The sequence below is a fragment of the Papilio machaon genome, chromosome Z (assembly GCF_912999745.1).
Source record: "Papilio machaon chromosome Z, ilPapMach1.1, whole genome shotgun sequence".
NCBI classification, from domain to species: domain Eukaryota; kingdom Metazoa; phylum Arthropoda; class Insecta; order Lepidoptera; family Papilionidae; genus Papilio; species Papilio machaon.
Window position 1 is genome coordinate 7543773 of NC_060016.1, and position 121896 is coordinate 7665668.

Sequence of the window (121896 nt, forward strand, 5' to 3'; positions counted from 1 at the left end):
CCTCAAATGGGGACAATATTTGTGTTTGTATAAAATGTGAATAATTTTTGTTTAACGGTTTTCAAACGTAATTTATTTGATTTATAAAAATATAACTCTAAGATGCTATTAAAAAATAGCATCTTAGAGTTATATTTTTAGAATTTTTCGTATTAAGAATCGCTAATACTATTTTCTTTTAGCTCATAATTTTTCTTCAAGGCCTCAGACCATTTGTTGGCGATACTGACTATATCAATTAGAATATCTTCATTGTAATTATAGCCAATTATTTTACTTCACGGGTATGTTTTATTATTACTAACACTCAGTAATATATATTCTACACCATTACACACACCATAAAGTCTACTGTTAGTTGCCGCGCAGACGTGTTTTTACATAGCGAGATTCTAGACAGATACAAACTAATAATTAGAACGTAGCGACTTGGAAACCTGGATGTAGTGAAGCCCTGTCGATCCATTCGCAGGATATCGGTTACTTCTAGCCTACACGTTCAGCAATCAAGTGGGGCCGAGTTAAAATCTATACGAAATGTAGGTACATTGAACTTGGCGGTGACGTGCGATGCATAGATTCGTGATAGTCAATTGGTTCACCTCTGCCGGCATAATTTTTTACTCGCGATTACGGGAATGGAAATTAAAATGATAAATCGATCTGGAACAAGAAAGAGACTAGTGCAATAAGGACACATAATGAGGATTTAGTCAAAAGATACTTTTAAGTTAGTCAATAGTTTCTCAATAATATCCGAAATTTTGTATTATCTTACAACAACGGTTGTAATTGGAACGAAGTTCCTTATCGCGCGTTGTGAAAGGGGGCTAGACGGAAAAAATTCGTACGAAAAGTTGTCACGACACTTTTTGCTATATCACCATGGCAACGACGTGACAATATATAACGAAAATTCATAGAAATAAAATGTACTTTTTGTGAAGACTTAAGTTTTTTATTCATAGAATAAACATTGGTTCCTTCACTAATTAATCGAAAGGAACTTCGTTCCATCCGGGTGTCCCTTGACACCTCTCAAGTTTTTTTGTTGAAAATTTCACTTGAAAATTTTCCTTACAATGCCGTGTCTCACACTCTCGGGCATAGGTAACTTTGTCCAACTTCTGCAAGTCCGAAATAATTCACAATTGCAGTCGGCACTTTTGAAATAAGTTTGAAATCAGGCATCGATATTGACAGCTAAAGTTACCTTGAAATCTGTTGGATACAAACAATAGTTAATGATTTAAAGACGAACATAATTGATGCGTCCAATATCTCGAATATTTTTTTTAATAGTAGAAAATGACAAATAACCTAGAAGCCAACTGATTTCACTAGAGTAACAAAGTCTGCTGGCTATCGACATCTCTAAAAAGTTAAATGGTTGCAAGCGCGATGCCTTTCACCGCTTTTCCTCAAAAGAATATGACATAAAGGGGAAGAGGACTAGAATATATCCTTCGGAATACATTAAGAGGAAACGAGGAATTACTTCCACATCATGCCTGTCTTCTCCCTGGTCATGGAATACCATTTCAAATTGCAAAAGCGATAGCACTGCTATTGCACCGCTCGCTCATTCATGCAGAAACTTATGCGGACTCTCATACGGTTAAAAAAGATAGTATTTTTTATTATTAAAAAAAACCGCAACATTATTGTGAAGTAAATAGCGCAAATGCGCACAAGCTCTCTTTCAGCGCAAGTTATTTTGTAAAATAAAAGGCTTGAGGGCGAAGCTTGTAAGAGAATTCTATTGCACTTAATAAACAAGACTGTGCTTGTATAAAAACAAAATTGGTTTAAGTTGGTAATGGGTAAGATAATCACTCGCTTCTTATCAAAATAAATTACCTTGAATATACCAGTTTTATGAATATTTATAGTGTATGATATTTTTTCGTGCATAAAACATCCGAACAATGAAATAAGAAAACCAATTAGTAGGAGATTATTAAGCGACCACATAAATATATTGTTAATACATTGCCTAGAAATATTCAAAAATGAAATAAAGATTTTCAAATACCTTTCTAATAGTAATATAGATAAGGACTAGAAAGATGTACACCTTGTTGATAAAAGTGACAGTACGAGTTTACTAAAAACATCTTATTGTAACACTACTATACTACTACTAGCTGTCGCCCGCGACTCCGTCCGCGCGCAGTTAAAAAATCAAAACTAAATGGGGGGGGGATTATGAAAAATAGATGTTGGCCGATTCTCAGACCTACTGAATATGGTCACAAAATTTCAAGAGAATCGGTCAAGCCGGTTCGAACCCCGTGACACAAGAATTTTATATATATAAGATATATTATACTTACTCCATTCATCATCATCTGCCTGACCTTGTCCCACTTACGTAGGGTCGGTGCACCAGGTTTCCGTCCTCCAAGTCAATCTGTCTGCCGTCATCTCCATTGTCACCCCCTTCTCGATCATGTCACCTCTCACGCAATCCAGTCATCTCTTCCTAGGCTTTCTTTATACTTACTCCATTATGCTTAAGTATTGATTGCACTCGCAAAATGATCGTAATGCAAAATGAGAGACGGCGACAGAATGAGCGACAATGCGCCGTTACATTAAGAAATTTAACAATGCGAGATAAAATGTTGAAAAGAAACAAAAGGCAACAAAAGGCAAAGCACTAATTCACTAGAACGTTTGTACTATTCTGTTAATGCTATGCTTTGGTTAATAGAATATTTTTATTAGATAAATGTCGTCATTAAGCTCCCGCGAACAGAAGGCTACATAAATCTTCGATACCCAGCGATTTTGTATCTAAGCGATTTTTGCAATACATCTCATAGAGGTTCATGTCGGTCGTCTCCGCTACCTTTTTGACAAGTAGGTACGTTGCTAAACAGTTGCCGCGATTTTCAAGATAATGGCGCAATAGCGCATATACAGTTGACTAATAGTTATGCTTATGTGGATCGAACAGACGACTCGCGTCGGCGATTTTATGTTATGGTGTACGGACATGATACTTGCGACGAAAGAATCGAACGAAGTATTGAACGAACGAAACTATCGTTTACATTTTTACTATAAACTTATGTCGTCACATCTTTAAATATTACAGCCTACTTTTACGCAAATAAATAAGAAGCATTAAAATTGGTTCATCAGGAGTGGCATTATTTGTGGTTTAAATCGGCTAATAATAATAATTTTATACACCATATCAAACTCTTTCCTTGGAGACAACAGGAAAATCTTTCATCGCGTTTATAATTAGCAATACATAATAATCTGACCAATTAAGTTTTCGGACTGTCTACAAACGGTTCGCATTAAACCATTCGTAGATCACTCCTTAATCGATAGCAAATAACTTTACTAGTATAGTATTATTTTAACTATGCCGGTCTCAAACTTTTATCTCCCCAATTGTTGCGAACAGTACCAATGTTTTTCATATTAAATATTAACAGTCGTAGCAAAATCGGCAACAACTGTTAATATTTTATGTATCGTAACATGCGTTAACGTGTATTACGGTATGTTTTCAAAAACATGAGTTAAGCTGTTATAATATTTATTTATTTACCGTTCGCGTATTTTTAAGCCAACATTTTATGCGAATTGCTTCTGTGTCAGTTGAGGATATTTTAAAAGTGGTAAAGGTCATGAAACATGTCACTGGATGAATGTAAAGAATCTTACTAAAATTATAAATGTGAATATTTAGATGGATGGATGGATGGATGATCCGGAACGGCTCAACAAATCTTGATGAAATTTGGCACAGATGTAGAACATCGTATGGAAAAATACATAGGCTATTAATAAAGTTATTTTCTAATTCCGTGTGGGCAAAGTTGCGGGCGACAGCTAGTAGGTTATATTTACGAAACAGAGTTGGGTATGTTAGAACTTGCCACGGTTCATGAAAACAATTTCTCATATTATTAATAATAATTTAATACTATTGAAGTCCAAAACTATAAGTTATTCAAATATAGGTAGGTTGTTACATTTTGTAAGATGAACAGAACAGTCTTGTGCGCATGTAGTAAAGAACATTCTCCTTTGCATCATAAGTAATTTCTTATCTCCGTCAAATACCATAAGATAATACGTTCTGCCTGCGTACCATTGTTCTTAATGGAAGTTAAGAGTTAAGTTAAATGAGATAACTTAATATATTCACTGCTAAAACTATTAGAAAGTAATGCTTCATCAAAGAAATTATCTAAACTAACATTTTTGAATCCGAAATTACAAAACCGCAAAAAATATAAACTGTACTAGCATTTACTTGTAACTTTATCCACGCGGAATAAATGTTAATTAAAATGTGTTTATATATTCTTCATATTCTATCTTTTGTAAAGCATTTTGTTACAAATTGCATTTTTTTAATGCACGTGCACAAAGAAAATCTTTTTATAGCTGGAAATGAAATTCGCACAGACAGAGACCTCTAACGGAATTTCGCTAGAATATTCACAGTATTTGTATTGTAACAGGAATACAGGGAATCATACGAATTGGAACGTTTGCTAAAAGATGGCGCTTTAAGCTGTTCTAATAAAAACGACCGGGAAATCAACCACCCAAGATGATATTTTAAAAACTAACAGTTTAAATTGTTTAAACTTTCGTGAGACATCATAATTAATTAATGAAGAAACGGCTTAACTCACGTTTGATCGTCCGGTGACGGCACCGACTAGTTTCGAACCCATCGGGGGTCCATCTTCAGGGCGAGTGTTTAATCCGAAGACTTCGCGGTCGCGTCGCGTCTCGCACTGCGGGCGACTTTGCGATTGCGGCAAAAGTTACATTGGGGAAACGGGGCGCAACATTAACACCAGGCTCTCAGAGCACATTCGTTGCATGCGCAAACTCGATAGCAACACGTCAGCGGTTGCGGAACACGCCCTTACCTCCAACTCTCATTACATTAGGTTTGATCGAGTGAAAGTCTTGGCTCGTGACAAGGACTTTGTGTCACGTAAGTTACTCGAAGCCATTGAAATCGGACGTCGACCTAATTTTAACAGAGATAAGGGTTGGTCTCTGTCTCCGGCGTGGGAACCCGTGTTGCTGAGATCGAAGCAGAAGAACAACGAAGATGGTGTTGAATACGTGTCGGACATCGTCAGTACGTTTTGCGCCCCGTTTAATGTTAACAACAACAGTGACTCATCAATTTTGAACTCGTCGACATCGCCGTCGCCGACGCACGCAACGGCCACTGCGCCCCCCGCGCCCGCCGCCCCCTCGAGCCGCGCGCTACGCGCTATGGCCCGCAGTGCGAGACGCGACGCGACCGCGAAGTCTTCGGATTAAACACTCGCCCTGAAGATGGACCCCCGATGGGTTCGAAACTAGTCGGTGCCGTCACCGGACGATCAAACGTGAGTTAAGCCGTTTCTTAATTAATTAACTAACAGTTTTACAATACTATCACACTTTTCTGGTAAAGAAAGTATGAATAAGAGAAGGAATGACCTATTTTAGGTAGTAGACAAAATCTGTTACAAATAATTTTGCAGATTATGTATAACACTAGAAACTTAACACCAGATGAACTGACTGCTCTTTGTCGCCATCTTCATGTAAGAAGAGTTGAATATAAATACCAGTTTATTGAAAGAATGTTAATTGAAACACACCTTTCGTTCGCATTATTTATTTGAGAAAGATAATTCGAGTCTCCCGATTATTAATTATTTTACATATCATATTTGGCGACCAATTACTCGGTGGCGATGTAGTACCTGTAACGAAGTCTGTTAAAATAAAAGGACGTCCAGTAATTTGCCATGCCTCCAAAAGTTTATTTACCCCTTGTTGCTTACTGGGGAGCGAAAAAATACAATTTCATAGTTTGATTTGTTATGCACATAAAAACTTTGTCTTAAAGGTAATACACATACAAGATACGTACACGACAACTTCTCTGATTTATTTCTTATTCCCTTTGATTTCTAATGTTTTTCTTCACAATTAGGTTTTCTTTTATTTTACTCAACTCCCATGTTGGGTGTTATCAATGAAAGCTGCTGACTGGTACTTGCTGCCTCCTTACACATTCTTCCCAGTTTAATTTTTATACATTGGCGCAATCGGTATATCCAGATATTAGAACATACAAAGTTCATATTATCAAAAAATTCTTGTCTTTTAGCCTATCGGAATATTTTGACTTTTTCGTCAATGAGCAAAGTAGAAGATAATTTTAGATATTTTGTTGACTTGGTATACGATTTTTTTTATCTTTTCAAAAATCTTATTTCAAAATGTTACAATATTTTAGAACGCTTTTTCCATAATGTAGATTATTGTGGAACTTTGCTTAATATTTATATTAGAGATTAATATTGCTATTATCACATACTAAAAGTCGAAATAATATGTACTTAAAAAATGTGCGTATGGGGTGCTGTTAAACGACACCAACTTATTACAAGGACACTCAAGTAATTAGGTACGTTTATATACCAGTTTCAACGTGTTCTTCATTACCTACTCTTGATAAAGTGAACAAATCTGGCTTAGACCAGAAAAGCTGCAAGGTACATAAGTCCAGCATTTGCGGGAGTTTCATTCACGACATTCCTGTAACATAGAATAAAACATGAAAGATGATAAAGAGTAAACAAGTTATACGATTCAGCAGACTGTGAAATGCAATTTTTTATAAAACATTATTAACCCATAGTAATAAATTATATGTATCAATTTCACAAAAATGTTACTAATCAGATGAAAGTATAGGAGTACACCATTAAATATTATCTCGGATTCAACGCGAAATGTTCTATAATTTTTCTGATAAGAAGAAAGATTTATAGCACATCGTCTAACAGGTAGATTTTTAGTTATTTGGAAGAGTAAAATTATTTCATAATTTGTATATCGATATAAATTAATCCTAAATTTAAAAAAAATATATTTGAATAAATATTATTTGCCATAGTAAATTAGAATATTATTATATACGGTCAAGTTGTAGACCGCAACTACTGATGGTGATAGACCACTGATATATATAGCTATCCGCTCTACAGGACGCTACTTAGAAATTACAGCTTTCCTTGCTAACACCACTGCCAACCTTTACTGTCAGCGCCAAAATGGCAAAAATCAAATCGGCACAAAACACCATACAGCCTGTCGAGTGGAATATAGAGGTCAGTGGGCTAGGCAGAGGCAGCTTCGCCAATCTGTGAGCCGTGGGATAAATTTATTGATCAATGTCGTCACAAATGCTCTCAAAGTCTCATTAAAATTATTATTCGTATTAAAAAAACATAAAGGAGTATAAACATTATGCTATTCGAAGGACCTGAAACTTTTCAGCATTAACAGTTTGTAATTTTGATGTATTGGGGTAGATGGCTCTTAAAGCAGTTCTTTTTTTATTTATATAAAACGTTACACTTCTTTTAGTTAAATTTAATATTAATAGATAATTATAGTATGTACTGAAAATCAAGTCGTTGAGGAAAAAAAAATAGTTTAAAGTCACCTCTTGCTCCCAAAAAAGTTTTAGAAAAATCTGTATATTTTGTTACGATGCTATTTTGTTAGGATGGATAGATGGCATTACGAATGATTTTAACATGATATTTACGAAAAAATGAAATTTCCTTCATTTAATACCATCGTTTTAATAAAAATTAAATTCTAAATTCAAGTTTTCTTATTTTGCATTTAGATGCGATGAAAAATGTTAACAAAATTATAAGATTAGCCAGTTATTAGAGAAAGATTTGAAACACACTATTAATGTGTTTCCAGAAATAAGTATAAATACAACCTCCATCCCCTACTATTTAACCATGTATCATTGGGATCAAAAGCAGAGTAATACTCATTGGTCCTATCATACATTGGTTATGCTTCACGGGAGTGCGTGGCATGTTTCGTAGCTTATTATGGTCGTAGTTCTAATTTTAGAATACGACCTATACTACTGAATAGATTTTCTGTTAAAATATAAAATGAGTATGCTATTTTTTTTTATTTGCGCTTTGATGGGTGAATGTGTGTTTGTTTGTGTCTGCTCGTGTACACGTAGATGGGTACGTGCGTATGTGTTCGTATTAGTAAATAAGTGTTTGTGTTTATTGAATGAGAGAGTGACGAGAGTTTTAGTATGAATTTTTATCATTACGTTCATAAGTAATAATGATTCACAAGCGTTATAATATAATAGTAATAGTAATCAAGTGTCAGTCTCTCTATTTTGGTGATTTTTTAACTTTTATAATTCTTACTTCTTAATACTAGCCGTGCGCAGGTTTTCCGATGACTCCCCCTTCCTTAAACACCGACTGCGTCCCGCGCTCCTTTGCTCCGTACCTACCGTCAGTTAACGCAGCCGATACGCATTTGTCAATTTATGCTTTTTGAAATTAATTTGAAAGCGCGCGTAAGAATGTATGCTCTGCCCCCGCGACCCTTTATGTCCCGCCTATACCTAAAATTGTGTTCTGCGCAACGACTCGTACCAAATTGCAAATGTAATAAACTCAAACGAATAAAACGTTAGTTTTTTTGGGATAAAAAGAATCTCTAGCAAGTAAGATTATAGCCTAGATTTAGCCTAAATTTATTGATGTCTACTATATTTTATCTATATTTTTTTTTCTTAAACGAAATTAACCCATGTTTCGTAATAATACATTTTAATTTCACTTTTTTTACTTTTATTTTAATTTTGCTTTTGCTGGCAATAAAATTGACGTTTTCGGTAGGTCTACCATCGTTTACTTGTCTTTGGACCCTTTAATGAACATTGAAATACTCAAAATTTTTCGTTACGCTACTTACAATTGTGCGCTATTTACAATTGGCAATAACAAATTATTTATTAGGTAGGCACTAGCTACTAACATACATACCTACCTAGTGCTTTTATTGTTTTTATTATTTTACATTAGTAGTGTATTTATTTTAACTTATTCTGTTAGCATTAATTCGTCATGCTGTTTTGCTTTTATTCTTTATCGTACACTCATGAAACCTGCGCTTATTTACATAAAGTATATTGCAGTATAGACTACTCATACAATTGAATATCTTAACGGCACGATATAAAGCCCAATTTTGGATGAAAACCAGCACTGTTGTAAAGTTACTTATTCTACTTTTATCAGTTAAGTACGAAACTAGCAACAGCATTGATCAGAATTAATATTCAAATAAAAAAAATGCTTACCAGTGGCCTTACTTCATTTCAACACAGAGACCGTGCCGCTGTCTATATGAAACCACGTGTTGTATTTGAAAACGCGGCGATGATACAAACACTACAGCGACTAAACGCAAAATGAACGCTATGAACGCGATGCGGCGGCCGATGCGGTACAATCAGTTTGCGAGTTTTCGACCCTCGGCTGTTTCAGCAGCGTTTGAGCGTTGGTATTGGTACCCGATTCCGACGCCAGGGGCGGCCGCCATGTTGGAAACGCGTTATATATTTTTTTAACTTTATTAGCTGCATGGAATATGACAATGAAGTGTCACTTTACAAAGTGCCGCAATTTAGTACGTCGTTCTGTGGTTGAATTCGTTCGATGTGCAATTTGTAGCATGTTTACGATTTAACTAAACAAATTATACTTATAAGATTTGTCCGCGACTTCAAATTTTATAGAACTCATAGATTGGATTGCGTAATACAGTTACGCAGTTTGTGTTCTATAATATAGGTATACAGGTATAATATAGCTATAATATAGGTATAGCGTTCATAAGAGTAAGCTGCAGATAATTTAACTTTATTTTATTTTAACTTAAATTTCTATTTTTTTTTTCGATCCTGCTGTCCAATTTTTAACAACCAACCCGCACTGGGCCAGCGTGGTTGACTATGACCTAGTCACCCCTAACTTGGGGTAGGCTCCGAGCCCCTCAGTGGGGACGTCTAGTGAGCTGATGATGATGTTAATGTATGTCCAATTTTTTGATATAGTTTAGTGGGACTTTGTTCTATTCCCAAGATTAACAATGTGCATTAATAAACACGTAATAAAATGTTGTTTGGCATGTCGTGAACAAGAGTACTGTTCTACTTGTAAAAAGTCTAGCACTTTGGCACTTCGGGAACCAGACTATTGTATTATCTGGCACAAACAGATCTAAATATGATATGTATAGACCGACAAGGATAACAACCCGGGTGGGCCTAAGTCAAACTGTATATGTATATACAAGCATACATTTTATGAGAGGGAACTTATTACAATTTTACGAAATACTTTATTACATGTCAATACACGAGGCGGCACGCCATGGTAAACTTGAAAACTGAGATAGAACCGAGTACAGAGTTGCAACCAGAGAAAATATTTAGCTTGTCTATATATTCTTAAGCAAGTTCTTGCGTACGACTCAGACGAAAAAAAAAAAACAGAATAAGTAGCTTATAACATGTTCTTTCAGAATATGTTCCACATCTGTGCCAAATTTCATCAAGATCCGTTGTGCCGTTCCGGAGATACCTTCAAGCAAACATTCATCCATCAATCCATCCATTCCTCCACCTAAACTTTCGCATTTATTAGTAAGAAGTAAGATGTTTTTTCCTAGAGTTTAAACGTCTGAACTAATTTTGATAAGTGAGATATCATTCAATTCGTCTTCTTTGTCTTATGCCTGGTTTCCATTATGCCAGTCCAGTATAAGTTGTCGATTCGTAGCTTAGAACCAGGAAACGGACATAGGATAATTTTTACCCCGTTTTCTATTTTTTGTTCCGCGCGGACGAAGTCGCGGGTAAAAGCTAGTCTATATACATAAAAGAAAGTCGTGTTAGTTACACCATTTATAACTCAAAAACGGCTGAATCGATTTGACTGAAAATTGGTGGGCAGGTAGCTTAGAACCAGGAATAGGACATAGGAACTTTTTTATCTCGTGTGATTTTTTTTTATTCCACGAGGACGAAGTCGCGGATAAAAGCTAGTACTGGATAATATTAGGTCCTTACATATGAAATTGGCGTTTTTCGTACTGGCCACTTTAATCACGAATTTCTCCTCTTTGGTAAGGAATTCCAAATTCAAATTTGTACAGCTATAGACTCATGTATTTGTGGTTCGATGACCGTCATTCATTTGTTTTTTTCTTCTGCTTTTTTCTGTTTGCGTCACTCATTTTACAAAATGGAAAACTTAAAATATCGCATTATTTACGAGTACGAGTTCCGCCGTGGCACTAGTGCTGCGGAAACGACTCGAAGGGTGAATGATGTGTATGGCGGTCGTGTTGCAAAAGAAAACACAGTTCGTTTTTGGTTCCAACGTTTTCGTTCTGGAAATTTCGATCTGCAGAACAAGCCCCGTGGACGGCCTGAGACTCAAGTTGATAATGAAGAGTTGAAGGCTATTGTGGAAGCGGATCCATCGCAAACCACGTCCGAGTTAGCTGCAGGCTGCGATGTTAGTGATAAAACTGTTTTAATTCACTTGAAGCAAATTGGGAAGATTAAAAAGCTTGAAAGGTGGGTACCTCACGAATTGACTGAAGCAAACCGGCAAACGCGCGTCGACTGTTGCGTTACATTACTAAACCGGCACAATAATGAAGGTATTTTAAACCGAATCATTACCTGTGATGAAAAATGGGTTCTTTACGATAATCGGAAGCGCTCAGCGCAATGGTATGATCCTGGCCAGCCAGCCAAATCCTGCCCCAAGCGAAAATTAACCCCAAAAAAGTTACTTGTAAGCGTTTGGTGGACTAGTGCCGGTATTGTTCATTACAGTTTTCTCAAATCTGGCCAGACTATTACGGCTGATGTCTTTTGTCAGCAATTGCAAACCATGATGGAAAAGCTAGCGGCTAAACAACCTATGCTGGTCAATCGCTCCACGCCGCTGCTGCTTCACGACAACGCTAGACCACACACTGCGCAACAGACGGCTACTAAATTAGAAGAGCTTCAATTGGAAAGTCTAAGACATCCTCCGTACTCCCCGGACCTTGCTCCAACAGATTACCATTTTTTTCGAAATTTGGATAACTTCTTGCAAGGGAAAAAATTCAACTCCGATGGGGCAGTCCAAATCGCCTTCAAAGATTTTATTGATTCCCGTCCGACTGGTTTTTTTAGTAAACGGATCAATGAACTACCTATGAGATGGCAAAAGTGCATAGAAAATAATGGTTCATACTTTGATTAATTAAATATATTACATTAAAAAATATTCGACTTTTTGTTCCTCCCATACAAAACGCCAATTTCATATGTAAAGACCTAATATAACTATGGATATTGATATACAGTGAACAGTAATGAGTAAATAGCCTGAAGTTAGCTCATTATTTACATTTAATTTAAGGGATGGGTCGTTAACGGTTTTGGCGTCAATGAAACGAAACGATTATTTAGCTTTTTTCAATTAGTCGAAACACTTATTGATTTTGCCGAATAGTTAATCATACTCATACATTAAATAATCAAAGACGCGATTACTGGCCGAGAAAGAAAAGACGACTCAATGTACAACGGTCAACGGTTGAAGCGTGATCACCAGTCACCAGTTGATTCAACCATATCGTTGAATCAACGTCAATCCCTGATTGAATTGCGATTCACTTGTGCTTGTGTAGTGGTGTGTGTAGCGTACCGACCGCAGTACCGCTGAAGAAGGTGTTATAATTGATAATAGCACAGTCCTTATTTCAAAATATAATGAATTTTGTAGAACGAAAGAAACAATATAACGTAGTGCCTATTTATTAAAAAATAGGGTATAAGAACATGTTTTGGATATTGTCTACGCCTAAATATAGCTAAAAAAAATTAAAAGTCAACTTGAGTGTTATCAGTTATCACGTGTGTTCACATGAGTGTATTCTCTGTGCTAACTTCACCTTGGTCCGCAATTTTACAGAGGGTCTAGCATAAAAGTTTACGATACGCACCTTCGTACCGTCGACGACAAAATATATCAAAATTTGCTGGTATAGTTACGCCCGGTAGAGTAGAGTTTCTGCACTTTTTTATTTGATTATTTGAATACAAATTTTGACGTTGACGTTACGAAAATCTAAATTGTCCTCACAAATATTCGTGCTAGGCCCTCTGAACTGTAAACGAATACTTTATTTTGTTTTGTTTACAATAGGCGATGCAAAATACACTATAGATACAAATAATTATAACTCACCAACGTGTTAAAAAAACGGACCGTAAAAGAAAATGAACGACTCCAATATGACACAGGGTTTTGGAAAATTTGGCCCTTTAGTTGGTGCTATTGATGAAGGTACTTCTAGTGCCCGATTTATAATATTCAAAGCCAATTCATCAGAAGTTATAGCACTACACCAGAAGGAGTTAACTCAACACTTTCCTCAAGAAGGGTGGGTTGAACAAGACCCACTCGATATTTTAGAGGTTGTGATAACCTGCATTGAAAAAGCAGTTGAAAAATTAGTTCTTCTCGGTGGAAGTCCTAAGGTGAGTTAATATATATTTCAATTTAATTACTATTAATTTTATACAATGCCTCTTTGTTGGCCTACGCATCTTGTAAATTACCCACATACATTCAGCAGTCCCAAAATGAATCTTTTTATTGGCTTCTGACAAAGTTCCATTAGTTTTCTAATATCTTATTAAATGTAAACATGAACATGATGTGCGTAAACAATTATTTTTATTCACTTCTTGTGCTACAATGTTAGGTTGAATTTTTTTATTATATAATGTGAAAAATTTGTTCAATGTGGTTACATAACCAATTATTTCATATACATGGTATGCACACCATTCATTTTGTACTAATATAACTGTATACAGTAGTACCTCAATAACAGAGTTCAAGGGATTGCATTATATTTCTCATTTATGTAGGTTGTCAGTTGGGACCAGTTAATTATTCTTGCTTATAGAAGCTTCTCTCAAATACAAATTCAACTGTATATATATGTTTAGATTGAACAAGAATATCTCTATTCAATTGTATGGATTTATTTTGTTAATATTGCCAAAAAAGACATAAATGTAATTTGCATAAGTAAAACATGCATGTAAATAAAAAACTATACCTTTTACATTTTGACCTTGTTTTGTCACTTTCTGCTTGTTTTATTTAAAATGTATATTAATTGTGCTCATTTTTAATTGAATGATTTTTTGTAAGCAATTTCTTGGTTTACATTAAGACTTTGTTCTTATAAGATAGATTTTATAACTTTTACTTTTATGACCTGTAATTTATATATTACCAATAAAATTGTAACTGTAATAACTTACAATACTACTTAATAATTATTAACATAAACTCATCATCTCCCTGGCCTTTTCCCACTCACGTAGGGTCGGCACATAAGGTTTTACAAACCTTCAAGTTTTGGCTTAATTTTTTTCGGCCGGCCGCCTGCCTATATGTTAATAAACTATTAAATTAAAACAACAAGCAAGTATTACAATATTTATAAAAAGACTTTAAAATGTAATAAAGGAAAATAAATTTAATTTTTATTTAATTAAATGACCGAGGAAATCTAATCATTGTTATTTTTGAATGATGAAAGCTTTATAAGAATATTTTAAAAATATTTAAATGTGTTAATGTTATTCCAGGATATAGTAGCAGTAGGTGTAACAAATCAAAGAGAAACAACCATTGTATGGGACAAAGAAACAGGGCAACCACTGCACAATGCCATAGTTTGGTTGGATATGAGAACAACAACCACAACAGATAAATTATTAGACAATGTCCCAAATAAATCAAGGAACAAGAACTATTTAAAGGTATGATAATTACTTTTTTAGTTACAAAGTGTTTCAATCTTTTTGTAGGATTGCATTCAACTGTGCATTGTCTACTTGTGCTACACCTATATTGTGTTCTGACCAGTGACTACTTCAATGTTCTAAGTTGCCAATACATTTAAAAAATACACTACATTATTATAGTTTTTATCATAGAACTACTAGCTGTCGCCTGTGACTCCGTCCGCGCGGAATTAAAAAAACACCGTAATAATAACTATTTCTTTCAGATTATGATCTACATCTATGCCAAATTTCATCTAGAGCCATTGAGCTATTCTGGAGATACCTTCAAACAAACATCCATCCATCTATCTAAACATTCGCATTTGTAATATTAGTAAGATTGAAATGGTGTTTTAAAGCACATTTATATCCTTGGTTTCAGCCACTATGTGGTCTTCCTCTATCACCCTACTTTAGTGCAGTTAAACTCAGGTGGCTTCGTGACAAAATTGATGTTGTTAACAGTGCTATGAAGAAAGGAACTTGTTACTTTGGTACTGTGGACACTTGGATCATTTGGAATTTAACAGGTACATAATACAATGTTTTAGTTACTTATTCATAAGTAAGGAGTTAATTTTCTATAGCTAATATTTTATTATAATAAATTGATTTACAGGAGGGCCAAATGGTGGGAAACATGTTACAGATGTAAGTAATGCATCGAGAACAATGTTGATGAACATTGAATCTTTGGAATGGGATCCTTTATTGCTCAAATTCTTTGAAGTGCCAAAATCAGTTCTACCAGAGATCAGATCCAGTTCTGAGGTACTAATATTTTTTTTTCTTATGAACCACATTTTTACTTATGTATTATCTTCATGTAAACTTTTCATTTTAAAATAGTTAAAGTACTCCTTTAACTAAAGGCAGACAACACATCTGTCATTGTGAATTAATACTGATTGATAAAGTTTGTTCGTCTCTCGAAAGGTGGCTCAGGGGTCAAGCACTTGACTTGTAATCTGCAGGTCCTGGGTTTGAACCCCGCTATGTATCAATGTGTTTTTCGATTTACATATGTACATTTATCTAAAGTTCTTATGATGAAGGAAAATATTGTGATGCAACTTGTGCATATCTAAGAAGAAATTCAAAGATATATGTGAAGTCAATGAACCCACACTGGGCTAGTATCGTTGATTATGGCCTAGACACCCCTAACCCCTCAGTGGGGACGTATAGTGGGCCGATGATGAAAACTTCTCATTTTGATTTAAGTACTTGAACAAACATGATTTTATAATTAGTCCATTATCTAAATTGCAGGAATATTCTATTTACTTTTATATCACAAAGAAATGATTATGTTGAATGTACTTTGAACTTTTAATTACTTTCATACAACTGCACAATGCACAATTCAGATAAGAAGCATTCATGTCCTGTTTGTAAAATTAACTTTTACTATTTATAATTTTGATTATTCTGAGATAATTATTAATGTAAATATAAATCTAATACCAAATAAGTAATTAATTGCAGACTTTGTTTACAGATTTATGGATATATAGCGAATGGACCACTGCAGGGTATACCAATATCAGGATGTCTCGGTGATCAACAAGCTGCCTTGGTCGGCCAGATGTGTTTACAAAAAGGACAAGCCAAGGCCACATATGGTACTGGATGCTTTGTATTATACAATACAGGAGATATCCGAGTAAACTCAAGTCGAGGCTTACTTACTACAGTAGCATATCAATTGGGAAAGAACAGTCAACCAGTATATGCTTTAGAAGGATCGGTATGTTCAATATTATTTTCGTATTACATGATCGTTACGCTTTTCTATAGAAGGGGTTTATTATCAAAGGGAGGGAGATATAGAAGTCAAATATAATGTGAAAAATTAAAAAGTGACAAGTCGTTTTTAGTTATTTACTCTTGAGTACTTGTACTTAGCATTTCAAAGTAGTTTTTTTTTACATACTTCACATTTTTCGATACTCTAAAGGGGTCAGCTACCCTTCCTCCTGCCCTCCTTAGCAACACCCATACAATAACTATCAGCACAAGTGTCATTGAAATTTAAACCTGCAATTATATTAATGTTACATGCTGCTAATACTTTTATTTATGAAATTGAACTCTCCAAGTTAATTGGTTATATTGGTTGTGTTAATTTTTTAAATTATTCGTCAAATGAAAAAGTTAAGGAAAGTCCAAAACGTTACATTTCAGGTAGCAGTAGCCGGTGCGGCTTTAGGTTGGCTCAAAGACAACATTGGTATGTTAGATGATGCCAAGGAGTCTCAATCTCTCGCTGAGATGGCAACAGAAAATGGCAGTGTTGTATTTGTTCCCGCATTCAGTGGTTTATATGCGCCATACTGGAGACAAGATGCCAGAGGGTAATGTAATATCTTTTTTTTGTTATTTAATCGAATTAAATTGTACATTGCGATCTATCAGACATGATTTATTGAATTTTGTTAACTAAAATGGTTGGATATAATTTCATTTTTAACAATGTATTGTATTTTGTATTAATTGTGAATGTTTTGTAATGTCAGAGTACCAAAGGATGAGATTCAAAATGCTCTTACGTCTGCTTAACTATAATCCTTTACATTAATATTATAAAGTGGAAAGATTTGATTGTTTGTCCGTTCGTTTGCATTGAATAGGCTCCGAAACTACTGAAGGGATTTGAAAAATTCTTTCATCGTGAAGAAGCTATTTCATCTCCGGGTGACATTGGGCTATATTTATTACTAGATTTTTTTAAATTAGTGCATGAAAGCTCAAGCAACTGCTCGTAGTATACATATTGAAATAAAAAGGATATAAATGTAATAGTTGTCGCATACAACTCTGTCCGAGCGGATTTAAAAAATAATAATGACCTGTGTTCTTCCAGAGTATGTTCTACATCTGTCAAAAATGTCGTCGAGATCCGTTTAGCCTTTGCGGAGATACTATATGCATCCATCCATCTATACTTTGGCATTTATAATATTAGTAAGACTATAAAAATATAATTACTATTTCCAGGGTGATTTGTGGTATAACTGAAGATACAAATTCACATCATATAATAAAAGCAGCTCTTGAAGCAGTTTGTTTCCAAGTGCGAGATATTTTGAATGCTATGAACGAAGACTGTGGAATTCCTCTTCAGTTGCTTAAGGTAAGCCATTTTCTTTTATTCAATTTCTTCTATTAGCTTACATTCATAGTTTTACATATTTTGACAGATCTAAAAGGTTTTTTTCACTAAACCTCACCATTTAACAATGCAACACATTTGAGATTATGATTGACTGTCTAATAATCTAATAAATTAGTTGGTGTTGCCATATGTTAACTTTCAATTACTACTGACAATTGACTTCATGGGTGTCGCCAGCCGATGATCTGGGTTGGATCTAGAGGGGGGACAACTAGCATAATATGTTCTTATTCATAGTTGTTTTTATTTTTAATTTCTAAGGAGGCAGCCGCCCCGCCCCCTTTCTATGGCGACGCCCATTCTAGATCTTTTGGTTTCAATTTAATTTAATTAATAACTCAATTCAAGGTTGATGGGGGGATGACATCAAATGCCTTGGTCATGCAGATGCAAGCGGATTTAATAGGTATAAATGTAATCAAAGCTGGTTTCGCCGAAAGTACGGCTTTGGGGGCGGCGCTAGTTGCATATTGGGGCGTTGATGTGTCAAATCATGGTGAACCTATACCCATGACTAGTGGTATCACATACACTCCTTGTATAAATGATGATGAACGAGATACGAGATATAAAAAATGGAAAATGGCCGTTGAAAGATCTCTTGGATGGGATCAAAACTAATTATGAAAATTCTTACCTATATTTTTTTGGAATTTTGGATATTTTTTATGTAACTACAGGTACATTTATCGATTGTATGTAATTTTTATTGTGATTTAATCAATTTTATTATTTTATAAATACTAATTCAGGTGTTTAACGGATGGTGAATGTCTAACAATGAATTATTTAAAATTTACTTACTCAAACAGACTATTTTAATCTGAACGGTTTTCTTAAATCTTTGGACCATTTAAAAAAACAGAGTTTTTATTATACATTTGAATTAGTATAGTAAAAATATTTTGATGTCTACTTTTGATATCTTGTAATAGTAATTGTTATATTATTGTAGCTTAGACATAGGATACCTAAAACACTATGATTTAGTAGATGAAAACATTCTATATAAAATATACAATTTCCCTAGATAAATTACAAACAGACGGCATTCACGATCGCTCGTTGACTTCTATAAGAATCAGAGTAGTTCAAGTTGCAATAGATATACCAAGTGCCTCAGAAATACATTATATTTGTAAAATAAAAAAAGCAATTAAAAAAAAAAACCTGAAATCTATACTTTTAAAGTGAAATTATTTTTTTTTTTACATTTAATTGTATTATTAATACAAGTAAATTGAGTTAAAATAATAATTTTGGTAAATTCTCAATCTTGATCAATTCTTTACATGTTAAAATCAACAAACCCTAGATTCTATTAGGTCCTTACATATGAAATTGGCGTTTTTCGTACTGGCCACTTTAATCACGAATTTCTCCTCTTTGGTAAGGAATTCCAAATTCAAATTTGTACAGCTATAGACTCATGTATTTGTGGTTCGATGACCGTCATTCATTTGTTTTTTTTCTTCTGTTTTTTTCTGTTTGCGTCACTCATTTTACAAAATGGAAAACTTAAAATATCGCATTATTTACGAGTACGAGTTCCGCCGTGGCCTAGTGCTGCGGAAACGACTCGAAGGGTGAATGATGTGTATGGCGGTCGTGTTGCAAAAGAAAACACAGTTCGTTTTTGGTTCCAACGTTTTCGTTCTGGAAATTTCGATCTGCAGAACAAGCCCCGTGGACGGCCTGAGACTCAAGTTGATAATGAAGAGTTGAAGGCTATTGTGGAAGCGGATCCATCGCAAACCACGTCCGAGTTAGCTGCAGGCTGCGATGTTAGTGATAAAACTGTTTTAATTCACTTGAAGCAAATTGGGAAGATTAAAAAGCTTGAAAGGTGGGTACCTCACGAATTGACTGAAGCAAACCGGCAAACGCGCGTCGACTGTTGCGTTACATTACTAAACCGGCACAATAATGAAGGTATTTTAAACCGAATCATTACCTGTGATGAAAAATGGGTTCTTTACGATAATCGGAAGCGCTCAGCGCAATGGTTGGATCCTGGCCAGCCAGCCAAATCCTGCCCCAAGCGAAAATTAACCCCAAAAAAGTTACTTGTAAGCGTTTGGTGGACTAGTGCCGGTATTGTTCATTACAGTTTTCTCAAATCTGGCCAGACTATTACGGCTGATGTCTATTGTCAGCAATTGCAAACTATGATGGAAAAGCTAGCGGCTAAACAACCTAGGCTGGTCAATCGCTCCACGCCGCTGCTGCTTCACGACAACGCTAGACCACACACTGCGCAACAGACGGCTACTAAATTAGAAGAGCTTCAATTGGAAAGTCTAAGACATCCTCCGTACTCCCCGGACCTTGCTCCAACAGATTACCATTTTTTTCGAAATTTGGATAACTTCTTGCAAGGGAAAAAATTCAACTCCGATGGGGCAGTCCAAATCGCCTTCAAAGATTTCATTGATTCCCGTACGACTGGTTTTTTTAGTAAAGGGATCAATGAACTACCTATGAGATGGCAAAAGTGCATAGAAAATAATGGTTCATACTTTGATTAATTAAATATATTATATTAAAAAATATTCGACTTTTTGTTCCTCCCATACAAAACGCCAATTTCATATGTAAGGACCTATTATTTGGTACAAATAAAATCGCACCTTTTACACTCACGTGGGGTGGCACATAAGGTTTTATAAACCTTATAGATTTGGCTTAATTTTGTACGGCCGATCTGGTCATTAAAGGCAGTATATACATTATCAAGACAGACACATTATCAAGAACAGACATTATCAAGTTTTAAACCTTTATTTTTCCATTCCATATATATTCTATATCTTAGATATAGAGTACGCAGATCATTCGAGAAGCTTTGCTTTACGCAGCAGGTGTACAATACAAAAAAAATTATAGATTTATCTAAAAAAGTTAGACATTGTTTTTCTAAGTTTATAAATAGCTTTAATTCGTAGTTGTAGTCAAAAGTTGCAATATTTAAAACATTTTTCCACTTGTTTACTGGAAAAGTTGTCTAAGAGTAAAAGTAGAACTTAAATATGTATCAAAGAACAGCGATGGAACTATTGTATTGTATCGACGCTGGAAAGCATAAACACTGTAACCCTTGAAATCGCGAATATGTTTTTCACACGTTAATAATTTCAACCATCATCAAACGATAATGATTTTATTATAGGTTAGCACAAACTACACAACATTGCTAAATACCGCATGCTTGTAGGCGTATCAGCTCACGAGTTATCATTTTTTGGCTCTCCTGTAAAGTTCATACTTTCGGGGTTACAGCGTTTACGCTTTCCAGCGTCGATATTATTCTTAATAACAGTTTAAAATATTTTGGTTGCATATATTGAAATGCTTTTTGCATGTAATATTTTTGATTTTACCATCTGCTGTGTGAAACGCGGATACATACATATGAGATGAGAAGTGTGAAGCAAGTATATGTGGGAAACAATGATTTTTCAGTCTTTTTTAGTGTTTATCCTTGTGCCTTATTGATAGCAATTGCGAATGCAAATTACATCGGATATTGTAATCGTTTACGGCAATTATATTTTAATCATCGGTTTGCATACATCTACATCTATTCCCTGTTTAAGCCGAATTAAATTGTAATTAATTATATTATACATGGGCTCTGTTTATCATGACCAAAGAGGGAAAGGGATGACAATAAGTATAGATAGAAGAGTCAATGCAGTGAAGTTCTGCGCTTATAAATTATATCATATAATAATACCAATTACATTTTTGTACATAAATGTCAAACAAGATAACTTGTGTCGGTAAATTATATAAATAAAGGATACGTATTTTTATGGCTGTTTTTATTTTTTAATTTTTAGCAATAGTATAATAGGCCTATCAATCGATTTTCATTATGTTATGGTTTCTTTTACATTTCAATTTTATGAAATTTTTTATTGGGATTGGGGAAACATGGCATGTAATTTACAATATGTGTATTGTGTAATTTACATAATGTATGTGTAGATTTTGCTTAACACGAATATTTGTGTCAATCGCCATCGCATCGCCAATTTGTGCCGCGTATCGTGCAAGTATCAGGTAAAGTACACCTAAAATCTCTTAACTAATTTTTACACAATTTTCGATGACGATACCGAGGCGATTTACACAAATCTTCTTGTTAAGTCCACAATTTTGTCTAGAATGTACTTAAAGCGTATTGTGATTGGAAACATATTACTTATGATTGAAATGTTATAAAATAAATATTTTATTTATCTGTACAATTTGTTTTTCTGTATTCCCATTGAATATAAAATAGTACGAATTTTAAATACTACTGATATATCTAAGCATTTGTTTAATCCGACTTGAAGTGGAACGTTTAGTGGACCTACATAATACTCGAATTTTATAATGATATCGTCGGTCTCTTACATCTACCATTTCATAGAGTACTGTACTGTATTTGCCATCAAAAGAAAGTAGTATAATTTTGACATCACAAAATCTCATCTAAATATATAAAAGAAAGTCGTGTTAGGTACACTATTTATAACTCAAGATCGGTCGAACTGATTTAGCTGAAAATTGATGGGGAGGTAGCTTAGAACTAGGAGACGGACATAGTAACTTTTTTATCTTGTGTGCATTTTTTTTATTCCGCGCGGACGAAGTCGCGGGTAAAAGCTGGTTAACTATAAGATAGAATTTTAACTCATTGGACATTCGCAATATAAAAGGAACTGCGGATACGTCACCGGTCTTTAAGGTTATCTCGTTTCTTGAGAACCCTACTTCGTACCGGTTTTGAAATACAGTCCAAGTCGTTTATTGGTCACTAAGGGAGACAATTTATTATCAAACTAGCTGTCGCCCGCGACTCTATCTTTCCAGACTGTTCTACATCTGCTTCAAATTTCAGCTAGATATGTTTAGCAGTTCAGAGATACCTTGTAACAAACATCCATCTATATAAACATTTGCATTTATAATATTAGTAAGACGTGTACAGTAAACACTGATTTTGGAAACATTCAGGCGCAGTAAGTATTTGTATTGGAGTGAACGTATACGTTTCGTTCTTTGGATCGATTACTAATAATATTTGAGACGACGTCACATGCAGGGATGCGGCTTAATCGCTTTTGTCTAGACGTCGAGCATTGCGGATATTGGAGCCTAGAGAGGTAGGAATTTTATCATGTCAACCAACGATATTGAGAATTATGATGAACTAGCTTTTACCCGCGACTCCGTCCGCGCGGAATAAAAAAAATGCACACAAGATAAAAAAGTTACTATGTCCGTCTCCTAGTTCTAAGCTACCTCCCCATCAATTTTAGCTAAATCAGTTCGACTGATCTTGAGTTATAAATAGTGTAACTAACACACGACTTTCTTTTATATATATATATATATATATATAAAGATATCGAAAGTGAATATCAAGAACTATTATATTAATAACATTAAATATTGAATTTAAAATTAAATTTAACTTTATTCTGGAAGTAATAAAGAAGGAAGGTGATGTAGATCTTTTTAATAGGCACTGAAAATAAAGTGAATGTAGTCATTTTCCTGCCACAAAGATTTTTTTCGTATTGACCGAAGTAGGAACTTACTATTGTTTATTGTGGAAGTTTTAAACGTCACTATACTCCAACACAATCAACAAGTAAATGAAAATATTAATGTACAAGTCCCCACGACGTTGACTATAGAGAAACGGACTAGGCAAGGAGCCGTCGCGTCGTTATCCTAAATACATTCTGGGCCAGCGTGGTTGAATATGGCCTAGTCACCTTTAACTTAGGGTAGCTCCAAGCCTCTCAGTAGGAACATATAATGTGCTGGTGATAACGATAATATCATGCTGGTGCATACGTGCTATGAACGTATACTGACTAAAAATGTACACACACAAAACGAGCGCACAAGCAAGCAAGTTTTGAACTTATTATTCTTTTGCAATTGACAGACGGGAATACAGGAGCTAGACAGGTCGTGTCACTTAAAACTCAACGGCTCAAATCGCTGCAATCTGTCATGATGGTGCTCATAATTGGTTGTCTGTTGCGGGATGACCACTCCGCGTGGCCCTTCATAACTATTAACAAGTAGGAGTCCCCTCCGTAGACACATGTACGGTCGGCGTGAAGTTAAGTGCAATGCCGTGTAGTGGCGCAGGTCCGACAGTCTGACGGATGGCGGAGCAGAGGGCCGTCGCATCTTGCGCGGCCCATGTGAATGCTACGGATAAGCACGAAACTTAATGGATATGACATATCATTTATGACTGTTTTGATAGTCTTAGTAAAATTTAAAATATAATATCCATTCTGACCTTTTCAACTCAAGGAAAAAATGCGACTGAATTAAAATATTGCCGTAAACATAAAACCTATAAGTTATGTTTACTAATAATAATCATGAAAATACACGAAATACACTGAACAAAATAGTCTTATTTAAAAATAAGGAACTGTTGTTGTTTATAGAAGGTGAGTAATGATATAAAAGACAGGAGACAAGATGAATTGAAACATCTATTCTTTTCATGGAATACGTTGGGAAAGTAGGGATCGTGAACAAGGAAATAAGCTATCGTTGTATTGCGTACCAATATTAGACAGAAAAGACAAATAGAAGAAGAATGTCTTCCTTTCCTCCATTTCAACCATTGCTCCCGCGTCAAATCATTCTCTTCCCGTCAAATTCACAATGAAAGAAAAAACGTAGAGTAAAACACGTAAAGTCAAGAAAATTGCACAGGATAGAATAAATGTAAAGTGCTACATTTAAAAACAACGAAGTCTTCGTATATTGACGATTTTTATTATTAGTAGATTGTTTAACGCATCTATATCCAAAAATTCTTATTCGTTGATCGTTGTTTGTATTCGTTATTTTCAGTCAAATTCATAGTCCCCAGCTCCCTGAGCGCCATGACGTGACTCTGCGTGACGCGACAGCCCACCGTCCGAAAAAAGACCTCAATTTAAGTGGTAGATGACCAATTTACAGAAAACTTGGCTGAGCATTTCTTTGTTGAGCGCTTATTCCTCCTGAGACATATATTATTCCAAGAGTCTAGCTAGAAAATAGCGTAATATAAACTACGATGAATAATATAATGGATTAGCAACGAAAAAATCGTCTCACTACAGTTCTTTTTTAGCTTTGCATAAAGTGAGATTCAATGTTAGTTGTCATTTTGAAATTAATGTTAATGAGTAAAATGATACCGTTATTCTTGTCTTCATCAACTATAAGAAAATAAAATTAATTTTAAGTTCGAATTAAAAACAGAAGTTAATATAATTCACACCCGAAGGCAGTATTAAGAGTAAACATATTGTGACTATCATTGTTTTATTTAAAGTTATGAGGACTTACGATATGTTAATATTTTTTTAAATCGATGTTTAATCGGTACAGTTCTGGGATTCTAGAGAATGTGGGGTAGGGTAATATGTTCTTAGAAATGTCAAGTTTACCTTGAATTCCTGTGCTTTGACACTTGTATCAATATAGTCGTATGTGGCTCCTTTCATTCGCCAGTACAAATGCAACGGCAGTAGAATTCTACGGTTTGGTTAACCGCTATCGCTTCTATATTAGCAAAGACAAAGAATGATGCTACATTTTTTAGTACGACTTGTTTATCGAGCAATCACTCAGGGTTGCCAGCTTGACGTATTGACGGCTCTATCTGGAAGTGGAGACTCCATGCGCGCCGTTCAAACATCACCCGCCCCAACCCTGGCGAGTAAACGCGTGCCAAAATTTGATAAAGTCCTCACTCCATATTTGATTATACGACATTAAAGGCGAATATGTACAGTGCGTCGCTGTATGCCATCGCTGCATTATCATTTTCAATTAGTCCTCCCATTGTGGCTTTGTTGATTGACTGCTCGAACGTTTGTTTATCCTCTCGATGGCATGTCGGTTCTGTCCCGACTTAATTTGCCCCTGTCGGTTATTTGTGATTGCATTTTATGTTTGAACTTTTGAAATAATTGTTGTTACAACCTATTTTATAAATTTCATTCTAAATTTCAAGAATAAGCTAAGCTTACCTATTTATTTAAAATAATGTTAATAATTAATTTCGTTACTAAATTACAAAATATACAACTAATTCAAGGCTCTGAACTCAACGAAGTAATTGAAGAAGAGAAGCTTACTTCTGTTTAAAGAATTATTAATTTGCGAGAGTAGCCATTCTAACTTTAGTATCGGAAGAAAATGAATATCCAATTTTTGCTTTAATATTCAATTCCTCAAGATATCTCAAGATATGACTAAAATTTTCTTATTCTTTATATGTTGGGTAATCAGAATACGAACTAAACTAATCAATAAGGACAACATCACAAGTCCGTTGTAACTGTAGAACTCGACTACAGTAAGTATTGTCATCTCACAATATTTGTCAATCGAAACCAGACGAGACGATACAGTCGAAATCCTCAGTTAGGAATTAAAGTTAGTGTTTCACAGTACCGTATGTTGTAATGAGTTGACATGTAGCCTATGTGTTCTTTCAGACTATGTTCTACATCTGTGCCAAATTTCACCAAGATCCGTTGAGTCGTTTCGGAGATACTTTCAAAGAAACATCCATCCATCCATTCATCATTCTAAACATTCTTGTTTATAATATTAGTTAATTATAATGTTACAAAAAATGACTTTCTAAAACTTATAATGCGAGCTTTAAATACAGTTCGTAATAGCCGATATCTTTTCAATATTTCTCATTCTGTCTCACTGTCCATTTTATATGCAGGCAGAGCCAGACAGACTTTTCAGTACTGTTTTGTAGCTATTTTAAAAATAGGATTTTCGCAGATGGATAATTGACGAACGATTACTTTGTTTAAGCTTAACGACATTCGATTTAAGATTACAATAAAACATACCGTTATCTTTGACAAAGTAGAAATAACATCATGTTTTAAACGGAGATTTTTATCACAGAAACTCTTAGCAAATCCATTCTAAGTTTAAAATTATAGGAATCATCAGCGTTTTACTGAGCTGTTAATTAATGAAAGATTTTGGACTATAGTTATGTACTGATTAAAAAACATTAAGTTGTTTATGGTGTTCGTAGTGATTCTTACTAGGAACTAATATGAGGAGCCGAAGCCTTACTTGTGTAGTCTATTTTACAACCCAGAATGGGATCTTCCGTCTATATACGGTGCTCGAACTATTTAACATGCTACATCAAAACTTATTAATTATATGTCTAACTTAAAGACAATATTTTTTGTAAATATAGGACTATTATTTAAATAATTCTAATATTGAGCAACATATTTAGATTACTACTTACCCTGTTAGAATCTCTGACGCTTCATATTATATTGTTATGAGTTATTGCGTAAGTTTCATTCACACTCAACCCTTTGTTGGCACCCTTTGAATGGCAAAATTAAAAAATACGTCTCGTTTTTAAAGCGTTACTCGACAATTAGATGCAGGCTTCGTACTATTAAGAGATCCCCTCGCGGTGTAAATGTTACACCCAACAGTGCTGCCCCCTGTCAGTCATGGATATCGTTTCGACAATAATTTGCAGGGTCATGTCCCGTTCGTTTACAAGTTTTGCATCATGTTACAAAGCTTTGATTAGTTTTATATAAAACGACATCTGATTAATGAATGCTGTTTCGTTTATAAAATATATGAAATATGTGAAAAGATATATTAATATGTATTTTATAGTTGTTTTGCGGATTAATATAGTAAGTTCACAACTACCAGAATATGGTTCCAGTAACATTTTCCGCAATACGCGGAAGAAATAATATGTAAAAGATATTTTCGTATTCCTAATGATTTTTTTACCGTATTTTTGTATGAAATTTTAAAAGGGTATAGTATTTAATTGATTTAATAATCGATTCAAATCATCAAAGAGTTTGCCGCACCAATTATCAGAGGAGAATTATTGACGGTTCTATATAACTTAATAACCCATTCATACAATCTCGACATCCATTCAGCAAATATTCAGCTGTGTGGTTCTGTGTTCATTGATCCTTGCAAATTATTTATATTCGTGATATTTGAAATTTGTCAACATAATGCGACTTTTTTTCGCAATTTCTAAAGTCCAAATGATTTATTTAAAGTGACATATTCCGGAAGGTATTGAATGAAATTATTAGAGTATAATAATATGTTTTTAATAAACCGTCTCGTTTATCTGATTTCATTTTGAAGTAGAATTTTTTTTAAAGTATTTATATATTAGAAATATAAAATTAGAATTCAATTGTAACAATAATTGAGAAAAAAAATTAGAAACTCGTGCCAAAGGCGAGAAAAAAAAATCCTCAATTTTGCGTGCATTATATAAGGTAGTTCAGATCAGTCCAGATGATTCGTATTCAGTACGTGTAATCTATTTATAAATTTAGTTTTAACGAGAGTTCTTCATGAACGCATATCACTAAATCGAGCATTCTTTTGTTTTGTCAGTTTTCAAATCAAGACAGAAAAAGGACCAATCCAATCCTCTTTTACTACACGAGTGATCGCTGATCACCATAATTTAATGTAACGAAGTTCATTAGGAGCGCCAAAGGCACAGCTAAATACATTTAAACGAAAAGAAAAAGAGAAAAAAGTTTTCTTAAAGCCAAGCCCCCATTCGGACTCAATGAGGCGCGAATCGGTAATACTAAATGCTCTCGGAGGGCTTAGATAACCTATCCATAAAACACTTCGTATTTATAAAATAATTAAATAAGTGGCTCATTTAAAAACCACGACATTGTCGCTCAAACCTAATCAACAGTAGGTACCTGTTCAAAATATTAATATGTTTTTTTTTAAATATGTAAAAAATTTTTAACGTTTCAATATAGGATCTTTAAATTGTTTTTGTAATATGTCTCATCTCAATGTCGCAACTTTAATTAACCAGACATGAGATGAAATCGATCAACCAAATCTAATAGAAAAAAAAATTAGTATGTGTTAGAAAATTGATTACGATGTATAAAATAATTTCAACTTTACATATTTTGTGTTATATTAAAAAAAATTATAGTTAAATCAGTGATCTCAATATCTATAGGTAATTTAATGTTTTTATTAGGTACCTATATACAATTAGTAGTCGCCTGCGACTTCGTTAGCGCAGAATTTAATAACGAAATCGGTTCAACCGTTGCGAGGATTTTAAAAATTGGTTGTTCATTATCAACGTCACTTCAATTTCACGTCTACGAAATGTGTTGTTAACGAATTAATATATATAGATTAACCTGGATAGGTAGATTATTTGCGAATACTAAATAATACTAAAACGGTATTAAAAACGATCATATAAGGATGTTGGGAAGACAAATCTAAATAATCTTGAGTCGAATATAATACGTAAAGTGTGATAAAATGTTAACATTCATAATATTGATTTGTTAGAGATGAATATTAAATAACAAGCGTAATCAAATATTTGTCCATATTCCAAATTCTGTTGCAACAAATCGAGTCTGACTTAACCATGTTTACACGACTAGGTATCTGAGTCTCGGGCGACATCAATATAAATATGATCGGCCGACAACTCGTCTCATGTATAATGTGCATACAAATTTAAGTGGGCGCTGTGGGTGGGGTGGAGACGTCGAACTAGCACATCCCTATGATAAGAGGCTAGGTGGAGGTACAAAGTACACGTGTACGCCCAGATCTACCCCACGATGCCACCGGAAAAACGTGTATGTAGCCCGTTTGAAATTCGCTTAGTCAAATCGTACGGCAAATTGCACAACGAACGAATTCGTTGGCAATTTAAGGTGACATTCATCGATTGTTTATTGCACAAAAATTACAACTGATAATAAGTACCGTGTCACCTTTACAAAGTATTGAAGTATAAAAATTAGATATGAATCAATTTCGTCTACAATTTGCCGAGAGCGTAAGATTAGTCGGGTAAAACACAAATGGGCAGTGAATACGATTTGTCGGTGACATATAGACGACGACATCTATAGACACGTGTCTTTCCATACATTCGGCGCACTCTTAGAAATTCCGTGTCGTTCACACTTTGTTCCGCACTGTATTTACATGAAACAAAAGTGATTTCTCCTATTTCGTTACCCATACGACAATAGGAAGAAAACTTAATAAACCTCCGAAAATCGACGACCTATACTTAAATAAGAAAACACTATTTTTCTGAGAGCCATTTTAACTTTTATTAATAACATGCAACTGGTCCTTTGAAGACTATGTTCCATTCAAAAATATTATGACTCAAAACTAAAGGTATTCAAATTTTATTTTGAAGATTTTTAGCAAAGTTCTAAAAGCACAAAATTTGTTTATTTCTAATATTTACTATTATTTGTCGTAGATTATTCATTTCATAATGTGCACTCTAATATGTCAATCGTAAACCTTGTCTCGTATACGAATTTAATAATAATAATAAAGTATATAACAGTTAGAACAACAAATGAACATGTCTTTAAAGTCGTCTCGACAAGCTCTTAACAAATAATTCCGGTTCCATGGGGCCGTTTAATATGTACGCTATAATATCGCCTTTAGTGTCTACATTGAACTCCGTCAAACATACACGAATGTCTGCATTTATGCTAGCTTCACACGAGGGCAGCAGTAATGGAGAGCAGTAAGACAACAGGGCTGAAGTGAAAGCACAAAGCGATACACAACAGGACCCCTTGACAAAGTAACATTTGTTGGAATTGACAAACGAATACTTTAAATATGTAAGGTGCTTGTGACGTTTCTATTCTTTACATTTTGACAAATTTTGGCGAATGTATCAGCGATATCGATAATCGAATGTTATTTTATGTCCAGGCTTATTGTAGGAAGCGTTTAAACAATAGCACTACTGTATTATCTACTATTCTGCTTTACTGTGCTGCCCTCCTGTGAAAACAGCATAACATACGAAGTTTTCATGCTCCCTATTCGAAAGGCACCACCCTTTTCGGGGTGGTGTTATTAGTATAAGCAAAAGACATAAAGACGAGAGGGGGGACCTCTCGTGCACCCGCTCGCCCCGCGAACCCCTTCCTTAGCAGACGCGGTATGCATACAATGGAGCTAGCATTGATTTTGAGTTAAATATCACCCCTTAGCCTTCGCCGTGCATTGTTGTTACGTAGCCGTGTACAAACACAGCGACATGAGTTATAGTTAGAGGTTACTTTTATGTCTTCCGTTTGTTGCTATTAATCAGATATATAATGCATTAAGGGTGATTCAACGGACGTTATTAATAACTAAAAATTGTTTTGACATAAGCATCAGTTGATTTTAGTTGTAGTTATAGAGCTTGTTCGTCATCATCTTAGCCTTAAAATGAAGACATTCGTAATGTAATTTATAGTAAAAATATGTAACTTTACGGTTATTTGATAATTATAAAAACAACTCGATATTTGATCACTAAGGAGCTGCGATGTAACCTTTTTTCTTTTATATCGTTTGCTATTTAAATTTTAAGATTTAATAAATACAAAACTTGATCAAATTACGTTATACATATAGTAATTTTAACATGAAAATGTTCAAATATAAAATTTTCCTTCTTTACGGTTCAAAATATTTGTGCAGCAAACATCTCAGGTGCGCCAACATCCGCACAGATTAATTTTAATAGCATTAGTATATAAAATATTACCTGCTTTGAAGTCTGTTTGTCGATGCGTTAATCTGTAAACACAAACTGTTAAAATCCGCTCTTCGACTGCGAGTGCGGATAAGTTTGTTCAGGTGTACCCTACTCGAATAACCTTCCTTTTACTTCCTTTTTGTGAATTTTAATTCATAGTTCATCACTAAATTACTAGTAGATATAGTAGTCAAGTAATGAAATAAAATAACATAAATATGTAAGTAATATCTAGCCGAATTTAAAACTTAACCGTAGTTAGTACGAAATATATTTGTTTTAATAATTAAGTATATTTTTTTTTCTACAACTATTCACGTATAAATGCAAATCAGTTCTGATTATAACAAGCAGTTAATTGTTTAGTAAATATTAAAATGTTATTCGAATACAAACAACATAATAATTTGCAATGAAAATACATTCAAATTTAATGTAATTTGATTTATTACATTAACTCATGTAGCGTCGGTAATGAAATTTTTTACTTTATAACGATATTTAATGATAATTTTGCTTTTAAAACGGTTCGTAAGTATATCTTGTATATAATCAATACTTCTTTTCGGTAAAACTTGAAACGCATGCTAAGCCTTTGGTATGTTAATTAGAGCTCTTAAACTTGTTGTATTTGAATGCGATATTCGGTCGGTACTTTTCAGTTGGTACGTAAATTAAAAAATAATGTAAGCGACTCTTGTAAAAATCTCCCATACAAAAACCGTACTTAACGAGGCGTGGAAAACCAAAATGCAAAAATCCCACAGGCTTACCAAGTCAACTTTGCGCGGAGTGAACCAAAAAAAAAACAATATGTTCGCAGCGCTTTGTCCTTTTATTCATATTTAATCTCCAGAGCACCTACAAAAAACAATGATTTCACGGTACAGCATTAACGCATGTAGGCATAACAGAGAGAACCGACCCAAACCAAACACAAGGCCATATATTAAAATGTTGTCATTCCTATTTACAGACATTTTACTCTGTGTTTATCTTATAAATCTATTGTGTGCATGGCGGTCGAAATTATGGGATTTTGTGTCAATATTGGCGCGAAGCGGGTTTGTGAGCCGTTGCATTTAACACATCCCACCGGTAGAAATAAATGCACCGCGCGCCAGTTGCGCCCTCGTTGGTCTAGATGGCGCTGATTACTTTGTTTTATACAATGGTAGCTTCGCTGAAGCTAAATATATCAATAATATGTATATATTTTTATTTATTACTATTACTATAATTCTTAATACTATATTAACGTAACTATGAACATACTAAAGTGAACGTTTTTTCTTTTACAAAAGAAGTTAAAATCTGTTAATTTCAATTTGGAATTCAAATTCCTTTTTACTTTTTTATTTAATATTATTAAATGCAAAAGAGTTCGAATATTTTGAATGTAATTTAGCGTGTAACGAATACAGTCTATCATTAAACCGTTAATTAAATTTTAAATGGGTACATCTGTTTCCATTAACCGAGTGTGGAAAATGAAACTGTTAATTATATATAGCGAGAGCTCCGCACGGGCTCGAGCACGGGTGACCGCCCACATTTTCTAGTCAACTCTTACATGTAGAGTTTTTGGAGAGTTTTTGTTGTTCTGAAAATGACTATTATTGTTAATAATATAGTATCTTATAAAAAACTAAACCTAACTAAAATGTACTAAATCTATTCTGAGGATATTTTGAAATCAACATCAGCCTGCCCTTTTCCCTTAAGGTTCGGCAGAATATTTACTACTCTTCCGTACATCTATCTTTTTTCTTCTTCTTCACACAGTCCATGCACATTTACTTCGTTATTTCCCTAAATCTGCACCCTTTCATTACTTTCTTAATCACGATAAAATTTTGTAACTACCAATGTCTAATTATGGCATACTTTAACAGTGGTAAACGTCAGCAATAACTGTTGCAAAAATATGTCGGATCGCCTTGTGCAATACCACGGCCACACAAAAGACAGGCGTGAAGTGGAAGCAATTCCGCATCCGATGAGTGAGTGTCGGAGGCTTAGTTTTAGTCCTCCTTCCCTTCCCACACTTTTATTATAAGGAAATGATGGAAAGAGGAAGTGGATTTGACAGATTTGACGCATAAGAAGGGAAAATAACCTCTTTCGTCGCCGACTGAAGGTAGACAACGAATCTACAATTGCAGATTTCTATGTGCAGCAATCACTTCCGTATTTCAGTGAATTCAGCTGGCCGCATGCTCGTTTGCATCCTTATGATATAAAAAAAGTTCTAACTTCGGCAGTTAATCTATTAACAGGTAAAATGTACTAAAATTCGATTACTTAAAAACAGTCTAATACATACTATATTACCTTCTATCTATATAATTAAAAAAAAATGGAGTGTCTGTATGTAAAATCAAAAACAAATTGTATTTTCTATACTTGTAACGAATAACCTAATTTAAAAAAAAATCTCTGAATATGTATTTTAGCAGAATAAACCCACCAACCAATTGGTGGTAGGAAGTTATAACAATAGATCATAAAATTGGTTTTTGACCTCGTAAACCGCTTCTCTACTTAGGAACAGGGCTTATCAACCATTTAAACCATTACTGACAAGGAATTTTATTTTAAAAGCGCAATATTAAGGTAACAAATTTTAACTTAATTACTGCAAAAAAAATTAACATTGAAAATCTTTAACAAAACATACAGTTAGGCTACCCACTTATAGTCGTGGAGCATGTTAAGTGGCTTGGTTATTTATATTACGCTTACAAATCTGCATAATAATATGTAGATAGCACTTTAATATTAATTAATATTAAAACTCTTTCAATTGTACACACACAAGTATTAATTTTTTGACTTTATTTTATACATACTTACAATGTGTGAAACAATGAATACACAGACTTGTTAGCGGTGAATTTATATATGTCGCTGGCAAATCGGGTAAGCCGCCTGTTTCTGAATTGCCTCAATTATAACGAACGAATTTTACAAATCGACGTGTTATATTGCGCTATTAATTAAGGCGATACTTGATTAGCTGTCAACATCGATACAGTTAATAAAGAATTGCGGAATAGCGAGTACTGTTGACAGTGCAACTACCAATAAAATGTCACCTTAACTTTATTGACACATTGTCATCCCTTACATACTCTTAGAAAAAAATAGAGACAACAATACACGCAGCGAAGTATGCTAATTTCACAATTAGCATCACATTCTGAATCTATTCGATATGCAATTTGCGAAGTCAAGAATTTGTTTTAACAAATTACAAATAGGCACCGTACACTTTTAACCGGTGTCACATTTAATTATTTTTCTCTTAACATTATGCATGGTTTGCGGCACGTTGAAAAGGCAAAATAAAAATGGCCGAACAAAGAGTTATTCGGTAAAAATGTGCGGTGCGGCTGACGCAAGGCGAGTCGGGATGTCATTAGTGAAAGCAGGGCCTTTCTAATGCCTAACTGAGCACCGCCCCCCATTGTCGCGGCAATAATGAGCAACTAACGATTAAGCAGACGACTCCGAAATGTAAAAATAGGTTCGCCTTTTTTTTCAACGAACAGCGTTTTTGAGATTCATTAGAGAGCTCTTTCGCTCTTCAGTGAATTTCACGTTTATTCAGAGTCGATTTGCGGATGAATAGCTTTCGACGTCGTCGGTTTGTTTTTGTATTTCGTTTTATACAGTTCTTCATAGGAATTATTTAGACGTTTTGTATTATGTGCCGCAGGCCTTTCTTTTTATTTCTAGAAATATCTACAATTTTTAATGTTTCAATGTAAGCAGTTGAATTTTAACTCATTGTCAAAATTAAATTATTGTAATAATTTAGCTGCTGCACATGCAGAATATTATTTAAAATATTAAATTAATTATTCTTATTAATGAATGATATCTCGGATTTTATATTCAAATTTTAAGTAAATATACCGCTTTAATGTCAAAAGACGGTAGCGAGTTAATTAAACGTTATTTGGATGATTTTAGCATTTACATTGTTTTCATGTTCACCGTTACCACATTATTTCTTTGTTGTTTCGTATTTAAATTACTTATATATATTTTTCTCATGTCCCATCGTACGGTTACATTTGAATATAAAATGTATTGCATTTTGCGAGGTCTCTGGTTGCTTCAACAGTCATGTCCCAATTTTGTCTTTGAAGCTCTTAATAACGGCTTCCACCAAACTGTGTGCCGCTAATTTTAAATACATACCATTGATTGGTTTCAAATTCAACTACCTTTTGTCTACGAAAATCATTATATATAATTAAAATACTGTTTAGTTTATGAATTCGAAAGTATCACCCTTTATTTAGCATTGTATGAACTAGCATTAAAGCGATGGGGGCTTACAAAGTTACCACATAGTTATGTTTGCTTTCGTGTGATTTATCAACGCTTGCGGATCAGCTCGTCACAAGCGAAGGTCATCCCCTGATTAAACACGTCAAGCAAACAACGCGGTGGGACTTTCTGAACCTTGTTCGTATTCTGTATTGTGTGTACTTTGTACAGAACACTTCTTCATGTTTGACAGTGATGTGAGGATACGTCGCTTTGTGTTCTTTCCTTACCTTTCCATTGTTTGGACACCTTCTTTATTTAACAATCTTCGGATAATGGATTGTTTAGTTTAGTTCATGCAATAAAAAAAATCGTTATCACTTCAAAAAGGTGTCTTGAGTGATTAATTAAGAACTGCATAAGATGACGATCTTTCGATCTTTTTTTGTACATTATAATCAAACTCTTAAAGAGTATGATAGTGTCGTTTCTAATCTGAACACGTAAAAAAATGTTTTTTGTTTTAAAAAAAACTGACTCTATTTCGGTATATATCAATGGCGTAGTTTATAAAGCGTTTACATTCAAGCGTACATCGGTTCGCGGACGTTTTTTGTTGAGTATAGCATTTAATTAAACCGCGTATTTGAATGCGCGTGGTCGACATGACAGTGTCATCAAACGCTACACCGATGCATTTGCAAGAGCAGCCGCGTGTTTGTGAATCACTCCGCTTTTGTAGCCACTCTGTTCGAGCACAAACAATTGCACGCCGCTCTAGCGCAGTCTACGCGTAACAATATACATAGAAAAGCCCTCACAATGTTTGCCTTCGTGTGATTTATTGGCTTCGTCGGATTTAGAGGCACGCATTGGTGGGGGTCTAGCGTTGGTGTTATGTTACAAACGGCTATTAGGTACACCCCTGTGCAATATTGGATCACTGTTCCATCGAGAGCGTTTTGTTAATCAAACTATCGTAAGGAAACTATTATGCTAAGAGCGTCATCTATGTTGTTAACTGAATCATGTATCTTTAAACTGTGTACATTTGGTAAAATTTATATTGAGGATGTTTGTATTAATTTACAGACTACCATCAATCTGGCTACTTTTGGAATTGAGAGAGAAACTAGTGAGAAGAGGAGAAAGAACAAAACAGTCATCCGAAAAGAGATCGACGTCTTAATAAAAAATCGTGCGATAAATTAGTGTAAAAACATTTGGTCTCCCTTTTTATATCCAAAGTAGCAGTCAGACAAAAATAAACACGTCGCATTTTGTTAATTTCATTATAATGTTGGTCGGGATCATATCGCGATAATAATTATCAAGCGAAAATATTAGGAGACAGAACGAAGGTGTTACGGCGGTCGGCCGGACAGTAAAGAGGAGGGTACTCCCTGTCATCTGCTTTCAACATAATTAAAATCACTTTAAATAATGCCAGTAAGCGCCCAGCCCTGCCGAGGTTTTATTTTAAAAAGTGCTATTAGCATTAAATTTAGTTTTGCGAATGATTATGTCGCGTTCAGACTTCTGCGGGTATAAAGCGTGGGTACTTTTTGTGAATTATCGTCTGTAGAGTACACCCCCTCCCTTTATGACACGCTTACTTCAATTTTTGATCAGTCGCTCTACTTTGGAGGGATGTGGAGTGGTATTGAGCACTAAGTCACAAAGAATTTAATGATCCGTAATGTGTGCGTGTTTTGAGGGGTGATATTAAGTTAACTAAGAGTGTATGTTTTCGAAATCACATTTATTAATTGTAATCCATTACTCTGCACGGATTTGTTTTTGTTTGGTTAGTTTCGTTAGTAGACACAAAAATCAAACATAATAAAAATGGACTATGTTAATAATGTTTTTATTTTTGTAATTGTATTTAATTAGAACAGGAAATTTTAAAGTATAAACTTAAGACCATGAATTCACGCAGCTTTCAACTCATACTGTTTTAACATCTGCATTTAACAACTTCTTTATTATTTTAGAAACAAAACAATGGCGGAAAGACATAAAAAGGCAATGTTATTGACTTTGCGAAACACTTCGGCACAAAACTTTGTATTTAAATTCTCTCAAACAGTCGTAAAAGATGTCAAAATTTAATGGCACTGTTATTTAAGTAAAAAAATGTATTAAATGTACATAGTTACTGTTGTTTGATATTTCCATAACACATTATTTAACTCGTAATTAAAGTTTTAAACCGTGTTTTATTTATTTTTCATAAACATTAGTTTTTAAGCTGTTATAAAATAATTTAATTAGTATATAAACTTAATATTGAAGAAACACGAGGCCATTCATTGAGCTAACTTATTTCCTTCACTCTTGGTTGAAAAATGATAAGCATTGATTTATTACTTATCATTATTTTTGTCGCAAAAATATTTTAATTTACAAAAGAAAAGTTTAAACCAACAATGAACCGTTGTGAGTGAAATAATGAAATCACATACTTGACATTAAACGATTCAAACGAGTTAATGAGTTCTGAATGAAGCTAAAGTGTTATCAAAATCGACCGATAAATGTGAACGGAGGCGAGAGGAGCTACCTACACAGTACAAACGTACCAACAACTAAACATAAAGTCCGGTCGCGAGCTTATCGTACTGATCGCTTGAAGAATCGGAGAGAAAAACAATCGACTCCAGCGCTTGGATTCTTTTAATTTATCCGTCGCAGTTATAAATCGGTGTTAAGATTCAGCGTTCGTAACATTTTCTCAATTATCGGCATCGATCTTCACGAGGCTTTGTGATAGCTACCGAGCGTCGAACACGCCACCTCGCGGCCAAACACGAACAAAAAGAAATCCGCGCCTTCAGAGGCCACACGCTAAGGTAGCGTCACTCAAATCCAATCTGAACACTATTTAATTCTATACTTTTATATTTTGTGAAAACGTTTTCAATTTTTACACTAAAAACTGTAATGCAATTTTCTATTCCTTACCAAGAGTGTAGTAGTGCTACCACGACGTCATTAGATTTTAAGAGTAAAAATCGGTGCCTGCTGTTTGTAAGATCAGTTCAAATATTATATTCTTAAATTCCAGTATGAACATAATCATTAATGCAAAACAGCGAGAGATGTCAGTTTTGACCAACTTGGATGATTTTTGTAGCTTTTGAATAACATTTCAAGTCTCCCTGTTTCTTTTTATTTGATCCTGACCTTTAATCTCGCTGTTAAGAAAAATGGATATTTTCATTTTTATTTGACGATCAAGAGTTTTTTTTGCAATAATCAACATACGTTCACTTATTAAAACTATTACTTTGTATTAACAAGGTTCCTTAACGACAAAGCACTATCTATAATTAAACAATGAGCCTCAGCCCCGCCCTCCACAACAACCCAACAAGAGACGTTTAACACATTCGGGTAATCTCACTAAATCGCCATAATCACGACTCGGGACGAAACTTAATTCAATTCCACGTTAATTTACTTATTTGAAAACGAGAGCCACGGTACAGTTATCAAAGCCGACCCCCCTAGGAATTAGGACTTGAGGGATCATCTGGATAATCTTTTCATGAATAATCACGGGAACGGCGGTGGTACTGTGTTATGGTAGTTTTAAAGTTGCCATGCGAATTGATTGTTGTTGTTTTATTTTTTGCCTTAGATGGTGGGTAATGTTTTTCGCAGGTAATAGCGCAACAGAAAATTCGCGTGATCGACAACTCGCGGGCAGTGACGCTGTATTAATCAATATTTTACTAGACGGGAATTCAAAGGGAAGGGCTGTTGTTGAAAAATTATATAACATAGAAAATAAATTGCACGTGTATTCTTTGCCACCCGGACGAAGTCAATACGGGTCACTAGTATAAGATACACAGAAGATCGACTGTTTGGTTAATTCTCATGCACAATAATCATAGAGAAAGCAATTGGTATCGGCTTTTCATTGAAAGCATTAGGACCAAATGTGGCCAGGTCTATCTAGCATTGGTCCATAGCAACCGAATTACCAAAGTAATTGAATACAGTTACTTTGGTAATTAGGTAATTCGGTTCGGCCTAATAAGGCACGGTGCCTCGTATGTTAAATTACACTTCGGATGTGATCGAGAAATACCTCTGAAGTAATACTTGTATTAAAATGTATCATTGTCTCTGTTATTACAAAGAGAATGAATAAGAAAGATGTTAATATGTTTTTCTATAATTAATTTCACAGTGGAAATGCACTATTAGGCAATCATTTTTTGTGAAGTGGAAAAACATTTATCTCATTGTTTGTAAGGTTTTATATAAAGTTATCTAATATATAAACTTTCCATGTCACAATGTTAGTTACCGTACTCCTCCGAAACGGCTTTACCGATTTTTACCAGATTTTATATGCGTATTCAGTAGGTCTGAGAATCGGCTACTATCTATTTTTCATGCTCCTATTAATTTTTATTTAACTGCGCGCGGACGGAGTCGCGGGCGACAGCTATTATTATATAAAATAATGATTGGAATTAGCTTCGCATCGGATCTTGTAAAGGAAATCATTTAAGCGAGACCTACGCACATAGTCGTATAATTTACGCTAAAACAATTTTTATAACAATTTTTTTTTTGTTTTTCATTTATATTATTGACATTAATAGTTATTATCTCTTAGTATTTTTAAGTTTGTGATTTATCATGATCTCGCCAGATTTTGAAGATGAGCTTTTTTACGACATTTGTACATTTAAACTTGTTGGTTATTCTAACTTCTTATCTCTTTACATTCATCTCTTGTGAAGGCTGTTTTAGATTTATTGAATTAGTTACGCTAGTTGGTATATTAATAATGGTAAGCTTACGGTAGCAATGGCCGCGTCGCCTCCTCCGTACGGACGGACAGGCTTGTTGTTTTCGCGAAGAATCAATCACGTCAGACTTTACGAAGCCCGATTGTACTTATAGCTAATGTACGTGTAGGCGAGACGGAGTGCCTCCACTCTTATCAGTGTCATCTATTACTAATGCCTCATTCAAAATTTCAAGTAAAGTTAACAGTAATGCCTCATACAAAATGAGTTTAAGTTATCGCGATACCATCGGGTGACTTATTATCGCTATTTCAGTCGGTAGCCGCTATTAAGTAACGTAACTAATAGATTTATGTTGGATATTTTATGCGTCTGTGTGCACGGGCCTATAATAATTGTTTAAATCAGTACGTCAGATAGGAAGAGACGGTCGAGGGATATTTTTAGGTTATGTAGGTGGGTTCGGGCCCTGTGGCGCAGATACGACTCTTTGTCGCCGCGGCGTACGGCTGACGTTAACAAATTACAATGGATGTCAACTTTCTGAAACAATATACCGGTTGGCGTTTAACTTATCTCGAAACTTTTCGTCCCGCGCAGATAAAATGTTGTAATACTAAAATGTCATTATGCTCGGCTCGGCTCTGCCGGAGGACCGGTACTGGTAACTCATAGGAGATAATATTTCACCGGCGAGCCGCGCTCTGTGGCGCGCCGCTATCGTTTCAGCTAGCATCGAACTCACTCAGCCGATTTGTTACCTTATCTTTGTTACTTTGTTCGAGGTTGATAGGTCAACTTCAAACTATCTTTCACAAATCCTAATCTAATTGTGTACAATTGTGAGCAAAGGGGTAGCGCACCACTATCTCTGTATTTTATTCCTAGATCTAAGTTGAACAGTTTACTAACTTGATATAGTTTAGGTTTATCTTTGATATATATTTTATTACTGTCTATCTTTATAATTAAAAACTTCGTAAATATGTCATAGTTTGTACGAGTATGTTATAAAACATTGTTTGAATACAACGTCAGGTATCAATCGACAAGGATATTTAACCCGGTGGGCATAAGTCATATCTAAATAATAACAGTTCACTAGCACCAGAACAGTCTATTTGTCGTATTGCAGGTGTCTTGTATTTTTTTTTTAATTGTTTATGCCTAAGTACGTTTTATATAACAGAACCAACCACGATAGCAGCGCAGCGTCTCTGTCACCGGACCATAAATTTGTGTTTAACTATAGTCCAGTTACACAATATTCTAATCTTGTCCTAAATATCTTTGACTGAAATGGCACAAAATGAAATGACAGCAAAGTTTATAAAAAACAATTGTTCGGTTGTCAAGAATGACTGATGCCCGTCTGTGATCAGTGTCAGAAATTTTTTTTCGTAAAACTCGGTCACTGTTTTCACTTGTCACTACAACGTTTTCGTATGTTCACGAAGATACAACTAAATCACTATGTTTTTATGTAACACTAGATGTCGCTCCATCCACGCGGTATTGAAAAAATCTTAATAAGTAGCCTATGTGTTCTTCCATGAAGATCCGTTGAGCCGTTCCAGAGATACCTTCAAGCAAACATCTATCCATCTAAACATTCGCATTTATAATATTAGCAAGATTTCTAGTGACGTGATGTTACTACATTTTATCCTGTCTCTTATGTCTATTAATAAAACAAAAACAACATTGTCAATACTGAGTCACTACGATAAAAAGCCACCGTTACAGACCACAAATTTTAGATTGCGTAATTCATCTCGGAATTAAGAAAAAAAAATATCATCGTTTTCGTATGTATAAAACCTTGATTACTAACGTTCCTTTGTCATAAACCAATAAATTGATTTAATATATAAACAAAATTTAATATATTGTATATAAAAATAAATAGAAACTGAGAAAAAATTAAAGTCTGTCTTATTGTCTTAAAGTTAAAAGTACAAACTATTCTCGTATATACATCTATGTGATCGTTAATAAATCCGATCAAATACGATTGCAGCTCCTTATACCGACTATGTAGAGGCAAAAGCTAATAATTAACCAACATCCGAAGTTCTTAATTAGAGCCCCACCTGCTGCTTGAAACAGCTCGCATGGATAAGGGTTGCTTTGTACCAGATTAGCATTAATTACGTTGGTTTAACGTCTGTCGAAAATTTCGCTGCTAACTTGCGCCAAGACTTAGTTTCACGGTCGACTTAAACGGCTTTTGATTTTTATAGCGTTACTCAAACTGCTACTTTTTTCCTTTTTATTTCCTTTTCACCGGTCGCGCTTCGGTAATTACGGTTGCAAATAGAAATAATATCTTTTAAATTTTTCAGTTGCACAAATTTCGCATATAAAAGATTTACGTTTATCCGAACACTTTTCGATATATTATTGGCCACCTAAGTATTAAAATATATGTCATCATGATAATCTGACAAAACTGTGCGAGATTAAATCAAGAGAGTCTTCTTTAAATTTGAGTCGACAAAGTCTACTCGTACTAGTTAACAATCGGTGGGCCGTCGTAACTAACTAATCACATCACTTTTTTATTAGTTGTTGGGGAGTGAGGCCAGAAGTGATTTGTCCAGGGCAATCTATCATTCAAGCACTATGGGAATAATTAGTGTCAGCGAGGCGCATCCGGGCCGAGTGCGCGCCAACAATGAACTCTGTGACGCTTCATTCAAACAAACCATTAATAATTTTGAACGCTAGTTTTTCTAAGACGGATTCACTCTTGTAAATAAATGGTACAGCGGATTTTTAACTACCTACTTACGGAGACATTTTTTTTCACCGAGTTAATGTCGTCTGCGCGCTTTTGAAACGGCCATTTGTAAATTTAAGACGCCGGAAAAATCGCTAACATGTTCACACATAAAGCGCTCGTTTACGCGACTTTACATTAAAGAGTTGAGAAAAATTGTCGACGTTCGAAATATTAAAAATGAAACATGTCAAGGAAAGGTCCGACGGTTAACGTCTCACAAAACGTACCATGGAAACCGAGCCCGTGTGAACGAACTCCGTCGCATTTTATGATATGTTTTAATACGCATTTTAATAAAGCTTGTATTGTTTAGGCTTTCGGAATACATTATGTCCATTTAGTGAACGCCGCTTGTATCGCTCTGTCTGATGTTGTTTCCGTTACTTAGAAGCGTGTCTGTTTAATAATACACGTAATGTGAATTGAATCGAATAATTTTCAACTTTAAATGTTTATGTAATGTAAAAACAATATTTCGGCGGAATGTTTGTCAATGTTCAGCAATTAGTAATATTTGGTAAAGTCGAATTCAATGGGAATAAAAAGTTATAGACATACTCGTATTACAAACAGACATTTCTGTATCTTCAATTTAAACACTGGAACGTTTCAAAACAAATCTATAGGCAATAAATGACATTGTCAGCTAGTGACATGTGTAATTATAATTTCCCACTTTTCTGATTTTACATACCGAAAGTTAATTTCTGGAGTAGTAGTAGAGTAGTAGCTACGATATAATTATGATTCCCCAGGGACCCCAATTTTTCCTCAATAACCTCAATCAAAATGAAAGATTTTAAGTTAATTGACAAGTGACAAGACAAAAGCTGACTCTAAGCAGTTCAATTTTGTTATTTACAAACTTGTTTAAAGTTTACATATATTTTTACCTATAAGAAAAAAACTATAAATCAATTTCGAGATCGTGGGTTTCTGAGACCAAAATATCAGTATCGTATCCCGTAGTATCGTCACAGTGTCACATTATCTTTGACAAAACAGAGATAACACTATGTTTTAAACGGAGATTTCTGTCTCAGAAACCCACAGTGAGCGAGTTAACATTTTAGGTGTATATTATGTTTTTTCTTAATTGTCGCATCATGACTTTCGAAAATATGTCTTTGTCATTAATTTCACAGCACTAATTCCTATTACGATATTCAGTTGCTAGCTAATTGAGAATACCGCGTTGACAGTACCTAAGATACATCTTTATGCAATAATAACCCTTATGTTTATAGCAATAAATGCTACGTGACAAAGTATGTCACAGTTAAAGTGAGATTTGAGTGTGTGGAAACCGTTGAATGGTATATGTAACTACACCCGTCATTTAACTAGAACCAAAAACTTACATGTTCAAACACATTTACTTAGCATAATAAGTGTGTCTAATTAAAATAACTCGAGATATGACGTCAAAGAATGTGGTGTTCTTCATTTGTTTAGAGGGTTTCGTACAATTAATTGCAAACAATATAATTGACGTATTAAATGATATTAAGTTGATTAAAGTATGTCAGTTATTTTTATTTACGAACATCATCTTGGTACAGAAACATAATTCTTGTTTCGAAATGTAATATTAATTAAAATTATATTTAATTACGATAGATTTTTTTGTTTCATAAGGCCTTGGTTTGTTGTTAATTCAGAAGTGCAATATATTTTTACATGTACGATACCTTCAATCATGTTTATATTGATACACTTGTATTTAGAATCTTTATTTTTAATGTCATAATTTTGACATCATGTTATATATTTGTTAAAATTTATATTTAATAAGTACATTACTTATTTATTTTTATATAAGTCTAAAACAATCAGATATTTCCATGTTCAGATAGTTTCAATTACCTGATTTTTAAGTTAGATATCAATTAAGTCATAGTTTTTTTAGACATATCATATCTTACTAATAAGTAAATGCGAAAGTTTATGTATGAATGGATGGATGGATGGATGTTTGTTTGAAGGTATCTCTGGAACGGCTCAACGTATTTTGGTAAAATTTGGCACAAAAGTTATTCAAAGACTGGAAGAACACATATGCTACTTATTACGTTTTTTTTCCGCGCGGACGGAGTCGCGAGCGACAGCTAGTATGATATCAAGCAATAAATATTGAAAATCACACACTCAGATTTATTGTAATTATTTAACATATTTTGTACCTTTCTACAGTATTTGAAATAAAAACCCACTGAACCCTAGCTATAAAAAAGACAATTGCTATTAACCTCCTCTCAAATATTTCCCGGGCGTGCCTTTTCTCATATTAACGAAGCACCCAGTTCATAATTAGCGCTGTATATTAAATATAATGTATAAAACGTGATAATAAGGAAGTATAATGTAAGCAAGATCGTTATAATAAAAATAGAGATTTCTTTATGTGTACTACTAAGTGAGGGAGCATCGTATTAATTGTTTTGCGGCTGTTAGCTTGTATGAAATACAGCTAGCACGGTATGGGGCCTTAATATGACGCCTTTACAACATTGTATGTGTTCTACTTCATTGTTAATACATTTTAATATATCTATGAATAGGTTAATTCTTATGTCGGACAAATCAATTACTTTAAACGTTAAACTGTCGTACTCTTAATACTTAATTGAAAGCTAAGAGTCTTAGTGTTAATTTCTTATACTAAACATAAAGGGGATCACTTAACTAGTTTAAAGTCGGAGTTTATCGTTGCCTGTCAAATGTTTTTATAACAATCGAAATGAACCTAAACAAAATTTTTATACGTAGGTATGCTACATTAAAATTATGCCTAATTAAATGTATGAAAAACTTCAAGCTGCAAAGATAATGTTGTTCCCACTTAAATAACCTCGTTTGTACAAACAATTCGCAAAATTTAAGTTGAAATAAAAAAAATAATGTTTTATAATTACATAACAAAATCACGTTTATGACTTTGTACGAATCGTAATAAAATGTAGTATTAAAATAGGAATAATTATCACTATAACTGATATAAACTTCATTTGCTTTATAAGTTTTTTTTACAAAAAATCGATTTGTTTTAACTTAAATATATATCTATCTATATCTATATATATAAAAGAAAATCGTGTTAGTTACACTATTTATAACTCAAGAACAGATGAATCGATTTGACTGAAAATTGGTTTGCAGGTAGCTTAGAACCAGGAAACGGACATAGGATAATTTTTACCCCGTTTTCTATTTTTTATTCCGCGCGGACGAAGTCGCTGGTAAAAGCTAGTTTTTAATAAAGTATGTATTACAGTGTAAATATAATTTTATGGTGCAAAACAATGGCAATCTTTAGTCTCTGTCTTATTTTTAGAATACGAAATGTTTTATATTGACTCAAATTATGACATTAATTTTCTGAAAAAAAAAATAGATTTTAAACTAAAAGGTAAAATAAAAGAAATATTGTTAATTAACGTACAAAGTTATCTGTAAAATTATCATATAAAATCAGAATAGAAATATTTTAATTCATTTTAAATTTATTCGCGGAATTAAATTCTTATTAACAGCTAATATTTATAATTTAACAGAATATTTATATTTTATGACCGGTGACATGAAACGAAAACGTATTTATTTGATGTGGACGTCATTTAGTATTTATAATGTTTATTCACGTTTGAGAGTTATATCAAAGGAATAAGATCGGGGAAGATTTTTCGGTATCATTGACGCGATTGTATAGAAATGGAGTCCGCACCGTCGACAGATTTAACGAGCCGAACTAACAACAGAGAAATCTTTCACCTGAGTATTTAGCTCTTTGAGTAAAAATAAATCTCTCAGTTTCTCGGAATAACAACAGTGTCAAGTCAAGTCGTCTTAGAGCAAAGATTATATTTGTCATCGCTTCACGCGTTAGGCTCGTTTGCGCGTCGTTCTCAAGACGATCGTAGCCCCACCCCGGACTTACTACTATTGCCTTACTACGTGTTTAAAAGTCTCCTCGTTTTTTACACATTTTACTTTCAAGTAATACTTAACCAATTTGATAGTAGCTATGGAAAATGCGCAAAAGATTATTTTAAAAGATTAACCGTATTCTCTTGTAGTTCTTGCTTTTGTGTTTAGTGAACAATAACTTTAGAAATGTGTTCTAATCCCTTACTGTACATAAAACGAATATTCAAATAATTTTGATTTAACTAGAAACATACATTTACGGCGATTAAATTGTAGGCTGGTTATTTAAAACCTTTTTAATCAAAAATGAGTTTTAAGAGTAATACGTAAGTATTCCGAATGCTAACTTAATCAGTCCTTTAGTTCAGTTTACAAATGTACACTTCAGGACTAACTTAGTAACTGTAAAACAATTCTATGTATAGTTATGCTTGTTCAAGTTGAAAGAACGACCGTGGGTGCGGCTGCAAGCAATCTAGTCACGCGGCGCGGTCGCGATTATATCAAATATAAGATTTTATATTGCTGTGTTTACGTCGAACTAGTGGCATACGGCGCGATTCACTCGTGACGTCAGCTAAGTTTAACTGGTTTGAACTGGTCGAACGTGCAAACGCCTGGCTGTCAATGTGAACACGAGCACGCGACCTCGTCCTCAACAACGCTCGCGCCCGCGCCCTCTAGTTCCACGTGAACAAGCACTAAATGTTTCAAAGAGTAGTAATTTCTTAAAAAACCTCTCTCAAGAACAGATGTTAGTCACCGCAAACCTATCCTCGGTGAATACTTTCGTTCCGTGTCAATGACTTAAAATAAACAAAAAAAATTATAAGCGCCGAGGACAGCGGCTATGTTATTTATAGAGCTGTCATCTCAGCTTAAAGACCTAATGAGCCGTTTCTAATATGGTATGGTAGTTCTCATTTGGATTCCCTGTTTGTTTACGTAATTGCTATCCACACGTCCCCCGAAGTTACCGCTCTATACATATTTTAGTCTCTTAAACTTACGGGGGAATATTTCGGTCCGTCTTTTATGCAGTTCTAAAATAAGTCGTGTCTCTTCGATTTTATGTAATTGGTGTGAACCGTTCAAATTGGTTTATTTTTCACTTTAAGCTAATGCCGCTTTAGGCAATACAAAACAACATAATTCACGTATTCTATTCGAAAATGTCTCACTCTGAATTTGGTGTAGTTTTGATTTATTTGACTTTACTTTCATAGTTAATTTATCGTTATCCTAACATGAGATGGGAGAAATATATTGAAGACTTAATTGATTAGATTTTAATAAGATGCCTGCGACCACATAATCATATAAGTCGTATAAAATGATATAAAGATTTTTTAATACATATAATAGATGACGTACCAAATAAGTATTTGCTTAAGTATCTGCACACAAGCTTACATATAAGTATATGTAAGCTTGTGTGAAACGACAACGAAAGACGTGATGTCAAAACGTACGAAGTGTTAACGCAGGTGCGTTTCTTAAATCGTACTTTAAAGAATTTATTACATTAATGTTTGGTTTAAAAGCGCTACAGAATTTAATTATTTTGCGTCATAATAATTAAAAACCGCTTAATAAATTGGCAGTTCTACGAAACTTATGGTGATAGCGAGATAAAATTGAAGGATTGCAGAACTTTTCGTTCATACCAGTAAATTTTCCTAAAAATTACAACATTGAATTTAATGATTTTTTCGTGTGAGATAAGCAAGATTACCACCGATGAGACATCTAATATACAAAGAATAGAAATATTTTTAGGTGATTCCTAACATAGAAATCCCAAGCCATACCAACAGCATTTAAAAATGAATGGAAGAGAATGGCATTTTTGTTATTTAGGACACAATTTTTTCTTATTAAGCTGTGCAGACTAATAACAAATTATTAGTATTTAATTTTCAACCTTATATGTCGGTCGGTTATTTATTGATTAATTTATTATTGACTAATTAATTCGCAATAGTGAAGAAACTTACGTGGCGAAACCGAAAATCATCGAGGCATTAAAACAAACAAGTGAGGTTCGTTAGCGTGAAACCCTACATGAAACAATATAAGTTGGAAATTTTAATTGTCCAAGCATTGGTTGAACGTAATGTTAGTTTTACACGAAGGCAACATAGTAAGACAATGTAGAATAGTTCTCTACTGAACGTTTACTTACTGACATAACGGTACTGACTCCGTTGGAAAATTCACATTCGAAGAGCGCTAAATTGAGTGTTTAATCGTCAAAAAGTTTTAAATGTAAATAAATAAATACGAGATAAGCACGTATCATATCAAAAGTCTTTGTGAGTTCCATATACATATTTTTGACTTCTCGGTTAGCGATGGGTATGGGCCGTTCTGTCTTAGCGTAATCGTAAAACAATAGCTGTACCGCACTGTCATACTGTATTTACTACCTCAGTATTCTGACCCCGTGTGAAAGTAGCATAAGTTAAACAATCGCTGGTTCGAATTCAGTCGGGAGACGAGAACAACAAGAGCGGAGCCATCAATTCCAATAACTCGAAACGATATTCGAAACCGCACTGCGCCGCAGTGTGACTGATTTCTGAAATATTTCAACACTAGCCTTCCACCTTCAACACATTTCGACTCATTTATATTCATTCAGAATCGATTTTGTATTATTTTTACCTGACTGACTCTGGAGGGTAATGTTTTTTGCGAGTATGTACGTGGCTTTGTATATACGTCAATTCAATCAATTTCTGACCTCTTGTAGCCTGAACTCTTGAGCCGATTCTGGTTAGGTCCGAGTTAAGTGTCATTATTCTTCCCCTGAGTGAAATATACGTACGGTCAGTCTTTTTATATTTTTTAAATAACAAACATTAACTGTTATTAACGTAACTTTCGACGGTATAAAAATAATAACTTTAATGTTGGATTACAAACAGATTGCTGAGGTTTTCAGAAAAACAATGAGAATCTGTGCAGCTCTAACTGAGGGTCTCCAATGTGTCACATAAATATTGCTCTATGCACATTATCCAGTGTTCTTATACATATGCTATAACAGAAAATTTCTTCCTTTTGATTGTTAGATTTATTTAATGTTTATATTTATAACTATTTCAAGTACTAACAAAGTAAATACGAACGTGTATTTCGTACAATCGTCTACTATAAACACAAAATCTAGGCAGTAGAAACCCATGGTTATACAAATTTATGTTTAAGAAATAACTCCGAAATAACAATTAAATTAGATTCATAACAGAACAACAAACGAACTCAATGAATATAGAAAGCGGTTATGCTGTTTTCACACGAGGCAGGGCCGTGAGGCAGGCCAGCAGAAAGTGCAGTACTGCTATTGTTTGAGCGCATATTTTTTATATCGTTAAGAGGCAACCGACACGCGGCCACCTGAATTGACCGTGAAAATGCCGATGGGTTGCTTATACCCTTAGACCACAGAGGAAGGGAAGCACAAATACAAAGTATTTCCCCTTTCTATGCGTCCCCTCCCCCGCAATGCGCAGGCATATGCGTTCAAACAATACTATATAGTCTGACTGTTCTGCCCTCGTGTGAAACTAGCATAAGAGATTAGCTACTGCCACCTGTCCGCTCACACCGAGGCTCCGCAATTTTTCGGTATTGCAGATGCAAAGTTTCTCGTTAATATGTAAATTAAGAGTTATCTGGTCCGAGGATACGGCGATTTAGGGTCACTTTTGTATAATGTTGCGTTTTCATTGGCCGAAAGTATGTTTGTTCATATAGTTTTATTGAAACCGTGCAAAGAGGCTTAACGCTAACTGGAATAGGTATGTTTTATGCTATTTACGTAATCGTCGCGACATTTTCAATTATGGTTTAATTATAAAGTAAAAACGGAAACAAATGTGACGTCCTAGGCAAAATTTTAACACGATAACAGTTAACAGTACTTTAAAGAATTATCAAGAATATGATCATATAAATTAGCCTATTTTCATACGTATAGGTATTATGAATCATAGTTAAAATTAAAAAATAAACTTATAAAAGTAAATATCGGAATGGATTATTTCCCAAATCTCGCTGCCTCGTGCTTACTGCTGGCTCGAATTCCACACTTTAGAGAGATTTTAGTTCTATCCATTTAATATAATCGACAATTATTGGTTCGATTCCAACAACAGTTAAATTTTTATTTAAAAATTAATAATAATAACGCGGTTATTATAGCCGTTGACTCACCTATAACCATGAGTATAAAATTCTTCGGCAGCTTATTATACGACCACCGAGAAGATTCTACCCATTTTGGAGGCCATAATCAACCACACTAGCCCAGTGCGGATTGCTTAACCTTAATTTCGTCGCCGATAAGTACAGGTTGAGATGTTTTCCTTTTGTCGTATGAACGTCTGATGAATGTACATGTGAAATTCGAAAATTAAAAAACACATTAGTACATGGCGGAGATCGAACCTGAACGTATCAGATAACGGTCCGGTCCGTTCACACAATTGCGTCATTGACGTTCTCGTTGAATTATTAAAAATAAAATATGTAAAAGTTATAATTTAAGAAGTGACAATAACTTGTAATTCTATGAGTAGAATACCGCAACGGGGCTCACTGCACGGGAATTAGACTTCACGGTCTGATTCTAGTCAGACCAGTTTAGCGATTTAGCATAATTATTATATTTTATCATTGTTGTGTTTGTTTAACGCGAAACACATATATTAACATATGATTATATGTGAAATTCGTTGGCTCTACGGCCAGTTAAATTATTTAATACTATGCTCAACCACTTAATGGATTTAAGTAGACTATAAGGTAAAGCATTAAGCTCTTTACTAATGGAATTAATAGTACAAAAGTTATTTTAATGGGATCTCGCATGCCGAAGCTAACTTTAATCAAGTAGTACCAAGCCATAATATATTATACATGTATATTTTCTCAACCGTGTATACTATATGTATACTATTTAATATTGTATTCATTGTTAGATGTTCTACTATTGTAGTTATTGTGGGAAAATATCTGTATGCGTTGTTAATTTTACTATTAAACTCAACGTTAGGAAGATTATCAAATTTAAGAGCTGCTGAAATATTTTAACAATGCAGCCATTCGGTGTTAAATGCGTATCTAATTAACAGACTACAAATACTTAAAGTTTCATTAGTGAGCTTTTCTTGTTTTTATTTTTTTAACTGGTATGTCTGTGTGGACGATCTGGTAATAAATTGCGCGGTGCATGAATTTGATTCCCGTTGTCAAGAGCTAGCAAATTGATAATTGTTAAATTTTCTCAAAATTATTAGATGGGTAGTCTGTCTGAGATTATGGATTATTAATTAATATAACTAGGTACTTTATAGATAGTAAAACCTATTGCACGTTAGGAAACCGTAAAAGCTATTGACAGAATATTTTTTAAAGATATTTTTTGGGTACTTTTAAATGAGGTTAAAATATTTGAATTATCTTACTACTTACTAATATTATAAATGCGAATGTTTGGATGGATAGATGGGTTTTTGGTACGAAGTTCCTTATCACGCGTTTTGAAAGGGAGCTAGAAGGAAAAAAATTCTTACGAAAAGTTGTCACGACACTTTTTGCTATAGTAAGTATGTTAACGACGAATGAGCGCTACTTCACCATGGCAACGACGTGACAATATATAACGAAAATTCATAGAAATAAAATGTACTTCTTGTGAAGACTTAAGTTTTTTATTCATAGAATAAACATTGGTCCTTTACTAATTAATCGAAAGGAACTTCGTTCCATCCAGGTGTCCCTTGACACCTCTCTTTTTTTTGTTAGAAGGTATCTCCATAACGGCCCAACGGACCTTGATGAAATTTGGCATAGATGTAGAAGTCTGGTAGAATACATAGGCTATTAATTAAGTTTCTTTTTCAATTCCTCGCGGACGGAATCGCGTGCGAAAACTAGTTTTATTTATGTACGTTTTATTTTAATAAGAGTGCACAGTTCGGCGAGACTGAGGACAATTACCGCTTGACCACACGAAGGATCAATTAATATTCATGCGTGCTGAAAGAGATTTGTCACAGACACATATGAGGATTCCCACACGGCTCGAGCGATTCATAATGTGCTGACTAAACGCGCCTGCACTTTATTAAGGAAAAATACAATACTATAATATGATTAAATGTTGGCAAACAAAAATATAAATTATTTTTAATGAACATTGCTATAATGAACTACTATGATGTAAAAAGTTTCATAAAATATTCATCTTACTGATTATTGTAGAAAGTAGTACATTTATTGATAGTAAAAATCATTGTTTATGTGTTTTACAAAAAATATTTAAATGAGAGCCAAAGACTATAAATGAATGAGGTGAATGAATTAAGCGGTCATTCATCTAATTGTTTTAATTATTTATTTACAAATTAAGACGTATCTGGAGCTTGGTCGTGAAGAAAACATAATACGGTAGTTTTAATTCATGAGCGGCTGAATCAGCCGTTGGGAACATCAGCAGTGCTGATTGAAGTCCCGCATTAATTATATTACAAATGAATATCACAAAAAAATGTCCAACAATTGTTTATTTGAAATTCCAACAAAATAACATTTAGTCGGTATGACAAAACAAACTCTGGGCAGAATTGTTGACGGAATACTAATATGCCTTAAAGAAGAAATAAAGAATCGCATAATGTTGTGTCGTATTTGTAATATGGACATCGATAAATCATAGGGAATCGACCACAATCGTTCCGATGACATGGTATGCCCACAAAAAATAATACAAGCCATCATTCAGATGCCCCGTAGAATTGGGTGGGAGCTTAGCTCAGAAGTAGGGTTGTAATTTAATATTCTTTTCTGTTGATCATTATTTGTATTTTATTTTAACCCTGAATATTGCTTACAATCGATACTATATAGGTACTACGAAAACAAATATCAAAGGACATTTATAAAATATATCTAGGTTCATTAACAAGTTAATCACAAATAACAGTACAGGTAATATATTTTTTTACAATGAACTTCGCTGTTTAATTAATAATATTAAATTACTTGAAAGAATAATGTATATCGTTCCGTAATCGTATGAAGTGTGCAAATACATATAAAGACTTTGTGAAGTGTTAAGTATTACGAAATAAAAAAGAAACTAACAATTCATCCGTACTACACGGTTTTGCCAACCTTAACCGATCACGATTCGGAGGCTAACAAAACGCGAATTTATATCGAATGTTTATATGAATTTCGTCCCTAATTTATTTATCTATTGTCATCAAACTTCGGCCGAAAGATACGATGTTATCTAAACAAGAGATATGCTTTTAATAATTTTATGGAATCTAATTAATATTATGAATTCTTTTAATTATTTTATGATCACTGGTACCGAGAGAACTAGCATTAACAATTTTGAGATATACTGTTTCAGTGATAAATTAACACTTCAGTTTGTTCTTATTTAACTTACATTTCAGGTCTTATTACGAACTAACATTTTGGTCAAAATATTATAATAGCCACGTGGGAGAACAGTTTAATGTATTTTAAAATATGCATACATTCCCTGACGGCCCCGACTCATTGTTTGTCGTCAAAGCAAGAGCAAAACAGCAACCAAGATGGAGATGTCCAATATTTTAGATGGCATAGCAGTCGCCGCTACGAAATCGGAATTCCATCCTCAAGGATTCTCTACATCAGCAGATTGAAAAATCAGCTGTAAAACAATATAACGAAAGCTGCAATTTCTATGTGCGATTTGTCGCACGATGAGACTGTATCGCAGACTCTCGTACAACGCTTTAGTAACCAGGTATGCAATAGATAACAATGTTTTATGCTAATCCTATAAACAGAAACATAACTTACAAATTTTCGAGAGCCTTCGTGAGACGTGATGTTGGATGACAAAGCTAGAGTTTACATGCCAATGCCTAAGCATACGAAATTATAAGCAATCAACTATTTGATTGTAATATTGACTTTTGCCCGTCATCGGCTATTAAGATTTCTTTGTTATTGAAACATGTTGGACTATTTACACAACACGTTGCTCAGAAAGGCTTTGTAAAAATAACTTGGAGTTTTTTCCTTTTCGATGCCGGTCAATGTGTATCGCTCTCACGGGTGTTGAATGAAATCCTCAAGTCACTTAGTGCGATGCGACGTTAGAATTTGCTTTTTAATACATGAAGCGTTTCGATACCTTTATTATGAGGTGTGAACGGCGTTATAGATTGGGAAGATGCAACAATGTGAACGTCTCGAGGTGACAATGACGCGTAATTGCCGGCTGAGGGTTTGTAATTGAAATGTGTATTTGAGTACCTCCGACTGAGTCATCGTTTAAAAATGTTGATTGCCCATACTACAGTCGATGGTCATATTGTAGCAATGTCATAAGATGATAACGGATAGGTATACAAATGTTAGATGTTGACATGTTGTTCAAGATATATGATTTAATTTTTAGGTTTTTATAATTATTATGTTTGTGCATATTACGACATTTTAAACAGGCAATGGTTGATGTTATATATTGGTACGTAAGTAATAAAGAACATCGGGTACAATGGCGCACAATCTCGACCTTTTCATCGTATTCTGCAATCCTTTAGTAAATGTCTGAAATTCTTAAACGACAAAGAAACATTATGGTTACAAGATGTAACTAAAGTATGTAAAAGCTTCCAAGGCTAATTCGATTGTGTTAAGAAAGAGTTGAACATACGATCGAAAAAGATTTTTCTGTTGAATATTTTTTACTTTATAAACATTAAACATTGGTTAATGTCAATGTAATTTGTTTTTCTATTCGGACACACGTGTAAGGATGTTTAAATAATAATCAACAAAATTTCATTAAAATGTTGCAGTGTATATAAATATAGATTAGGTACATTGTTGTTGTTAAACTTAAGTGATAATTGTCATAACACAGTTTTCGTAGAATAGATGAACGGTTGAGAACAAAAGGTTCTTCAACAATGGTCACTCAGAATACTTCAGCATATATATAGATAAACACAAGATAATCAGATGATCTAATAAAAAATAACGTCCATTGATTGCGGGCGTAATGGAATATTCCCTGGGAAACTTTCGACCAGTAAATGGAATTAATTATATTGAATAATCTGTTAGATCGTAATGAAATGTATTGACAGAATGATAATTGATTGAATTACCAAACTTCGTACACTTGCCAAGAACGATCTAATTTTATTCAACAATTTTACCATAAAGTTTATTCAGCCGTGAACACAAGGTGACTTTGAGAATTAATATCGACTATAAATTGGCTACGAACGATCATACCGACAAATCACTCATTGACCGACATAACTATGTTATAACAGGACGGATGAAAGTAATTGAGTAGTTCTCATGAATTCCAATATAATTTCATCGTGCGTCCTTTCAACGCTGTCTCAGGTTGCGCTTCACACGATTTGTTTATTTATATTGTAGTCGCCTTTCATCTAGTATACGTGAGCAAATAATAAATGTACGACATATCACTGGCCGGTGTGCTGACCTCACACCGGACACGGTCACATCAAAGCGATCCCTGTCAATGATTTATGTGTATTTGTTACTCTTTGGCCCAATTACGGCGTTGAAAATTTTGTGCATTCCCATTTGTGAAGTTTGCGGCTAAGGTTTCTTTGATGTCTAATTAGCTGTTTGTGATGAGCTGGATATACGCCCGGCTAGGCTCGCCATTGATTGATTTATTTGACCATATACAAGTGGGAGAGGTTGAATGCGACTAGTGCTGTCGTAATTAACGTCCAGTAGTGCTGCAAGCATTTGCAACTTGTTTCTTGTTAGAGAAAGCATGTCCGTTTTGAACTCTAAAGCATAATTATTTTCTAGTTGTTATGAGGAAGGAGAATATGCATGTGACTAGGAGAACTTTAAATTTGTGGAAGAATACATAGGTAGGTAGGCCAAGGAACAGATCGATGGATTGTGTGAAATGGGACAGGAAAAGATAGTCGATTTGGGTGACGAAAACCTGGTGCTCCGATTCTACCAAGAGTGGGTTAAGACCAGTGAGATGACAATAATGATTTCTTACTTTTTAAGTTTAGTAAATGATTATTTCTAGTTTGTTTTTCAATTGGATTGTTCAATGTATTTCATTTAAAGAGTTCGTGAGACGATGTCAAAGGTTAAATACCAATTAATAAACGTCGGCGTGAATGCGTCAAACAATGCGAATTGTTTGAATCACGACAGTTACTAAATATAAAGTACGATGTTGATATATTATTTTCTTGAGTGTATCATTATAATTGCGCCATCTAGCCATCTACATACAACATGTACCTACCAATATTTATGAATGTTGTCAAGATAGAGACGAGGCCATTGGGTGGTCCGGCCAAAGGGCACATTCTGTGAAATATCATTCTTTAGTTCAGATACTAACTGCTAATTAAAAGTAAAAAATCGCGAAACAGATACAATGACAAAATTAAAGTGACTACGAGTAAATAATTATAAATCTCTCTGATTTTTAACAGAACAGTATTAAGACACATTTTTATTTTAGTTTATTATGACTTTACATTAGGAGATTAAAGTTGCGAAAGACGATTTAATGTTATAACTTCATTTCATAACTATCTGTCTTCGTTAATATTAATTTTGAATGTATAATATTTAATTGTCTATACATTTTCTGTTTTTTAAATAGAAACTAATAAATTATCTTTTAAAAGGCAGTTATGTAGAAAAAAAATTTTTTAGGCGAAGTATCTTGAATCTATTAGAATGGTAATTGTTGTGGTTTTCGTTTAAGAAGTTGTCAGAATTTGTATATTTACTGTCAATATTTATATATGTAAATTGTACGTATATATAGAAGTGATTTATGCATGAAAATTTTTGTATGGTCACTATGTATATATCACTATATAGGGACCAACGACTATCCGTCTTTTTTACTTTTCTACCTTTTTTATTGTGAAGATAAAGCAACAAACTTCATACTATCGCTAAATCTTATAGGTATCGATATTAAGCTTGGTGCTAACCGCTATATAGGTACTTAAATCTCTATTCCACAGAGCGACTAGACGGCCGATTTTGGTAGTGGCCTTCTGGTACGGAAATTCTTAATCTCTGCTTACCCTTCTTATTTTCCAGCATAAGTATTATGTATGCATGTAGAACAATTTTGTTAATAGAAAGGACATTACGAACTTAAACGTACTCCCAAAACGATGTACCATCGGTACTGTTTCGGTTGTCTAATTTGACACTTGTGACAGACAGAATAAATAAAACATATGAATGAAAGTGCTTGTAATGTTTGTTCTGTAACTAGAATTATATTTGATTCTCTATGTCTTGAATATTAATTCTTATAGGAAGCAGTGAATGTTAAGGGTATGGGAAATAAATAAAAGGTGATTATTATTTCTGTATTAAATTTTATTGCATCTATTCACACACCTTCCAGGAGAACGGTTAAAAGACGTTTGAAGCCAACAAATAGAATAATCAAAACAAGGCTTTACTAATTAAGTAACGTCAAATGTAAACCTAAGGATTGAATCCATAAGCAAAGTATAAAGATGACATAAACAGGGACGTCTATCAGCGACTTCAACAATTAAAAAAGAACATTTTATCTATCAGTAATGATTATATCTAACACACAGTGCTACTTTGTTTAAAATCCTTTTAAATTGATTAAATAAAGAATTAGCAAAAATTCTGTTTCGACATCGCATGTGTTTCAGAGTTCATTCGTTGTTTACATTGTCGACACGGATATAAACGTCTTTGATACGTTATTTATTTACATCAAATTGTTTCTCTAATACAGAAAAGTTATTGCGTTTATTTCTCTTAAATATTCATTATTATTAAATGTATTTTAATTACAACATTGAAGTATGTATGTACAAAACTATAGACTCAATTTTGGACTTTCAGTCTCTACAATTTCGGGAAAAATATTTTACATTGATTTCAAAACATATGAAGTCCAATAACTATACATATAATTATTTAATACAATTATACAAGGCCATTGAATATCTTTGCTTTATATGTACGTAACTAAATATGTTCTCTTGGAACGGAATACTATGTGCAGACGGCCCGCTCTTATACACAGCGTTAAGCTAACATTTTTGTTATTGTACGGGCAGACATGTTTAATTTCTTATATTTAATTTGTTATAATTTTTATATCTAACGAATAACATTATAAACTAATTTTGTCTATATTATGACGTGAGATCAGCAAGAGCGCAAATAGAACTTTATTAACATTAGCACAAGTTACATAATCCCCTTTCAAAACAAACACATAATATTTTTAAATTATGAATAAAGGTATGAAATTTATGATTTAAATATTTATCCAAATATAAATATAATTATTTAGAAATTGTATTTTCAAAGATAAATGTAAAAAAAGTTATTTTAAATTAAAAATGGGAGTAGAATTAATTTCAAAATATTAATGCAAAATAGGTATTTTAAAAATTAAAGGCGGTATTTAGGATGAAATTATTAATCTAAATGAGAGTTTAATTTTTGAGTATTTATTATAGGCATTTTTATTCACGTTTCAAGTGACCTAGATCATGGAAAAATTTCATTTAATTACGTAGGTAATTAATTATATGAACGATATTGTTTTGTTTTTGCGTAAAATGCACATTATGTCTGCTCATTAGTTTACGTAACTGCACATTATATAAATATGTAATTTTCTTTCATCCTTTAACATTCGCTGGCTAAATATTTTGTTTAATGAATTATTCAAAATTGCTTCTCAATTTCATGGATGTAATGTAATGTTCATTTATTAACTAAAAAAAAAAAAAAAAAAAAAAAAAAATAATTATTTAAACTCCGTAGACATTGAATATGAAGAGTTGACTATGCGTCTTTTTAAAATGAATATTACAATTTAAAGAGATTATTTTCAGGTAATTTTGTTATACGTTATCACATACTAACATAATTGGAATATAAAAAAAAAATTGTTTACTTTGATTTACTCTACTTTCCATAGTAAGTTTTTATTTTATATGGTTATGTGTGAATCTACAAATTATTTGGTGCTTCAGTTATTATGAATTATAATTTTGCCATATGCAAATCAATTTTAATTAAGAGATGGATTATTGATCGTGTTTTGGTTTATTTTTTAAAAATTAAAAAATAAAATAATTTAATAATTCCACTTTCATATGTCATTTAAAAGTTCACTGGTCTCATAAGTTTAATGTGAATAATTAAATATGTGTTATTAAAAAATACAAAAGCAGTAACTATGAAAGATTGTGTTTTTTTTTAAATGATGTTTTTTATTTTAAAGATGATAAAAGGTAGTAAGAAAACATGTCGATGGGTCCTACATATAAGGGCCAAGGTAACAAATTGTTGATTTTTCTTTTTTATGTTAAAAGCTACCTCTTTGTTTTGTTAACAACACCTGTAAATGTGTATTTTTTGCTGGAACTTTGGGAGCCTCTTCTGAAAAGTTGTCAATTTGCACATTGGCACTTATTCGTAGGAGCCATCGATGTAGAGACTGATGGCCGTCTGACTGCGCTGACAAATTCACAGACAAATGTTGATGTACATACAAAATTTATTGCTAAATTATATAAAATGATACTTTTCATTATAGGTAATGATTAAATTAGACAATCATAGTCTTTTGACTAGAAATGAATCAAACAGATATCACTCAACTTTAAGATAAAATCTGGTGAGCAGCGGTAGATATGTTATATTATATTTAAACATAAAATAATTAATTGTTATTATTACTGACCTCGTATCAATAAATATTAAAATTCGAAGGTTATATATTTTTATAGAATAATAGAAAAAAAATTGGACGTAATTAGGCACTAAATATAAAGGAGAACATTTCGAAAATAATTTACACTCTACATGATTACCAAATTAATAGTCTAGAACGTGACCGTTCGCCTATAAGAAACATAACACATATTAATACCTATTTTTCACTTTCGTTTAACCACCTCCAATAATAACTAGAGCAACATGTCGCAAGGTCCAACTTGTATTAGCACCTAATATTGTCGGTCGGTCGGCGCAGCGCGGCGCCGACGTCGGTTGCGAGTTGTCAACCTCACGCTTGTGTCCACTATCACAAATCTAAGCTTCTCTACCGGTGCATAAATTAATTATTATCACGTATATATACGTATGTATACATATTTATATAATCATTATTTACAGAGGAGAAGACCCTCGCAGTTATTGTCGATGCGCCAGGGGCGGGCGAGGGGCTGGCGGTCAGGCGCGGGACGGGGGCGGCGGCTCGGCCAGAGACGATGTGGACGAGGAGGACGGGGAGGGGGCGGGCGGCGCGGGTGCCGGAGCTGCCATCGCCAACGAGCGCGAGTACTCCAGCAGCGCCACGTCCGTGGGATGTGCAGGAGGATACAGGCCTCGGTACAGTTCGGGCCTACCGTAAGGATGGGCGAGGCGAGCGGCGGCTGCCGCGGCTGCTGATTGATAGAACACCGAGGCCGAGGGCGGCGGCGCTGGAGTCTCCCCATCCTTACTCGCCATATCAGCGAGCGACCAAATTCTCGGCTTAGCTGAAGCTGAAGTGCTTCCGGGTGGAGCACGCGAAGGTAGATGTTGGTAAGCCGGATGTATGGGCCTCTCGTAGGGCTCCGGTGACTCAGGCCCACTATCAGCACGTGACTCTGACCATTCTGATTCTGTTCGCTGTCCTAACAAATCCAACCTCTGTTGCGGCCTTTCACCATCTTCGCTCGAACCGGTGCCGGAGTCTTTACCATCTAAAACAAAATTAAAGATAAGTAAGTACGAATCTAAAGAATTTACACTATTCATTACGTTAGTTATAATACGCACCGAGTGCATCTTTTCCGTCGTTGCTCTTGTGGTCATCATCGTCGTTGTTGTTGTCATCATCATCGACCCTGTTCCTGGGCTCCCAGGTCATTTTGTTTTCTTTCTTGAGGCGACGACGTGCGTTCGCAAACCACGTGGACACTTGTGTGAGCGTCATCTTTGTTATGATCGCCAGCATTATTTTCTCGCCCTTGGTCGGGTATGGATTCTTCTTGTGCTCATTCAACCAGGCTTTCAACGTACTTGTTGTTTCACGCGTTGCATTTTTTCTTCTCGCACCATTTAGATCCATTCCGTACCTGGTAAAGAAATAAATGATTAGAAACAATCAAATTCGTTTCACCTACTTTGTTAAGAGTTCATTGATAATGAAAACAACATGAATCGTATTGTAATATGCATGGATTTGTTTTATTACACGATTAAAATGTGCGTAACTTCGAATTGAAAATTTATGATGACGAATACATTTACGAAAAGTAAAATTGTCGGCACAATGACGCAAGTAAAGTTATACTGTTGTTATCCTTTAGCATTTGGAGATGGACACAACAAAGCGTGAAGTAAAGTGTGATTTGGGCGAGATTTCAGATAAACGTAATCGCGGCCGCCCCTTTCCCCGGCTTTCCGCCCCCCGCTCGTGTGATCGCTGGGCCAATGAAAACGGTAGCATAATAATTGAAATCGAGATAAACCATCCGTTGCTGCGCCGGCGTTAAGCTGTAGCTTATCTCAGACACAGCTATACGCATTTGTTGGCGGACCACGCACCGTTATTCCAATTGTCCTATCTTTATTACGATGCAGCCCCCGTATCGCAATTCTATTAAGCCAGATACGCGTTAGGGCGTTTGTATTATTGTAATTATTACTTCGCTTTTCAATTTAACAGATAAACAAACACCTTTGCTACCCAGCGTTTGTTTCGTTGCAGTATATATTCAGACCATCATTAGTTAGAAAATATCTTTTTAACATGTAATCTTAATCAGTTCTGAAGTGTGCTTTACTTATAATATTATCAAACTATATCCATAGATGTTACATAGTATCGCTATTTGTGTTAGAAGTTTTATTTAATAAATCTATAAATTATAATTGTAGTAAAATAAAAATAAAGAGATATTATTGAGAGAAGTTAATAAAATTTGCGCAACTGTATTGTCGTTTCAAATTTTAAAAAGTTCTCAGTAACAAGCAGCACTGCGAACACTGCCGACAACATATGCCGCCAGCGCAAAACTGTTACTAACTGCGAGGGTGGAAAATGGGGATGAGTAGTATAGGAAATTAATAAAACTGTCACTTAAATCGCAGAAGTGACGGCTCGCTCCCCTTACATCGCATCGAGTTATCCAATATTGTATCTTAGACACAAGACAACAAGGTCACATTTTACACTGACTCCTACATAGAATGAACTCGATCTCTATTGTTAAGTCCATTGTTGACTTAATTCTTCTCGCCCTCAATTGAATGATATTCTCGTAAATAAATATGAAATGAAATTTATTTTATTCCGAGCACGTTTGTAAGTGAATACGCCTAATCATTTCGTATAACATTTGTTTGCGATATCGTCCGGTATTAATTAAAGAAAAGTATTTCAATATGTTGGCTGTATATGACGACTTGTGCATGAAACGTTTAAATGCGACATAAATTTAATGACGTTCTCAGGCGAGTGAGCGTTGTGAATGAACTAACATCCATAGAATTCAAGTGACAATACGAAAGTAGAGCGACGTCGGGCTTAGGCGTATTCCGCAAACAAAAAAAGCTTCATTTATCCACGGCGTGCCACTTTCACGGCATCCGAGCTAGCGGGGATGGCTGCGCGAAGCGCATTTTTTTATTATTTTGCAAGCCGGGGCGCGCGCCCCCGGAGGCTGCGGCTACCCACCCCTTACCGACGCCTCCCCGCCTCGCCTTCAATTAAATCCCTATCTCGCCCGCCACCTCATGCTTCCTGCTTAAACTCATAAAAATGAGATAAACACAGAAATATTGCTCGTACCGCACAGTTTTTATTAAAGTTAACTATGCTGTTCCGCTTAATTGGGCCGGGATGTTTCGAATAATCATTTCGACAGGTCCTTGTAGTGGTTCAAAAGAATTGCAACACAGTTTTTCGTTTTTCGCTTTAACTTTGTCTTTTGTTCTTGTTATATGATACGTTATATAATATGTGCGTACGTGTTTCGGTTAATTTTAAATCTGAAGTTAAAGGATTAATTCAATTGAATCTTATTTTTCGAAACAAAAATACATGTACCTAGTATATAGGGTATTTTATTACATACAATGCAATTTTATACGTAAAATAATAGTTGTTTTTGTTAAAAGAGACAATATAAAAATGACAGAAGAAGTACCTAACAGTTGTATGATTTAAATTTAGACCCTTTTTAAAACAAAACAAAATGATGTATTAACAGTATGTCTCGATAATGATGAGGTGATGGTGGCGGTGATGCTAACTAATAGCGATAAGATTTGAAGGCCAGTGTTGATGTTTTTAAATCTTATAACGACATTTAAAATCAATGAACACTGGGCGTGTTACATAGCATACCGTTAAAAGCATAGGTAGGTGTTATAAAAACGATCAGAGTTAGCGGGCATGAATCGAGAGTCATAATAATGAAATAAAGGCAAAAGAATGAGCCGCAACGGTCAGGGCGTTTGTTGTTAATATCCCAGAACGAGCGGGACGATCCGTGCGCCGGCCTGAAAAATAAATCAAAAACCCCCAACGAGTCTCGTTTTATTTTTTATAATATCGCACGTTTTTTGTTTTCGATGATACTGCAAAAAGTGACTCGCTTTTGCTGGTACTTTAAAAAAAAGATCGTGCAACAGTTACCGATCACCGATTAAACGTAACATAATATTACATCTAAGTATAAACAATTTAGGTTTATTCACACGAAAACCCTACTGTGAGATTTAGTAACAGCAAAGGAAAGTTAGTATTACATTGGTATTTCTACTGTTCATGTTGTTGAAGATTCGCTGTCTCATTTTCCTTTTATCTGATAAATTCTTTTTTTAATATAACTAGTTAATTACTAATAGTTATTAAAATAATTATGTAATATGGAAATTATTCTGAAAGATTAACCAACCTGCTACATGGAGATAAGCAGAATCCCAAGAGCGTCTATTAATAAAGGGGCAGCGTTCATGCAAGTAACGTTTGCGAAACAATATAATTAAACACCCTATATGCATTACACGATGATGGGCTTAGACCTCCTCTGTGTAAGTAATACGGCCACGTGTCGGCAGTGGGAAGGTTAGAACGTCACGTTAGCTGTGTTTTATTGAAATACTAGCTGTCGCCCGCGACCCCGTCCGCTTGGAATTAAAAAAGCTTAATAATAACTTCTGCCAGACTACGTTCTATGTATAAGCCAAATTTCATCGAGATCCGTTCAGCCGTTCTGAAGATACCTTGTAACAAACATCCATACAACCAAACATTCGCATTTATAATATTAGTATTTTATTTTTCAAATAACGAAGAACATCGTCAATATACGAGTACAATTGATAGTTTCATAATTGTTGTAATGAAAAAATTGTTATAATTTTGTGAATTTAACTTAATATATATATGAAATTTGTGCAACTGTGATTGTTATTTAGTAAAGTTTAATACTAATATTGGATTTTAAAGATTGTCACACTAGATGTTAAATGAACACATTGCGTACGTAGTAAAGCAGTGTTCAGATACAATGTTCATAATTTAGCATAAAGGGAACAGAAATGAACACGTCCGTGAAACTGTATCCCTTTTAGTACAAGTGCCGATCGTTGACACAGCGTAGACAAGACGCAGCTAAACAGCCATTCACGTATCAGGTTACCCTAACATTTTGAAATCACCAATGACATCGACGGCACCCATACAAGAATAGACGGCGACACTGTGTGAGGTAATAGGTGAACAACTTTTCTTCACACTTCATCAGTTTTATTAAAGAGATGAACCTATGAAATAGAAAACGACACTTAATCTTTGGTGACAGTTTTGTGTAAAAATTATTCGAGGATTGTGTTCTATAATGTAAGTATCCCCTTTCTTACGAGCTAAACAGTGGAATGTATTCAAATGGTAAATTTTACATCGGAGGTATTAGGTTATAGCGTGAAGGAACTATAATTCGTTCACTAACAGTTGCTTAGCAAATATTTCATACCACATTCAAACTATTTAGTTATTAAGTGAAATTTTTCGTTGTATAGAAATATGTAGTTCGTTAACATAATGAAACATTGAAAAGCTTAACACATATAAAGGGTCTTGAATGGCATACAAACATCGCCTTTCATGCTACAAATAAATTACCGTGTTCGTTAAAAATGGTATCAGATTAAGCTAATTATTCGTGGTCGTAATATAGAAATGGGGGCACGCAAAGTCCAATCTCGGGTATGGGCGAAGTTTTAAAAGGTAGTATACATTTGGTGAATATTGGTGGGTAGATACGGTGGCCGGGGGCGCGGCACGCCAAAAACACATTACGAGCCGCCAACGCGCTATTACAGGCGACCGCACGCGTCCGCGTTAGCCCGCTATACGATACCCGCTCGTACATGCTATCCAACGACTAATTGCCCGGGCCCATGCATAAAAACCCCTAACAGAGACAACTGCGCCGAGGGAAGCCTACGTAATAGCCTAAAACGTAAACGATCCGACGCGACCTCTGTTATAATTGAGAGAGCGAGATATTTTCGACGATGCATAGTACATAAAAGTCGGTATCGTTAGGTAACGAGGTATAAAGGGCGTGTTATCTACGGCCCTGGGCGGCGCATGTCACGTGACAAACGAAGCGTAAACTCACCACCGCTGCCCTGTCAACGCCATCTTTGTTTTTGTTCAAGGGGTGGTTTAATAAAACTTTTTCTGTATCATATTAAACACATCATTTACTAGTGACACCTGCTACCAAAATTTCCACGACATGACAAATACATTATATGTTCATTTAAACATTTGCAGATTTAATCATGATGTAGTTAAAAAGGAAAAGTAAGTGCACTTTCGTCACTTAAACAATCGTCACTCAAAGAGAGACAATTTCCAAATACATTTTGTTTAATTTTATATTAGTCTCAACTATATATATAGAGAAAATTTTAGACAAGAATGTAGGACAATCAATAATTATTCCAGTAGGTTTTGTTTCGGGGAAAGTTTCGTTTGTAGTTGCAAGGACAGGATATGCACAAATAGTTCAATATATGGAAATAGATTGTGGAACATTACTTCTAACTTTAGAATCCACTACAGCGGTAACCTACTACGAGCCTTTATTTGTAGGAATGTCGTCACATTGTATTTTAAAAAAATCACGATATATCGCTTCGAGTCGTCCAGTTTACAGTTTACAGAGGACCAGGGGTCAACTTCACTGTTAATAACATTGTTATTTCAAACTTTAATTACGTCTCTGTCTACAGTCTGACTAAATTATCTCACCCGGTAGGCATAAGTGAACCTAAATTACAATAACTTATTAGGCCATTTCAATTTCAAAATACTTGAGAGGTGTCAAGAGACACCCGGATGGAACGAAGTTCCAATGAATTTTCGTTATATATTGTCACGTCGTGGTTACTATAGTAAAAAGTGTCGTGACAACTTTTCGTAAGAATTTTTTCCGTGTAGCCCCCTTTCACAACGCGCCATAAGGAACTTCGTTCCAAAAGTTCCACGAGCTCCTTGTAGTAATGTAATTTTCTGGTCCTATATGTCAATTTCCATCTCTTAAATATTTTGTGAAAATTCACCGCTATAGCAGCGCCTCTCTAATTCGGCCAGATAAATTTGTCGCACTATACTTATGTACTTGGAATATGACATCAATTATTATTGTTCAATTTATCTGTGGCAAATTATTTTTCTGTTTCACTTGCTGCCTGACCTCTTACTTGACGTCTCCGATAACGTTGGGTGGTATATTTGTATGTGTGCGTACAAGAATTTACATTAATTTAAACATAACAACGTCTTTGATTTGTTACCTGACAGTATTTACGAATGCGTTTAAACAGAGCAAGTATGTATTATATGTATTATCAGAAATGTTTTGTATTTGTTCATGAAAACTGATTGACTTTGTCCACGACAGTTGAAACTTTCCAATTAACAAAATTTTTATTGGAATTTTTTTATGAAACTACATTTTTAAATGTTGATAAATTCCTATCAACTTTGTATTCATTTAAAAATCAATATGAAGTCTCTTGTCTTTAAATCTAAGAAACACCTTTATACTTATTTTATGATTGACTTACTGAATAGTGGCTTATGATGAACAAAAACACTAAGTAAAAATACGTATAAAAAGTACAACATAAAAACCAATAGGATAAAACTTTAATTCTCAAAAAGGAACATTTTTACGTTTTACGGTTCATTTGTTTTACGTTATGAATTATTCCATAAAAAAATCTATGGGAAATATTCATAGATCAAGAATGCTGTTGCTGTACATACAGCAAGCCAGAATTATCTAAACCGATGATAATTTCAATCAATCAGGATTTAATAATTATTACGCGATAATGGTATTAATTTACGTGTGTTTTAACATTTTATTTTTAATTTTACTGTTCCTACATTTAACACTTCTTTGATAAATGCATTTACATTATGTTTGGCGTAGTTATAATAAAACTTTTTAGATAAGAGTATTTCATTACTGGCCGTCACAACAGGTTTATATTTTGTTAGATATAAATTGTTATTGATGTAAACGAGTTGAACATTTTATTACATTTCTTTAACAAGACTATATAGTTCAAGATACTTTTATTGTAATATAAGAATAAATTAATTTCTGAATGAAATTGGTTTTGAATTAATACGACTTTGTTTTTCTTATTGACATTACAATACGATAGCATATAAAATATTATAACAAGTTAATATTAGATTTATATAATACTGTATTTAAATATCATTTACATCGATCTAGGAGTTCATATTATTTGTATATTTTGATTATTATTGTGTATGAATTCTGCTACGCACAAATATTGTAAACAAAAATAAATAGCACAGAAAAATCTCAAGGAACACATTGCACCAATGAAAACGACTCTACGACTTGCGATACTCCGCGACATGACACGATCAATATGTAATACCCGACAAACCATCACTTCAACGAATTACATCACATTCTTTCTTCGCGATTGTTACTCACGTACTTCTCACGTATGTTTATCAACGAATCTCCACCAGACGTAACAGATACCCAGGTAATTTGAGTTGCGTTACTTTTCTGGGCGGGTCGGAATTGTGTAACATCTACTCGTTTACTCCTCTGTCTGGCTGTTGACTTTATAACTATATCCCAATGTGGCAGGTTAATATATTTTTTTATTAATGCTAACATAATTCGTCTTATGAAATGAATAAGTTGTATTTTTATTAATCTATATAAGGAAGTTAAACAGACGCAATTAAGTTGATGTTCTTTTAATATTTTTATAGCTGATATCTAGCTATGTACCATCTTGTAGCACAACCGACGTCTCCCAAGTGCTCGAATTTGTTAACGAGCCTCCGTAGCCTGATCGAGGTTTAACTCTCACAGGAAAGATTTCGACAAATGCTATTAAATTTCCGAAGAAAAGAGTAACATCTCATATAAGTCCTCTTAATAGATGTAACGCTTTTCATCGGATGTTTGGTTTATCATTCATCAGTCAACAGTTAAAGCGTAACAAGTTACTCATTTGTCGCTGCGTCGGGTGCGTTGGCGCCGACCAAGCGACGATACGTAGTCCCGGACCTCACAAGAAGTCTTATGTAGAGCGTATAAACTAGTGAAAACTAAGTGTCATCACCGGTTATCTCAAGGGTCAAGTCTCGATTTATTGCCTACATATTATTGATATCAATATGAACATTGAATTTTATGCGGTTGTGAAGCATTGTTTCGCAACTGTTATAACTGGGTTCAGATTGTGCAAGCGTTTGATATTTTAACATATGCTATTATATAGTTAGATGCGTAGAGAAAATTAGTTCGTGTCAGTTCACAGCACCCAAGTTAATTAATACGCAAGTGACGTAACATCAATAATTGGGACAAACGATATAAATTAATATTATTTTACTTATTACACTTTCATGATCGTTAAATAGTAGGTATAATTGAATAATGTAGGTACTGAATGATGGTATTCCAAGTCTATATGATCCAAATAATTTACTTTATACAGATTATGGGTTGCAGATAAATTAAGATAAATTTCTGCACTTGCAATTTATTAAAAGGAGATTTTTGAGCTATTATACATGGTATTAAATTATTCAAAGTTTCGTGAGACATTATCATTAACTAATATACCGGACATACGCACGTGAGTGTTTTAGCAGTTCCTATATTAGTTATTATACTTGGGTTCATCTTAAACCATCAAATACTGTTAACCAGGAGCTGCAGTAGTTCGGGTAGAATTTTATTGACTCGATGAAAAACAAAACAACAAACGTAATTATTTTATGTTCTCTTCTAATCCAATATCCATAGACTTAAATGATGTGTTGCTATATAAATTCGAAGCCTAGTCAATTGAAATTAAAAATCATCTTCCTCATAGAATCCTCTTAAACCAATTAATCTGTATATTATATCCGCGCGACGTAGATAGGTTACCAATTCCATTTAGACAGGATTTAGACGACGACAGGCAATATTAGCTGGTAACTGTTAAATTTGCCATTCAAAAATGAACAATTTATGAATACCGTCGTATAAGTTATCGAATCTCTCTTATTTAAATGTCTTAAGTAAATATAAATATTTCTTTTACTTCTTATCCAATGACTTTTTGGTAAAGTAAAAGATATTATAGCAAAGAGATAACATTTTATTTGTAGAATGGTGTAATGCAAGTTGACACCCGGATTCGGTTGCTAATCGGTTACTGGTACTTCTGAGATGACAAAAGTCCCTAATTATTCTAATTCAGTAGTTTGAGTTGAAAAAAAAAAAACAAACAAATATTGCATGTTTATGTAAATTAAGTATGTAACTTGCAGATATAATATCGAACCAGCCATTTGTTTCAATGATTAAGTACAAGTTGTATTGATAATTGTTTCCTTTGAATTAATTTACAACAACAAGATATCCTCATAATTATTGGAATCTTCTCATTGCTGTTAAGTCCTTCGAACCCAAGAAAACGTAAAATTACGCTGGTCCATTTCTGTAGATTTCCCCGGAATAGCAGTAATTTTGATCATTGTTTTAAAGTATTTTTAATATTAGAAATCAATATCATCCGCGACTTATCTTCTTTTAGACTACATATGTGCCAAATTTCATTGAAATCCGTAGAGCCGCTTCGGAGATACCTTGTAACAAACATCCATTCATCCATACATCTAAACCTTCGCATTTATAATATTAGTAAGATTGTCTAACAATGTAAACACATCCTTAATAATAATATTTTACTCAATTAAAATGTTAGTTTTAGAACAATCTTACTAATATTATAAATGCGAATGTTTTTGTTGGATGGATGGATGTTTGTTAGAAGGTATCTATAGAACTACATAGATCTCGCTGCAATTTGACATAGATGTAGTACATAGTCTAGAAGAACATATAGACTTTTTTCAAATCCCGCGCGGACAGAGTTGCTGGTGATAAATAGTTACATAATAAAACCTTTGCACAGTGACACAGACAGAAAGCGACATCGTTACTAACGTGCGTATAGTGACAATGAATGTAACATTAATATTCAATACGCTTAGATATACTTATAATGTTCAAGCTTTGTATTATTCTACGAAATCGCAAAGTAAGGAATTTAAACTTTAATCTAATTGTTATAAGGTTTCTAATGGAACATTAATGAATAATAAAGTTTTACATAGAATAATCCCAATAAAATATTATCGCAGTATTAATTAGGCCTAATTTGATAATTCAACACCTGCCACCTTATGGCTGTTTTATCTTTTTAACGTGCGCTTAAAAGTATTTCAAAAAGCTAAAGCACTTAAAGTTTGATAAGTTATACGAATAGAACAGCAATGGCATGTGTTAAGTCAGAATTATGTAACCTTATAACGATTTAATTCACTTATAAATTTGTATAATTAATGTTATTTAATATCAAAATTGAATGTTTCCTTGTCACATACATTTCTTGTTGCTTTTCATTCTAATTCAAAAATGAATATTTAAAGCAGACTGCTTATGATTTGTGGATTTTCCTGTCATTAATATTTTCTGCAATATTAATAAATGAATTTGAGGATAGCCTCAAATCAAATGTTTATCAAATCTCGTGCACCGACTCTACGTGAGTGGGTAAGGCCTGGGAGATAATGATGATAGTTACAAATCAATTAGTGGCCAGGCAGTACTATCAAAAATTAAAACTCTTATATTAAGTGTAAAGTTGAACATGACTCGTGGCGAGTGCACCTTGCCTCGTGGTAGTCGCTGACCGATAGGAAAAAGGAAAGAGGAAGCGACCAATGCGCCTAGAATGAAATTAGCCCGTCGGTCAATTACTCCGAACCAAGAGTGGCTTACTAATGGCACACGCGGCGTTGCCTGAATACGACACCGCTCATTTATATGCGAGCGCGCGTACTCTTTATTGTTTCATAGATTGGTAATACACGGGAGGACTGGCACTTTGTGCTGTAAATCGTTGTCTGTACACGTATCCTCGATTAACTGTGTGCTGTGGGTATAGGCGGAGTGGGCAGGGTGTCAGTACAAGCCGACTGCGCGAGTGTGACGAGTGACATCATGTCCGGACCGGCACGGCCACACAGAGCACGCGGGGTACGTGCTGGCAGGCCCTTATTGTGCTACCACGTTCCATCATATTCCAGATGACGCATCACTGAACAGTCCTATCGGCCAGTCTTACTACAGGCATTTTCCACGAAACTCACGTAACATACAACTGTTTACGGATATCTTATACATTTATAGATACAGACTTGACTCGAGTTGTATAAATAGTAACAACGAGAGTATATCTTTTTCAAGTAACGTTTATCCTCTTTTCTATTAAGAAGCTAAGGTCTTGTAACCTAAACTTATATTAATATTTTTGTAACAACTTGTTATTCAATCTTAGATTTCAACTTGTGACGAAAGCGCTTCTTTTTATATCGTTGAGTACATATACTGGTGTGAATAAGGTTGTTCAATAAAATGTAACAAATATAGTTATGTCATAAAAAGTTTTCCTATACTTATTACAGTTTGAGCAAGCTTAAGCATTTATAGAATAAAAGTAATAAGAACTAAGTAACGTTGTCTTAAGTGTTAACCTAAAAACGTTTAACCTTTAAGACCTACTTACTATTTGGTAAGCTTCAGATATATTATTTGTATGTAACTTGATGCCTAAAAGTATATTCATAAATAGGTAAAATTTAAGCCATAAAAATAATTGAAATTAACGTAAGTATTGTTTATCTTTTGTGGTATTATTTAAATGTCTGATTGTTGTCATCATTTTAGCGAATCATTTCACATAATAGTGCGAATTGGCAATAAAACAAAATGCATCTTTTTAACATTGCCATAAATGAGAAACGATTGGATAATTAACTATTTGGTCAAACAAATACCGACGGGCGCCATCTTATTGGGAAGTTATAACCATTAAGAGGATACAATTGCAATTTCTTCCTGTCGTAAATAAACTTCGGCAGGCATGAGTAATCGTTACTTTGTGTGCACAATATCGAAACGGGTGGGGGCCAAATAGATTGCTACGTGAGTCGCATCCTTACCGATTTTGTCTCTTACGAAGAGATACTACAGAGTCTCTAAGGTAACAAAAATGATCGACTTTCGCTCTTAATCCGACGCATTTTGGTGCACATTAGGGTATCACGAGGTGACTCGTTTCGTGGTCTCGGTTTCTTCGAATTTCGTTTTGGACGTTATGTATGGTGTAGTTGAATTTTCCGTTTGTAATTATGTCGGCGGAGAGCGGAAGTGTCGGCGATGGTTGGGACACAAGTCACGAGCCGGCGACGCGGCGGCTGTCCACTGCGGCTAACGGAACCCGCCCGCTATGGCTCGTGGCGCGACCATCTCTCTGGGGACTCCATTTTTCGACGCGTTATTACATTATTAGGAACCAACAGTTGCAATGTACTCTGGTATTCTATCTGTGAATATTCTTTTTTAATAGCAGTCGATGTCTGCATTTTGAATAATGTCGGTGCCGAAGTATTGTATGTGATCTAAATTATTAAAAAGCTGAAGTGACATATTGATGATATCCTTTCGGTAGTCATCGATTTGATACATTTTTTGTCTTAAGCAAACTGTAATTAAGGCAGACTCCTAGGCTATATTTAAAAAAATAGTTTTTCGTTACATATAATTTATCGTGTAAACGAAATATAATTTTTTTATTATATTTTATTGATTATTGTTTGAGTGTGTAAAAAATTTTTAAACATATTGTGGTTAATGTAATATTATGCTGTCATGAATTAAATACATTTTTGTTATATTTCTAATCCTCATAATTTTTAATTTAAATAAGCAGAATTTGTTCGAGTTCCAACGAATACAAACTAATCTACGAGTATTTATGCTACGTAACACCGTGAGATAGGAACGTATAAGAATGTTCCAGGCAAAGGTATCAAAAATACGTCAGCGTGTCGGAAATTCAACACCACATCAAGATTTTATATTCATAGGTCATAGTTATTAATTTATTATCATACACTAATAAATACATACAAACTCATGAGTTCACACTGTCGAAAACATGCACATACACATTTGTTATCTGTCTCTCTCGTCCCTCTGTGTGAGAAAAGTTCACACAGGAAGATGTTTATGTAAATGTCTCAACAGTGCAAACCCACCGCAAAACATGACAACCGATTCGAGTATTCAGGATGTAAAGTTCGATTGCTCCCTTGAGAACAAAATATTTGAATGTTTAACTTTAAAAACTTTCTTCCTGTGACCGTTCCCTTAGGACATGTTGGTTTGACAGTTCGTTTTTGCTTTTGTTTCGGTTATAAGTTTTTATCTCTTACTGAAAAAGTTACAAGTAAATAATCGCAAGTGAAAAGCAAGGTTTCTTTTGAGTTTTCTTATATTATTGATTCAGGATCCATAGTACTACTTTTATTTATTTTTTATAAGAGAATGGGGCAAACGAGCGGCAGGAACACCGAGATGATCAACGACAACCGTTGTTTTTAATTTACCTTCTGATTAATTTATTTCAATTATGACACATTGATAACTTAGCAAATGACCGTTTAAGGTTGGGTCAAGGAGAGAGAGGTAATGAGGGTTTTGTTTGTCAGAATCATTTTATAGAACCGTCGTCATGTCAAACTTGTCAGGTTAATTCGGTGAGAAATTTACACAAAGTGTTTTCTTAAAAATCGCTTGAAATTCTTCGATAATTACCGTGACGTAGTTATACAAATGTACAAACTAAAAATACAGAAGTATACAATTTTTTTTTATTTTAAAATGGAAAACGAGCAAGCGTCAAAGCTACCGCTGACCATAGACATCCACAAATTCAGATACGTTACATACTTTTAATGTTTATTAGAAAAAAGTTACTATTATTCTAAGTGAAAATACAATAAGTAACTTTAGTAGGCAGTGTAATCTTTTCCAAAAGAAAATTTCTACCACAAGTATTAAAATTACATCTATTTATATAACTTGACTGACAGTCCTCTATTGACTATAAAGTTGACATTGTCATATACGATTATATCTTGTTTCTATCCAATAATACATGAACAGGCAACTTTGTATTTTATTGCATTTGATCTTAAACTTGCTACTCGTTAAATAAAATTTACCTAACAGTATACATTATCTAAATATCAACACGAAAACATTTTTTTATCGGCGTAATTGTACAGCATTCGTTAAGAACTTTTATATTGACTTTAATATTAGTGCGCAATTAATATGTAAATTAAATGTAAGAATGCATTCACAGAAAATATTTGATTAGATTTGATTTCTTTGCTTGATCCTGATTAATTGTGGAATTTAATATTTCTCTGTTTACTTCATTAGAGTGTTGCACTGACATCTTAATCTTACTAATACTATAAGTGCGATGTTTGAAGGTATCTCCGAAACCACTAAATGGATCATAATGAAATTTGGCACTGATGAAGAACACATACTCTACTACATACTCTGGAAGAACACGTAGGCTACTTATTACGTTTTTTTAATGATGCGCAGACGGTGTCGCGGGCGACAGCTAGTAATATATAAAATATGTCACAGTTTCTTGTCGCTGTCGCTTAATAGACTTATAATAATCTGAGTGACAACCTTTCAATTTTATAAAAATTTGTGAGAACATTACGAATGGTCGACAACACGGGTATAAGGTGTGAGATGCGTCAGATAAGCACCGGCCGGATAGCACCTGCATGTTCCCTAAAGCCGCCTATTACACCGTTGTTGCACGAATCCCCCCCCAACCCTAAAACCCATTAATTATGCTATTTTACGCTCGTTATATGCACTTTTTGACTGATTTATTTACCGGGTGTCTTCATTTTTGCGTGATGCACAATTACAATAATCACGTGTGAAATTTTAATGCAATTTTGATGATATTCTTGTTACTTTATTTTAATTCTATAAAGTTCATAATTTTTTTCGTATTTTACGGCAAACTTTTGGCCAGTTATTGTTCCAATTTGTCCCCACTTGGACAAAACCTAACTTTAGTAAGTTGAATTTAAATCAATTCAAAACATACATGTGCTGCTATCTTGGAGCTAACGCACTGACTAACGTACAAAGGAAATTATTCTTGCTACATGAGCTAGCTTTCATAAGCTTCCGATTGTCTGAATAGATATATCCACATTACTAAAACTATCATAGTGAAACTTTAAAAGCTTATACTTATGAAAATCAATAGTCTAGTAAATAACATTTAAAAAAGAGAAAGAGTGAGAGAGAGAGCAAAAGCTCAACATTGAAAAAAAATTAAATTTTTTGTTTTGTTGATTTTTCTTTGAGCTATTTTTCTTTTTTTCTCCTTATCGTTTTTGTTAAGTTGTTCCCTGTCACATATCGGTTATTAAAAAAAAAAAATTAAAGCTATTAATTTGATGAAATAAAAATCGGGTTAATACTCGTACAACTGTTTATTTTACAGCATAATTATGTAGAAAAACAAACACGTAATTAAAATTAGGTTTCTTGCGAGTCGACTAATAGTATTATGATCGGTGTTGATAAAAACCGGTACCGAAACATGTATAATAGTATACAAACTTTATTGCGGCTCGTGGTTGGCTTTTAGCGTATGACTTCGTAGGTGGCTCAACTGAGAGTTGAAGAAAATACGGACAGGTGTTTGCCCCGCCCCCGTATACCTTTACATTCCGCCCATAAGTAGAATAGTGATGTTCGCAGCGTTTCTTGATAAGTTCCGAGCCGCCATAAATTTTGGATTGTACTATAATTCCACCGTACCTACATGTAAATGTGGAATCAACGAACCTGTCAAGAAATCAAGATTGTGACATTCAATGGTCACTATTCGGATATCGCGCAACAACATGCATTCACGTACGGGGCTTTATTAATAAGTTTACACTCATATCTTCTTATATAACTGCTATGTATAAAGATCAATATATATCAATATATATATACTCGTATATGTATGATTGTCCCCTATTTTACATATACGGACTTGACAAAACTACGGTTCTTATACCTACAAATACCATAACATTAATTTCACTGGATAAGGATGATAAACGAAACACATAAAATATTTTTAACATTTACAAATTAATTATGTTAACTCATCAAAGTAGTTACAAAGGCGGCTTTGAAAAGCAATTTTTATGTTATTATTTATAATATTCTATTTTGTTCTCGTTTGAATATCATAAAAATTCATGCGGAATAAATTTACAAGTTCTTTAAACGATATTGATACAGATAAAGTTTTTAAAAATATACAACTTGATTGTAAAAATAAGAGCAAAAATAATGTTATCTTATTCCATATTCTGTAAAGTGAATTTATTCATTACTTTATGATGTCTGTGTAGTTGTAAATTGAATTTACCGTCTTTAATTGTTTATGAACATAATATTAATAACTTGTAAATGTAAAGTAAGACATTGAATTTGGTATAGGTAATATTAATTATCTTGGCTAGACAAATATATTTTGTGTAATTTATGTTCAATTAAAGAACATAGTATATTCAAATTACTAAATTAATAAAATAAACTAACAATCAAGCAAAAGGCACCTGAATTGTCAAAAAAAATAATTTATTTTTTTTCAAACTATTGACACAGCTAAAATTTAGTATATCTAAAATGGTAAGCCTTGATGTTAAACACGTGTTTAAACATATTTTTGGTGTAATACAGTTTTTTTTTAATTTCCACGTTATTTTCACAATTTATGTTGTCTCGTCGCTTTTGGCGCTGACAGATTAAGGACCAGTAAAGTTTTAAATTTTATTTACGAATTTTTTACATTCTCTTGGCAGTCAAAAATCATGGTTTTGTAAGGTAAATTAGGTTCGGTATATCATAACCAACGAAGACGATTAGTATGTACTCGTAATAATTTATTTTAATTGATTTTAAATAATCACGCATTGTCTTTGCATTGGCTCTAATTACGATATTTTGTTGATCCGCAATAGTCAATTAGCGTTTCTTTAATTGCGTGTAGAAACCGACGACGCGTGAACATTACCCGCTGTTAATCATGTTTTTATTTAGATTAACAAAAAGATAACATGACAACAATATAGAAAAATCGTGTTACCCGATATTAATTGAAGCGAAAATCGTTATAATTGAAAAATATCGTTGGCGCTTGGAAAAAACCCCGACGTGTGAATGTGAGTGTAACGGCCGATAGATTTTCCATTCAAGCCGGGTTCATCGATAGCGCATTTTAGAGCTCATTTTACCCGATAGTTAGTGTTCAACTCAACAAAAAAGAGCTTCAGTTCGTCACAGGGCGTGAAAGTAATAACGGACATTAATAAAAAATGCAACAAAAACATGTTATTGTGTAGTCGGCTCGCATGTACTGAGGCGCTTTAGCCATGATACCGTAAGTGCTAGACCATTTTTTTTTATTCGAAGTCGTAAATATTTCTTTAAAAAGCACAATAACATCGTAATTTAATGAACACTCATAGCTTTTATAACTTATGTTCGCGTTTTTAATTTATGAATATATGGGATTCAAGAGAAAAATATGTTTCAAAAGTTAAGTCGATTGTCAAGAAACGTTTGATAATTTTATATTTTAATTTTAAACATCTACCTATTTATTAATTGGTAATCAAAGATTAAAAATGCTTTCAATGATGACGTCAGACAGTTGTATGGGCTCTCTATTCCACGTATTCCACGGCTAGCGCGTATTTTGTTAATTGTATAGTTATTTTAATTAAATTTTATATAAATACTAACTGTCGCCAGCGATTATGTCTGCGCGCATTTAAAAAATAACTTAATAGGGGTATGAGAAATAGACAGTAGCCAATGCTCAGACTCACTGAATATGTTTATAAAATTTCATAAAAATCGGTCAAGCCGTATCGGAGGAGTATGGTAACTACATTGTGACGCGAGAATTTTATATATAAGACTTTAAACAGTTGTACCTACACTAGTACCTATTTATATATATTTCCTTTATGTTAATTATCAATTTGATAACTACCGTATTACAGATATTTATATACAAAAGATAATCACAAATAAGGTGTAAAAATATATACCTACCTATAATTATCAATAATTTATTTTGAACTACGGAAAGAATATAACACATCTCTTTTACTTTTTTCCTTAAGTTATTTGGTTCAAGCTAATTTCAATCACAACGAAATTCTAGCACTCATTAATGACTTCTGTTCTTAATTATATCACTTTAAGTGAATGCAAGAAACTGGCATTTTATTAGTAGGCTTATATGCCCATTTCTCAAATTCAACAAATTTTAATCATGAATTAAAATTTTATGAAATGCTTAGCTTTGAAATGTTCGGCGCATTAGTAGATAATACGTTATTTAAAACGTATTTAATATTACCTCAGATATTTCGTTTAAAACATGCTCAGGCGTATGGTCAAAGTATTATTAATATATATATTTTTTATTTAAGGCGAGTTCGGTTCGAGAAGATAATGTTTCGAAAATGTTGATCGATCGTGATTGCGCATTAGGCGTCGACGCCATGTTAGCGACATGTTCGTTTTGCCGACAAACACCGATACAGTGTCGATAATCTGATACAATATTCATATCTAATAAATCCATGTTCTGTAACCTTTACAATTTACCGCTATCGCCTTACATAAGAGTGTTGTCTATATCAAATCTACCTACATGTGTGTGAACGTTGATAATGTTTCCTTTACCTTTAAGAACGTCTTTATGCAATAATGAATTCAACTATTTAAATTGAACTATATTAATAAAAAAAATCGACGAAGCGCAGCTGCGATGTTGCATAATTCGATCCGTTATAGCGACATGTTCGTCTTCCATAACGTTTACTGCGCGCAGTTGATGGACTGCACTCGATGGGCGTTGTAAAATATTTTTACTTCTTTTGTAGATTTGCACGTTTGAAACGAACGTCGATATTGCCGGCGTCGGGACTTATCCATTAAAAACGCTGAGAGTCCAATACCGTACGAGCCTGCCGCTTCAGTAACTCGCTCAAAAATTAATTATGCCAAGCTTTAAAATCTTGGGCGCTGTCAGTGGGAGCTACGGATTGGGAATACCCGTGAGCAGCGTTAATATTGAATAAAGTGGACAGCTATCCGAGAGCGCAGCGGTATTGTACGTGTGCTATTAGTAGCACTAATAATTTATGGCAACGCTGCGCAGTCTTTTGTCAATCGCACTTCGGCACCTCGTAAAATATTTACAACTATCTTTTCATTCCCGCATGCGTCCTTAGCTCTGTTATTCTCACTTATCAATTCCGAAATAATATTATGTTAATAAAATTCCGCCGACTACACATGTTGACAAAAACAAGTTAGATTATACTTTTTATTGTTCTAAAATCGAATTATTTTTTGTTTATTATTTTATACGTTAGTTGTCTTGTGATGTTTTATATGTGGTCGTTGAAGTAACGGATATTTAAAAAACACTTTCTTGTTCAAAATGATAAAAAAAAAACTCACCCGTTGAAAGGGTATCCAGCAAATGCCGCATCGTAGGGGTGATAAACTGTGGGATAGGGCCAGCTGGCAGCACTCGCTGCTAAATTTTCTTTCAGCTCGATTCCTGCAGCCTGTTGGAGAAAAACAAATAATCTTATTTATATTGAAAATGATAAAAATAATACAAAACGTTAAACGACAAAGTGAGGTTACGATAATGTATACAGCGTGTGTATTATCTGTTAATTAGATCACAAGAGGTCAAACACAGTATGTGGCACAATCGTGACTTCAACAAACATTCTCTCTCTTTAATATTCAAAACGTTACCGTGCTTCATAACCCTTTTCAATTAGACGTTCACTTGTCAGCGAATAAAGCAAATAATCTCAGTAAATTAGTCTATTAAATCTGCTTTCACATTTCCAGTAGCTTTAAAGTAATCCATTATGAGCGCGCTCTTTCTAGTCGGATTGATTTCTTGATCGATCGCTCCGATCCTTTCGTCTTAACTATTATTATTTAATGGCTTTGGATATCTGACTCACGCATCAATCATCTTTCTGAGGACAAATGCCTGTGTTTTTTAGTTTCTTGTTATTGATACGTCTCGACATAATTATATTAATACAGACCGGTGCGGTGGGGAGCTTTGTCAACTGCTTTTTTACTATCGCTCTTTATAACATATTTGTTTATAGATTGTTTAAGAATTGAGTTCGTTCTGTGTTTTATGAAATAATCAAACAAATAAGTACTTCGATATAAATCTTATCGTACTGTTGTCCTCCTTTGTTCTACATAGAAAATTATTTAGATAGTAATCTGCCGAAGCTATTGCATGAACGGTAGGTAAGAATTCAATTGTTACATTAACTGTTTGCGCTGATAATGTAATAATATACAAAGTTATTATTAGTACGATTTTATAAGGTAAAATTGCGTAAAGGACCGGACAGCGGTGCACGGCACAAAAATTTACAGCGATGCATTAAAAATACCTCAGGGGCGACTCCTAAAGCGGTCAACCAGGATAAATCTATCAAAAGATTTTGTTGTCCCAACAACTTCATTGGTGGCCGAATCGAAAATCCGATAATAAATTTTACTCAAGTACGACAGCGTAATCCAGTCGCGCTGTCGCTCTTTGTTGCTGCGACCTTTTTGATATAATTCCAGTTTTCTGTTACTTCAAATAATTGTACTAAGCTGTGACGCGAATCTGTTATTCGGATTTATTGTGAGGGGAAACGATATTTGACCGTTTGCCGCTGAAAGCCACCAACGATAGAAATGCTTCTTCGAACTCTTAATGCAGTTTATCTACATAACATCGGAATAGTTTTTACAATATCTCTATAAATATGTATCAAACGTAATTAATCTTTTTTAATAAGAAATATTTGTTTCATTGAAATGTAGTAAAAAACGGCACAAACAGAAATATCAAGGCGAATATTGAATTACAATTCGACTTTATTTAGTACAAGCGTTAGTAATGAGATATTGACAAATTAATAAAGAAAATATTCATGTATCAAAATATTATAGAACAAAAAACAACTAGCTATATAATCTATACTCATACCAACATAGGTGGTTTAATGGAACCGTGCCGTAATTCAATCTACATTAATTACATGTTCAGCTAGGTATATTTTTATAGTAGAAACATGTTTATAATCCGATCAATGTTGCGGAGAACATGCCAGCATGAGCTGGTCGATAGTGATGTAAGTGTAGAGACCTTGTTGATTCTTCAATCACAATCACCAAGTTCTTTTTTAATTTGAACACAGATTTATTCTGTAATCGTATGATTTTAAATTTAAGTTAATTTGTGTGAAAGTTTAATAAAAATATTACAATAACTAGAGGTAATACTTAAATAAACTGCAATGAGAAATAAATCTTTGGAAATAAAAAAAAAAATGAATATTATAAACTTTTGTCCAAAACAATTATCATTTTCAAACTTTATGAATTTGTCAAAATGTCGGCTATATCATAACATCTTCATAAGAGCATCGCACCACAAATCTATTAAGAGACGTTAGAGAGGTAGAGATTTATTTTCGAGTCGCTTCATTAGAACTATAAATTATAATTTTTTCAGTACGATACAGTCCACTTCCTGCGATGGTGCCACATGTGCGAAGTGCGGACGGATTGGAATCAAAATTAACCAACAAATGTTTTCAAAGAATTTTTTTTCTTACTAGATTTTTATTTGCGACAAACAAAACATTGACTTTGTACATTATTTTAATATGAAAAAAATTGTTCAATAAAAAGCATCAATGCGTTGAAGCATAATCTTCTAGGAATTGAATGGAAAATAAGTTGTTGATAATAAAAAAAAGATGAAGGAATAAAAAACGAAGGACCAGGACTCCATTCATAGGCACGGCTCGGTTTAACACTTTCGCCACCGATGATATACGATCATATCTACATGAATGATTGAATCATCTACCGGGACACGTTCACGGCCCCACCTTTTAACACCTTCCTCCAAAGTTTTACTACACGTCATATATTACGATCCGTGGCTACTTTTATGTTGTTACGATCATTATCATTCAAAGTCACCCACACGCGGTCGAAGCGGCGCGGCGGTAACTCTCAGTCTAATACCGACTCTCTGTTTTATAACTTTATGCCTAGAGCGAATGTAACAATTTTAATGGTATAAATACGAATAGTATTGAATATAAAGAAGCTATACTTTGTTATACCCCAGTTAAATATATATTGGCAATAACAATACTGAAGCTCGTAAATTATAAATGAATAACTACTGTTTGTACTCTGTTAAAGGCCATGCGATATAAAAATGTTAATCTCTAAGAAAGAAATCGTTAAACGCATTAAGTTATTAAGCTGCAGCGAGGTAGGAAACAACCTTTTTTCGAGATGATATACAGGTGAACATACGTCATCGGATTACGATTCTAATTTATACGTATTCTTTGTGCAGTAAAGCTTATTGTTGCGTCTACTTAAAGTTGTGAATGATTCTTATAGCTGCCTCTGTAGCGTACTATTTTGACATCGGGTCCTAATTATTTTAAGGTAATACTTTTTATGATGGGACCGGAGGAGAATAAAAAATAAACAGTAAGCTTCTCGACTGAGGATTGATAATCCGTTCCATTTAATAACCGTCTCGTCTTTGGCCGGTGTCACATTAACTGTAATAGATCTAATTAGTTAGTAGCCTGTCATTTGTGTGATTAACACGTTAATAGTATCATTGTATATCAATTTAAATATTAACTCTGTGATGACAACTCTATATTATTGTAAGCTTTTGTTTAACGAATGTACGAGGCTAGTATAATGATATGAGTTTATGTATATGTAATGATATAAAGTTTAGCAAGAAGTTTTCATTACTTATTCCAGACGTTGTTTAAGTTTTTTTTTTTATTATTATTTATTTAAATCGTACAGTTTACTTTACTTGACCTCGTATTGAGACAGTTTGATTGATGTTATTGTTGCAATCAAAAATCGAAAATTGTATTGTAATCTATATATATAAAAGAAAGTTGTGTTAGTTACACTATTTATAACTCAAGAACGGCTGAATCGATTTGACTGAAAATTGATGGGGAGGTAGCTTAGAACCAGGAAACGGACTTAGAATAATTTTTACCCCGTTTTCTATTTTTTATTCCGCGCGGACGAAGTCGCGGGTAAAAGCTAGTTTACTATAATTACATGAAACAAATAATATCATATTTCAACAAAAATTGACGAATTATAAATTCCCTTGGATAGGATATTTTGTACGCAACTAAAGACAAACTCTGTACACCTCACCTAATAAAGTAGTGCCAATCATAATTACTACATTTGTATGTACTTACAGTGTTAGTATAGAAGGGCGGCTGGTCAGCGGAGAGTGCAGGAAAGTACGCGGCCATGCCGGCAGCGGTGGCAGCGGTGGCAGCAGCGGCCTCCGAGTACGGCGCGCTGTACATCGACAGCGGCACGCCCGAAGCCAGACGCTGGTAGTTGAGGAACTCGTACTGGCACGAGCACACTGTCTGTCCTGTGATAGGGTCTTGAAATATAGGGCGGCCGGTGTCGCAGCATCGGGGCGCGGCGGCGGGCGAGCTCGGTCGTGCCGGGCCCCCCGCGCCGCCTCCGCCCCCGCCGCTCACACCCGCCTGCGCCGGCGGCGGACTGTTGGAGGCTGTCGATATGGTGCTCTGTAAGTTGTAAATTTTGAAATGCCTTTATGGCGCGTTTAACCATTCGCAGTTGCAGACATCTGAGAAATAGGAGGCCTCCGAACGCGCAGCGCACAGTCGCAAAGCAAAGCAGTATAATTATGTGATACAGATTCAGTAAAGCGTCAAATAATAAATGAGCTTTTAACGAGACGAAGGGGTAGATCATGGGCGTAGCCGACGCCTCGTCAGTGATGATGATCCATACGCAAATCGGTCACGCACCGCAACCCTTTTGATGCATATGAAGAAATTAGATTATGCATCGTTGCAATAATGCGACGCGACTCGGGATTGTCGAACGCCGACAATGGGGATCAGGGCTGGCGTATTGTTGTTATAATAGATTTATTCGCCGAACTACCTGAATGGATGTCGCGGTCGCAAAATAAACATCCGTCTGATATCTAAACACAAAGCGTCAGTGGAGACCGAGCACGTTTGCCCTTCTTAATTGAGCCCGACAAGAATTCATACGTGTATAAATAACTTTCTAAATATTTGTCATTGGAATGAAAAATGGTCTTCAGCGGGATAACAATCGATGTGTTCTCAATAGGATTAGAAACCGAGAAATGCCAGTCGACCGCTTGTGATACAACTCTGTGACAGGCAGTTGAAAGAAAATAAGAATTATAACTTTTGTGTCCTTTCCTTGTTATTATAGGATATTACCGGAAGGAATATGTTATTTTCGATTATAAATCTTTTAGAATATGTATATTAATCCGTAGTGACGTTTGTGACGTTAAATTCTAATAGGTGTTGAAAAGCTTTCGGTCAACAAGTTAGTTGAGTAAATGGTAAGATAATTAGAATATAAAACGTTTTAACCTTTTATAAGGTAAATAGTGTAAGGTATGTACGTAAGTGTAGTGAAGTCACGACGAGCTGTGACCCGCCCGTTAGAGATATGGCTTCGGTGTCAGCGGTAACAAGCACACAGCAGCGCGCCATGTTACCCGCTACTAGAAAATTTCGATCTACTGTGCCGCGCCTCGCCTCGACTAACTAAAAACATTTATTGTGCCGAGGGAATTATTGAGGTAATCCCGAAGCCGTTAAACGTCGAGTCCCTACATTACCTACGTTACTAACCCTGCATAGTTATTTAATCCTTGCTCGCAACACTGCTACCGCGAATGTGTGTTACATTTAGATATGATTTTCATCCATTGGACTTAACTATATTAATTAAATGTATATCATCCAGTCACGTGAAATAAACATCGGTGCTTTAAAGGATTCAATCCGACATAATTTATTTAGCATTGCCGACATTAATGACAATATCTATTTCATAGACCGACAAGGATATCTGAACCGGTGGACAAAAGTCAAACTAAATTATTATAGTTCACTACCCCCTCCTTTCAATGTGAAAAAGTGTCACAAGATCTTTTTCGTACTGCAGCTGTCATGTTGTTTTTTTATTATTTTATGCCATTTTCTACACCTATGTAAGTTTACATATGTTCTGTTAGAACTTACCGCGAAAGCAGCGCGTCTCTTATTGGCTATATAGTCATATTTTTAAGACATTTATCTTACTCTAGTAGGGAAATAGAAAAACAATTATAACTTTTAAGACAGTAATTTTGTAAGTGTTTACAATACTAAAAGTAATCTAAATATATAAAAGAAAGTTGTGTTAGTTACACTATTTATAACTCAAGAACGGCTGAATCGATTTGACTGAAAATTGGTGTGCAGGTTAGCTTAGAACCAGGAAACGGACATAGGATAATTTTTACCCCGTTTTCTATTTTTATTATTCCGCGCGGACGGAGTCGCGGGTAAAAGCTAGTTGTAAACAAATACATGTGTCCGTAAGATGGTTTAAACGTATTTTTCAAATCGGGCACATTCATCATACTCGTATTCGACGTTAGATCGAAGATTCATAATCAAAGAATCACATATCAAAACGTTATCTATTGCTTGTTATAGCTTTAAGCTAATTCTTAAATGAGCAAAGCTACAAGATTCAATAAGAGAAGGAGACGCTTTAGTTTCATTACCTATTTAATACCCTCTGGGAAATACAGTTTCTGTGTTTAATATAAATTGGTGTTTCATGTTCTCAGCAATGCAGACATTTATACCAAGTGACAGTCAGTGCATAATATAGACGTTTACAGAGCGCAAAATGAATTTAAACTAGTCAGTGAAACTATGAGCATCGTGTTATCATTAAGTAGGCACTAAAGTTTGCGGACTCTGCACTACTTCCGACTTTGTGCCCGGCCAGCTATGAACTGCTTACTCCGTTATATATTTTATTATTCAACTATTTAATTAACATTGTTCTTAGTTACTTTTGCTTCATCGATCGTTTTTGTCTTTATAGGTTCGTGTGCCATGCTAATATTGACTTTATTATAATTTTTACTTCATAGGTGGCGTTAGTAGTAAGATATTGCATCATTTTGTATTTTGTTTTTTTATTTCGTAGTTATTTTCAGCGAATTATTTATGTGATATATTTGTATTCTTTAAAATGTGTCAAGTTGCAATTATATCTTTGAATTTTATTCAGCATTCATAATGTCCTAGATAGGACCTATTATAGAATAAGAGCGTTCGATGAATCTAAGAGGACACCTGAAGCACGTACTTGCGCATTCTGATATCTTGAATAACTTATTATAAAGTACTTATATCTATTGCAAACTATCATCTTCATATCCAATGATATTGCTTTGAATTTACCGACTTTAAAGTGCCTCCTTCATCTAACAAAGCACAACTAAAACATTGAAGCGATCATAAATGATAACGCGGAAATAACACAAACAACTGGAATATAATGAAACGACAAGCGAAGATGTCACAAATGTAGTACTTTGGTCGGCTAACTAACCTACTGCAACAATAAAACGGGTGTGTTTACGAGATGTGATAAATGAATGATATCTCAATAAATACCTAAAAGTGGAATAGATTATTAGACGCACGGGTTTATCAAATAGTGCATACGTTACATTTGTAGCAAAACGTTTCCGATAAGACTGACACTCTGTAAGTGGGTGCGTGTCTCACACATTTATCAATACGACGACTTGGGGAACAAAACGCGCAGCGCAACTATTACTTACGCACTTACATACGTATATGTGCTTATTAGATAAAACGTACGGAAAAAACTCGTCGTCATATCCTTTTCAAATATCGGACGGCCCAGGATTAAAGTGCCGCTGCACCTTATCTCGCGCAGACATCTTTTAAAAAACAAACACGAGAAGTATTCTCTTTTTGTCGTCTTTTTTTATAGTAACCCGCAGGATGTGTTAGCGTCGTTAAGCCCTTTTAAGTGTTAAACCATGTAACTGAATATTCGAGCGTATAAGGACCCGATCTATTTGTTAAATAATGTAAAAAAGTTAATCTTAGAGAAATCGGACCCAATGACATGAATTTCGTTAAAGACATCAGCCGGGCAAAAAATATCGTTGACATGTTAGCCAGTTCGTAACCGTGGGTGAAGCCGGCCGCGGCCAGGTAACGTCGAGCTTTTTTATCAAAGTCGGCTCTTTAGCAGACATCATTAAAGTATTAAATTTACGATAAGGCTATCCCTATTACCGAAATAATTCGGTATTTCTTGCTAATGTGGATAAGACCGAGCGATAAGCGAATGCGAGTCCGCGAATCGGAATGACCAAGACTACGCGTATTAGACGAAATATACCCAGGTTAGATTACTTACAATATTTAGCAATTCTAAGAAGCTTCTAAGATTAGCACGCTATGGAAGCTGAACCAACTGTTTCCAACTGTTCTCATACTATTGTATTGCATCGTAAAGGCTAGATGGACGGACTGTCAGCAGATGCAGTAATTGCTTACTAGAATGTTGCCTAAGCTCTGGTCAGATTCGAAGCGTACATGCTCCCTGAATAGTTGGAGTGCCGTTGTACCCGTCTAATCCCTTTCACGCAGTCGGCTAAAGAAAAAGCATTACAATATAACAGATGCGTTGATAAGACGGAGGCGTCACGCCGAGCTGCCCTCGTACATTCCATTCCGCGAGTGAAAAGTAATGCGAATTATTTCGATCATGTACATTTTTCCTTCGGTTTAACACCGGCTTAATTGTGCTGATTAAAATCAATAATAAAATAATTTGTTTAACAGTTGCTGTCGTGCCGAGGCTCGTTCCTCGCGCTAGATTGTGCCGATAGGCCGTGATTCATTTGCCGCTCTTGATTTATTAATTCGACTATTTTGTTTATAAAAAATATCTATATGCTCTGATCCATCTTATATGGCACCGTTGTTATTAAGATAAATGTCTTTTAATTCAGTTGATTTTTGTGTAAATTCTTACTTTAGTAAATTAGTCAATCGATTAAAGTACAGTCATTAATTGTGATGCTGGTTTTTTATTTTGCTTTTTTTATGTTATACAAGTTTGTTAAAAGATAGATTTATTATATGGTTCATCATCCTCAGCCTATAAGTCCCCATTGAGGGACTCGGAGCTTACCCTAAGTTAAGAGTGACTAGGCCATAATCAACCACGCTGGCTCAGTACAGGTTGGTTGACTTCACACATATGTAAGCATCTTAGAATTTTTGTTTTCCTTGAATATATAGGCGATGTATAATAAACATCTATATAATAAATATGTATGTAATAAATAAATATGTGTATAATAAATAGTATTTAAAATGAAAAATCAAAATTTAAATAAATATATATTTAATGTTATGTATTTTTATTAATATTAATAAAAGTGTTCAAGCGTGTATTTGTATATTTTTAATTTCTTTTTTAAAGAATCCAGTTACGATAGTTTCATATCATTGTCTTAAATTACGTTCTATCCCAAAGTGACATCTAATAGTTCAGCGCCATTGTTTAGGTGATATCTTGAAATGAGAAAACGTTTAAAGATATTGAGGAAAAAAAAAGTGTCACGTATCAAGAGACCGCATCTCGATGTGAATGGACACTTTAAGATAAATTTTATCTTTGAAATCTTTAACTTATTTTTATTTCTAAAGTGTTTCGACTAAAAACAGACATATAATGTTTAACTTAATATGTATACTGTTGCCAGTGACTTCGTACGCGTGTAATTAAAAAAATAGCCTATGCACTATTGTATACGTAATAATATATCTCTGTTTCCAATTTATTCGTGGTAAATACGAAACGTCAACGTAAACGGTGGATGCGGAAGGCGGAGAACCGCGTACTGTGGAAGGCATTGGGAAAAGCCCAGCAGTGGGCAGATAAATGCTGTTGATGATGATGAAATACGAAACGGCTAACACGCATCAGATCAGAGAGACGTGGTGCGACTGCGAAATAATACCAGTTCCACACACACCGAAAAAGAGTCCTCGATCGTCTCTAAACTCTTGGAAAAAATCTTGGATTAAAAATATTGTCAACCCTATCATTAGCATTGACAAAATAGAGTTTAAGAGCAATAACAATATGTTTCTAACGGGGATTTTGGTCTCAGAAACCCATGGTAAGTGAAGCGTTAATAATTAACACAATTAATTTATCTTGGAGTGCGTGAAAGCTAAGCTATATTGGTTAACCATCGACCATCACGAATTAATTAAGCTTTCACACTCCTTGACTTAAAAACACTTCAAAGCCTTCACGTATAAAGTGTTTTGTACTAATTAATTATAAAATTATTTATCAATATTAAAAATGAAAATTAATTGCTTGCACTTTTAATTTTATCCCTGACACATAATATTCGAACGGTTAATTTACAAATAAAGGCAAAACAATATAATTAATTTATCGATCAGATTTCATAATTAATATTACATTCACGACCTATCGATACATTCTGGCTCTGATAAATTAAAAAAGTGCAACTAATTTTAATAGTCCATTCTCTAAAGTTAACTGTTTAATACAGATTATAAATCAAGTTATTATTTTTAAGTCATTCTGCGGTTTTTGAGAAGTTATTGAAAATATTTCAATAGGTTCAATATTTCAAACTCGGTTCAAGTACTATTTAGTGCAGGAAGACTGTTAAACTAAAAATAGTAATATAATATTTAATATTTTCAAGATACAGTGAATATTTTTATAAAATAATAGGATGATATGATTCACACCAAATTTCATTAAAAATAACATCGGGCGTTGATTTTATATTCCCACTCATAAAGTCAACGACCTTCGACCGTTACAGTGCGTGATGGGCAAACACCTTTCCACGAGGCTTTATGTTTGAACGCGTATCCTTTCATAAACTTATTTACATAAAATTGTGACTTTAATTGGACGATTACATGGTGGATCGGGTTGATGTTTTGTGTCTATTCCGGCCGCATCCTGCCCGAGATATCCGTAGAGATAAGACACCGCCTCGGCCCACCCTTGAAATGCAGAAAGCCTTAAAGAAATTCACACCTTCCCTAATTAAGGCGGAATTAGGGAAGAATAAATATTGGTGGGGGACCGGTTTATTTTAATATCCCGCCGAATAATGTAAAGATAAATACGTAATAATGGTGTATAATGCTAATGTATTCACGTTAATAATATCATAAACAACGTTTTTTAAGAATACAACTAGGGTGGAGGAATATTAAAAATAAGTTTAAAGTGTACGGTAATTATTTTTAAAATATAGCTGTTAAATAGTTAATACACTATAGAATTACTAATTGGTTCTAATAAAGTTTAAATACGAGCTTTTTTAATGGTTTTCAAGGTCGCAGATCTTTTGCAGTTTTTCTTGTTTGTTATGGTAATTCTAAGCAGGTGTTATTTGGCGAACACGATAGACACCTTGGCAGGAATGTATACGCGGCAATCCTTGTTTTATAATTGCGCTAGTAATGTTTTTCTTTTTGTGCAAATAGCAGATGAGACTAATTAAAATTTATGACTGCAAACGCGCTAAACGTACTTCATCGTCTTTTTGTAACACGTTTCGGATACGGTCTGTGGCGGGGAAAAACAAATCATGAATAGTGTTGAGAATTTATAATAGAGTTTTATCCGATCTCGATCAAGCAAGTGGGCAAAACGAGTGTTGTATCTTTTTTCTAAGTCTAGATTATAATTTTGATAATAGAATTGTTTAGTGTTTATTGCAATAATTAGACGCCGAAATAAATGCCTGATCTTCAATTATTTTTGCTTATCAATATTACTTTAAATAAATAATTGTTATTTATTGGATTCATGTTTAATAGATTCTTTTATAATTCCACATTCATATATTACCTTATTATATAATACATTTTATTAAAAAAATGACAAAATATATTACATAAAAAATAGTATACCACCGGCTGCGGAATCCCATGACTCAAGCAACCAGAGGTGAGGGCTACAGAGACAGGAACCCCCTCACTATGCGCGCGGTTAATCGATTCTTATTTTTATGGTGACGAATAATATGGCCATTAAATTAATTTTCGGATCGTATATTGATTTAGACTGTAAGCCAACAGATATCCTTTTACCAAGACTTAATATAATAATACTAGTAATGTTGGGGCGCTCAACTAACAACCTAAGTAACTTGACATAAGATTGAAAATTGTATTTGTTATTATCAGATATGATTTTGATACGTGACGCTTGGGATATAAAAGCTCCAGAACACCGTTATTGATTAACCACTTAATACAATGTGTTCATAAAATCCGTTATCGTTATTTTCGGATCTAAAATCGGATTATAATAATTCAGTTTAAAACAGTAAATACTTGAACAAGTTATTTAAAAGGAGGACATATTAGGTCATAATAGGATCCAAAGTATTTTATGTCGCCTGATATCCACTTTTCTCAGGGGCTTATTTGGAACCATTTAACAACTGGTCAGCTCTTAACCATCTTGTGGTAAAAAGTTTTTAAAATTAACCATGGTAGGAATCTATTACCATCAAAGTGGTAAAAATTCTCTTTTAAAATTCATTTAACATACATACTTTAGAAAATAAATATACCTTTTTACGTTGGATGATTATTATGTCAGTTTTTTTTGTGAGAAACGTTCAGTTACTATTTCGGTTAGCTAATAAAACATTCTATAGTTTTCTAGAAACAAGAACTGTATAGGTATAAAGAAACTATTACAATGTTTATTCTTCAATCAATTCCAATCGACTATATTGATGCAAGCTTGTCAGAGACATTAACAGCAAACAACGACGAAGGTCAGTTCAGTGAAAAACATTGACAATATAATTATTTAATTTTAAAAATTATATTCCCTTAATACTGTATCATAATTAAGGTAATATTCTAACTACGAGGGTAATTTTTTTATGTTACTTCGGTTATGAGGAATGAACTTAGATGTGATAGGATGACAAGAGATGGAATGGAATGAATTGGGGCGAATACCAAAAATCATACCAAGATCCATTGAACTACCGCTACCTTGAACGGTCCAACTTTTAACGGCCCTTAGCTATACTTGATTTTTGTTAAACTAGTACTTTATTGAGGTATCAGTATGTGTGCTGTAGACGCTATTACGTATTATGACGTGTTTTATGGCGATTTGAAATCTTAACGCTGGCCCGAATAGCTATTATGAATTTTTAAATGGCAATTCGGACACGTACAGTTTCCGACTCGGCCCTCGACCGAGACCGTGTTATTATTGTGTTCCATTCAAACAGCTCATTCATAAAATTGCAACTTTTCGAAACGACCGTCGACACACTTCATTGAACCAAGAAATGTAGCCGAAATACTTTTTATCCTTTTTCTTATGTCCTGTTTCGACAAATCAATTTAACTTTACGGGTGTTGTGTGGTATACAGAATACATTTTTATATTTTGAACCACAAGATTGGCTTTTTTATTGCTAATTTAGTAGTAACTGAATATTATTTAATTAAAATACAAAATTATTTAATTTATTTCTATTACATTTAACTTTTAATTAGACACAAAAAAAAACATAAAAAGTTACCGGAATGATATTCACAAATAACGATTTTAAACTTTAAACGAAGCGCATGGTATTTTGAAAGTTGTGCAAAGTTCATAGGGAATTAATGAACCTATCTTCCATGTGACTTTGTTGCAAGAACTGTATTAATTAGCAAGTTACTATTTATGTGTTGTTGGATTTAAAAAATAGAGTTTAGCTTTCGGTCTCGGTAGGGGAGTGAATAAAAACAAACTTTATGAACTATCGATCCGAACGTTAGTTTTTAAATTTTTATACCATTGAAAATAATTTCACATTAAGATATTAATAAGAAATCTCTGGTATTTTATTTGCAAAGGGGTATAAAGAAATTTATATACCTTTTTAATTTGGTCACTTATTTAAAATTCTAAAAATATTGACAAATTTTAAAGAAATTAACAATATGTTATAAAATGATACAAGATGATAGTAAAAAATCAGTACTAATAAGTTACAGTATCGTATTGTAATGCACGGTAGCTAAGACACATGCAAATTGTTTTTAAACGAGGGAATCTTTTTCCACATGATTGCATAAAGGTCTCCGCGGATTTATTCAAGGCCCGCTTTTACCCAGTACTCGCATCATTCTAAACGCATTATTGTATTGGACCTGAAGGGCTTCTTAACGTTTCTGTGTAATTGAGGCACACTGCCTGGTAAAAGTCCTGGAAAAAATATATAGCGTAAAAATCACCTTTTATTATTTTATTATACTGAGAGCTAATCTCTTAAATGGCTAGTATTTTTTTTTAAGTTAAAGGACAGAATTATTTATATACGAAATATGTATATACGAAAGGACATCCCAAAACAAAATAGTTTCTTGATAATTCCAAAAATAAACGTTCAATCATGGTAAGCTCGGAGCTGGACGCATTCATATCGCTAATGAAGTTGTTTCAGAGTGTTCGCCACAATTTATGGAGCTCCCTTAACGTATTAAACATGTGCTAGTGCTTTGGGCAGCGGCCTAATAATAACTGGGCTATTATACCGCTTAATACCCCTGTGACGCGGCCGCAAACATTCCTACATCCACTAACACAAAATTAGGTTGACATTAATGCACTCTTAAAAGCTGAAACGCATGAGATAACCTAAGATACCGAATATGATAATTATTATAAACTTGCTGTGGCCCGCAACTCTGTATGCGCGAAATTAAAAAAAAATCTTAATGAGTAGCCTATGTGTTCTTGCAAACTATGTTCTACATCTGCGCCAAATTTCATCTAGATCCATTGAACCGTTTCGAAGATACCTTCAAACAAACATCCATCCATCCATCTAAACATTCCCCTTTATAATATTAGTATAATAGTATTAAAGCCATTCCGGTAACATCTCTAAAAGATTGGTAAGAGAATGCAAATTTAACATATGCTAGACAATGTGTGTATGAGAGTGCGAAGGTGAGAGCTGAAAAACGGCTTCTTTTTGCGTTTGTTATTTATGCCTGTGTTACAGCAATCGAAACTTTTATTTTTAATATGTTAACAAATTTAAATAATTCAAAATGTCAGTGAAGAACTTTAAATGCGCTATAGGAATTTGATTTGTCGTTTAGTGCAGACGCTATTAAAGCAGTGGCGATTCAAAACATCCCGTGCGGTTCCCGATCGAACCTTTATTGCTCGCTCCCTGTCGTTAATCACTAATCGTCGAGTGAAATACCAAAATAACTCCATTTCTATACGGTATATTCGCATCAATTCTCACATTTAGTTCGATTTATTAATATGACGGTGACATAATAAAGCTATGATATCTTTGCAGTGAAATTGAAAAATATTAGTCGTAGTATTTCTCCCATATTTTTTGTCGAATACGAAACATATTAGAATCAATTTATATGAAGATCCATATGAATATAATAGTGCTCTTAAAATTGTGCTGCATTTGTCATTTGACAGTTATAATTCATTAATGTGCACTACGTTAAATCATGGTACATTAGCTCTAAGTATACAGACAAATTGAGAACCTCCTCCTTTTTGAAGTTTGTTAAAAAATAAAGAGAACTCGGAGAAGGAATGTGTTATGTAATAAAGCAGACGCTTTATTTTTGTGCAAGGAACAGGGCTGTTCCGCTGACAATCTGGTGACGACGAGACGTCAACTAATAGCATGTTAACACTTCGTACATCGCCTCCAACCGTGGGCGAGAGTTATCCACTAATTGTCATACATGTGTATTTCCAGTTCACATAATAACATCTCTCGGGACTACTGTCACCTGATTAGGAATACTAACGAAAGATCTGTGGTCGCGACGCCCTTTCTTATGGCCTCGCCGTTGATAATGTTACGACTTCGTTTTTGGCATGTCGTATTTTTATCTGGCAGCCGAGGAATTTAATTCATGAGTGTCACTATTCATCGAGGTAAAAGGTAATATGAATAATTGCGTTCGATACGAGTTTAATTGTGAGATATTTTTTTTAAATCAGTAGGCGTAAAATGTTACAAGGTAAACGAAGCTTTCTGAGAGTGTTGACAGAGTACAAATTGCGGTGCAACATCAGGTACGTATTCGTGTGTATTTTGTCTCTTTCGGTTCGGGGCGCACGCTCGCACAAATCCGGTTGTCGTGGAACGGCCACCACAATCCGATGCCACCGTAACGAGATAACAAGGTCCTACGTACAGTGTGGACACACTTCCTTCATTTCGGAGAAATTAATTGAACTTTCCGAGAATCAGGAGAAACGGCTCAACTATCTGATGAGGGGTAGCCGCGAAGCCGCTACCACCTCCTCTCGATGTTGATAAACGATTCGATACACGCGACATGACTTGCCCGTACCAAGATATCATTTTAATTTTATTCACCATCTTAATTTAACTTTCTAAGTACTTTACAGTATCGACAGTATTTAATAGAGGTTAATGGAACGCTTTAATGTTATCGGATATGATTTTATAATAATTTGATGTCTTTATCTTATGAAATAGTTTCAATGTAATAAAATTAAATTAACGATTACATTATTGTACAGTGAAACTGTTGTATGTTACTTATATTAGAAAATAGATTATACGTAGAACAATATAGTAAATGTTAACATATCATCAAACAATACAAATTTTTATTTCACCGTTGATTTAAATTAATCAATTAAATTAAAATGATTAAATAATATACATTTACTATAAAGTAAAATATCTTCTAAGAGTTGCAAATTTATATCGTGATTATGTACCTCTAAATGTCCTGAGTGAATTCTTCACAATTTGTTATACAAATAGACTTATACAGTACTTAGTCAATATAAATAGGCAAAGACTAGATACCAGGATTATTAAATTAGCGACTCAATAATGTTAAAGAACAAAGTTTAATAAAACATATGGGTGGTCTTATAATTGAGTAATGTGTAACAAAGAGTCATTTAATACAATTTATTGCATTCAAACACGTCCTTAATAGGAAATACATTGGGCTCAATGCCAGTCATGACGTTTCAATAAGGTTATATCCAATCAGAAAATATTATGATACCTTATTTCCAATAAGAAATTAGCTTGATAACATTAGAGCCCGGAATGCCATGCTAAAGTAATCGGAATATGACGTTTGCAATGTGGATCGAAAAAAGGATGAATATATTATATGAAAGATATAAGTAAGAAGGCAGTGGATTCAGATATAACGATTGATAGAGATGTGTTTATGAATAGTACTTACTTAGACGAACCTTCATAAGGAAAAAATCAGATTGATAAAATTTGCAATATATAATTTTAAGTTTTTAAGCGTAACAAAAGTGCGCATTATCCAAAAAATGGAAGTTTATATCGACAGATTTGGAAGCAAAAATCACAACAGGTCTAATATGAATATTAAAATATTATTTTACTTCAATACACACGGTCAGCGTGTCATTGAGAACAATAGGCAGCCGTAAGCACGTTTACTTAATTACCGCCGTTTTATTTTAAGAATAAAAAAGTAAGCATTGAACGTTAAATTACAGAACAAAAAAGGACCAGGACGCGATGGTCGATTGCAAAATGGAAAGCCAATGTTGCTCATAAAGTATTAATACTTTGGATTTACACCGCCAAAACATTTATACAAAAACGTAATGTGATCTCGTTTTTTTTTTTAAGAGAATGAATGGGGTAACGAAATGTTTTTGAACAGTATTTCAAAATTGTGCCTACAGTTTAGTTAAATGAATTTTCACCACGTCCCTGAGGTCTGATAGTGTGTTGCACCAAACGTGGCTTTTGGAGACAGAGTAAACAAAGTTACTAGAACCCTCTTGTACGGTGTGCTCGAAATGAAGTTAACGTACCGTCACAAACATTGACTAGTCAATTACTTGGAGACCACTCACATCGCAGTAGGCGCCACAGAGACTCTAGCGGTGCATAAAAATGACTGTAATGAACAGTTATTTTTATATGATGATGTACTAATGAATATGAAATATGACTGCATATGTAAGATAGGTTTATTTTAAATAATTTTTTGTGAGAAAGTGTTACAATGCACACGAGAAATGAAGAAGTCACTGAAAAGATGCCACTGCTTAATGAACTTTGACAATTAACGTACATTTAAAATTGATTAAACACTTAATAATTTTTCCATCTTACTTATTTTTGTTTTATTATTTTGAAATCACTTGGATTTCTTGCTCATTTGACAATTTATAAAAAAACGGATAGAATATAAACTATAACAAATTCTTTTGAACTTTGAGTCACAGTGATATGTTTTAAGAGATTATACATAGTTAGTAGTACCTATACCTGACAGAAATTGTATACCTACTTTGGTTATTGGATTATTTAGCATTTACTAAGTAGTGGGGTAAAATATGAGGTCAGCTGGAACCTTATATTGTAACAATGTTCGAGCGCTTTTTCTACGTAAAGAAGTAAATGAGGACGTTGTATACCCTACTCTATGCTCTGTGGAAATTATAAACATTGAACGAATTGTATTTACTTGAAGGTAAGAGTATTGCATTTTTCTGTAATTTCTTAAATAAATGAAACAGTACAGTTGCAAAATAAAAATTGAAAAAAAATGTTAAAACGCGTGATTTTAGATGATAAAAAAAAACTAAGACATTTTGAAAATACCTAAGAAATATTCGAAATTTAAATGTGTAAAAGTGACGATGTTTCGATCGATTCAGGAAACATTAATCTGGAACACAACAGTCAGAACGACAACATCGATATCGACCTGAATAAGGCAACCTTGTCGCCCTTTGTTCCACATCGTTTAACATAATGAAAATACTTAAGAATCAGCTGCAAAAAAACCTCGGCCGAAATTAAAATGTAACTCCGTCGTATTATTCATCGTATATTCAATCTCAACAATAACATGATTAATATAGTACACTTCAAATCGATTATGAAGCTTAAACACTAGTTAACTAAGGACTCTATTATTATCATAACTTTTTCTCATCTATGCTCTATATATATTAATAAAATTGGAGTGTATAAATATGTATGAATAGTCTTCTGCCTGTCAGTACATACAGACAGAAGTTCTAGGGTTATGCTGATTGGTTGTTAATATAAACGTAATTTAAGAGAATGCATTTTTTACTTCGATTGCACCGAATTTATTCGATTGTTGACTGCATTCTCAGACAATTCAAGTAACATCATGTCATGGTCAGAGAAGTCGAACGATTCGTTATCTGTTAGCTTGGATAAGAAGTAACATATTCACGGAATTTGTATGAGATAAGATTTGCAATTGTGTAATTCTAATTTCCTTGTGAATTCATGCATGTTTTTTACTATTCATCATATTGTATATTAATAATTAGTAAATTATAAAACTGTGGCAATGAAAACCTATGGTTAGAAAGAAGCTTTAGATAGAATGAGCCTTCATACAAACTAAGTTTTCAGCTTTGTAGTTGTATAGAATATAGTTTAGTAAATTAAGGAAAAGTGTAATAAAATGATTAATTGGATTTAAGATGTTATTAAATTGTTTTATATACGAACAGTTATCTTTATTTCTTAAATACTGAAATATAATTATAACATAGAAGGCATTGAAAATTTAATACAGTTAAAATTACAAAAGCCATTTATTTAATCTTAATTTGTGAGTAATTATGGTGGAAATGAGAGCAATAATGATGTGATTTTCTTATTTAAATGCCTTATTATACTGTTTTTAATTTAGTTATAAAACTCGTGGCACAGAATTAACAGTAACTATTGCCAGTTTTTTTTAAATGCCTAAACGTAACGAACACAATATTTTTATCTAATGTTACCGCTCCCAGTTAACATAGCTAACAAAATTTTAATGTTTTCGCAGCTGTTACAGTATAGTTAATAGTAACTTAGGTATCTGGTTAATAAACGAACCAGTTTTTGACATTATAAATTATTAACAATAATTTCGATGGGTACCGGGAATAAAGCCGCAATCGTAAAAATGAAAATGTTCAGGAAAAAATATTTAATGAAATTATGGAATAACTATAAAACCACTGAATATCTTAAAATAAATTATATGTCACCTTGTTCGTTATTTTTTGCCTAAAGTACTGTTGCAGTTACAAGATTGTATATTTTATCCAAATAGGAAAAAATCGGTAAAGATCATATTGCTGCTATTTATGTCGAAAGGTTGTTCCCATAATAGTCACTTACAGCTTTGTTCCACGAAAAAAAAAATTAATGTTGATACAGTAATAACATGTTACAGCTTTTTTCAGTGTATTATAGGATACACGATGGATACAGTAACCATAGTTTGTGTTCTTATTCCTTGAACTTGATGAGCGTTTTGTGGACGGTATTCATATTTTACTGTATATTCATCGTTGTATGTTTTTTTTAATCTTTTATCTTTGCGTGAATATCTTATTTTTATTGACAGTGCTTTTATTATTATTATTTTTTTACTAGAAATATAAGAATGGATCATTTAAAGTGGTAGAAATAAAGAGCATTATGTTATTATTAAACAATCATTTATTGAATCAAAGTAGCATAATTAAAATGACAAATTCGTGACTTTATAAGACTTTTTTACTTATATTATGCATGAAAATTAAGAATTCCTAATAAAAAAGGTACTTATGCTTAACTTTAAAACTTGTGCTATTTAAATTAAATTATTTTATAAAATGTACCTACTCTAATTATAATAAACTAAGACTAGTTTATTAGGAACTGTAGGAAATAAACTCATCTAAACCAACATTCGTATTATCTTAACATAATAAAAAAATTGGGTACCAAAATATTTAAAGCAAAATCACGTCTAAAGACTTGACTCTTGTAGCGGATCCTGTACCTCAGCAGCTTCGTGGGTTCCACATGCCAAAGATTTATAGAAATCGTGATAATATTGTGGAATATCATGACTGTTACAAAGACTCAGTAGATCAGAGTACAGAGCTTTCGACACAGGAACCGGTTCGTTGTAAGCTACTTGTAATTCAGGAAGAGTTGCAGATTCAGCTGTAGAATACGTAGAAACAACGTCTAAACGTGTAAATTTCTCTAAGATGTCACCATTATGTTTTACTCGTATTTCGGTGTTAATAAATATATATTATCTGCGACATTTAAGTACATGTCATTTACTAAGAAAGCCATCGCAACTGCTAAGGCACAGGCACAAGATAAATTATATGAATCCCTGAACAGCCCGCCGGGACAAAAACGCCTGTTCCGTATAGCAAGAGAGAGAGAAAGGAATGCAAGAGATGTAAACCACATCAAGTGTATTAAAGACGATGAAGGAAATGTATTGGCGGATGATAATGATATTAAACAGCATACGATAGGGTTCCGAGGAAGGTTTTGTGGTGGGCTTTGAAAGTGAAAGGAGTGCCTGGGAAATACCTGCAGCTTATTCGTGCTATATATTGTCGAGCCAATACACACATCCAGTCCGCTGTTGGCGATAGTGACAGGTTTGGTGTCTCGGTAGGCCTACACCAGGGTTCGGCTTTAAGTCCGTATCTCTTCCTCCTGGTAATGGATGCGCTAACATCAGACATACAGGAGGAAGCACCCTGGTGTATGCTTTATGCTGATGACATCGTGCTTGTCGGGGAGGATGAATGCGAGGTGCAGAGCAGGTTGGAAAAATGGCGAGATAAATTGGAGAGAGCTGGTCTTAAAATCAGCAGAACCAAAACTGAACATTTGTTCTGCGATTTTGGTGGTCCGACCAGCTTTTCTCCAATCGCTTTAAATGGTGTTGACCTACCAACCTGCTCCGATTTTAAGTACCTCGGTTCACTCGTCCAATACGATGGTGGTGTTGACCGGGATGTGAAAAGCCGAATAAATGCAGGTTGGATGAAATGGCGACAGGTCACCGGTGTGACTTGTGATCCAAGAATGCCACCCAAGCTTAAGGGACAGATCTACAAGTCAATCGTAAGACCTGTCTTATTGTACGGATCTGAATGTTGGGCCACCAAGGTTTCGGATGAAAGAAGATTGCATGTAGCTGAGATGCGTATGCTAAGATGGATGTGTGGTGTGACAAGAAAAGATAAAGTTAAGAATGTGCATATCAGAGGAAGTTTGCAAGTAGCGCCAGTTATCGAGAAATTGAGGAGCAGAAGGTTAGCGTGGTTTGGACATGTTATGCGGAGGGATGATAATCATATAAACAAAAAAGTAATGAGATTGAATGTGGATGGCTATAAAGGTAGAGGAAGACCAAAGAAAGTATGGATGGATTGTGTGAAAGAGGATATGCGTAAGAAGGGGGTAAATTCAGATATGACGGCTGATAGAGATGTATGGAGGAGTAGTACATACTATGCCGACCCTCCATAGGGATAAGGGCAGGTTGATGATGATGATGATTTAAGTACATGTCATTTGTAAAATATCAGAAAACAAAAATTTTGACACAGGTACATTAATTCGAATCATGAACAGATGACTATAAAATTGTAAAATAATTATTGTAGATTATTATCTTCAGTAATACAAATAAAATAACTATAGTTTGGTAGTCTTGTGCGTGATTTAATATTTGCTGCCATTGAGTAACGACTCAACGATAGTTTAGTAGGTACAGCAATGTTTAGTGCGAATCTGTTAACATCAAAGTAGGTACAGTAATGTATAGTGCGTTTAATGTTTACATGTTTTATTCCCTGGAAGAAAGCCGTAATTACAATTGCTGGTCTAAAATTGAAACAAAAATTTCACTTTCAACATAACCGTATTGTTCCAGTAATATTTTTCTAAACGTTTACCAGGAACAAACAATTAATGTACAAAGTGATTTTTCTATTTTTGTCATTTTTCATCAGAATTAAGTAAAAAAAATATATAAGGTGTATTTAGGTCCGTAGATACCGAATCTGACTTAACCCGAAGACTGTCGCAATATCCATTGCGACATTATTCCAACTACCCATCGATTTCATTGTTGAACTATGTAAAAAATTAAATTCTGTACAATGTATTCTTACTACAGTCAAAAGATGGCGCTGTTATCAAAATATTAATAGGTATTTGTTTTGCGTAACTACCCTACGTTATAAAAATGTTATGCCAAATCTATTGCGCTTAATAAAACGTAGATGCAATGAAATTTAGTGGAAATATTATCGGAGCATTATAAGAGCAAGAATCATATTTATTGCTATAATTGTTGCTCGTTGACTAATTTAAGAAATATGTGCTTAAATTCTTTATTGTCATAGTGCGGTCCACTTGAAATAAAATGGCACAGAACCAGTTTATTTGGCAAGTAAAATTATGCCACTAGGGGCTTAGTGAACGCAAGCTCTTAAAGCGTACGCGGCATAAACGTTTACAGCCCATTCTTGTACTTAATTGCTATTTAAATAAAAACTCCATGAACGCAATGGGACTTGAATGGTGTCGGAGAAAAAACCCCGTCGGAATTCCGATTAAGCGAACGTATTAAAGATTGAACTTTATGCTTTCTTCAATTGTTTTATTATGTTAGTTAATCCTTGTTGCGGAGCGCAAAAGCATTACGTGTATTTATTTATTTAATAAAATAAAGGTTTTTGTAATAAAGTTTGAAGGGAAAGGATTAGAAAGAAAAAACGAAGTATTTTCCTATTATTTAGCAGTAAACGTAATACGATTATATCAGTACATTGAACTAAATTGTGTTTTACATTTTTTTGTAAAGAAAAAACTGTTTTCATAATTAAGACACTTAAAATTTTAACTTTGAATATGCTGTTTTTAGAGCAATAAACTAGTTGCGTACTAATAGAAGTAGACTACTATTGTTGATATCATTTAATCTTCCAAAGCCAATGTAATATTTATAAATTAAATAATTATTGTTTAAGGTACTTTTAATAGAAATATTTTATCATAATTATGTTTATGAAATAGATGGTCATAGACTAAGTTTCGAGAAAAATAGAACCGACACCATGCTCGAAGTTTATTTATAAAAAATAAATAAATACAGGATGTATATTAAATAACCTAATATAATGTTTATGTTCAGTCACAATAAATACTTGTGTGCCCTTGGTGCAATACTTATGTTACTAAGTATGATGTATCAAAATATTTATTATTAGGTAATTAATATTTAATAAATAACTGTTAAATTATTATAAAACTATGGAACTATTCTCACAGTATTGGCTCATTCGTAGAATAATTATTCTTTTTATGGCTATGGTTACCATTATTCGTGAAAATCATTTCAGGTACATAGTTATGTTATAACACATTGAAACGAAGACTAGTAGTCAGATGAGCAGTTAAAAAAAATTCATTGACATAAAATGTAATATTTTTGTTTTCGAGTATGATTTGCCACGACGCGACGTTATCTGGTTATCTGTCGCTTTAGTTTTGCACGAAAAATTGTTAAGATTAAAAAAAAAAACTGTTTTACCAAAGCAAAAATAATTGGATCATTGCTTGTTATAAGGTAAAGTTAAAGTCATTTTTTTTCTGGTAATAAACGAACATGTTTAATTGTAAAATAGTCTGTATTTTATAGAATAAAAATATTAGACTTTAAGTAAACGTGGATCAAAACAAAGTAAACAATGAACGTACTCACGTATCCCAGACAAAGTAAAGAGGCAGTTGGATGCGGACAAAGCTTGGATATAAGAAATAATGAGGATAATTCCCAAGGGGGGAGGGAGTTCTCCCCTCTCCCTCACCACATGGTGGCATCTTATCAACGAGATAGCAAAAGTGGAGCTCGAACGTCACGCACGAGGCCCCGACCGAATCGTTCCATAACATTATCTTTATTAACGTCTACTTACTTAGGATTCACTATTTTAATATAGCGCGAACCCAATGGACAGATAAAACCCACCAACAATATTAAACACCCATGAAATTTAATAAGCCGTTATCGGATAACAAACATCATTGACAGGGAATCTAATAATTGAACTAATATGCACTTAAGAGATAATTAGGAGTACAAAACTTAAATAATGATCACAAATAGAGTCCCTCCTTGAGCATGTTCCTTCTCAGAATATGCTGACGACAAATAACTTGAATAAACGAAGAAGAAAAAAAAAACAAGCTCGATCGAGGCATAAAATCGAGCTTGCATAGCGGATGCCTAGCCTTCAGAAAGCGGCCTCTTTATATTAAAACTTTGCAGTGTCGTACCTCAAATAGCGCGTGTTTATTCAGTACATAATTATGTCTAGGCTATTAATTACAGTGCGGTATTGCCAACTCTCGTCGCAATCGTCAGTAATTGTAAGGCTTTCGTATTCGTTACTTTAATAGGCGTAATAAAATGATATGGTCTCGAATAATATTTTGTTCCTTCATTTACGATTAAGTGACTTTAATTGATGCAGTTACTATTTGATTTTTACATTATTCATTGTATAAAAACTTCAATAATATATGTATATAAGAACAAGACAATTTGGGAAACATGTATATCTCATTATTGCTTTATAAGTAATTCGTAAATAATGAAAAATGAATTGGCTTAGTATTTAAAAGAAAACGATAAATAAGTAATGTCAATAAGTCAAATGCATTGTAAATTTCTTTTTATAAAATTTGTCTTGCTTACCATTAATTAACATATAATACACGAAATTGGTTCGTGTTTGCTTCGTATCGTCAATACTAGCATAATTACGAAATTCCAACTTAAGTTTTTTAGTAGAAAAAAATAGTAGGTAATTAGCATGAAGATGAATTTTGACAAGCATTACTATGGCGAATTTTAAGTTTATCACAGAGAGTAATAAAAAGCGTTTATAATTAACTAGGATTTTGAAATATAAAGTAACTAGCAGTCGCCGGCGACTCCGTCCGCACGGTAATTAGAAGCCTATGTGATCTTCCAGACTATGTACTACATCTATGTCAAATTTCATCAAGAACCGTTGAGCCATTCTGAAGATACCTTCAAACATTCATCCATCCATCCAAACTTTCGTATTTATAATATCAGTATGACAAAGGAAACAATAGCTGTAGACGGAACAAGTTCAGATATAGAACAAACACAAATTAATACGTTTAATTTACAATGACATTTAAAAATAAATAAACTTTTTGAATATAAAAAGCGTGAATATTATTTGGGTGTCGGCCAAGCGGTAATGTGTGGAAATAACAATTCAACAGGTACGAGTGTACGTTCCAAAAATTATCTGACGCGTTCTACGATCCCGAAGACAGTGATATTTGCTATTAATCATGCTGTAATTTTTGATCGTGAGATATAATGAACATTTAGTGGTCGTAATATATTTTTTTATTAACAATATTCCAACGCTCGTACAAAATTCTAGCCAGTATTGTTTTGGAATGTAGACTATTGTTAACTACAACAAGAAACATTTACCTTCTTACTTATACGTAGTATATTCTGTCTTCATCATATATCTAGTTTACTTTAACTGATATTATTATAATATTTATTTGACAGTACAAATTCCAATTCAAAATTATCATTAACCGTGGTTTATTGTTATCTTTGTTTTATCAAAGATAATGACAGGGATGACGACAGTTTTGTTCTCAGAAAACCACGGCAACATCAACAATTTAAACTAGTCTGAAATATTGTAAAACTCAAATTAAATAAAGATTATTTCATTAATTAAAGAAATGTATACATGTGATGCATTAAAACCCAAAATGTCTTATGGCTTGCGTCTAGTGTTATAAGATAGGTACAATTCTGATTTTAGTCAACTTTAAAACGTTTCGTAAGTTAATGATAAAGTTTTTTTTTAGATAAATATCGTATGAGTATCAGTATATGGCAATGTATTGGTTTACACCACGCCTTAATATGAACACGCCTCAAATTACCGAAACAATAAAAGCAATACTGGATCATGTTAAAGCTCAGATGAATTTAAGTTAATCGAAGGCAAAACATATTTCTTGTTGGAATATTTTTTTTCTAATTAATTTTAAATTAATTTATTTATGAAACATGTTTTGATTAATATAGCAAAACGCAAATTTAAACTTATTCCTCATTATGAATAGTATGTCAGATTTCATGTTAGTGTAAATGTACCAATCAGAATGTTGTAAAGAAGTTTTATGACTAGTAAATTAATAAATAAGTTTGATTAGCGTTGTTTCAAAAGACTAACGTGGTCTGTATAAAAATATGTTTTTTTTTATTTTAATGTTTAACTTTTTTTAATTGGGAAATTATACGTATTTAGATTGATAATCATATAGTACGAGTATTATATAGTATAGTTATTAGTATATACAACCTTGTGGGTATTAATTAATGTTAAGATGAAATTACTTTTATCTTGTTCCGTAACACAAAAATTTAAGTAAACTAAAAAAACCGCTTGCGTCGGCATCGGCTAACATTATTTTAAGTTACTTCTATTTTTCATCTCAATTACTTAAATTATATTAAAACAATAACATATCAAAACAAGAAATCATACTTAAAAAAAACAATAATTTAGAATTTTAAACCGTTCAAAAACCGACATAGTTTCATTTTGAATTTACCCAAACAACTTCGTCGAGAAGTAAACGTTAACCGTTTAAACTTTGAATAACTTTCGAACAACTTTACTAAAATCCGTAACCACATAAAGATACCACAAGCGCATTGAATTAATGGTAAAAAAATTAAAGAAATTCAAAGATATCGCAAGGCTGTATAATAAACAAGACAATATTTTGGAATAACACAGTAAAATAACAATTATTAAAAGGTTCCCGACATTACCTGGTTGGGGGGCGATCCACGGAAGGCGAACTGGGACGTCATTTTTCACAGTTTTAAGTAAGTGTGTAATAATCACTGGAGTCAATGATCACTGTCCGCACGGCACGACACTTCACAGTTTCATGTTGTCCGCGCGGTCTAGTAGCGAGTAGCGAGTAGCGTGCAGCGTGCGACGTGCGGCGCGGAATACGGCGCGACGGGATCGATGGCGCGGGGCCCGGGTGCTGGCGGAGCTTAGAGCGGAGCGGAGCGGCCGCGGAGAGCAGCGGGCGCGTCGTCGCGCGCGCGCCGCCAGTGGGTAATGCGGTAGCGGCCCGCCAGGTGATAGTAATTGGCGCCGCCGTCCCTCTCGCGCCTCGCCCGTCCCTCTCGCCCTCGTCTCTGTCTGTGTGCGTTTGCGTTTCCACGTCGCCGTTTGACCCCGCGCGCTGCCGACGCTCTCGATTTTTGCGCTGCGGTGGGTGGTGCCCGCGAGAGGCCGCCCGCCCGCCCGTTTGCCCGCTCCCGCTCGCCGCCGCCCGGTGGTGGGGGAGCCTCCGGGTGGGGAGATGCACTCCTTTCTTTTTTTCAAAAGCTTCTCTTTCTTTTCTCGTGTTTTTTATGCTGCCGCCGCTATGGAGCGGTCTCTTTTATTTCGCTTTATACGCTGTATATATATATTGTGATAATTAACAGTGAGGACGAGGCGCACGACGAGCGAGTTTGCCGTAGTTGACTTAATGATAGCTTTGCATGTCATTAAAGGTAACCACGACATTTGTAATCTTTAGTTTTTATTTTATTTCTGCCGCCGCAACACCGCGTCTCGTGTAGATGTGCGAGACTGTTGAGGCTCGGTGGCGTTGTGTTACAATAGCAACCGTTGTATAGGTCGCTCTGCTCTTGAGCAGACTACCTAACTACTACTACTACTTGTAGTAGCAACATATATTTTGTAATATATTACAGTCCATGTGACAGTCCATCTTACTTCATTAGGATAGCGACAAAGCTTTGTTTAAATTAATGGCTCACTCCATAAAAAAATATATCGATTCAAATACAATTTCATTTGCTGTATTTCATGCAATAAGTGTTATGTTTCTTGTACAAAATACATATTTTTATGCCGTGTAATAGAATTTACAAACCCCTTGTTTTAAAATCACTGATCAATCTAAATAGTATTCTGTTGCTATAATTGGTCGTAAAATAGTTCGTGCCAATGTTAACTAACTACATTTTATCGATTCGATTATTTAATTAAGAGATGGCCCATTTATCGACTCTGCGACCAGAGTAAACTCACATTAACAGTTTAAATTAAGAGGACTTTAATATTATGTAGAAAAATAAATCAATGAATTAGTAGGTATGGGAAATCAGGAAGAAGTTTACAAATTTGTTATTTTTTTTTAATGTTACATTTTTTATTTAGGTACAAGTTTTATACAAGAAATTATAACTTCTCTTAATCTTACCAAATGTAACCTATACCTACATATTTTGTCATGTGTAAACTGACTTCACTCAGTCAGTTTACACATGACAAAATACATATAAACGTAAATCTTTGTTTTAGATGTTGTTGAGAAAGGGATGTAGGTACCTATATTCCCTTTCTCCCAAATTTTAGTTTTGTACTTAAATAATTAAACTATTGAGTTGTCCAGATTTTTCACAGTATATTTCACAGTGGATAATATATTTCGAATGATTATGCTATTAAAAAAAACTTTTTAAGAATTTCATATCGACAGATAGTTATTTGGAAGTTTACTTCTTAATGTTAGAAGGACTACACAATTTAATTCCCATTTATATATGTAACTAGATTCATTTACTTTTGAATGAATTTTGTGGAGTCATTACTCTAAATTCAGGATATGAATTATTTTAAAGTAATGTTGTTATTCGTTATAAATGTGGTTAATACTGTCGTTAATTATTATTTCATTTGCATACCATTTACAAAATTAACAGGTTAAAAATATACTAATTCCTTTGAATAAATTCACCGATGTCCCGAACTTAATATAAATACCTGAAGACTAAGATCTGTATGAAGAGACCGCATTTAAGATATAAACATATTTTTAATTGTCGAATAAAGTTATGATTTTACTTAAAATTTAAATTTACCCTGACCATAAAATTAATGTTTATTGTTAGCTTGATTTTAAATGTTAATTTTCTTATAAAGCGATATAAGGAATATGCGTAATCGACGAGCATACCTACATACATGCAAATGCTTGCATATTCAAGAATGGAGAAGAGTTTACCAGGATCATTTATTATTGAATATCCCTAATCTGTTTCTACCCCTATTGGTTACATGTGTAAGTGTTAATTTTACGTAACTTTAATTACTCCTTTTAAGATTTATTCAAGATCTAAAAAAAACATTGAAGTACCAAATATTTGCAAAATTCAACACTTTGACTAACCGTGTTAGACTCACGGCTATCTACCTATTTAGATAATTTGGTAACAGAAGTTGTGTATTTGTTTGATTGTGTTATTTTTCGATTTTCCGCCTGATGCAACTCTGAGAAGGTAATGTTTCGTAATGTAAGTATTATCTGTTATAATTTTTTTTTGTTTTGATTAGGAATAAACACAGTACGGTAGCACCACGAGTGTGAGTTAGGAGTTTCAAATGACTACAAGAGCCAGGCGCTCCGGTTCTCGGCTACTATCCAACAATTAAACAACAACGACACAAACCCGAACGTGTACGGGAGAATAAAGCGCAACGCTACCCGGATCGATCTGTTCCCCTCTTCTTTCTTATCGCGCGCAAATATTTCACACTGAACGCAAAAAACTCACACAGATATAAAATATTCAAACGGTATAACATAAAATAAATTATCTTAGGTGTGGTGTGCTTGTGTGAGTTGCGTGTTAAGCCCCCCCCTGCCCCGCTCTTCCCCCGCCAGGGCGGGCTCAGAGGGGCGACCAATTGGGTTGAGCGGCGCGCGGCTCTCTGTCACTCGGCGCGCAAACTCCGCAGCCGATGCACGCTCCGCTACACTGCTCTGTCTTCCACCACCGCCATTACTGTGACCACAAGGAGTCATTTTTGCTATATCAATAACAATTGCATGCAACTGACTAAAGTAGTCAATGTGTTTTAGGCCGACACCATATGGTGGCGTACAATAAATGTAAATAAAAAAATACTAGCAGTCATTTTTTTTGTAAAGTCTATAACAATCATGACATTTTTAATAATAGTGGAGGTCTTGATTAATATTGGAGTCCAATATTTAGGTATGGCTGATAACCTCAAAATTAATGATAATTTTGTCAAATTCTCAGTACCATTATTCCCCTTTAAAACTATTAAATCTAGAGATTATAAGGAAATTACGACATTTTTCTATACTGCTCAAAGCACCTGCCCCTAAATCGTAAACAAGAGAAATTGTTAAGCTTATGAGACAGAATTGTGTTAGATAAAATTAGAAATAGTTTCAGTTAAAATGCTTTATTCACGCCTTTTTTTAATCAATGTTCTTATTATAAAGACTTCTGTAACTATTACAAATTACAGAGATTGAAACAAACATACTTTATTAACTTTTCATTTGATAGAGAGAATATACTCTTAGCTTACGATAGCGGAAAGATCCAACGGCGGGACTCAAACACACGAGCACACGATCGGCAGTCTATTGTTCTTACCCTTTATCATTAGACTATTGGGGAATGCAGTATAGACCCTTAAATAAATATAATAATATCGATTTTATTATTTTATAGGGGAATAATATGAATAATATAACTTCTTTCGACTAAATTAGTGAAGAATTGCCAACGCAAAGAAGGTGCAAATAGATATTGAATCTAAAGTAGTAGTAAGTATTGAATTGACACGTCTGAAAGTAATTTACTCGTAGAAAGAAGGTGCATTTCCTTCTTTTTTATTACTGCACTGAAACACTCGGGCTACTTACTGGAATTTGATTTAAAAAAAGATCAAACGATTGTCACGAAATTAATTTGCAATTAATCTAACGTATGTTTCCTACGCCAAAACACTTGACTAAAACAATTTTGTCATTCCTCTCAATTTCTTTGAGACAACCAGAGAAGACAGTATCTTTTTGTGCAGGTTGTTTGGCAGTGAAAACTAAGGTATCCTGATTCACATTTTGTTGGTACGAGTACAGTCTACTCCTAATATAAGAATTTCTATAGCAAAATAATTTGGTTAAGTTATGAAATCGCTTAATATTTTAAAGCATTGAAGCATAAAATATTATGTACTTATATAGGTATTGATAGTCAATACGAGCCATTTGTTCATGTCTTGGTCTACTGGTTAAAGATAAGAATATATGTTAGCGATGTGCCATATTGACTGTGATATTATCAAATATAGACACTTCATACTAGCAACTTGACGGCGGCAAAGTTTAAAGCTATTGAAGATTTCGCCTTGAACGTTAAATTGAATTCCTGCACTCAACACACAATAACAGTTACTTAATACTAAAACGTTCTTATTTTTTAATGCTACTACTGATTTCGTAGTAGTAAACTCTTCTAAAGATTTGAATCTTATTCGGAAGGGAAACTCTCTAAGGGAAACTCTCTACTGGCATGTTGTTTCAGTCCAGTCCTTGTACGTGTTAATGAAATGAAATCTGAAATGAAAAATAAATTAATGAATGAATTGTCTAATTGCATTTTCACTTCTAGAATACTTTATTTTAATACTAAGTGTAACGTATTGTATCTATAAATAGCATTCTCAATAATCGCACAATCACAGGATATCTGTTGGTTGTCTTGCCTAAACTTAGTAATATAATAAATGCGAATATTTAGATGGATGGATGAATGTTTGTTTGTTAGAAGGTATCTCCAGAACGGCTGCATCTAGATGAAATTTTGTATAGATGTGTATACCAAACCGTCGAACACAATCTGGAAGAACACATATATTTACTCCATTACTCAACAACAACGCAACGGTTCAACACATCTTATTGAAATTTGGCAATTATCATAATCTCGATTAACTCAAGAAATACATTTCACATTATTTTTTAATTCAGCGTAGACGAAGTTGCGGTCAAAAGTTAGTTTAACAATATTGCAATAGGTTTCCGATTGTTTCTTTCATCGATATTGGACAAGATTTTCTGCAAGATTAGCCGTTATTCTTGAATCAGCCACAGTAAAGGTACCTTTATCGGAATAAATGGGTATTTCTATCAATCAATCAATCAATTAGCTTCATTGGCCTTTACGTAAGTGACTGCAGGGGAGAGTTCCACTGATGGGCTTTCACGTGCCCCATGTAGCATTTCGATGTGGAATATATAATCACATTCTCTGTGGACTGAGGTTTAAATACTTACGAGGACGCGTTGGATTCGCGTTCGATTTTCTTTTTGACTTGCTAAACCCGCCATGCAATGTAATGTCATAGTCATAGCAAATCTATATATATATAAAAGAAAGTCGTGTTAGTTACACTATTTATAACTCAAGAACGGCTGAATCGATTTGACTGAAAATTGGTGGGCAGGTAGCTTAGAACCAGGAAACGGACATAGGATAATTTTTACCGCGTTTTCTATTTTTTTATTCCGCGCGGACGGAGTCGCGGGTAAAAGCTAGTGTCTTAATAATGAATAACATCAAATGTCATAGTGCAAGCAAAGTTTCATATAACCTGATATGTATATTTTTATTTAATTTAGGATCGAACGAACAAAAGCTCTTCAGTTATTTTGAGGGTCAAACGAATTTTCAAATTGGGTTATAAATTAACCCCATTGACCGAATTCTGGATTTCGAGACCTAGTTTAGATAGAGTATTATTAGGATAGAGGGAATGTTTGCGGTGGATTTAATAATTAGGTAATTATTTTTATAAATAAAAAACTTACATATCTTTAAAATATTTTACTAATTTGTTTGCATAATTGTAATTGAACAAGAATTTTAATTTTAAGTTATATATTGAAGGGGTCATTTAGAATTGATAAGTTATGTTATATTTGATTCAAGGATTTAAGTGTTGATTTCGTTATTATTTGCAATGTTCTACGGTTTAGGCAATAAGATAATGCAGAAAAACCTGTATGAATTTATTACATATTATATTTAAATATGATTATGCAGAGGACGAGGTTAAAAACAATTGTTTGAATATTTTTAAAGGAAATATACTAAAATACATTCTTATTATAATAATGGAATAAAGGTGACATTTAATTTACCTATGAAGATTCTATATTCAAACCTTTGAGATATAGACAAACGCCTCGGCGTCTTAAAAGACGTTCGTGAAGAGATAAAAAAGCAGCCAATATTTGCTCAACTCAAATGAGTTTCTCAGGTCGAAGTTTATTAGCGTCTTTGCATATGGGCGACAAGACGCATTTCAATATCACACTAAAAGCGTCGATCTACATACGTCCTGCGGAGCAGACCCTAAAAGTGATTTATACCGAGACCCTATTCGATTGAAGTAGATTACAAATAATGAATAAAATTGCATACGGAATGAGTAAATCGAGACCGTCCGTGAGCATGGATGTTTGCACGGCGCGGCTGTGTGCACACTGGCTTATTGCCGGTAAGTAGCTACTATAACTGTTCCATACGATACGCCATCGTGTGTATAGTATCCCGCGTCACTGCCGCTTTTGATCTGTACCCGAGCTGGTTGCTTGCTTTGCACATATTAAAGCGGATTTCGCTTACTTGGTATTGGTTGATATCGATGAATTGCTAGTTGCAATTTCAATGAGATATTAGATACGTTAACGATTATATATGGCGATGTTTCAAGTGCCTTTTAAAATTAATTAAAGTGTTCTAAGTTTAAATGTATGCCACATTTAAACTTAGAACACTTTGGTCAAAGTAAAAGATTATTATTTGAATGTTAGTATTATAAATAATTTAATTTAATGTCCCGTAGTAATATACATCGACTTGCAGGAAATAAAACTTTCTTGATTTTAACCTAGGTATTCTTAATCACGAATTATAATTTAATTTTCAAATTGAGGCAAACGTCATTTTGATAACTTTTAGGTACTTAGCTCTATACTCTCAACTAAATTCGTAGGGATTAAAGAAATTTTACACTATTTTTTTTCTTTTTAGTTAAATTTAAAATATCTAGATAGATAAGGTGTTCATGTAATAAACAATTGTAAATAACAATTAAAACAAATGAATTTCAACGATCTCTAAAAGTTGATTGCAAAGAAAGCTAATATACGGATGTACACGGAATCGTTGGATAAGGTAAATATTTTTCTCTGTTGCGGGGGAGGACAAGTTGCAAAAACAGTTTAAGACGAAAAAGAGTAGCGAAAACCAGAAATGAATCTGGGCGGGCGGGAATCCTCCCGGTCCCGGTGGGAGGACGCGGGAACTACACTGGAAGTTTTTCATAGACTTAAGCAACGGATAGAGCAATCTTTTTATAATTACTTCTGTTATAAGCCATGACTTGCTTATCCTATTTTTTGTTTTACATCGAAAAAAAGAAATAAAAAAATTGTGAATTAAAAATTATTTACGTAGGTAAGTGAACTAGTGAGATTTTTATAGACTGAATTTAATGTGCAATAATACGAATGTGATTCGAAATATGCTCGAATTATTTTTGTGAAAATCGACTTGAAGAATGCATTTGTAGGTACTAATAATAAGTGTGACCTGATTTTGCCGTGTCTATGAGATTTATTATTGCGATTATTTGCCTCGCTCACCAAGTGTACTGTTTGTGGATACGGTGGCACGGGTTAACAGAATAGAGGGATGGTCATTTACTGGAAGGTAGCCCCCTCTCGTGTCTGCAGCGTAGACTGATTAAACGATCCGCTGTCTGTCTCTAACTTGTTTTGCTTCAACTATGCTGCTGCACTTTTAAAGGTATTTAATTGTTTCTTCGCAAAACATTTGCTGCTAGTATTTTTCAGAGATCGCTTCAAAATGTTACTTTTTATTTTCAATTACTACCTCTACCACTTTATTTGTAACGATTGATTATTTTTACATGTTTTAAAACATTTGTATCAATCGTAAATGTATGCGCCTGTCGCTAACAACTCCGTCTGCGCGAAATTAAAAAAGATTAGGTAGCCGGTGTGATTTTTCATACTATGTTCTACTTCTGTGTATAATTTCATCAAGATCCGTTGAGATCCAGATATACCTTCAAAAAAAACATCACCCTTTACCTTAATGTTTGGTACAGAGGCAATTTTAAATCATGTTAAACCTATAGTGTTATAGGTGAAACACGAAGTTTCATCATTTATTTATAAATACAAATTTGAAAATCTATTCTGTTTTGTTTTGAAAGCACACATAAACATTCCCAACCCTAGTGGAATTGCAAGCCTACGTTTAAGGTTACAAGATAAAAAGTACAAGTATCATCAGCTGTCGATTTTTATAGTCTATTATACTTAGAAACAAGAGGTCAATATTTTCCTTCTACTATCAGATTATGTCGTATCACACTTGTTATTTATCCTAGTTACTCTTTAGCATCGGCATAATTTATTTATTACCCAACTGACAAAAGTTTGTTTTTTCCCGATATGTTAGTTTTTTTTTTTTTTGTGTGTGGGTTAATTTATATTTTACGTCAATTCGATTTTGATTCCTCTAACCTAAACGACTATAAAAAAACGTTTAAAATGTTTCCATTTAATTAACTTTCAGAATAAAATTATTTGATAAAACTATGAATAATAAAAAAAACGCACACTATACCAAACTAAAAAAAAACTAAAAAAACATTCCTGACAATTTATTGCCGCTTTTAGCAAAAGGTTTTGTTGTTTACAAGACGCCTTTTATTTAAATCTTTATTTACGATTTCTCATTCACTATCATAAAGATAAGACGGATATAGAACTACGATGGTAGGATAAAAAAAAGATCACTAAAACGATCTTTTTGTTGCCATTCTTTTATTACTACAATATCTGAAAATAAAAAAGGATTTAAAAAATACATCCTAACGTTTGAAAATTTTACTCTAACTGGGATGGACAGAGAAAGTAATAGAATCTATACGAAGTGCGTGTTCTACGTAAATACATACCATAAAAGTAAAATACAACAAATCATCATCATCTCTTTAATTATTCTATTTGCAAAAAACAGGGAAAACCATGTTTTAAAATAAGGTGTTTCAACAGTGGAAACCCACAATTATCGGCAATGTTTGTTGTTACAACAGTGATAAGTGTAGGCTAATGTAAAACAATTGTTACACAATTAAAATTCATGTAAGAAAGGCATACAAATGTAAACTCGCTAAGTAAGTTTAACAAAGTACGTTTTACATATTGACTAATGATTCCATTACGCTCAAAGATGTTAAATCACATTATCAATTCCGTGAGCCAAAAATCTAGCCACTTAACTAACTAAATTTGAGGTGATTTTACTCAGATACAGGTCAACCAATGCAACTAGGTATATTGTTAACTGTCAGCACAATTCTCAGTCGGTCGGCTCAAATTGTTAATGTTTTATTCAATAAAAAAATTGCTGACAATCTTTCATACTTAGTACCGTTATTAAATATACGATACTTTTGTACTAATTCTCATCTTCAGATCTTAATATTTTTATATGAGGCTACAACGGGGAGGTAGGCTTTAGGAATGGTTTAGTTAAACATGTTATCTTGCAAATATTGATAAGTGACGATGAATAGTGCTTGGTGATGCGTTTTATCATTAGTTCCTTTTACTATAAATATAATATCATTCTAAATTGGAATGTTACTTTAACCCTTTCCGTAACTATTTTTTAATCGGTTAACCCATGAGAGCGTCGTTGACTCAGGGGTTAAGCACTTGACTTATAATATTCAGGTCCAGAGTTGGAATCCCGCCATGTACCAATGTATTTTTCGATTTAAATATGTACATTCATCCTATATTCTTACGGTAAAGGAAAACATAGTGATGCAAGCTGCAACAAATCTGCGAAGAAATTCAAAGGTATGTGTGAATTTAACAAACCCACACTGGGACAGCGTCGTTGACTATGATCTAGTCACCCCTAACTTAGCGTAGACTCCGAGCCCTCAGTAGGGACGTATAGTGAGCTGATGGAGATAATACCATGAGATTTCCTAGCCACAACGTCTGTACAAAAGCATATTATTATCTCTTTTTTTTAAATAATGAATGGGTTTTTATTTGTTTCAGGCAGTGAAAACTCACGTTAAAGTTAACAAGGTCTAATTAGTACATACTTTTTAAACAAATCTTTAAACCGGACGCCTAACTGTGTCTACAATCGTAAACAATGTCAAGTATTTAATTAGCCTCGACATTACACTTTTAAAATCACGTAACATTTAAGGTCATTCCTGTTAATTAAATCAGTACTTATTAGAATTACTAATTAAGAATGACAATCGAAATACATGAATAACAAGACTTCCTGCAGCATTAAGTGCGCTTTGTTCCTTTCGGTACGTTTTAAAATACGGGAAATTTTCTACTGCGTAATCGATAACATCTGTACACAAGGTACAACTTTGTTGAACCCACGTTAAGTAAAAGAATCTGGTATCTGAAGTTGCAGTCCTGAGTGATAACATAATAAGTTTTAGCCTTAAACTTCCGAATTATCCTGCGACAAACTGCCAGGATCTTATTCCTCGTTATACTGAGCTCACCAAGCCTCGGTTAACTTTTGCCAGGAATATCAATATTGGGTAAGGTAACTGGGTATGTACACGAACTACCCAGTGATGTTTTTGAAGAAAACAATTTGTAGGTGTTCAAACTAGTGTTACTGAACGACGGGGCACTTATATCCTTTGTTCTTTATGATAAAGGGAGCGTGATTGGTACCGTAGCTACTGTCACTATCTTATTGGTATATTCGTGCTTGCAATAACAAGTCATGTCTAGTCAAAAAGTCTGTTGTATGTGATTTCCTTACCTAAATTACTTATAAGTTAGATTTGCATCCATGCATGCATTGTTATATTTTTTTGCTAATAGGCACATAACGAAGTATAGCATTGGTTATCTCGGCAAATGCTAGAAAGAATAATTTTTAAAATTTTTAATTATAGAAAAAGACCGAATGCAGAGGCCAGTATTTCTAAAGCAATAAACTTTACTTACAGGGAAATGAAAGAAGTTAGTTTTAAATAAAGCATGTATATATGCGAGTTACTTTTCGCAAACAAACTGTGTTTTAACAAGCTTCTAACTTACTTCGTTAGTTCGCAAAACTAGTGCTACGTACGACGTGGTATGCTTTTCTATACTGATTGGTGTAGAAGTAGGTAAAACTTTAATGTTATTTTCCACTAAAGTTTATCTTATAAAATGTGTTATGCAAAATAAATAAGTATTAATTAATAAAGAGACGTGATTTATTTTCCGAGGTTCTGGCATATTTTCTGCCTTGAACGTACAACCAACCTAACCAACAATTATAGTAACATTGTTGTTATCTCTGTCTTTTCGAATAGAATATGAGGGAAGGCAATATTGTTGCAATACAGGTGTTACGACAGTGGAAACTCATCCTACGCAACATTTCCAGTAGAGAGCGCGCATCCTACTATTAAACATCATCCGACTTCACAATCTTATCTCGGAATATAGTCAGTTGTTCCCAACCTCTGGTTTATTGGTCGTCGTTTGTTATCAAGATAAGTTATCTTTAAGAGGCCAATTAAATTTGAAAACAAAGGTATCATAATAAGGCGCCAAGGCATACGGCGGCAGAGATGAGGTACGCGGGGTAAGGACGTGGGAGGCGAGGGGCGCAAGGCAGTATTGCGTAGGCGCTGCCTGCGTCCCTCAAAGGATTCAAATGCCAATAACATAAAGAATCGGCTACCTAAATGTTTTTCTGTGAAGTGGCTCACTTTAAAATACGAAAATTTCCGATTGTTAATAATTGATTTTAATTGTACGTTTAATTAAGTCAGTTATTTAAATTTTAGTAGGTTATATTGTTCGAATTCAATTTCATGTTCTAATGCACACAGAACATTTAGATAGTGTACCTCCCTTCAAATGGATGATCTGGTGAAGTAAAAAAAAAAACAATTTTTCGATTTTATTACTTCTCAAACCTGCTGACAAAATTGAGAATATGTTTAAGGTACATATTGTGTTAACTATCATAAAACAGAAGCCGACTCCATACTTCGGCGATATCCGCTCTTCACTTCAATCTTCACACTTTATTGCTCTTATTTCTTCCAATGGTAGACACAAAGAAGTGTGTTTATAGCTAATGATACTTAGGTGTGTATTTTAACACAAAACCCAAATCTACAAAAGGTTGGGGTAAAAAATACGCTACACCGTAATATAAGGCCGACTGGGATGGTCAGTGGCGTTAGTGATTCGTGGACCTTGTCACGTTGCAGTAAAACAGTTTTTTGTGCCAACAAAGGTTCATTTGAAAGTAGTAGCCGAACTACGCCGACGTGGTCCACGGCGGTGGCGCCTATTTTTTGTTAATATTTTTTACCCACATATTAAACCGAGTTGGCAGTAATAAAATGGCAACAGTAAGAAATTTAACAGCCACTTTCGGCGAGAATCTTCGACATTATAATGGCCGAGTACGTGGGAATATTCGAGCACATTTTCAATTTAAAGTTTTCGATTTGTATTTTTCAGTCTAAGTTAGCTAGTTGTGATAAAAAAATTTTTAACCAATAACTAAACTTTAATTTTTAAAATACCTTTGATTAAGTGTGGAAAAAAGATTTTCATTTTTCAATTAGATTTTTTATTAGTTCTACATTGTACAGTATCCTAAAAGTATACAATGAAACGTATTCAATGTAATTTTTTTAAAATAATCAACTAAAATACTATTGCCAAAGCAATATACCTTCGTAATATTTCAAATCGTTATAAAGTATATGTTTTAAAAAACTGAAATGTTTGTATGCTTAATTAAACAATAAACAGGTAAGCTTCATTTGCATATTCTCCTTACAATTATTGAAAACTAGAGAATGAGACTGAAATAATGTC

General features: G+C 33.9%; 2 protein-coding genes across 2 annotated transcripts; one reads left to right on the forward strand and one right to left on the reverse strand.

The window, feature by feature from the left end:
* Positions 1–12584: 12584 nt before the first annotated feature.
* On the forward strand, positions 12585–18632 carry LOC106717064 (glycerol kinase). Its single transcript, XM_045686005.1, has 8 exons — positions 12585–13450; positions 14579–14752; positions 15162–15309; positions 15399–15550; positions 16281–16529; positions 16967–17136; positions 17780–17915; positions 18306–18632. The coding sequence occupies exons 1-8, from the start codon at positions 13190–13192 to the stop codon at positions 18576–18578; spliced, it is 1563 nt and encodes a 520-aa protein (XP_045541961.1). The 5' UTR covers positions 12585–13189; the 3' UTR covers positions 18579–18632.
* A 42634-nt stretch (positions 18633–61266) lies between these two features.
* LOC106717088 (homeobox protein caupolican) lies at positions 61267–109168 on the reverse strand. The gene is made up of 5 exons (XM_014510799.2): positions 108881–109168; positions 85388–85732; positions 81534–81643; positions 62278–62576; positions 61267–62201 (listed from the first exon to the last, which is right to left on the reverse strand). Exons 1-5 carry the CDS (start codon positions 108920–108922, stop codon positions 61687–61689), a joined length of 1311 nt encoding a protein of 436 aa, XP_014366285.2. The 5' UTR covers positions 108923–109168; the 3' UTR covers positions 61267–61686.
* Positions 109169–121896: the final 12728 nt, after the last annotated feature.

Coding starts and splice junctions, on each gene's coding strand:
- LOC106717064 (XM_045686005.1), top strand. CDS start 13,190: ATGAACGACTCCAATATGACACAGGGTTTTGGAAAATTTGGCCCTTTA. Junction 13,451..14,578: donor TTCTCGGTGGAAGTCCTAAG/GTGAGTTAATAT, acceptor ATGTTATTCCAG/GATATAGTAGCAGTAGGTGT. Junction 14,753..15,161: donor GGAACAAGAACTATTTAAAG/GTATGATAATTA, acceptor CCTTGGTTTCAG/CCACTATGTGGTCTTCCTCT.
- LOC106717088 (XM_014510799.2), bottom strand. CDS start 108,922: ATGACGTCCCAGTTCGCCTTCCGTGGATCGCCCCCCAACCAG. Junction 62,577..81,533: donor GCTGGATACCCTTTCAACGG/GTGAGTTTTTTT, acceptor TTTCTTTACCAG/GTACGGAATGGATCTAAATG. Junction 62,202..62,277: donor CGACGGAAAAGATGCACTCG/GTGCGTATTATA, acceptor ATTTTGTTTTAG/ATGGTAAAGACTCCGGCACC.